This window comes from Schistocerca cancellata, chromosome 7 (assembly GCF_023864275.1).
Source record: "Schistocerca cancellata isolate TAMUIC-IGC-003103 chromosome 7, iqSchCanc2.1, whole genome shotgun sequence".
NCBI lineage: Eukaryota > Metazoa > Arthropoda > Insecta > Orthoptera > Acrididae > Schistocerca > Schistocerca cancellata.
This window is the reverse complement of record NC_064632.1, coordinates 171,683,402-171,805,297: the sequence shown is the minus strand read 5'-3', so window position 1 is coordinate 171,805,297 and position 121,896 is coordinate 171,683,402. Positions and strand designations below refer to the sequence as shown.

The 121,896-nt window shown below is 40.6% G+C and overlaps 1 protein-coding gene across 1 annotated transcript; it reads right to left on the bottom strand.

Annotated features, from left to right (window-relative positions):
- Positions 1-385: 385 nt before the first annotated feature.
- Positions 386-90,322, bottom strand: LOC126092555 (BSD domain-containing protein 1-like). Its single transcript, XM_049908214.1, has 9 exons — positions 90,173-90,322; positions 89,931-90,008; positions 61,301-61,346; positions 42,775-42,891; positions 39,260-39,415; positions 33,430-33,615; positions 33,115-33,250; positions 18,329-18,703; positions 386-1,021 (listed from the first exon to the last, which is right to left on the bottom strand). The coding sequence occupies exons 2-9, from the start codon at positions 89,939-89,941 to the stop codon at positions 921-923; spliced, it is 1,128 nt and encodes a 375-aa protein (XP_049764171.1). The 5' UTR covers positions 89,942-90,008; positions 90,173-90,322; the 3' UTR covers positions 386-920.
- Positions 90,323-121,896: the final 31,574 nt, after the last annotated feature.

Genomic DNA, 121,896 nt, shown 5'->3' with positions numbered 1-121,896 from the left:
GATGACTCAGCACTTGAACTATTTGGTGAGCTGTTGCCTTGCATCATCTTGTTATAATATAGAAGAGAAGAATACAATAACTAGAGGCAAATGTCTGGGAATGTTTTATCTTGACAGTACATATGTACTTCTCTACTTTGCTATTCATGGAGTAATGAATATACCAGAAGATTCAGTACAGGAGGTAAGCATTGATGTTCCAGTTAATGATGAAGTACCATATATTACATCTACTATCTTCCTGCAAGTTGATTTTAAATCAAGGAATGAAGAGGTATTGAGCAACTCAGAAATTCTGCCCACATGATGTCTCTGCAATCAGAAATCTAGCATGCACAAACATTTTACAGATTTATTTTATATATCTGTACAAATACAACTGTCATACATATTTTGTCCAGTAAAGCTTTCTGCTAGGACAATTCATTAACATTTAAAATATTTCTTGTACAAACAGTAAAGCAGGCAAATAACATTTGATAAACAATGTCTCCAGTAACAAAACAATATACATATAAAAAATTGTGCTCCTTAACATACATAACAAAGGATAAAATCCATGAGATAAATTTTAAAATTCACACAAAAAACTTAAAAATGTCTATCTACAAATATGAAACACAAGTGTAAAAACAAACACAGAAGAAAAGAAATTATTTTCTATAAACAAGTGAGCATTTGCACTGTATAAGACCTTCCTGTCTGTATACACAGTTCATCTGTTGAATTGGAGGAAAGAAAATTGACAATATTGTCTTTCATGCATACAAAGAATAACCATAGAAGTTAAATGAATATATCATTTTTGCTTCTGAACAACATATGATAAAACTCAGTAGATGGAGCCATAATGTTACAGGTACCATGTTCCTGTATATATCAGGGCACAACCATGTTTATAATAGTGTGAAATGTATAGTTTATCGCCCAGAAACACTCTCGACACCTTTTTGTTCTGTTGTTGTCTCAAGATCACTCTCTTCAATGTCAAATTCTCTTTCCCAGTCATCATCATTACTTTCTGAAACAAAAACAGCAATGTTAAAATTGTGAATTCTTCATTAACTGGAGTTGTCTTGATGTGTGTTGAAATTATTTTTTTAAACAGCAGCTGAAAGCTAGGATGTATGGGATGAAAGGGGGAATGCGAACTTGCTGCACTTATTTTCCATGTATAAATTACACTACATCCAGGGAATATTTGTCAGTAATAACAGCCTTGTCTTTTGCTGTCAGCAGATCTGTCCTTGTACAAGGCTGTCCCATTTTTGTAGACTTCAGCCTGTTTTTGGACACCCTGTGGTTCTCCAGAAGTCTTGGTAGTATTTTCTTCTTCAATGAATTTTTGCCATAGTACTACACTCATCTTACATTTCAACACTCAACTGCAACATCTGTTTAGCCTTTTCAGAAATCTTGTTAACAAAAGTTTTCTTGAAAGTTGAGAAAGCCTTGTACAAGTTTTATAAGTCTATGAAAAAGATATGCATTATAAAAATTATACAGTTTTATGGTGTTGGTGCAATCAGACAGAGTCCAAATGACATTAACATCTGCCAAGTTTAGAGTGTTAGACAGTATAGTCTATTCAGCAACTACATTGTGAATCTAACAAGTGGTGCCAGTTTGTTCCATCCATTTGTTTCAAATAATAGGCTGTTGGCAGCCAAGTCCATACAGAAAGAGGAGTTAAGGTAACAAATAAAATGTAATGTGACCATGTCAACAGATCTCTATCTCTAATGCGATAGGACTGCGGAAACTGGTGTCAACAAAAGACAGGAGGTGAGTGTTGGCTGAGAGTCGCTGGGAAAATACACACTAAAGAAAATACACACTATATACAAAAGGTACGAAGAGCTTCAACTCAAATACTGTGTACTTGCAAGTTACAAAAGGATATGACTACTGTGGCACAGTTACAACTTGGAGAAATCAAACAGTGAGAGTGGATGTTTTTAATGTAGAAGAAGTTGTGTGCATTAAAATTTATGTATTACAGATGACTGGTAAGTGTGAAGTGCACTGTTTTCATCAAAACAGCAACAACATTGAGGAATTTCACTTTTGAACAGTGACTGGGAAAAAAATAGAAGGTTATAGTTTGACATTCCATGGCCACTGAGGTCATTTAAGACTGATCACGGGAATGGAGCAGGTAGTCAGCCTTTCATTCACTTGTTCATTCACTGTCTGCCATTTGATCATGTTATGATGGAGAACCCTCTGGGATTACTTGTTGTTGCTGTTGTCTTCAGAATGAAGACTGGTTGGATGCAGCTCGCCACAGTAGAATATCTTGTGCAAGTATCTCAATTTTTGCATATCTAGGTTGTTTACTTAATTTCAACTTCACACAGTAAAATTAAATCAAAAACAGTTACTTTGGGGGAAAAAATAAAAGAAGGAACAAAACAAAAGGAACTGTGCTGCTTCCTCATTTCTATTAAATAGCCATTATTTGTCTCCCACCATTGTCCTCGCATAGCTGTATGACCAGACTGACATTTATCACACACCAACAGTTATCAATGTGCCACAAGAACAGAGGCCAGTTTACAACGATAATATTTACTTCTCACACAGTTAGGGGATATCTTAAATTCTTGAATGCATACAATAAGATAATTTGTAAATAAAGTGGCTAATAAATTACAGGGTGGTTATAATTAAACTTTTGCTATTAATGCATTTAAATTCCAATGTGTTAATGTACTCGATGTCCATCCTCTCTCTTCTTTCCTGTGTTTCACTTACCCATTATTCCATCCTGGATTTTCAATTGTTTGATTTTGCCTAACAGCTTTTCTCCCATCCTGTAACCCAGTAATGTTTTCCTTTGTCACTATTTTCCAGCACATTGCTATACTCAGTGTCTATCCTCTTTCCTGATTTTCACTTGCCCATTATTCCATTCTGGATTTTCCATTGTTACATTTTAATTTTCACATTTGTTAATTGAGTACCATTTTTATGTTCAATGTGATGACTATATGCATCAATGACAGCCTGGAACTGCACTAGAGATTGCTCTACAACTGCCTGAAATATCTGAGATGGGATGTTTGCTATCTCCCTCACTACACTCATCTTCAGCCTTCAATGTGTGTCAGTATCCCATTGATAAACCCTGTCCTTCAGGTAACCTCACAGCCAGAAATCACATGTACTATTCAAAACTGGTGATCTTGGTGCCCAAGAAATTTGGAATGATCAACCAATGACTCAGTTTTCTGCTAATGTATTATGGAGTAACTGAGTGACCTCATGAATAATGTGAGGTGGAAATCCATCAAAACGGTGTAGTCCGAAGCACCTCTCCCCCACAGAACTGGGGTCACATGATTGGGAAGCAGATCACAGTAACATGTGCTATTCAAGCTACATGTCCATGTTCCTTGGGGTACGAATACCAGTAGTGGCACCTAATACTACTAATAACACAAACTGTGCAGCACTCAGTCTGAACATGAATTTTATAAAGTTGGGTACCCAACTGTAAATAGTTCCCCATCTACAATGGTTTAAGTTGTGAAAGTTTAATTATAACCACCAGGTACATGATTCTTTTTCTTTCGGATTTACAGAGATTCTCTGTTTATTCTTTTAGACCAGATATCAGACTACAGCAATGACCAGACAGGAAGGCAATCAACACATTTGTACCAGAATACATACTCCCACTCTGAACCTACACAAGACAGAAAATTTTACACATAAATTATTTTCCTGTACTGATTTATGGTTGCTTAAATCATAATTCATCAGAAACTGATTTTAGTAACGCACAATTTAAAAGGTAAATGTAGTACTGGGAAGTGTAAAAATTCCGTTACATCTGAGAAGGCCCCTCCAAGATGTTCGGTTATCTATTTGACAGTATTCCTACTGTTCACCTTTTCTGAGTGCATACTTTCTTTAGTTTAGCTGTATGGCTTCAGAAAATAATCCTGTAAGACAGCAGGGAGTGAAAGTATGTGAAATAAACCAACACCCTGGTTTTCATGCCAACACAATAACTGGTATGTGTAAGTGCATAACATGTTGAACTGATCTTTTTGATTCATGCGTTAACTGCATTTTAGCTATTATTCAGCAGGACCTCAGGGAATTTTACATGTAATGTTTCATTTAGTGCACAAGTCAACTTATGACACTAGATCATTTTAATTAATCTGAAAAGAAAGGAAGGAAGATAGGGTTTAACATCCTGTCAACAAAGAGGTCATTAGAGACAGAGCACAAGCTCGGAATGTGGCAATGATAGGGAAGGAAATTTGCTGTGTCCTTTCAAAGAAACCATCCTCGCATTTGCCTGGAGTGGTTTAGTAAAATCAAGGAAAACCTAAATATGTATGGCCGGATGTGGGTTTGAACAGTCTTCCTCCTGAATGCGAGTCCAATGTGCTAACCATTGCACCACCTCACTCAGTTTCATTACTCTGAACTCACGTAATATGGGTCCCTATAATATTAAGACTTAAAATGTTTACTATAAAGCAGTTGTAAACTTCATCAACTGTAATCTGAGCTGTGTACGGTACTGTTGTTGGCTTAAAATGGGGGAGGGGGGGACCAAACTGCAAGGTCACAAGGGAAAGAAGGAAAGAAAGAAGATGTACAGCACAATAACAGGAGAAAGGAAGAACCAGGAGAACGACAGAAAGACAACCAACACTACTATGGACAAAACAGGAAAAGAAAACCACAGAGAGAAGCAAGAAACAGGTAGAAGGGGTAAAAACAAGAAAGCAGTGGCTGGCCGACAATGAGATTAAAAAGGAAAAGCCAGCCACTCTGCGACACATTAAAACATCCACCCTAAAAGCATTAGAGTGGAGAACACAAATGGCATGCACTAAAACTTATATAGAATGATAAAACCCACTGTCATATGTAAAACGTAAAACTAAATTAGCAGATGACTCATTGCCAGCTAAAATTAATGGCAACGAGTCCGATAACTGAAGAGTCTGTCACAGGGCAGCCAAAGGACGACAGCTCACCAAGATATGGGCCACTGTCAGCCGGGTGCCGCACCGACACTGAGGTGGGTCATCATGGTGCAGGAGGTAGCCGTGTGTCACACAAGTGTGGCCAATGTGGAGCCAGCAGAGAACCACAGAGTCCCTGCGAGAGGCCCGCATGGAGGACTCCCACAAATTCGTAGTCTCCTAAATGGCACGCAGTTTGTTGTGCATGCTGAGGTTATGCCACTTCGTCTCCCAAAGCCGCAAAACCTTGCGGTGTAGTACTGAATGCAGGTCAGTTGCAGAGAAGCCGCTCTCCATAAGCGGTTTCCGCGTAGCCTGTTTGGCCAGCCTGTAGGCAAGCTCGTTGCCTGGTATTCCGACGTGACCAGGGGTCCAGACAAACAACACTGAATGACCGGACCGTTCCAGGGCATAGATGGACTCCTGGATGGTAGCTACCAAAGGATGATGAGGGTAGCACTGGTTGATAGCTTGAGGCTGCTCTAGGAGTCAGTACACAGAAGAAACAACTTCCCAGGGCATGAACAGATATAGCCACCAGCTCGGCAGTGAAAACACTGCAGCCATCGGTCAAGGAATGCTGTTCAATAGTGAAGCCGACATGACCGTCAGTCATCGAGCTGTTGGCGTAAACTACTTCGTGGCCTCGGTGCATGTCAATAATTGAGAGGAAATGGCAGCGGAGAGCTGCGGGATTAACTGAGTCCTTTGGACCATGTGAAAGGTCCAGGCGAAGCTGTGGTCTAGGTGTACACCATGGAGGTGTACGTGAATGGACCTCAAAGTATAGGTGGTAAAGGCAAGGACTCCAGTTCGGAAAGAAGGGATCGGACACAAACTGCAATTGGAAGCCCTGACCTTGGCGCTGACACGGGAGATGAACCGCTGTGGGTGGGATGCACTGGAGAACTACGAATGTGTACAATGTAACTGGTGAGCAGTTGTGAACGCCTAACCTGCAATGGAGGGACTCCGGCCTCCAAAAGGACGCTGGTCACCAGACTTGTAGTAAAAGCTCCTGTCACTAGGCGAATGCCACAGTAGTGCACTGGGTTGAGTAAACACAATGCTGAGGGTGTCGCTGAACCATAAGCCACACTCCCATAGTCAAGACGGGATTGAACAAGGTCTCTGTAGAGTTGCAGCAGCGTAGAGTGATCTGCACCCCAGCTGGTGTTGCTCGGGCAGTGGAGGGCATTGAGGTGCTGCCAGCACTTCCGCTTAAGCTGACGAAGGTGAGGAAGCGAAGCCAATCGGGGATCGAAAACCAGTCCTAAGAATCGATATGTCTCCACTACAGTTAGTGGAGCATCATTAAGTTAAAGTTCTGGTTCTGGATGAATGGTACAATGCTGACAGAAGTGCATAACACAACGACTTTGCGGCAGAAAACTGTAAACCGTGAGCTAGAACCCATGACTGTGCCTTGTGGATGGCTCCCTGTAGGCGCCGCTCAGCAACGTCAGTACTGGTGGAGCAGTACAAAATGCAGAAGTCATCTGCATACAGAGAATGTGAGACGGATGGCCCTACAGATGCTGCTAGACCATTAATGGCCACTAAAAATAGACAGACATTCGTACAGAGCCCTGCAGGACCCCATTCTCCTGGATATGGGGGGAGGAACTATGGGAGGCACCAACTTGGACACACAAAGAACGAAGCGACAAGAAATTTTGGATAAAAATCGGGAGCGGGCTTCGGAGACCCCACTCATATAATGTGGCAAGGATATGATGTTGCCAGGTGGTGTCATACGCTTTTCGTAAATAAAAAAAGACGGCAACAAGGTGTTTGTATCTGGAAAAGGCTGTTCGGATGGCAGACTTGAGGAACACAAGATTATCAGTGGTAGAGCGGCCCTGGCAGAAGCCGCTGTGTACAGTACTGAAGCAAATGATAGAGGGAAGATTTTGGAAAAGAATAATAAAACACACATTGTATTTGGAGAGTTGAAGGCTTCTGACAATGTAGAAAAAGGAAAGTTTTTTCCATTCTTAGTGGGGTATCAACTACAGGAATAAAATATCTGTCCATTCTCTTTACGAGAACCAAGTGTGGGTGTTCAGTACTGACAGATGGTACCAGAGGCCAAACATGGGATTGGTACAAGGCAGAGTTGTGACCACCGATATTTAATTTGTATACTGAGGCAGTGGGAAAAGGAAAGGACTGTCTCAGTATACGAATCGTCTGTCACAGACACAAAATTGATTTGCTGCAGTTGACTAATGGTCACCAAATACGAACAGGAATAGAGTCAGTTGCTTACTGAAATGGAAGCTGATTGGTTGCTATAATAAGTATGTTAAAAAAGGATGAGGGAGGTGCTTTTGAAGAGGTGGACAAATTTTGCTATTAGGCTGTGATTGAAAGAGACAGCATGTACCTGCACGTGGAACAGCAACGTTTGTCTCATGAGCTATTATATGATCCAACATCTACCAAAAAGCAGGTAGTACAATGAAACCATTCTTTTATGGAAGGAATAGAAATTAGGGTGGCTAAAAAGTAACGTTGTCAGTTCAAGACTACAGTTTTATCAGAATGAATGTGCAGATAAGTACAATAAGTTAAGCAAGATGGATGACAATCAGAAAATTATTTCTTCAGCCAAATATAACATTCATACAAATGGTACAGCTGTCTATTAAAACTAATATCTAATGCAAATAATCTGCACATACAAAAATGTTACCTCAAACTTCATTACTGTGTTGAACATCGTGGGCTGCAGTAAGCTGGTTTAACAGCATAAAGCATGGCGTAATCCAGCAATGGGAACCAAAAGTTGACAATAAAAAAATTTGGTTGTGATTTTACATGTCAAATTATTTTGTGCATATACTTCAACAACAAGCATATGCATCCTATGTCGTAAGTGACACCATGATTTTTTACTCTCTTTGAGATATGTTATTACAATAAATACTTTCAGAATCAATGAAAGACATACTGGTACAGTAACTAGTAATTTCACATGATAATGGTAAAAACGAAAGGTCTATGTGAATTTTACACGTGTGCCTTAATAATAACAACAGGACTTATACTTGCATACTCAGCTTTCTTAACATTTCTCTGAGGTCAGTATGAAGTAGCTATAACAACATTGTTCAAAATACAATTTTAAATGAACAACGAGACAAAAGATAGCGACTTAGCACACTGAAAAGAATTGTTTGTTAGTTAAATGTTCCACAGATCATATGAACAAAATTCTGTCGAAATGGTGTGGAACCAATCAGTTTATAGGGTATGTACACTTTATTTGTTCCAGTGGATAGCTACATGTTGTCAATTTATAAGTCCCTAAATCGCACACTGGTGTAAATGTAATATTAATGAGCATGTTACTTTTCAGTCCTACTCATGGAGCTGCACTTACAAATAGTGCTTTTTTTACAGGCTACACATATTTAAATAAAAAATTATTAATGGACTAGTTGTTTTGCAGGTGAAATTATTTTCTGTTAGATTTATTACCTCTCAGACATTTTATGTTATTGGGCAAATGATAAAAATTGATCAGATGATCATAAAATGATTTTATGTTATACTTATTACTTGTCAGACATTTTATATATTTGCAGGAGCAATTAAATGGGTTAAGTTCTTAAAATATACTTTCACCATGACCTCTTCCAGGCAAACAGGTCTGTCTTTCATGCTGTCAATAAAAATGGAGAGATCTACAAGGCAAACATCAGGCCATCCAGAGAAAGAGGAAGATGAAGGAGAGAGAAGTGTGATTCTACAGCCTTCCTTCCATATGCGGGAAACGTTTCTTCAGAAATTGTCAGAACAATGAAGAAGCATAAAGTGAACATGATCTTCTGCCAACTGGCTAAGACAGCAGCTCTTCACAGATCTGTGAAAACTGATCTGGTTTTGCAAAGATGGGTGTTCATGAAATTCTTTCTTAGACTGGTGAAAGTTATACAGGGCTAACAAATCCAACAAACTGGAAGTGACTGCACTTCACACTTCCACTGGGCATTCCAAGGGTCACAAGAAAGTCAAGATACTGGCCACAGACTCATCGTATTGGTATTCAGTGGTCATGGAAGCTGTAGAAATACATTTGGCGGACCATCTGCTCAACAATGACAAGAGGGTTTCTGGCCCCACAACTGGTGGAAATCATTCATTCCAGACCTCTACTGTCAGAGGAATTACTGTTCTAGGTCTTGAATACCTGGAATTCTAGCACTGTCATACATTTCAATCATGAATCACATAATTAGTGAGCACTTTGCATTTGCTGACTTGGTGCTTGCTTTATTTTATTCTTCGGTACACAAATTTTATTTGTGACTGCCACTACTGTGTCGGCTGTCTTATTTGTAAAGCAGGCATATTTTACTCTGCAGTATACCACTGCATCACGTAGTTTTAATTCAGTCATTGATTTGTGTTGAAGACTGCTTTGTGGTTAATATCTGAAACATCAGAAGATGAAATATTGCTGTCTCAGACGTATGCCTGAAAGATGATTGAATATTCTATTTGCTGGGAAAAGTACAAGATATACAATCCCATCATGACTCCAAAATCATTAGACTGTCAAATTGTCTTTTGGGAGTTTAGACAGAGAGTAATACTAAGAGGCGGGAACAGAACTGTATAGGGGATGCTGTACAATCTGGAATCAACCAGGATGGCAATTAAAATTGTTACGTGTAGGTGAGTATTCTTGTGAAGGAGAACAACATATCTAGACTAAAGACAACTATAATGGCTTTTTGCAACTGGTTTCAGGCCCTCATTTTCACACTGCACTGTGCTCAACTGTACCTGACACTACACAGATTTACTCCTCTCCTGATACTGCTTGTAAATCAAACAACTCTTAACACAGCAGAAGAGGCCTTAGCAGTGGAGGGGTGAGGCATGACCATTTCCTTGGGCTGGTAAAGTGTGTTCAGTCACACTGAAGAGTGAAGGAGACGAGGTACTGGCAGAAGTAAAGCTTTGAGTACCGGGCGTGAGTCGTGCTTCGGTAGCTCAGATGGTAGAGCACTTGCCCGCGAAAGGCAAAGGTCCCGAGTTCGAGTCTTGGTCGGGCACACAGTTTTAATCTGCCAGGAAGTTTCATATCAGCGCACACTCCGCTGCAGAGTGAAAATCTCATTCTGGAAACATCCCCCAGGCTGTGGCTAAGCCATGTCTCCGCAATATCCTTTCTTTCAGGAGTGCTAGTTCTGCAAGTTTTGCAGGAGAGCTTCTGTAAAGTTTGGAAGGTAGGAGACGAGGTACTGGCAGAAGTAAAGCTGTGAGTACCGGGCGTGAGTCGTGCTTCGGTAGCTCAGATGGTAGAGCGCTTGCCCGCAAAAGGCAAAGGTCCCGAGTTCGAGTCTCGGTCGGGCACACAGTTTTAATCTGCCAGGAAGTTTCGTATCAGCGCACACTCCACTGCAGAGTGAAAATCTCATTCTGGAAACATTGTATGCTTTTATTTTGCACGTTCAACTATCAACATGTCTTTATAACATTCTTATGTGAATAATTTGAGGTTTTACAACTTACGACTACAAAATACTTACAAATGCTTATTCTTCTATGGCAACCACAGGTAGAGCTTTCTTCATCTTATATCACTTGACCTTCCCAATTCACAGACTATTACATCTGTTCGTAAATGTCAATACCTTCTCAAAGCATGTATCTTTTCTCTGTAGTAATTTGAAATACCTGGCATGTTCACTTCATGTAATATTGTGAATTTCCTGTTACTTATTACAAAATTCTCACAATAAAAGTTTAGCAGTAACAATTATCAATAAAAGTACTGCAAAAACCCATTTACTATGACAGATAACTTGTTCTCGTGATATATGACCCTCCATGAATAACATTCAAGATATTACCATCACTGAAGATGTTTGATATTAATTAAGTGTATGTAACATGTAGCATCTGCTTTGTCCCATCATACAACCTACATCTTGCATACATACAGCTCCTCTAGTTCTAGAATCAGGATCTGAAATATGGTTATTCAATTTATAGTTCACGTTATAACTACGATACAAATTACTGTCTTTCATCTTGTTCAACAGTATGATGAGAACTTATTAATTACTTGTCCTTTTTTTTTTTTAATTTGACCAACTAATTTGATATTTTTAGTGATATATATCACTAATTCAACTCAACAGAGACAACAATGATCAAAGAAGGAGATCCTATATGAAATGGCCAAAAGTTTATTTGATTACACACAGATACTATAATAAAGTCATCATATTCTATTAAAGGTGCTCACAGACATCAAGCAATAGCTTTTCTGACATAATTCACATCACGAATAATATTTTCCTATGATACACACATTTGCAAATACTACATTTTTGCTCAAATCTGATGAATACTAATAATAAAGAGCCAAAGACCAAGGGTGAACCCAGGCATTCATGTCAAGATTACCTGAAATATATAGTGTCACCTTGAAAGTTAGGGTTATCACTGTTACATGGTCACAGTCCAACTACTTATTTCCCAAATCAGGATAACTAAATATTTCCAAATTGAATACATTTTAATTTATGTTTTCCACCATTTCAGGCTTTTCTCTTTGCATGCATATTTTCACTACATAAGTACTAAAACAATTATATGCACATTGCAATTGATGATTTTACATTTCTGTTTTTGTGCCTTGTGTGTTTTGTAGCACTTGTGTAACAGAAAAATACTAAACTTATGTGAAAGAGAAAAAAATAAAGTGATTCAATGATTATACAGGATTTTAAAATAAAAATTTATTTTCAAGTATTGTTCTATTTACATAACAGCACTTAACTTCAGAAACATGAAATATAATTAAGTGTCAGATTAAAAAAAAGTTTTATAGTGCAATAAAATAACTGGACTAGGAAATATTTGCTAGTGAAAAATACAAAGCTTGAAACTAAAAAAGAATTCTTGAAATACATAAACAATACTAATTACAGTTACATTTACCCATTCTTTTTCATTCAACTGCCTCTCTAGAAACAAAACTAGTGATTCTGTATGGCAGCCAACTGTCTGTTAGTGTCATGCCACCATCACTTCGAGTAGCTTGTTCTTATGCATGCAAAACATAGTGACACAAACAGCAATTCAGTTTTCACTCTTGACAGTGAAATAAAACACCAGAAGAGACATGCAACATTATTAAAGTTATTATGCAAAATTATGAAAGTAAAACATCTTAAACAAAGAAAGCAAACAGACTACCATATCATATTTAAAATAGTAGCAACCATCAAGTCAAACAATTTTCACCTCAAAGTTGAATCACAGGAATGTCAGTTGGAATTAATATACCTCACAGGCTGTAAGGAACACTCTTCTTCCTCCTTTTGTCCACAAAAAATGCAAATCTACTAAAAGCTACTGTACCAAAAACTTTAAATGTGTAAAAAACATAAAAGCAATTGTTGAGATACAAACACTGGAACCAGTAAAGATATGCCACTCATTTTATACTGGAGGCATTGAACAGTGGATAGGAACAAAAACAAGAATGAGAAAATAGTAGCCTGAATAAGACTTGGTGCCACAGATGGGAATGGATGGCGGAATGGGGAAGAGTTAGAGCGTTATCTTCACTTGCAGTAACTCTTTCAGTCTTGACTTTTATTTTAATTTTTAAATCCCAATTTTTTCCCTATATTTGATGTCTTATCTCAGAAAAAACTGTGCACAACCATCTCCTTCAGGATTGAGCTCTTTAAATTAAAGTGTGCCTTCAGTCTGCCTCTTCCAGTTCTTCCTAACTATCGGTGAAAATACATAAGGAGTTTGAGTCCAATAAAGCACCCCTAAAACCTTCAAACATCCAACAACCCAAACAATACAACTTCTTTGAGCAAGTATATGGGAAACTTTCGGAAGAGTAATAATTTTGTTGTTGCACCAATACTGCCACATGTGCCCAGAACCTAGTCGCACAATATACTTGTCAGCTCTGAAACTGAAAAATGAAATCTAGGCTTCAATGTCCTGTTTTTTGTGGTCACAGAAGATTAAGTACAATCCTCTGACTGTAAATGTATGGAGCAGATAACTGGCTGAAGCCTGTTTGAAGACACTATTCATCTGAAATTACTCGGGGAAACCATGGAAAACCTAACTCAGGACAGCCATACACAGATTTGAACATGACTTTTCCAATATACGAGTACAGTGTCTTAACAACTATGACACTTCATTTGGTAGCAAAAAACTGTAATTTATTTATGGTAAATCATAGCTGATGTTAGCATGGAAATTTCACGCTTCATGTATGCTGCAACAAAAGGCTCTGTCTGTTCGAGAAAACTGCCTCACAGACACAGGCCCAAATAATAAATGAGAGGACTGTACAAGGCTTCAGGGAGAAGGGGGAAAGGGGGGGGGAAGAGAAAAGATTTGTTTCACTTTGGGTTCAGTAGACACAATTTTTTGTTACTGTGTTGGCATGCTTGACTCGAAATGCATTTTGACTTGGTGACCCTACTGGATGTTTGCTTTTCCAGTCAACTGTCAAAAAGATAGCATTTGTTTTGGCATGCTCACTGATATCAGTCTGTAGACTTAATGGAACAAATAATTTGCATTCAATTTAATTTAAGAAGAGCATAAAACTGCACCACCACACCAAAAACATTCATTGTTACTTTAGTAAATATTGTGTGGACCAAATAATAATTTACAAATGTTTCCAAGAAGTCAGAGAAGATGCTGAACATAATGAGAGCTTTCAACATCCCAGCACATTAGCAAACAATGAAAACCCCCAAAAATGAAGAACATGATTACTGAGTTGAAAGGTTCTCAAGCATCATGAAAACTGTGCAATATTCTACAAGGGAGGTGCTCATCATCTTCAGGTGTGACAGTAGGGAGTTGCAGCGGCTCACCAAGCTGTACAGTTGTTTACCAGAAAAGAGCAGGTAGCAAGACACGAGGCTAAGGTGCCAGCGTAGGGAATATACAAATCCAAATCACCCAGCTGCAGAAATGAGCTGCAGCCTTTGCATGCATGACACAGGAAAGCCCAGCTGCAATCCGCAGACCCCACCGTAAACATGTGGGCAAGGTGTTGGTATCTAGGCCAGCTGCCCCAGCTTTCAACCCCTTTGGTGCAATCTCATTGAATTCATTGCTCTGCGACTGACATGTCTCGGTGCCAAATCATTATATAGAGGTTGCTGATGCTGTCCACATTTTGTGTCACTCATGCCAGGCAATTATTTTTAGATGTGTTGAGCATACAGCTTATGGCAGCAAAATTGGTGCTGAGACTGTTGAATTTTGACCAAAAGCAGTGTCAAATGAATGTCAAGCTGCAGTTACTGAATCAACAAATGCTCAAATGAGAAGTAACTGGTGATGAACGTAATTACAAAACCAAGACACAATCATCCCCATGTAAGCTTCCTACTGGCCTGAGATTGAAAGAATAAGGGGGGGGGGGGGGGGATTTGTAAGTTTGATCCTTTACAAAGGGCAGGGTTACTATGTTCTTTGATTTTAATGGTGTAGAGATTAGTTTTACCACTATGTCACACCACGAATAGAGAACACAACTTGGAACTTTTATTGCATTTGCATGAAAGTTTCCAAGGAAAATTCCTGGGTTTGTGTGAAACAAATCATGGCAACTGCACCATGATAATGTTCCAGATCACACTTTAATGTTTGTTCATAATTTTTCTTTTCCTTTCTTCTCACAAAAACAACTTTATAATGCCTCAGCACCAGTATTCAATAAACAAACACATGTGACTTCACCCTATTACTGGAGCCAAAAAGAAGTGTAACAATGATCCGTAAGTGTTTCAAAGATTGGAAAAGGCATTGGTATAAATACATATAATCTAACGGGGAATACTCTAAAGGCAACAACACTAATATTGAGCAATAAATAATGATTTTTGATGGAAACAAAAATTCAGCAGATATTGTATCCAAATTTTATGTGCGTGATGACAAGATCAGTTAATTCTCCTTAAACACTAGTTGCAAAGCCTAGAGAAACACTTCAAAGCTTAGGCTTATCACGACTCAGCAAGACATACAAAAAAGGACATTAATATCACCTGTCACTGATAAAACATCTGCTTGTTGGATGTTTGTTGCTAAAGGAACAACCCCAAAGCTTGTAAACTACATGCCTCCTGTCTTCACATCAAAGATCACTGAGCATGCCTTTTTTTAGAACACTTAAGTGTCCACTACCATATTTTACAGACTATAAGATGCACTTTTTTCCTCGAAAAATTGCCTTCAAAATTCAGGTGCATCTCATACTCAAAATTAATGTGAAAATGTCCAGTGTTCAATTTAAAATTCCCATCAGTCTTAAAAGTGGTCATATATTCCATGCCACAGGAAGCCTCTTTCTATCTGACAACACTGGATTCAACTGGCAGCAGCAGTGCACCAGTGTGACGCGGGGATTCACAAGTTTGCTAACACTGTAACCCTCCCGAACAGCCAACGCAAACCCAGTACACTGCCTAGCCTATGATGCATCATTGCAGTCTACAGTCCCAGTGAACCTAGAGTGTAAGTGATTTGTGTTATCGTTAACAGAATAATATTTTTGTTAGTATCTAGCTTTGAAATGGAAAAAAGTAAAAGGTATTCATAGGATGCAGGCTGTAAATCAAAAGTTACAGTATACGCAGAAGAATATGGAAACAGAGCAGCTGAATGGAATTTCGGCCCTCCATCAACAGAAAAAACCATTTGCGATTGGCAGGCTACTGAAGAAGAACTGAAAAAAATGAGGAAGACTAAATGTGCAAATAGAGGACTGAATGCAAAATGGCCAAAACTGGAAGATGAAATATTAAAACAGATTCAGGGACGCCATCAAAATGGCAGTGGAATTAACACAAAAATTATTCAAATACACACTCTTCAGCTATTGCTACAGATTTATGAAGCATGATGGACTTAGCATGCAAACTAAAACCAAAATATTTCAGAAAATGTCACAAGAGTATGAAGAGGAAATATTGTCTTTCCACTGCCTTATTATTCAACACTGAAAGAAAACGAATGTTGAACTAAGCCAAATAGCGAACATGGATAAAACTCCTGTGACATTTGATGTGCTGAGTAACAGATCTATTGCCACGAAAGACACTAAAATTGTAACTATAAAAACATATCAAAAAACAAAGATGATGAGACTTACCAAACGAAGGCGCTGGCAGGTCGATAGACACACAAACAAACACAAACATACACACAAAATTCTAGCTTTCACAACCATGGCTGCTTCTCCAGGAAAGAGGGAAGGAGAGGGAAAGACGAAAGGATGTGGGTTTTAAGGGAGAGGGTAAGGAGTCATTCCGCTCCCGGGATTGGAATGACTCCTTACCCTCTCCCTTAAAACCCACATCCTTTCGTCTTTCCCTCTCCTTCCCTCTTTCCTGACAAAGCAGCCGTTGGTTGCGAAAGCTAGAATTTTGTGTGTATGTTTGTGTTTGTTTGTGTGTCTATCGATCTGCCAGCGCTTTTGTTTGGTAAGTCTCATCATCTTTGTTTTTTTTATATATTTTTCCTATGTGGAATGTTTCCCTCTATTATATTCATAACTATAAAAACAAATGGACATGAAAAAATTAACTATACTGTTGTACTTTAATGCTGTGCTGATGGTACTAAACTTAATCCAATGATCATATCCAAGCACAAAACAATGTCAAAACCTTCAGAAATTTCGCCAGCTGGTGGTGTTCACGTACATGGCAAAGAGCTGCATGGACGAAGCTGGTATGCAATTATAGACGAACAGAATGTGGGAGAGAATTAAAGGTGCGAAACTTCCTGGCAGATTAAAACTGTGTGCCCGACCGAGACTCGAACTCGAGACCTTTGCCTTTCGCGGGCAAGTGCTCTACCAACTGAGCTACCGAAGCACGACTCACGCCCGGTACTCACAGCTTTACTTCTGCCAGTACCTCGTCTCCTACCTTCCAAACTTTACAGAAGCTCTCCTGCGAAACTTGCAGAACTAGCACTCCTGAAAGAAAGGATATTGCGGAGACATGGCTTAGCCACAGCCAGGGGGATGTTTCCAGAATGAGATTTTCACTCTGCAGCGGAGTGTGCGCTGATATGAAACTTCCTGGCAGATTAAAACTGTGTGCCCGACCGAGACTCGAACTCGAGACCTTTGCCTTTCGCGGGCAAGGCCGCGAAAGGCAAAGGTCTCGAGTTCGAGTCTCGGTCGGGCACACAGTTTTAATCTGCCAGGAAGTTTCATATCAGCGCACACTCCGCTGCAGAGTGAAAATCTCATTCTGGAATTAAAGGTGCGTTACTGAAGAAGAGTTCTATTTCTGTGCAAGATCAGTTTCATGGCCATTTGAATAATTCGGTGAAAGAGAAGCTGGGACAGGGAAATACAGAACTTGCTGTTATTTTGTGAGAATTTCACAACTGCAACCTCTTCATGTCTTGATAAATAAACCATTTAAAGTGTATACAAGAGAGGACTGGAAAAAATGGGTGACGGATGAAACCCAACATGAATTCATGCCTAAAGGGAGGTGTAAAATGACCTACAATCAAAGAAGTGTGTCAGTGACAAAATAGTTGTGGCCTAGTGTGAGGGAAGACATTACTATTAAATATTTCAAGAGTGTGGCAGTGGCAGTGAAAACCATCTCACATATGAAAAGGACGATGATGATGATGATGATGATGATGACGACGACGATGACACAGAAGAAGAAGAAGAAGAAGAAGAAGAAGAAGAAAGTCCAGATGATGACTATCAGGGATTTTAAAGGCCAGTTCAGTTTTATAAACTGAGATTTTTTTTTTTTTAATCTGACTTCGCAATCTAATAATAAAGATGGTAAAAATGTTATTTTTTTGAATAACTGGCAAAAAATCGTGGTACGTCTTATACCCCATAGCGTCTTGCAGCGTGTAAAATAAGGTATAGCATGAATTTAATGTTACAGAAGAAAGGAAGGAAGATTAGGGTTTAACGTCCCATCGACAATGAGGTCATTAGAGACAGAGTACAAGCTCAGATTAGGGAAGGACAGGAAGTGAAACTGGCTACATCCTTTCAAAGGAGCCATCCCGGCATTTTCTTTAAGCACTTTCAGGAAACCACTGAACACCTAAACCTCATTTGCTGGACTGGAATTTGAACCACTGTCTCCCTGTGGGTCCAGAGTCTTACTGCTGTGCCACCTCACTCAGCATCTAGGGTTCAGGACCTCCACTACATGGTAAGAGCTTACCTTCAATCATTCCACTGTTTGTATTCAAGTGTTTCCATTACTGCAACAACTTTTAAGATAAATAATAACACTTATCAGTCTACACACCTTTGTCACCAGAGCAAGATGAAGTATGAGCACTTGGAGAATATCCAACTACAACCATGTCTTTTTTCTCTCTAGTTTGCAACATTCCAATACAGTCCTTTTCTAATGAATCAATATCATCTGAGTCTTTGTCGCAGTATCCTCTCTTGATGTCATCTGTTGTTTCAACAATGTCAACATCTGCCCCTTTTAAAGATGAGCTTGCAAGTACCAAACTGCCATTTATATCTGAGTAGTGATTGAATTTAAAACTGGAATCTAGCAAGGTCTCCTGATCCTGTTTCAGTCTTTTTTCTTCACACTCTTTTTCATATTCTTGTAATATGCGTATCTGCTCCTCTTCTGAAAGCTCTATGTTGGGTCCAAAGTCTTGTTCTGTAAGAAGTCCAGTGAAAGCATTGTTGTGAAGAACTAATTCAAATTAAATGATGCCATTAATACACTTATTTCAGTCATAATTACAAAAAGTTGATACAGTCTGACAAAAGCATTAATTTACTAGAAATTAACATTAATAATACTAATATTTATTACAAATTCTGATGAGCCTTAGAAAAATTTACATTGATTTATGACTAGATTCTACTAAAATGAGCTATAGTTGGCTTCCTGCACGTCATACTTCATTCATTAGCAAGCAACAACAAAGCAGTGAAAATAATATAAATCTACTAGTTCTTACACTACACATTGTGTCTAATTGAGTGTTTGTTAGTTTCAAGTTTCATGGATCACTTGCTCGATAAATCATAAGGATGTGGAATGAGTCATTTTACATTCATATCACAAATTTATATGTAAATATGGCTACATGTTGAATGTGTGGCTTCGAAAAGTATGAACAACACACCTCTGCCATCGCAAGTTCTTTGACGTTGAACCTAACGGCCAATGCCATCTTGCTTGTTCAGTTCGCTGTAAGATTCGTTGTAACAGGATGTCTGTATGAAACATACTGAGTATTACAGAAATGAGTGTGTTTCCTTGGGCTACAACTCAACAGAAATCCCATAGTGATAAACCTGAGCAAGAATTCGCACACAATTTCCTCGTATTTTTGCATCTACCGCACCGGCTTTGTTTATGCCCTAATTCGTTCTGCTTGGCCATGTATCCTGCCGTGCAGCACGTGGATATCGAAGCTCCTGCACCTACAACGGGACATTTTGTCACTTCACCACCATTTGGATTCTACAAAACATTTCCTGCAGTCTCATTGCCTCTACACTTTCACCATTTGACAGTGCAACAAGTGACTGCAGACTCAGGTTTTGCCTCTGCAGTGAGTGTGCAGTAACACGTGCATTTCAAAAACGATAATGAGGAAAGCAATGTTCCTGCATTTGATCATGCTAATGTGGATTCTGCATTTCATGCACAAACTATGTATCAGACGCCGGGCAACCGTTACAACAGTGCCGTGTACAACCTCGCCTTTGTTAGGACAGATCACATGAACCGATTAGCTCCTGAAACACCTGAGTGCTTTACCACTTCATTGGTTTACAGAGTGGATAACGCCAAGTGTACATCACAAACATTTCCAGGCTAGTTTCTGTCCCCAGTGACCATTCAGCCCCTCAGTGCACTTTAAGGGCCTTCACCTGATGTGAACAATGTGCTGCATACTGATATTAACTGTGGTTTCCGCCCCTCCGAACATGCCCCGGCTTGTCATGTTGACAGCCCAGTGGGAACATTTTACTGTGCTGCTCCGCGCACGTCCACTCTTCTACCTCTACATCTACATATACGTGATTACTCTGCTATTCACAATTAAGTGCCTGGCAGAGGGTTCAGTGAACCACCTTCAAGCTGTCTCTCTACCATTCCGCTCTTGAACGGCACACGGAAAAAACGAGCACTTGAATTTTTCGGTGCGAGCCCTGAGTCCTCTTATTATATCGTGATGATCATTTGTCCCTATGTAGGTGGGTGCCAACAGAATGTTTTCACAATTGGAGGAGAAAACTGGTGATTGAAATTTCATGAGAAGATCCCGTCGCAAAGAAAAATGCCTTTGTTTTAATGACTGCCACTCCAATTTACGTATCACGTCTGAGGCACTGTCTTCCCTATTCTGCGATAACACAAAATGAGCCGTCCTTCTTGTGAACTATTTCAATATCATCTGTCGGTCCCACCTCATATGGATCCCACAGCACACAGTAATACTCCAGAATAGGGCAGACAAGTGTGGTGTAGGCAGTCTCTTTAGTAGATGTGTTGCTCCTTCTAAGTGTTCTTTCAATGAATCGCAGTCTTTGATTTGCTCTACCCACATTATCTATGTGATCGTTCCAACTTAGGTTATTTGTAATTGTAATCCCTAAGTATTTAGTTGAATTTACATCCTTAAGATTTGTGTGACTTACCGCGTAATCGAAATTTAGCAGATTTCTTTTAGTACTCATGTGAATAACATCACACTTTTCTTTTTCAGGGTCAATTGCCACTTTTCGCACCACACAGATCTCATATTGCAATTTGTTTTGGTCATCTGATGACTTTACAAGATGGTAAATGACAGCAACATCTGCAAATAATCTAAGAGGGCTACTCAGATTGTCTCCTATGTTGTTAATATAGATCAGGAGCAATAGAGGGCCTATAACACTTCCTTGGGGAACGCCGGATATTACTTCTGTTTTACTCTATGATGTTCCGTCTATTGCTACGAACCGTGAACTTTCTGACAGGAAATCACGAATCCAGTCGCACAACTGGGGCAATATTCCATAGACACTCAGTTTGGTTAGAAGATGCTTGTGAGGAACGGTTTTGTCTTCAAGCCCCCCAACTACCACAAGTAAACTTGCAGGGATTTTGACTGCAGCCGTTCACCCACTCGCTTTTCACATGGTGCTGGCCATGCCTTCTGCATCGGACTTCCGGGCCACGAACATTGCATCGGATAGTTCTACAGCATCATTTACTAGTGGTTCGGTACCTTTTCTCATCCGCTCCGACAGACTGCTCGCTCGCAACCTATGCAGTGCCATCTGCATTGACTGTGCCGGTCCAGCATCCACACGATACAAGGGACTCAGATACACAACTAGCTCCGCCTTTGTCATCACCACCAGGCTGGTTACCGACCCTGTCCCCACTATCCGAGGACAACCCAGCAATGTGGTTTGCACTGGTGGAGAACTTGTTCAAACTGTACCACATCACCAACAACAATTCAGAATTCTTGTGCCTCATGATTCAACTGCACGGGCACACAGACCTGATCTGCGACCTATTTCTGATGCCGCCGCTAACTTTGAAACACGATTCTTCAAAAAAGACTATCATTGAGCACCTCTAGTGTTTCCCACAAGAGGTCATTCTGCGAATACTGTACGAGAAACGTCTTGGCAAGCACACCCAATCTCAGCTTTGGCACCAGCTACAGCTCCTGGTCAGTGACCAGATAATGCCAGACGAAACCCTGTGGTCAGTGTGGTTATCAAAACTGCCTGCAGATCTCCAGGTTCATCTCCTCCCCCACTCCCTGGAATCCATTGGTTTGCATCTACAGATGGCTGGCAAGGTCTATTTGCTCCCCCACAAGCGCCACCAGCAGGAGCTCGCACAACAGGTTGGCACTCCTGCACCAGTAGCTCGCCCAGCTGCAGGAACGGGCAGGCTGACCTCTGCCCCCAGACTACTGCGCCACCTGGCACCCAGCAGGCGCACTCTTTGCCCACTGAGGCACTGCATATCGCACCTGTGCTGACCACCCCAGTGTACGAACCCGAACACATATAGAGGTTGAACGGCTGTCTCCTCTCCCAAAGTATCCTCACTGCCGGTCTGTATTCAGTGACGATGCAAAAAAAATGAGTTCCACATCATGATAGTAAAGGACACACTCTCATCAAACGGGGTCAAGATCAACACTGAGAAACTGCAACTGCGTCAACAATCTGTCCAATTCTTGTTGTACACCGTCTTGGCCACCTGTATACATCCCCCTGAATCGAAGGTGCAATCAATCTTATCCATGTCACTCCATACCACATACATAGAGCTCTGTCGGTTCCTGGGAATGATAAACTACTACCCTTGTCATTTGCCTGCAGCAGCCAACACCCTGGTTGCCCTCACTAGCACCCTTGCCAGCAAGCAAACTTCAGGGGCGCGCCCCATTCTGTGGACGGAACCAATGCGCACAGCCTTCCAGGCCCTGAAAGACTCTCTCGCACTCATCCAATCTCGGATGCTGAACTCTTTATCACCATGGATGCCAGTGACTCTGCGGTAGATGCGGTCCTAAAACACCACCACAATGATGTGGTTACGTCGCTTCAGTTCTTTTTGAAGAAACTTCCACGACGCCCAACAAAAATACTCAGCCTTTGACCGCAAACTTTTAGCAGATTATGAGGCAGTGAAACACTACTGCTCTGATGTCGAGGGCCGACCTTTCCTCATCCTCAACGACCATAAACCAGTAGCAGATGCCATATGCAACTCTCCTCTCAACACCCCTCCCCCTCCCCCCAATGCTTTCAGTATTTCGATTTCATCTCTCAGTTCTCTACTGATGTCCGCCATATCAAAGTTGCCGAAAACATCATTGCAGATTTCCTTTCCCGCATTACCACCACCTCAACAGTCGTCAACCTGTCTGAGTTTGTGTCCCTACAGAACCAGGTTGAGGATACACGGCAACTTGTCAACAGCACCTCCACTTCGCTGTCTTTCACTACTCACTACATCAAAATTCACCGGTGTCGGAAAGGAAGTCTGATGTGACTTCTCCACCGGCACCCTCCGAGCCGCCCCCCCCCCCCCCCCCCATTCAGTGTTTGACAGACTACATTCTTTAGCAAAACCCAGAATTAATACATCGACACACTTCATGTCCGAACGATTCATGTCATGAGACACAACGTATGATTGTCAGACCTGGACTCGGCCTATGGTCACCATACAAACTAGATATCGAGAGCATCACGTATGAGTTCATCTATGGTGAAAACCCTGGCCTCTTCCCTGGGGAGCTGTTACAGCCTACCTCTCCCAACACACCCACCCTCCTTCCCGACATCATAAGCTGGATCTGAGTTCATTTTGCAAACATTTCCATGTCCCCCTGTCCAGCCATATCCCCCCCCCCCCCACTCCTATGTGCCTTCTGATCTACTTTCATGCAAGTTTGTTTTTCTCCACAACAGCACTGTCCGGGCCCCACTTGCCCTCCCATATTCAGGCCCTACGAGGTCATAAACTGTACCATTAACACGATGGACATCCAGGCTAATAATTTGCCACTCACTGTTTCTCTCCACTGCGTGAAACTGGGACACCTCAAACCAGCAACTTTCACATCTGACAACATTATGCGGCCTCTCAGCACTGAGGACCATTGCAGCCCTCACCCGAACATGAGCCTGCGTCACCAAAACTGTTCCTTGGGTTCTCGCCCTCTCTACCTCCTCCCCCCTACTGCCTCTAGTGGTTCTACAAACTGCTGTACCGCCCAAACGTGTGGAGGATGTCAATATCCTCATTAATGACAACCACATCTTCATCCTGCTGCAAGACAACTTGCCCCACCCAACCGGGGCCCAGTTCGTCAGTCAATTAACTGCTCCAGCATGGGGTTGACCACGTGCTTCTCTGAGCTACGTAACCTCCTTAGGGAGGGTTACAGTTCGAATGCTGCCAGCCGATCACATGGGGGACACAATCACTCCCGACACTGCTCCATCTTCACGGGCGGGCCAATGCCTCGTCCGCCCACATCACCTACAAAAGTTCCACATCGATCTCCCAGCGTGGTCCCTGCTGCAACAACCTCCGGAGATGGGCATCCCCATCAAATCACTGCCATCTCCCTCATCACCTACACCGCTGTACACGCCCCCATTCCACTGCGCTCAAACCGTACTCCGCACTGTGGGGCAGGGGGGCTGGGGTGCGGGGGAGGTCTGTGTGGCGTTGACAAGTACAAACTACGTATCTCCGAAACTGCAAGTTCTTTGACTCTGAACCTAACAGCCCATGCCATCTTGATTGTTCAGTTCGCTACATGATTTGTTGTAATGTGGACGTCTGTACGAAATATACTGAGTATTACAGAAATGAGAGTGTTTCCTTGGGCTACAACCCAACAGAAATCCCACCAATGTTTATAATATTTACAGTATTCCTTGTCCTTTTTTAATTTTGTCATGAATGTCCTGTCATAAGAAAGCCATTGAAATGTAGAACCTATTTTGAAGGGGCAAAGCTTAGGTAGAAACAATAAAATCCCCATTAAACAGGATAATTCACCTTTCTAAGCTGATGGAGCAACATTACTGAATCAATATAGGCATTGCCATTCACCAGTTTCAACAGGTTTTCTTTTAATTTGATATATTTTGGCGATTGATTTTATATAAATGTATATTTACAACAGAAGTGGCACAATAATTTTTTAAAAATACATGATGTAGAGTGTGCTATTTAATAGGAGGTCATCTACATTTTAAGCGGCTGCCATCCACTGGAAGTATCTGCAGAAATGGAAGAAACTGACTGTAGAGGTGAATAATAGATGTACTTTACTACAAAACTATAAGGAAAAAGTAAAAATATTATTTTTCAATTACCATATTAATTTTTAATTACCCAGAAAATGTAACGTAAGGAATGGTATTTCAACATCCCAAAAATTGCCAGGGAAATTTGAAATGATCTTGCAATAAGTTACTATTGTTATACTTTTATTCGATCAAAAAATTAAAATAAAAAAAAAATCTGTACAGAAGAAAATGTCTTACCAAGTAAATATACCTATGCTTTATTTGTAAATGATGAAATGATAACCTTTAATATCTGGCAATGAGTTAATGATTTTAATACTACTACATTGAATACTTTCTTGAATCACAGTCAAAAATTCTTTTGATCACAAATGAAGGTCATCCATCATGGAGTTGGTACAATGACACATTTTGTTCGTTCTACAGCACACAGAATTTCCAAACATGAAACTTATGATTGAATAAATGTACTCGGAAATGGTGATAAGTATCTCAACTTAATGAAAAAGTGTTCAAATTATTTCACACTCTGGTTCGAGCTGCCAGTGATGACAGTCGTGTGTGTGAGGTGTGCTTGCTTGTGTGAATGAAATTGTGTGTTTCGTTTCCTGAAGAAGGCTTTGGTCAAAAGCTAAATGCATGAGAGTCTTTTCGCTGTGCCTGTCTGCAACTCAATGTGTCATCTTTATGGTGATTAGCAATCTATTCTCTTCCTTATATTGTTGATATTCCAAACTGGAGTTTCCATTGTTTAATTTCAAATGATTTTTTACATGAAGGGTTTTTTGAGAATGTATCCAGTAGGGGCATGGAACGAATGCTACTGACTTGTGACACATCTCCTTGTAGTGGAAAAGCTTCGAGCCTTACAACAGCACAGTCATTTCTAGGAAGAAAACTGGATTCACAGCAGCAAGCTTACGGAAGTTTGTTGGAAATGTTATCAACATCTGTCAATCCTTTTCTTTTTTAAGAGGTACTAGTTATTTTTACCTCATTTTCAATTAAGGGGGATCAATGCCTCGAGAAAGCGCTGGTAAATAGACACAATAAAAAAACAGACAAACACACACATAAGTTTCAAGCTTTTGCAACCCAAGGTTGATCCATCAGGAAACAGGGAAGGAGAGGGAAAGACGGAAGGATGTGGGTTTTAAGAGAGAGGGTAAGGAGTCATTTCAGTCCCAGGAGCGGAAACACTTACCTTGGGTTGCGAAAGCTTGAAATTTGTGTGTGTGTGTGTGTTTGTCTGTTTTTTATTGTGTCTATCTACCAGCACTTTCTTGTTTGGTAAGTCACAGCATCTTTGTTTTTTATATATATTTTTCCCACGTGGAAGGTTTCCCGTTCTCTCTCTCTCTCTCTCTCTCTCTCTCTCTCTCTCATGAAAGCATTGGTATGTTGATAGACACACAAACACACACACAAAATTCAAGCTTTCGCAACCCACGGTTGCTTCATCAGGAAAGAGGGAAGGAGAGGGAAAGACGAAAGGATGTGGGTTTTAAGGGAGAGGGTAAGGAGTCATTCCAATCCCGGGAGCGGAAAGACTTACCTTAGGGGGACAAAAGGACAGGTATACACTCGCGCACACACACACATATCCATCCGCACATATACAGACACAAGCAGACATATGTAAAGACAAAGAGTTTGGGCAGCGGAAGTACAGAGGTAAAGAAGTTGTTGAATGACAGGTGAGGTCTGAGGATATATTGAAGGGCAAGTTCCCATCTCCGGAGTTCTGATAGGTTAGTGTTAGTGGCAAGTATCCAGATAACCCGGACGGTGTAACACTGTGCCAAGATGTGCTGGCCGTGCACCAAGGCATGTTTAGCCACAGGGCGATCCTCATTACCAACAAGCACTGTCTGCCTGTGTCCATTCATGCGAATGGACAGTTTGTTGCTGGTCATTCCCACATAGAAAGCTTCACAGTGTAGGCAGGTCAGTTGGTAAATCATGTGGGTGCTTTCACACGTGGCTCTGCCTTTGATCATGTACACCTACCGGGTTACAGGACTGGAGTATGTGGTGGTGGGAGGGTGCATGGGACAGGTTTTACACCAGGGGCGGTTACAAGGGTAGGAGCTAGAGGGTAGGGAAGATGGTTTGGGGATTTCATAGGGATGAACCAAGAGGTTACGAAGGTTAGGTGGACGGCGGAAAGACACTCTTGGTGGAGTGGGGAGGATTTCATGGAGGATGGATCTCATTTCAGGGCAGGATTTGAGGAAGTCGTATTCCTGCTGGAGAGCCACATTCAGAGTCTGATCCAGTCCCGGAAAGTATCCTGTCACAAGTGGGGCACTTTTGGGGTTCTTCTGTGGGAGGTATTGGGTTTGAGGAGATGAGGAACTGGCTCTAGTTATTTGCTTCTGTACCAGGTCGGGAGGGTAGTTGCGGGATGCGAAAGCTGTTTTCAGGTTGTTGGTGTAATGGTTCAGGGATTCCGGACTGGAGCAGATTTGTTTGCCATGAAGACCTAGGCTCTAGGGAAGGGACCGTTTGATATGGAATGGGTGGCAGCTGTCATAAACCACCTTCCCTACCCTCTGGCTCCTACCTTTGTAACCGCCCCAGGTGTAAAACCTGTCCCATGCACCCTCCCACCACCACCTACTCCTGTAACCCTGAAGGTGTACATGATCAAAGACAGAGCCACGTGTGAAAGCACCCACGTGATTTACCAACTGACCTGCCTACACTGTGAAGCTTTCTATGTGGGAATGACCAGCAACAAACTGTCCGTTTGCATGAATGGACACAAGCAGACAGTGTTTGTTGATAATGAGAATCGCCCTGTGGCAAAACATGCCTTGGTGCACGGCCAGCACATCTTGGCACAGGGTTACACCGTCCGGGTTATCTGGATACTTTCCACTGACACCAATCTATCAGAACTCCGGAGATGGGAACTTGCCCTTCAATATATTCTCTCTTCCTGTTACCCACCAGGCCTCAACCTCCGCTAATTTCAAGTTGCCGCCGCTCATACTTCACCTGTCATTCAACAACTTCTTTGCCTCTGTACTTCCGCCTTGACTGACATCTCTGCCCAAACTCTTTGTCTTTACATATGTCTGCTTGTGTCTGTATATGTGCGGATGGATATGTGTGTGTGTGCGCGAGTGTATACCTGTCCTTTTTTCCCCCTAAGGTAAGTCTTTCCGCTTCCGAGATTGGAATGACTCCTTACCCTCTCCCTTAAAACCCACATCCTTTCGTCTTTCCCTCTCCTTCCCTCTTTCTTGATGAAGCAATCGTGGGTTGCGAAAGCTTGAATTTTGTGTGTGTGTTTGTGTGTCTATCAACATACCAATGCTTTCGTTTGGTAAGTTACTTCATCTTTGTTTTTAGATATATTTTTCCCACGTGGAATGTTTGATTTATTAATTACTTTGCTCAATAGTGCACAGTACTATATGTGACGATTTAACTGGTCAGGGGTACAGGAATATATTGTTTTGGTGGAATATAAAAGGTGTCTCAAATCTTTATAGTTAAATTTACACACATGATACAGGGTCCTAAATGGTGCAGTTTGAGACAGGAAAGTAATGGTCAAACATGAATAAATATTTTTTAATTTACTTTTTTTTTTTTTTTTTTTTTTTTACTACCAGTTTTGGTATGTGTGTTCCAATGGGCATAAAACTCTCAACTGTCATAGTTGCCTGTTGTATAAGGAGACAGACAACTAGGATCCTATCAACCACTTCATCTTCTATTCCTATTGGGGTTTTATATGCCAGAATCCTAATGTAATCTCATGGTAAAAACAATTTGTTGGTCAAGTTTTCATTAATATTAATGTCAAATTGGGATATGGTACCATCATGTCAAAACTGCATCCTCTTGCAAACCTCAACTATTTTAACAGCACACTGTGGATGAGCACCAGGGAATTTACACAATGAACAAGTGGCAGCTAATAAGGTCTTATCAGTTGAGGTTTTAGCACTTCAGCCTGCAAGTTGACAAAATCAGTGGGGTTGATCTGAGACAAGTGTGCCCTAAGGATTCTCAAAACTTCAAGCAGGGCCATTTGTAGTAGGTGAGAACACCATCATGAGGTCTCATCTGTGAACAATAAAAACTGCAGGAAGTCTGGCACTACAGTAATGCACTGGATTATTGAGTGACAGAGCTGAGACTGTATTCAATATCATTTGGCTCCATCATTGTAAATGTTACTTTTGGTAAGGCTGTAGTTACTGGTTCCTTACAGTTCTCATTTTTGTTTCAAGATATCTTCATCAACGAGACACCCCCCCCCCCTTTTTTTTTTTTGCAGATCCCTTTCATTTTGTTGTTAGACAAATTTTAAATGGAACCTTTATCATTAAAGATATGTCCCCCTTCTACATTCTGGAGGCCTGGCTTGAAACCCTGAATCATATCCCCATTTCTTCACAAGTTTAATTCTTGCCCATCATGATCAGAGGGACCATCCACAGTTTTACCCCATTATTTGCTTTCCCTTGATCTCTAACAATATTGTCAATTAGTGTGCTAGAACTTCGAGTTAGGAAAACTGACTGTAGTCATAAGACTGTATGTAACAATCAAATTTTCTAGGTCTTGTCACTAGCGTGTTTTAGGCAACTTACATCAGATTCCTTGAGAAACATGGAGTCTCTTTCACAGGATGAACAAGAACTCCACTGACAAACTTTCTGGTGTTGTTTAGGAATTCGTCCAGAGTATTTTTGTATAAGAGACCTAAGGTCTCTGGCAGCTCATTAAAGAGTAAAAATGTAATTGTGATATATTCAGTTTGTACCTGGAGTCATCATTGTTTCTGTGAAACTACCCTTCACAACAGTGAAGAAGTCTATGATACACAATAACTAAAATGTACGATGCATACAACAGTAATGCAAGAGCTCCCAGACTCAAAAGTATTGTGAAGTGGTTGCCACAGGTGCGAGAACAGCTCAGCACAGCGTTGTCATGCTGTTGTTCTATCGCATTCAGTGAAGCCACACATGATGTGAATATTGGCCAACTCTTCATCAGCAAATCTAACCATAGTACTGATACGTATCACTGTTAATGCACAACTGCTGGACAACAAAACCCTACAAAGAACTGATCAGTACTGAATGCATGAACGAAAAATTCAGGGTTCAAATGGCTCTGAGCACTATGGGACTTAATTTCTGAGGTCATCAGTCCCCTAGAACTTAGATACTTAAACCTAACTAACCTAAGGACATCACACACATTCATGCCTGAGGCAGGATTCTAACCTGTGACCGTAGCAGTTGCGCGGTTCCAGACTGTAGCGCCTAGAACCGCTCGGCCACCCTGGCCGGATGGAAACTTATGGGCATTGAGGTAAGGAGGGCATTATTCATATCAACAGCAGGTACTATGGGTGAATAGAAACAAGACACACTGCCAGTACGGTTGACACCTTCAGTACTACCCACTATTTTTAGTGCAATACAGATAAAAAGCTAATTCGGGCAAGAACCAAAATAAAATTCAGTAACTCCCTTATACCAAAATACTCAGAAGGTATCCCTGAAGAACTTCTGAAAGTTTGTCAATTTAACTTAATTGGACAGGTAGAAAATCTACTCACCAAGTCACAACAGGAGAAAACACATAGAAAAGATATTGGAATAGGCAAGCATTTGGAGACAGTGGCTCCTTCTTATTGCAGAAGGGTTGAAGGGAAAGGAAGATGGATGAAGGGGAAAACCACATGTATGGGTTCACTGAGTGCGACAGAAGAGTGGCAAGACGACACTATGCTGAGCTGTTCTCGCACTGGTGGCAAGTAAATGGGGCGAGTTATGGAAATGTCCCTCAATCCAGTACGTCTCTGCTGACCAGATTTCTGGGTAACTTTGCCATGATTCTCCCCAGATCCTGAACCCCGCCAGTCCTTTTTCTTCATCCCTTTCCTTTCCCTTCAGCCAAAAGACAGACGAAACTAGCTCCAAAATCTTGCACATTTGATATCTTTTATGTACGTTTTGTCCTGCCCCACAAGGTGAGAATTTTTTTTCTCTATCCCATAAAATTATATTCTGAAAGTTTGTCAGTAGAGTTTTGGTTCACCATATATTTTTGCCTCCTTAGAGTCATCAGGCACATTTTGTATGGTGTTTTGGCAGATATTTTCAATTTCATTTTTGCAATGTGCAGCTGGAGTCAGACCATACAAATACTGCTCATTATGTTTTTCATGGGATGCTCAGTGTTGATGGAAAGCATCAATTTGTTTTCCGTTACAATCAAAATTATTTTTGAAGCATAGTTTTATGTGCCCATTCAATACACCACTCCACTCTAGTACAATATTTGTTTTATTGAAAGGTACTAACTGGGACAGTAAAATGTGAAGAATAGCCAGTCCTCTAACAGGAACTGAGCAGCACTGCTTTACCGTGGTAGCAGTCAGTGCGGGCCAGGTTGGTGCTGTCACTGAAGGAGTATTCTAGTTACTCCTTGTGTTTTACTGTCCCTGTTTATATGTATAGATAAAATAAGTATCACACACTAGAATTATTTGGGGACTGCTCTGTCAAATGCAATGTGAAATTCAAATTTAAAAATAATTTTGTTTGTGATGGGAAACAAACAGACACTTTCTGTCAATATTGGACAAAGCATGAGGGATGTGATGAGCAGTATCTGTTTGGGCTGACTCTTGCGCATATTGTAAAAATGAAATTGAAAATATCTTACAAAACGCTGGGGTAAATGTTCCTGATGACTCTCAGGAGGTGCACCCTCTAAATAAGGGTTGAACCAGAACTCCATCAAAATTTGAGTCTTTTTCAGGGATACTTTCTTAGTTTTTGCTACAATGGCTCAGTGCTCTCTGATGGGCTGTTACATGTAATAATGTAATTATGATTTATTTTGTAATTATGATTTACCCCAATTACCTTTGTTTCTATAAAAGTACCTTGACAACAGTTAACAAATCTGTAATATGGGATCACTAAATCGTACAACACGGAACACCTCTTCATAGATGCAACAGTGCTGTGACGTGGTTGGCGTTGCTGTGGAAACAGCCCAGTGTCATTGTGCTGCTCTTTCATTGTATTCACTGACACAACAAATAGTGTGTATATTGGCTAGCTTTTTGTCAGTGAGCCTATCTGCGCTGCATTTCTTAACAAACTTATTACTACCTTCACCTTTCATAGGTTTTCTTCAGTATGATGTCATTATGTTGTAATCACTTGTTATGTTTTGCCAAGATCAAAGCATGTATGATACTAAGTAGATCACAGTAAATGGACACTATAGAGCAAGTAGCCCACAAGTCTGTATAATTTACTGCACAGGTATCTAATATTCTTGTGGAATTTAGCATTTTTGGTTTTCCGAAACAGTTACCTACTTTTGTCTACAAAAACTGCTGAGAACATGTGAGACACATTTTTATTCTGTGATTTCACTGACCAATTGTCTAATGTAGCTCATCTATACAAGTGTACCCATAGTGTGTGGTTCATATTGAGTGAGTCACTTGTACAGTTCCTGGCACCATTAATATTACAAAAATTAAAATACTTTTTTCACATCAGTTGAGAAGCAGTTTATTCACTGAGTAATATAGCCTACTAAATGCATTTAATTCAATACGCACCCTCAGTGCGACCACACAGGTAAGAAGAAAGATGATGATGTAACAAGAGTATATTTCAAGGGCTTTATTTAGTATCATTATAAAGCTGCATCTTCTTTTAAAGAACCAGAAACCAGCCAAGGGTTTAAAAAAATCCAGACTTTTACTAAAAATCTTTCCTGAGCCTTTACTTTGCTTGATTTTATCTGTACATGAAGTGATTACTCTGCACTTTCCTAGGGCAGCAATTCACTATTAAAGCAATTGGGAAGGAAAGGAAAACAACCGAGACCACATTGTACAGTGCCTGTCTCACTGAACAGCCTGTCTGAGTAGTGTATGTCCTTTAGTTATCTTCAACCAGACAAACTTCCAAGTCACTACGTAGTTTGCCTACTTATTTTAGGGCACCTTACAGTTACCTTCAACCACTACTGTTCTCCTTATGGGTCCATTTCTTACAGAAGTTATCTGATGTAACATGTTGTCTATGTTATTTACTATGTAAATGATGATATAGTGCTCAAAATTTTATTTACTTTGATGAAATATTCTGTTGTGTGTAAGAAATTTGTGCTATTAATTTTATTTGAAGCACAGGCTCTAGTTACTAGTAAATACATGTGAAAATAAGCATGAACACAAAAGCAGGTTTCACATACCTTTCTCCCATTGGAACTGTTCAGCTGCTTTTCTTTCTCTCTCAGCTCTTCTTTCAAGTGCCTCTCTTCTTGCTTCCTCATCTTCCAGCAACGCTTTCCGGAATAGGTACCTTTGCCAGAATAATATGTGGGACACCTATGATATAGACATTACTTTTATCAGAGGCTGCAGAGTGACATTTTCTATAAGAAACAAATTAATGTAAGAAGAACTGAGAGAATTTAACAAAACTGAATGATTTGCTACAAAAAACGACAGCACTTACTTAACAAGAATCGTACAGAAGTGCCAGAAGGACAATATGCATGACATACCTGTTCTGGAACAAGTTTTGTGTACTGCTGATGCAAATCTGGACTTGCTGCCATCAACTTAGAAAGTCGCTCTGTAGTTAACTGATCTTCAATAATTTCCAACCAAGCTTCATATTGCTGAGTATATTTCTCATCAGGATCAGTAAGAAAAGTGTTGGGGTCAAGAATTATGGAATGCAATTTAGCCTGAAAATTTTACATTGTATATCAGAAGAGTGTGTCAATTACATGTCCTGTATTTGATAAATAAAATGTACTCATTATGAAAAAATAATCTATGAATAAAATGACAAGGTATTTTCAAAATTCAGCATTATACAAGCTTCAACCATTTAAATCCACTGTGTGTCTAAATATATTCACATAATACAGCAAAATCGACTTGTAAACATGAACCTGGAAATAAGACTAGTCACAGGAAGAAAAAACAAGTTGAATACACTCATAATCAGCTGTAATTTCAACTGCCTTCATGTTCTTCATTGACATATTCTACCAATATTTTTTCCTGCTCTACTGTGGTTCACCACCTGGTCTCATCACTACACACACACACACACACACACACACACACACACACACACCTCAACTCAACTACTGACTCAAAAACATCAGTACTATCTCTCCATTCCTCCTTCCAATGAAAACTAGTTTAACATATGACCAGAAAGGCAAAAGCGGAAAGAAAACTCATCTGCAAGAAACACACAGCAATCACCCCAACTTCAAAGACAATATTATCAACAAACAGAACAGAACCTGACTTTACTTTTGTACAATTTAGAAGCTGACTTTATTTTTGTACAATTTGCTGTCAACAAACACAATGAACACATTTACAAGTACAACATTTTTTTGAGGAGCCGTGTTGTCTTTCTCATAAATGGTTCAATGGGTATTACAAATTCAGTATCTAAAATAACATTTCACAATGAAAAGACATATGACTACAAGAAGTCCCCAAAATAGAGTGCTCCAAGCAGTACTGTATTGTACAATAGAATTCTACCTGGCCTGTTCCATAAGGGAAACTTCCCAAGGTCAGAAACTACAGGAAATACTTACTGCCCATGTAGGAAATCCTACTTCTTAGCTGCCTATAGTAAGGTCAGCTGAACTGAAATTGACAGGAAAATCAACTCTAGAGCTTCCTGGATTCTGTGACTCAGACAAACTTGAAGTGCATCAACTACTCCAGAACCTCCCTTAAACAACTAGTGCGAGTAAGACCAAGACTGTGATAAATTCAGGGGCAGCCGGTCTCCATCAACAGTTTTCAGGAGAGAATACACACAAAAGTGGCTAATTACTTTGCAGAGAAAAATAACTTAAAATTCTAAAGGATGTTACAATTTGATTTACAAGCAAATGCAGCACTTGTATTGGTATGGTCATAGCACCATAACAATAAAGATTTCACAACATGCACCTGTTAGCGGCCAAAAGGTAGCCATCTTGACAGGTTTCTTTGTGGGCTACTCACCAACGAATACAGCAGACAACATGGTAAGCAAATGTCTACAACCTCTCAGACTAGCTTTGAATACATAACAAGTTGTATACAAACTAAATGACTGTTAAATGATGGTACTGAATGGAGACTTCTTGTGTTGATCCCACACTCTGAGACTGGGAAACACTCATGCTGAGCCAAGGCTGCTGTCAGCATAGTTAGCAGCAATACACTGCAGAACTTATGGATTCAAAGAAAGATTAGTGGAGGTGGATGATCAAATAGGATACATCAAGGTTATCAGAAGGGTGGCAAAAAATGGAAACCAACTAGATACATCAGGACATGTGTTTTATTACAGAGGAACAGAGCAGGGAGGAAATTTAGATATAAATTTCACTATAAATAAAAGAATTAAAAATATTGCGGATACTGAATAAATCTCAGACAGATTAGCAAGACTTGTGTTAAAAAAGAAACTGAAAAATATTCAATGGAAATAATTCAAACCCACACACCAAAATGCTTACACTTTGATTGAGACATAGAAGAACTCTGCAAAGAGTTGCAGAAGTTGTTTAGTAACACCAAATTTCTTCTCGAAAATAATAAATCTGCCAAAAGGAGTCAATGACTTTAGAAGCTTGCACATTTCCATTACTTTCATTTGTGTTTTCTCATGCCACAGCTTAGTGAGTAGATTTTGTACCTATAAAATTTATTTTGTAACTTGTAACTGCTTTTTCACATTTGCATACATACCACACACACCAACAGTCTTTCCTTCTTATCCCATTCAGCAAGTCTCCCATGACCTGGGGTTCAGGTGACTTTTCCATAACTCTCTGCACTTCCTGAACCTCACCAGTCCTTTTCCTTCATCCCTCTTCCTTTCCCTTTAACTCCTCTGCCAAAAGGAGTCAATGACTTTAGAAGCTTGCACATTTCCATTACTTTCATATGTGTTTTTTCATGCCACTGCTTAGCGAGTAGATTTTGTACCTATAAAATTTATTTTGTAACTTGTTACTGCTTTTTTGCCTTTGCATGCATACCACACACCTCTAGCTTAACAGATTCAGCATCTGGCTGACTTAAAACAACACAAAATAATGTTCAGTTTGGCAATATTCATAACTGCAAGTGCTTTAGTTTCTTTTTCTCCTTTTTTTTCTATGTTGTTTGAATTACTGGAGTTTGGAAGGCAATTACAAAATATCAGTCTCTGGCCCCAGTTATTGTTTGGAGAAACTAAATTTATTTCTGAAATACAGTGTCAAATCTGTAGGACAATTTATGAAATCTTGGAATTCCCACATTTCCTTCTTGTTGGCACTGATAAATACAGTGATGCTCTCTTTTATTCCAACTCCAAATGGTGTTGGGCTCTCTGCAAATGGGCTTTACTTGATTTGTTATAACACCACACTTCATCCTAGACGCAAACCAAAAACACTTACTTTATAATTCATAAGTATAGTATTTTATATGCCTGAATATTTCTCATACAGAGACCAATGATAATGTTATATTTATTATGAAGGCATGTACATCCCACTACAAATGCCAGCCACTTATAAGTAAGGTGAATGTAGATTTTGTGTTCCTGTTTAGCATGCACTTCCTGATCTGTTAGAATAAGGAGGCATCTTGGGAAGTATGGAGGGGAGAGAGGGTTGGTTGGTTGGTTTGGGGAAGGAGACCAGACAGCGAGGTCATCGGTCTCATCGGATTAGGGAAGGACGGGGAAGGAAGTCGGCCGTGCCCTTTGAAAGGAAACATCCCGGCATTTGCCTGGAGTGATTTAGGGAAATCACGGAAAACCTACATCAGGATGGCCGGACACGGGATTGAACCGTCGTCCTCCCGAATGCGAGTCCAGTGTGCTAACCACTGCGCCACCTCGCTCGGTAGGGAGAGGGGGGGGGGGGGGGGGGGGACCATTTCTGTGACAGATATTTTTATCAGAAGCCAGTGCCTGACTATTTTCTCTTGCTTTTATTGTTACTGGCATCCTTGCAGTTAGTTTTTGTTTCTACTCTAATATAGAAGTACGTCAAAATTTTTGACATTTATAACATAGTAATACTGTTATGTGAGAGAGAGAGGTGATTTTGTGAGAGAGGTGATTTTGTTGAGTACCCAGTGGTACCCCACACCATAATGCCCGGAGCTGAACCCTGAAGTGTTATGTCTCAGTCCTGTCATGGAACTGAGCAAAAATTAGGTGTCGAGAGCTTAAGTTATGGTTCATTCCATAGTCGCTCAACGGTTGTGGGATCTCCATAGATGTGAGCAGTGATTTCTCAGAACGATAATCCACAGTCTCGATAAGCCACAATCCTGCCACTGCCTCATTCCGACAACCACTGTTCAGTTGTTCATTACACACAAAATGTAGATGGCATTACTCTTGAAACTTACTGGCAGATTAAGGAGAGCTTCTGTAAAGCTTGGAAGGTAGGAGACGAGGTACTGGCAGAAGTAAAGCTGTGAGTACCGGGCGTGAGCCGTGCTTCGGTAGCTCAGTTGGTAGAGCACTTGCCTGCGAAAGGCAAAGGTCCCGAGTTCGAGTCTCGGTCAGGCACACAGTTTTAATCTGCCAGGAAGTTTCATATCAGCGCACACTCCACTGCAGAGTGAAAATCTCATTCTGGCATTACTCCTGTTTATCTTGTGTGATAGTGCTGAAATGTTTACTACTGGCATATCCAAATATGATGTACACTCCATGTCAATTTTATCTCTGTTGTAGGCCATCTTTGTGGTGTTGCAGTTTTAATAGACCGAAGTCATTTTAAACAATGGAAACTCCAGTTGGAATATCAGCATTATAAGGAAAAGACAGCTTGCTACTCACAGTAAAGATGGTAAACTGAGTTGCAGACATGCACGACAAAATACACTTACACATTAGCTTTTGGCCAAAGTTTTCTCAGAAAAGAAAACGCACACGCACGTGCGCGTGCACGCGCACACATTCATTCACACAAGACAGCACACCTCATCCACATGTGACTGCCATCTCTGGCAGCTCAGACTGGAATGCAACATGCAACTGTCATGTAGAATGGAAGCTGCAATTTGGAAGGGGCAAGAAAGGGGAAGGGAAAGCACAGTAAAGATAGGTGGAAGAGAAGGGTGCTCTCTGGTGGATTGTTCAGGGACTAGACTGCCAACAGGTGCAGTGTTGGGAGGATGTGGGGGGTGGGAAGGTTTGAAGGAGGGAGGGGGTAAAAATGAGAGGTGTGGGGGAAAGGGGAAGACAGGTAGGTGTGCTGGCAGAGGGTTCCGCACAAAGAGGGTGAGGAGACGAGAACAGGGAGGAGGTGATAGACCAGAAAGAGTGGAAAAGGTGGATGGCGTGGCAACAACATGTTACTGTAAGGCGAGGCTGGGATCAGAGAACGTGTTTTAAGAATAGCTCCCATCTGTGCAGATCAGAAAAGCTGGTGGTGGAGGGAAGGATCCAGATGGCTCGGGTACTGAAGCAGCCACTGAAATTAAGCATGTTATCCCTTCCCCTTCCCATCCCCCTCCCGATTGCTGCTTCCCTTCTACATGATAGCTGCATTCTAGTCTGAGCTGCCAGAGATGCCAGTTGTGTGCGTGACATATGCTTGCTTGTTTTAATGAATGTGTGTGTGTTCCTTTTCTGGGGAAGATTTTGGCTGAAAGCTAATGTGTAAGTGTCTTTTTGTTGTGCCTGTCTGCAGCTCAACATGTCATCTTCACAGTGAGTAACAATCTATGTTTTCCTTATGCTGTAGAAGTGTATTTCAATAATATAAAGATGCTCCATTTACGACTATACATACAACCATGAAATAAGGGGGAATGGATGTTGTCATACAATACTGTTAGTAGTAGTAAGCAGTGATCTGAATGTCATTGGCATTTAGCATTTTGGACTCTGAACAGCACTTGCTACACACCAAACAGTCACTTGTTAAGGTTTGGCAAAAACCTCTGGGATGTCTCTCACTTGAATTCTGCATAACAACCTCAGAAAGTCAATACGAACTATAGTTGTTTGAGTGTGTAGATTTTTGGGTGATCATCAATGTACTTACTATTGAATAAATGCTAGTGAAATACTAAATTGTGTTTTTTATGAAAATGTTTATTTTGAACTAGAAAATTTGTTGTTACAATGAAATTGCTGCAGTAATCAAAAAGCAACATTATTGGGTCAGAAAATTTACAGGGGCATATTTTTCCTCTTCTTAAACTTGTGCTAAACCAACTCTTTTAACAGCTCAGAAAAATTCTAATTTATCTAAATAGAATGCAATTTAATACACTTAAAATATAAAAACTAGAAAAAGCAACAAACACAAATCTCAAAGTAAATATACTTGACAAGTGTGAACTGACCTGAAATTTTGTAAGTGGGACAGGTTCGGCATCAAATATGACAATTGCTTCCTCATCATCATCCTGTGGACTTGGATTCAGCACATTACTCATCTGGCCCAGGAATGACGAGAAACTACGCTTCACTGTGTTCGCTGTTGATTCTGGTTCATCCAGCTGTAAATGGGAGGAAAAAACTATATGTCACAGCACCTGCAACTCCTTGCTGTTTGATGCTTGATTGGGAATATACAAAATTTGAATTAGCAATCTTCGCCTTTGTGGAACACATTAAAACATTGGTGTAGAATGGAATAAAGAATAATCAGCTGTAGAATAGTGTCTGAATGGATACTGCAGTTGGAACTCTGCCTTGGCACAAGAGAACAGAAAAATGAATGAGGTGGACAAATACAACTGTGTGAAAGCGTATGGCATATAGGAAGAAAAGTAAGATCAGCAGATGCAATGATTAAACAGTTACCACTACACCCTTCGGCCCACCACCAAACCACTACACCCTTCAGCCCGCCACCAAACCACTACACCCTTCGGCCCACCGCCAACAGGTATAACAGAAAATGATGCAATTTGGAAGGAACAGAGTGGAGCCAATGACAGATAGAAGCAGAGAGCCAGCTCTTGTGGCTTGTGTGTGTGTACTTTGCATTAAGGCCAGAAGCCTTTATTTGATACCCAGTCTAGCTCACAGTTTTAACTTTTAACATATAGCCAATAAGAACATAGTCAACCAAGAGTGTACCAACACAATTCCTGGTCTGAAAGGGTTGAGAGAATTCCCTCATTACTAATGACACTGTTAAAAATATGAAGAACAAGATAACTGTGGCTATGACATAGGTGCTGAGGTTTTTAATATTGTTACGGCAGTATTTTGTGTACCTGTCTCATGGAACAAGAAATTCAATTAAGAGTGTCTTTGAAGATCTTCACTGCCAAACACAGATGAAGGTGATAATTTTTTAACACCACGCCCACCTGAAATAGATCGCATTACTAACATGTGTCCAACTTTGAAGCTGCAAAGTAATTTCATCTTGAGATTAGGCATGCTATCACATAAAAGTCAGGTGTCACAACAAGTGACAGAGGGATACAATGAATGAAACACACACAATCTTATCTTTCCAATTCTCAGAAGATGGGAGAATGATAAGGAAATAAACTTCAGAGGGCAAATTTTACATGCCTTTAAGACCAAATGATCAACTGCCATTTCCGATCCACTTATTACTTATTGAAAGCATCACATGCCTATATCACCACAACTTCTACCTATTCTCTCTTTACCATAGCTTCATACTCTGCGCAAGACATCATTTTACAGCTGTACTGAAGTGGAATGCCAAGCACTTAAATGTGAATTGCGGAGTGATCATGTAGATGTGTACTACAGCAATATTGCAGTCATTAATGGGAGCTTATGTCTCCTTCAATAAGCTCCTCAAATGACCTAATGAGACTGAATACAGACTGTTTCAGTCTTCCTTGGAAGGAAAAATCTATATTGGAACTGGAAGCCAACCAAATTTTCTACCTAAGGCAGTTACACACTAACCGCTCACCCATAGTTATTAACCCTCTATATTCATCCCTTTTCCTCTTTCCTATCGCAAAATTCTGTTGTTTTCACATGTTACAGAAAAACTCATGTTTTTTCAAAACTATTTCTTGGAAGCTTGCTAACTCTAATTATTGCCACATTTTCATTTTCATTCATTCACTTCTCTAATCTGTTGGGGGAGGTGAGGGCAAAACAAAAGAGAGAGAGAGAGAGAGAGAGAGAGAGAGAGAGAGAGAGAGAGAGAGTATGTGTGTGTGTGTGTGGGGGGGGGGGGGGGGGGAGTGCACTTTTTTGTTAACTCTGAGGGAGTACTCTACCTGAAAGTTTAGTGACAACTTAATTTTGCTTGCAAGCTTGTTGATTGCTCAACATCTCAACTACATGGTGAGTGGTTTCCTTTAATCCTTATACCACGTGTCTTCTACTCAAAACAATCTAGTGTCAAATGATTAAAATTGGCACAACAAATTTAAAACTGTAGTAACATGCATGCATTTGGTGTACAAGCAGCACTGAAAATCAAATCTTTTAAGATAAAGTGGAGATGCCAGAAAAATATTGGAGGTTACACATCTCTAACAGTCTGCACGTTTGAACAATACACTGGCTGATCAGGATCCATACAAGGTTCTTGGTTTCTTGCACACAAATTTTTACCATTTGAGCAATGTAGGCAAGCCACACAGTCCAAATCAAAGCTACAATATTATAGTACCTTTTCCCTAGCATTTTCTTCATTACATAAAATGGACTTACACACAAAAAATAGGAACAGAGGAAAATACTCATGGTCTTTCAATATGAACATGTGCAGTTATTCATAGATCTCAAGAAGGCATATGCTAGAAATATATGCAACCTGTAAAAGTTTACAGAGTGTCTAAACAAAATGGGATTAAAATTTTGTCACAGCCTTTTAAAATTACAAGAGGATTAAAACAAGGGTGCTGCTTGTCTTCTACATTGTTCCAGAAACACTTAGATTTATGGAACATGAAATATGTGAGAACATGCATTCAGATAACAGAGACTCAATGTTTGTGTACCTTGCTTTTTGCAGATGATTAGGTAGTGATGGCCAGTGAAAAGGATGATACCTGCTTTATGCTAAGAAAATTATTTGAAGAATACAGTAAGTGAGGACAGAATATTTTAAAAAACTGAACATCTGTGCAGTGGAGGAAATGTAGGAAAGATAATAACTTCATGGCATGTAACAAATTTAAACTCTCATCAGAAGGTGGAACAAATTTAAACTCTCATCAGAAGGTGGAACAATCATATGGAAAATACAACAAGTAGCCCATGAGAAAGTAATAATCCAGAAGCTAAATCCTATGCTATGGTCTTTTCAGTTGTTCTTTCAAAGTATTGTAGGAGCCAATGATGATTTACAGATAGGAGTGCTGGGAGCTTACTGGAAAAAATTAAAACAAATTGAGAGTTGTAGAAATAGAATATCTCAGACGATTGTGTAGAACACATCAGCGAGATCATGTCAGAAATACAATAATTAGGTAAATAACCCAGACTGATGAAAGCATCACAGATAGAACTTACATTAAAGTGACACGTTCCACATCATTACGAAATGTCGTATTCATGATCTATGGAACAAGGATTAATGTATGTATGTACGTATGAAGTAAGGTAGCTTATCTGGTATGGCCATACAACTGAACAACAGAGGACAGTTGTCCAAAGAATATCTCTACGTACCATCCTCAGGAAAGAAGAAGAGGAAGACCAAAGTCTGCCCGATTAGATGAGGTAAGAGAGACAACAAGAAAAAGAGAAATAGAAGAAGATGAGGAAGCATGGGAAGACAGATATCAGTAGCAACAGATATGTGGGATGCGGTGACAGCTGTAGGAACCCCACGAGTGAGAACATGTATAGCACATACAAAAAAGGTTAAATTCACAAATGTGAATACTGACGTAGTACTTGCCTTCAATTTATCTTTCAGGGCAGAGGTAGTGCTGGTGACAACATTACTCGCTTCACTTTTGACAGCTGTTGAAAACTCATCCAAGTCTCTTTTAACAAACTCCAGCACTTCTGCAGACTGCATGGAAAAATGAAATCATTATTAAAGGTGCTAAAAGCAGTTAATGCATTAATTTGCACTGCTTAGTGATTTCCGGTTAATAATACATACAGAAATAAATACATATAAAGACATTGATCCTAATAAACCAACTGTCATTTAGGACACAAAATAAAATTAAGAGTATGAATATCAACTATGTAAATTGTGCTACCTTACAGGCTTTTTACAGCTACTTGATGATTTGTTGCCTATGGGACATATTGGTCATTTTAAGGTGAAGTGTGGTCACTTGTTTCAAGAGGTGGTGATTATCCTTGGCTGTTAGCAGGCTGGTGCTATTACCATAAATAGATTTTTCTAACAATGTATCTTTGTATCAACTATAGACTCACATCCAATTGCAGCTTAAAACTTTTAAGAGTAAATCTCAGTTCACTAATACATATGTTTCCCAATCACACTATCATCATGGTCAGAAACTTTAATCATCCCATAATCAACTGGAGAAAATTACAGTTTTGAAAGTGGAGAGTACAACATGACATCCTGTGAAACAACAGTAAATGTCTAGAATGGAGGTTCAGAAACCCACTTATGATGAAAACACATTACATTTAATGGACTCAAATAGACATTACCCATTTAAGGATGTCCACAGTGAAACAGGTATGAGACACCATGAGGCAACAATAATTACCAAAATACTAAGGGGAACTGAAACAAGAAGAAATATTTACATGTTCAGGGATGAGAAGGTAAGGAAAGAGTCCTTCCTTCTCACCCCATCTGGTAAGTCTCCCCTGACACGGATTTCTAGGGGACTTTTCCAAACCCTTTCCATTTCCTAAATATCATCGGTTGTTTTTTTTTCTTTATCTTTCTTCCTGCCTATTCAACATTCCTCCCAGAAGAAGGAGCCACTGACTTTGAAATCTTGTGAATTCCCTTAACCTTTATATACATGTGCCCTCCTGCCACTGCTTGGTGAGTAGATTTTTTATCTATCCAGTTACATAGCATAAATATTCAGTCACATCTTGACAAGGTTTCGAAGTGGTGCATAGATTGGCAACTCACTTTAAATCTTAAGAAATGTAAAAATGTTCACTTCACACAGCCAAAAAAGTAGTACTTTACAACTACAGTATCAATGAACCACAACTGGAATCAGTCAAGTGCATGTAACAATTTGTAAGGATGTGAAACGGATACAACCAGAATATTTCCAGGAATAGACTGTAAATTATGAGTTGAAAGACACGGGACAATATCAATTTACAACCAGGAAAGGGGACAGGAAGAGGATACAAAGTAGCTCCAAGTAAAACTGATGTGGATAATTGACTAGAAACAGTTGAATTAATTAATGGGCCTCGCAATAAATGGGGATAGCTGCACAACAATGGAGGACACGAGTTCAATGCATATTGAAATGTACCAGATGGTTCCACCAGTACCTCCGTCCACACCAAACCAACAAACCCCCAGCAATATCTCTATTTCAACCCATTCCACACCAAGAGTCCCTTCCATACAGCGTAGCATCCGTGGTTGCCACATCTTCGGCAGCATTTTTAGGCATTTCATGTTTCCAATGCGGAGGTATGTCGTGCTCTGTGCTCTTTTCTTGTCTTGGATATCTCCCTCGCTGCATCAAGTTTTGTGGCAGCTAGCGCCGTTGCAGGAACCCTTGTCCTTGTCTTTTGACACATTGTGTTCATTGCTGTCTTCATATTATCACTGCCGCACGCATGTTGTGGCGGCTAGGGTCAAGTTCTATCAATGCAAGGAACAGCCCCAATAGTCTTACCGAGCGTGGGCCGCTACCCTTCACGGTCTTAGTCGCAAGTGTCATTTTATCACGGAGCAGTCGCGAGAGTCGTATGCCCACGTTATGGTGCGAGACGTCATTGTTCGTTCGGCCCCTGATGGGGAGGTCCGGTAACGGGCCCTGCAGTTGGAAGACCCTTCCCTTGAGGAAGTCCTGTCCATTGCTCAGTCATATGAAGTCTCTCACGCCACAAGTCAACAGTTGGAATTGTGGTGCGACGTCGCGGCGGTTCATGGTGGCGCGGCCGCATCCACTGTGTCCAGGGTGGAAGACGTGCGAGCGGTACAATCCAGCCATTACGGCCGCTCCCGCACGGCGCGTACACAGAGTTCCAGCCGCCGGCCCCTGTTACCGTCCTGTGCATCATGCTGTATACATCATGATCGGTCAGAGTGCCCCCAGCGTTGGGCCGTTTGTCGCAAATGTAATTAAAAAAAGGACACATTGCTGAAGTTTGCCACTCAGCCTCAAAAGAATCGAAGGAAGCAGGTACAGAGGACATGGACGTTGACATTCAGGAAGTTTCATCGGGCCAGGCTTCCAACGCATCGGCACACAAACTCTTTATTGAGGTGTCGGTTCGGTCACGCCGATTACAACTGCAAGTAGATACGGGCGCGGCAGTTTCCTTGTTGAATGCACAAACTTACTCCAACCTTGGGTCGCCCCAGTTGGCGCTAGTTTACCAGCAGCTCCGCGGTTATGGTAAACAGTTCATTCCCCTCCTGAGTCAATTCACTACCGACGCTACTTACAAATCAGTCACTCAGCCTCTTACTTTTATTGTTGTCAGTGATGCATGCTCCGCTAACCTTTTTGGATTGGATGCCTTTCAAGCTTTTGGTTTTTCTATCGCAGACACCATACAGTTGGTCTCCGAAGATGTTCCCTATCAATCATTGGAATCTTTGACCTCTGACTTTAAGGTTATTATTGAGGAGGGCCTGGGGCGTGTTTCAGACTTTGAAGCTCACTTAACGTTGAAGGCGTCGGCTCGCCCGCATTTTCTACGCGCGAGGCAGATCCCCTTGGCTCTCCGCCCTCTGGTAAAAGCAGAGCTAGACCGGCTGACAGTCCTTGGAGTCGTTATTCCCATTTCTTCTAGTTATTGTCAGGAAACCCTTGGGAAAATTATGTCTTTGTGGCGATTTCAAGGCCACCATTAATTCCCAATTGGTGGTGGACACCTATCGCTTGCCTCGTTCTCATGAATTATTCTCTGTCATGGCGGGAGGCCAATATTTTTCGAAAATCGATCTTTCAGTGGCTTATCATCAGATACCACTTGATGAGGACTCGAAACGGCTGGCGGACATCAACACCCCGTTTGGCCTTTACCAATACCAGCGGTTGGCCTTCGGAATATCCAGTGCTCCGGTGATATTTCGGCGTTATCTTGAGCACGTCACGTCGACAATCCCTCATTGTATTAATTACCTGGACGACATAATTGTCACAGGCCGCAGCACGAAGGAACACTTGCAGAACCTTTGAACCCTCTTTCTCAAATTCAGGTCCGTGGGCCTGCGTTGCAACCTGCGTAAGTTGAACTTCTTCCAACAGTCTATTGAGTATGTGGGCTACACCATTCCTCGTCACGGCATCCAGCCGCTAGGAAGTTTGGTCCAAGGTATCGTCGTCATTTCGCGGCCCGCTTCGCTGAAGGAGTTACAAGCCTTTTTAGGCAAGATTGCCTATTACCACCGGTTCATTCCCAGGACTTTCACCATAGCCCACCCCCTGTACTGCCTTCTGCGCAAGGGTGTTCCTTTTGATTGGTCGCCTGCATGCGAGCAAGTGTTCACCACGTTGAAGGGCCTCCTCACGTCAGCACCTTGTTTGGCTACTTTTGACCCCAATAAGCCATTGGTCCTGGCTACAGATGCTTCGCAGTATGGGGTGGGGGCGGTCCTGGCCCATCGCAATGCAGATGGCTCCGAGCAGCCACTGGCGTTTGCGTCTAAAACTCTTAGTCCCGCGCAGGCCCATTACTCCCAGGTGGAAAAGGAGGCTTTGGCCATTGTCTACGCTGTTACCAAGTTTCATCCTTTCTTGTATGGCATGAAGTTTCAGTTAATCACTGACCATAAGCCATTAATATCGTTATTTGGCCCCGCCTCTCAGATTCCGGATAGGGCGGCCTACAGACTGCAGTGCTGGGCCTTGTTCCTCTCTAAGTACCATTATGACATTCATTTTCGCCCTATCGGACAGCATGCCAATGGCGACGCTCTTTCCCCTCTTCCGGTGGGCCCGGATCGTAAGTTCGTTTTCATTTGGATGTGGCATCCCACCAAGCGGTTGATGGCTTCCTGATCACTAGTTCTAGAGTCGCCAGGGAAACGGCAGCTGACCCGGTTCTCTGGCAAGTAGTTCACCTCGTTCAGCAGGGGTGGTCGTCCCAACCTCCAGGCCGGGCCTCGGACCCTCTTCGTAATTATTTTGTTCTACGAGACTGCCTCTCAGTCTTGGAAGGAGTTCTCCTTCTGGCTGTCGATGATACAGCTCCTCGCGTGGTTGTTCCTGCAAGTTTGCGAAGGGAGGTCCTCACGTTATTACATGAGGGGCACTGGGGTGTTCCCCGTACTAAAACCTTGGCTCGCAGACATGTGTACTGGCCCGGTATTGACAGAGAAATTGAGCACTTGGTGGCCGCCTGTTCCCAGTGTGCGAGCCAACAGGCGTCTCCCAGGTCAGCGTTCTCTTCATGGCCGCCTGCAACCCAGGCATGGGAACGTGTTCACGTAGATTTTGTGGGCCTGTTTCTCAATGGCTTTTGGCTCATTGTCATTGATACTTATGCCCGATTCCCATATGTGGTTCACTGCTCCTCAACCACTTCGGAAGTTGCAATCCAGGCACTCACAAAAATCTTTCCTGTGGGAGGTCTGCCAGTCACCCTGGTATCGGGCAATGGACTTCAATTTATTTCGCAGACCTTCCAGGATTTTTGTAGGCGCTTCGGTATTTCGCACGTTTGCTCTCCCCCCTTTCATCCACAATCTAATGGGGAAGCCGAGCGCATGGTGTGCACATTTAAGACACAGATGAAAAAGTATGTGCACGAATTTCCTGCGGAGGAGGCATTGACGTTTTTCCTGGCGGCATACTGGACCACACCGATGGGAGAACGCAGCCCCGCAGAGCTCCTCCTTGGGCGCCAACCTAGGACTCTGCTGCACCTCCTCCGGCCTGGTCCTCGCCAGTCTTCGCAAAATGGGGTACCCAGCTTTCCACCGGGTATGTCGGTCAGGGCACATGGGTTTGGTCGCAATCCACATTGGATGCCGGCGGTGGTTCTGCACCGCAATGGCCACTGGCTCTATACCTTGCAGGCAGGGGACCGAGAGGTATGTCGTCACCAAAATCAGCTACGTCCACGTTTGGGCACCCACCCTCCGACCCCTCAGGCGCAGGCTTCCCCATTGTCGGCACCAGTGTTGTTTTCTCAGGGGACGCTACCGCCCCTCCCACCTGCGACTCCGCCACACTGCGATGGTTCTCAGCCTTGGCAGCCTCCAGTAGCTCCAGCACCGGCATCGCCATAGTTAGAGGTGCCCCAGCGAGAGCCGGCCCCCCTCGCACGCCCTGTTTCTCAGGAGGCTGGTTCACCTGTGGTCGTGCCTTCCCCATTGTCCCAGCCACTGGGTCTTGCCCCTCCCAAGGTGGAACGGGATCCGGAGCTAGACAGCTTGTCGTCAGTTCTGTCCTGGGCTCCAGTGGTGGGACAACAGGGGGCCTCTTCGTGTGGGTCACTTCTAACCATATTCGAAGGTTCCGGTTCGAGGGTTGGCAGATCCCTCCGACTCCAGCATTCCAATGGACGTGGCGGTCATCGCCACTGCACGGCGCTCCACCTTCCGAAACAGTGGATCACAGTGGCTTCACCCCCCGAAGGAGGAGAAGTGCAGTAGCCACCAGAAAGATCGCGGGAGCGCACATTGGCATGGCGCGTCATGGACAGTAGTTGCCGCAAGTAAAGTCCCGTCCACCAGAGGGCACGCGAGAATTCGGCCGCGCCCTCTGCCGGCGGAACAACAACAGCTCAGGCAGCATGGGCCGTGCCCAGTCAGTTTTACATCGGGCATGCCTAGCAGACAGTTCCTGGTCTACACTATGTGAAGTGCGACGGACAACGTGAATCGTGTTAATACATTTTCAGTCCAGAGACTGGTTTGATGCAGCTCTCCATGCCACTCCATCCTGTGCAATCCTCATCATCTCCTAGTACCTACTGCAATGTACATCCTTCTGAATCTGCATAGTGTATTCATCTCTTGGTCTCCCTCTATGATTTTTACCCTCCACGCTGCCTTCCAATACTAAATTGGTGATCTCTTGATGCCACAGAACATGTCCTAGCAACCGATCCCTTCTTCTAGTCAAGTTGTGCCACAAATTTCTCTTCTCCCCAATACTATTCAATACCTCCTCATTAGTTAGATGGTCTACCCATCTAATCTTCAACATTTCGAAAGCTTCTATTCTCTCCTTGTCTAAACTATTTATTGTCCATGTTTCATGTTTCATGTCCATACATGGCTACAGTCCACTCAAATACTTTCAGAAACGACTTCCTGACATTTAAATCTATACTCGATGTTAACAAATTTCTCTTCTTCAGAAATGCTTTCCTTGCCATTGCCAGTCTACATTTTATATCCTCTCTACTTCGACCATCATCAGTTATTTTGCTACCCAAATAGCAAAACTCGTTTATTACTTTAAATGTCTCATTTCCTAATCTAATTCCCTCAGTATCACCCGATTTAATTTGACTACATTACATTATCCTCGTTTTGCTTTTGTTAAAGTTCATCTTATATCCTCCTTTCAAGACACTGTCCATTCTGTTCAACTGCTCTTCTAGGTCCTTTGCTGTCTCTGACAGAATTACACTGTCATCGGCAAACTTCAAAGTTTGTATTTCTTCTCCATGGATTTTAATTCCAACTGCAAATTTTTCTTTTGTTTCCTTTACTGCTTGCTCAAGACACACATTGAATAACATCGGGGATGGGTAAAACCCTGTCTCATGTAAATAGCCTTTCACTCCCTGTATTTTCCCCCTGCCACCTTCAGAATTTGAGAGAGAGTATTCCAGTCAACATTGTCAAAAACTTTCTCTAAGTCTACAAATGCTAGAAATGTAGGTTTGTCTTTCCTTAATCTTTCTTCTAAGATAAGATGTAGGGTCAGTGTTGCCTCACATGTTCCAACATTTCTACGGAAACCAAACTGATCTTCCCCGAAGTCGGCTTCTACCAGTTTTTCCATTCATGTGTAAAGAATTCGTGTTAGTATTTTGCAGCAATGACTTATTAAACTGATAGTTCGGTAATTTTCACATCTGTCAACACCTCTTTCTTTGGGATTGGTATTATTATATTCTTCTTGAAGTCTGATGGTATTTTAACTGTCTCATACATCTTGCTCACCAGATGGTAGAGTTTTGTCAGGGCTGGCTCTCCCAAGGCTATCAGTAGTTCTAATGGAATGTTATCTACTCCCGGGGCCTTGTTCCAACTTCGGTCTTTCAGTGCTCTTCAAATTCGTCATGCAGTATCATATATCCCAGTTCATCGTCATCTAAGTTCTCTTCCATTTCCATAATATTGCCCTCAAGTACATCACCCTTGTATATATCTTCTATATACTCCTGCCACCTTTCTGCTTTCCCTTCTTTGTTTAGAACTGGGTTTCCATCTGAGCTCTTGATATTCATACAAGTGGTTCTCTTTTCTTCAAAGGTCTCGTTAATTTTCCTGTAGGCAGTATCTGTCTTACCCCTAGTGAGATAAGCCTCTACATCCTTACATCATTTAACCATACAATAAAGCTGCATGCCCTCGGGAAAAATTATGGCTGTAGTTTCCCCTTGCTTTCAGCCGTTTGCAGTACCAGCACAGCAAGGCCAATTTGGTTAGTGTTACAAGGCCAGATCAGTCAATCATCCAGACTGTTGCCCCTGCAACTACTGAAAAGGCTGCTGCTCCTCTTCAGGAACGACACGTTTGTCTGACCTCTCAACAGATACCCTTCCGATGTGGTTGCACCTGCAATACAGCTATCTGTATCTCCAAGGCATGCAAGCCTCCCCACCAATGGCAAGGTCCATGGTTCATGGGGGGGTGGGGGGGGGGGGGGACATCTACAACTTGTGAAATGTCAACTCTCAAGTAATTTTAACTAGACGTTAGTACTAAACTATTCACTTTAATGGTTATGGGAATTACCTTATGTTTATGAGAAATCAGGTACTTTGGAAAAAGCCATGCACCTCTTCATACACTATTCACTGCTATTTCATCCAATACTTCAAATAACACATTTATAGAATTTTACACAGAACTCCAACAGTTGTCGATACAGTGGAAAACCTCAAATGCTTACAAACATTGGAGTTAAGTGAAATTTACCTCCTTTAGTGCCAGTGTTCTGATAGATTATTGGAGAAGTGGCTAACAGGGTATTCTTTAACTTTGCTTTTGAATAGGTGGGGAGTTTCAGTATCCTACCTGATTTCTACCAGCAACATATAACAGACTTTCACACCATAATATATAACTTTATTCTGAACCCTAGACCGACATGCATCGTCTTCTTGAAAATTCTTTACTTTTATTATTATGGATATGAATTGCATGATTCATCAATTCACTCATTATGAACCACAGATATCATTAGGGAGTTAATACGTGATAATTGCAAGACCTCTGAAGAGGTGTCTGCTAAATATTTGTTTGTCAGCTTTATGCAGTATTTCTGCATGCTCCTTACAGGACTTAACAATAAATCTCATCATTCCTCAGCACTTAAGTATCCAATTTCGTTCCACATTGATTCTTCTGGACGATTATCATAAATTTTTGTCTACTCTTCAGCATTACTAAATTGTGATCAGAGTCTATATCTGCTGCTGTGGATGCCTACAATCTGATACCTGATTTTGAAATCTCATTCTGACCATGATGTAATTCAGCTGAAATCTTCCAGTGTCTCCAGACCTTTTCTAACTCCTCCTCTTTTGATTTTCAAGCACTATATTCACTGTTACTAGCTGAATCTAACAATGGAAAATCCAGGATGGAATATGACAATATTAAGGAAAGGATAGTTGCTATTCACCATAGGCCTATAGTGGATATGCTGAGTCACAGATAAGCACAACAAAAAGACTGTCAGAAAGTAAGCTTTCAACCATAAAGACCTTCATCTGAAATAGACAAAATACAAACACACACCCACACACGCATATTCAAAGCAATTGCAAATGAAAAACCTAACTCACACATACATGACCACAGCCTCCAACTGCTGAGATGTGACTGCAAGCAGCAGCAGCGCATGATGGGAGAAGCAACTGAATGGTGATAAGGAGAACGCTGGGGTGGGGAGAGGGAAGGATAACAGAGTAGGGGTGGGAGCATACAGGGATGAGGTGGAGTGAGGGTAGGGCATCTGGGTGTAGATGCAGTTGGGGGGTTGGACAGAGGGTGCAGTGCCATGAGGGGGGGGGGGGGGGGAAGTAGCTAAAAGGAGAGAAGTAAAAAGGCTGGGGGTGCGTTAATGGAATAGAGGGCTGTGTAGTGCAGGAATGGGAACAGCGAAGGGGCTAGATGTGTAAGGACAACCATAATTTGTTTTTATCATTAAAATTTCCCCTGTAACTAATTATAAATTGTAACATTGAAAAATCTTGGGTGAAGTAAGACTAACATGAAAGAAATAATACGAAATAAGAGAAGTTGGTATTCACTACATAGAGGGTGTAGTAAACACCTGTCTCAGGTGGAGTAGGTAGTGAGGGTGCAGATGATGCTTGGAGGGGGGGGGGGGGGGGGTGATACAAGGGTACGGGTGTGGGAAAATGCTGTTGTGTTGCCTTCTGTGGGAGCATGCAGGGATGTGGCGGGGACACGATAGTGGGCTGCTATGGTTGTGTCAGTATAAGTTGATCCCTGATGGCTGCAGTGAGCAGGAAATGGTAGCTTGAGCTGCTACCTCAACCAGTAACATAATATTTTGTAAACACCTCTATGGCAACACCTCAGTGTTGTTACAGCTCTGCAGATGGCTTCTGTTTTAGCCTGCAGCCATATCACTTTGCAGTTGAAAGATGGAAACAGTGCTGCAAGCTGTCAGGGATCATCTTACGATGTCCCAATCCTCCGCCGTCTCGTCATACAGGGGAAAGGGAAGAGGGAACAGCACTGGAGCAGACTGCGTAGAGAGCAACGCTGAAGTGCTTGGTTCATGGTTGCCAAAAGCTCCGTCTGCTGCTCAACCAAAACCCGCACTAAAACCTCCATGCCGTGGACAGGCTGCGAAATCAGAACAACAACACAACACGTGAAACAATGACCCTACTTGTCACCAATTATGTATTAACACGATTCACATTGTCCGTCGCACTTCACGTAGTGTAGACCGGGAACTGTCTGCTAGGCATGCCCAATGTGAAACTGACTGGGCACGGCCCGTGCTGCCTGAGTAGTTGTTGTTCCGCAGGCAGACGGCGCGGCCGAATTCTCGCGTGCCCTCTGGTGGACGGGACTTTACTTGCGGCCGTGCCAATGTGCGCCTCCCGCGATCTTTCTGGTGGCTACTGCAGAAAACAACAACAACAACAACAACAGATGGTTTTTTCCAACCAGAGTCAGTCCCGAACAGGTGCAGTTGCAAACTGCGACAACAATTAGTCAATTCACTTCCAGTTCCTTGTCCAGATTTCTTTTTCATGTGTTTGGATCTGGAATCCTGGGTGTGGCCCTTTTATTTCATATCTCTCTCTCTCTCTCTCTCTCTCTCTCACACACACACACACACACACACACACACACACACACACACACACACACACACGTTAACGAAATATACAAGTTTCATACACAGCATTAGCCAAACACTACTGGATCCTTCCACACAATACGGGATTCAGCATCACATGTACAGTTAAGATAATCACAGAGATCAGCTTACATTAGATAAACTTCACATGACACTGTGAGAAGCCAGATTTTTGAAGTCTGCAACTAATGATTGTGACTGAATCAAATACAACAACGATTTGCCATGTAGTGGCATAACACAGTGGGTAGTGTGTTAACCCGATGTGTGGAAGGTCATATGTTTGAATCTTGTCAAATGCTGTGAAATTTTTATTCTTCTAAAGCTAATCAAAAGATTTTGACTATTATTTTTATTCAATTAATTGGTTTAAATGTATTTTTTTTGTAATCCATTACCACATCATTTTCATCATCATACTGACTTTTCATTTGCTCTTACTTTTCCTTCCTACCATTCTTTTTTTCGTTTGGAATCTGTTTGTATTGCCTATAATCTGCAACCAAGTATCAACCAGGTTGTTCATCGGCTGGCAACACGGCAGCCTGTGTAGCCAGTGTGAGGATCGCTTCAGGTAACCAATGACAATGAGAAATCACAGTTTGCTTTTACCACTGAAACTGGCAATTTTCTGTCTTGAGTTTGTTTGTAGATGTTAGGCTTAAGTGCTGTGAACAAAGTGATCATGATTTTAGTTCTGCCTCAGACTGTTAATTGCTGTTTTCTTAGATATGTTGCACATCATGAGATTGTGGTTATATGGCTGAAAAACACGTCATCTGCTGCAGTTCAGTCATCGGTCACTTAAAATCATCTGTCGACTGAGTGTCTCCCATTCTGTCATACTTCACTGCAGCCGCTTCTAACACTGCTCCATGTTATTAACAACATTTGTTAAGTGAACCACCGTGTGTGTGTGTGTGTGTGTGTGTGTGTGTGTGTGTGTGTGTGTGTGTGTGTGTGTGTGTATAACTGAGTGGTAGCCATCAGTGGATGTGGCAACACTGTAATGGCAAGCTGATAGTTGTCAACTTCCATGTAATTTTAATCGGACTATAGTCATAATTTGTTGACAGTATGTGCATGTAGCCTGGTGTGATTGCTTCCACAATAGTGTTTCATTCCTCAAGTGCTGGCCAGATTCCATTGTACATGTTGGGTGACACCTTTTCAAAATTACTCTCCTCTCAATTATCAAGAATACAAACTGAGTCATTTAACTCTCCTGTTACTGGCATATTATTCTGAAGATCACAGTGAGCTACCTGAAACCCCTTTCTGTTGAACAGATATTACTGTTCCCAGACAAGATACCTAACTCTTTGGAAATGTTTTTTATGTATAGAACAGGATATCATGGTGTTTTTACCAGCAGCTAGGCATATAAAAGTTCACCCAGACATAACACCACTTGTCTTGGTAAGGCAGTGTACCACCAATGGCTTATCGAAAGCCACAGTCATTGTACGTATAACCCCAGCCTATTTTATATGTTAACTTTCACAGATATCATATTAAGTAAGCTAAATACCAATCAACTGGATTAGAGAAACAGGATGAACATTGCATTTTAAAACCTGTTCAAATACTGGTATTATCACTGAATAACCTTCTCTATGACTCTTCTCTCAATTCAGGAAAATGAAGTAGCAGATATGGTAGGCAAGAAAGAAGTCCTATAGCTCAATACGCCATCCCAATATGTGTTATATCCCCACTGTTGATATACAGGTCAAGCAGTGGTGGTATGAAAAGGGGCTAAAAGTGGTGTACATGAAACTGCAGCTGGTAAAATAAACTGCTTTTCTACGATTAAGACACAGTACAGTTACATGTGGTTTCCTCCTTTGGTGGGAGCATTCTCCAGTTTGTGGCACTTGTGAGTACAAACTTGAGTATGCCACTTTTCATGGAATGTATTTTACACTGAGACCAGAGGGCAGGTGTTTGTTAACCAACTGATCTGTCCTCTGTTTCTATAGACAATGAGATTACTGTGGTCCGACCTTCAAGATTTTGTGACATGCCTGACTTCTCCCTAAATTAGTGATAATTGTAAGTGATCAGTCAATCACACTTCCCTGCATTATTATTATTATTATTATTATTATTATTATTATTAACATTATTATTATTATAGCTTTTATTCTACAGCTCAATTAGAATTGTAGCAGTTCATTTTAATAATGACAAAGTTTGATAATGTCCAGAGATTGCAACCAGTCATTGTCTACTATCACACACAATATTTCATCTGGACACTTGCAGACATCTTCACCTTCAGGCCAGCCATCAAAGACTGCCATCAACCATTCGTCTCGTACAATTTGTTAGTGTGCTATGCAAGCTGGCACATGCACTGGGATCATAATTTTAAGGTCGATCACACTGATAGTGAGCAATGCCTCCTGTGACAGAAATGTCAGACTCAGCTCTCTGGTGGGTTGCACTCACAGGGGCCCTGTGCAGTTTGGTGTGGTCTCGCTTTTTAGAAGGACCCCACTGAGAGTTTTTGGCACTGATCAGCAATAAATTTCAGGCAGAACTTATAACCTTATTCCAGAATGCTCTTACCTCACCCTATCTTCTATTTGCTAAGGTATTTTTGAACAAAATGACAAGGTTATCATGGAAAGTCCTATTTCTTCCTAAGTGACCAACTTTTTTTATGGAGGATTTTGAGAAAAGAACCATGGAACCAGCTAAAATGCCTTCCTAGTGTAGCCCCGTGAAAAAGGCCAAATTAATGGACATTTTGTTGCAACACAACTCAACACTCATTAGGAGAATATACCAACAATAACCACAGCTTTCCTTCTGTGTGGTGATAACTTCTTGATCAAGATAAGCACCATCTTCCAAAAATTTAAAGTGGTTTCCCATCCACCAACTACGGTTGCAAATTGCCTTGGATTGGTGAAAGATGATTTATTATTGGGGAAAAATGAAGTCTACAAAATGCCTTGCCAATGTCTACATCTACATCTACATTTATACTCCGCAAGCCACACAACGGTGTGTGGCAGAGGGCACTTTACGTGCCACTGTCATTACCTCCCTTTTCTGTTCCAGTCGCGTATGGTTCGTGGGAAGAACGACTGTCTGAAAGCCTCCGTGCGCGCTCGAATCTCTCTAATTTTACATTCGTGATCTCCTCGGGAGGTATAAGTAGGGGGAAGCAATATATTCGATACCTCATCCAGAAACGCACCCTCTCGAAACCTGGCGAGCAAGCTACACCGCGATGCAGAGCGCCTCTCTTGCAGAGTCTGCCATTTGAGTTTGCTAAATATCTCCGTAACGCTATCATGGTTACCAAATAACCCTGTGACAAAACGCGCCGTTCTTCTTAGGGATCTTCTCTATCTTCTCCATCAACCCGATCTGGTACGGATCCCACACTGATGAGCAATACTCAAGTATAGGTCGAATGAGTGTTTTGTAAGCCACCTCCTTTGTTGGTGGACTACATTTTCTAAGGACTCTCCCAATGAATCTCAACCTGGTGCCCGCCTTACCAACAATTAATTTTATATGATCATTCCACTTCAAATCGTTCCGCACGCATACTCCCAGATATTTTACAGAAGTAACTGCTACCAGTGTTTGTTCCGCTATCATATAATCATACAATAAAGGATCCTTCTTTCTATGTATTCGCAATACATTACATTTGTCTAAGTTAAGGGTCAGTTGCCACTCCCTGCACCAAGTGCCTATCCGCTGCAGATCTTCCTGCATTTCGCTACAATTTTCTAATGCTGCAACTTTTCTGTATAATACAGCATCATCCGCAAAAAGCCGCATGGAACTTCCGACACTATCTACTAGGTCATTTGTATATATTGTGAAAAGCAATGGTCCCATAACACTCCCCTGCGGCACGCCAGAAGTTACTTTAACGTCTGTAGACGTCTCTCCATTGATAACAACATGCTGTGTTCTGTTTGCTAAAAACTCTTCAATCCAGCCACACAGCTGGTCTGATATTCCGTAGGCTCTTACTTTGTTTATCAGGCGACAGTGCGGAACTGTATCGAACGCCTTCCGGAAGTCAAGGAAAATAGCATCTACCTGGGAGCCTGTATCTAATATTTTCTGGGTCTCATGAACAAATAAAGCGAGTTGGGTCTCACACGATCGCTGTTTCCGGAATCCATGTTGATTCCTACAGAGTAGATTCTGGGTTTCCAAAAACGACATGATACTCAAGCAAAAAACATGTTCTAAAATTCTACAACAGATCGACGTCAGAGATATAGGTCTATAGTTTCGCGCATCTGCTCGACGACCCTTCTTGAAGACTGGGACTACCTGTGCTCTTTTCCAATCATTTGGAACCTTCCGTTCCTCTAGAGACTTGCGGTACACGGCTGTTAGAAGGGGGCCAAGTTCTTTCGCATACCCTGTGTAGAATCGAATTGGTATCCCGTCAGGTCCAGTGGACTTTCCTCTGTTGAGTGATTCCAGTTGCTTTTCTATTCCTTGGACACTTATTTCGATGTCAGCCATTTTTTAGTTTGTGCGAGGATTTAGAGACGGAACTGCAGTGCAGTCTTCCTCTGTGAAACAGATTTGGAAAAAGGTGTTTAGTATTTCAGCTTTACGCGTGACATCCTCTGTTTCAATGCCATCATCATCCCGGAGTGTCTGGATATGCTGTTTCGAGCCACTTACTGATTTAACGTAAGACCAGAACATCCTAGGATTTTCTGTCAAGTCGGTACATAGAATTTTACTTTCGAATTCACTGAACGCTTCACGCATAGCCCTCCTTACGCTAAATTTGACATCGTTTAGGTTCTGTTTGTCTGAGAGGTTTTGGCTGCGTTTAAACTTGGAGTGCAGCTCTCTTTGCTTTCGCAGTAGTTTCCTAACTTTGTTGTTGAACCACGGTGGGTTTTTCCCCGTCCCTCACAGTTTTACTCGGCACGTACCTGTCTAAAACGCATTTTACAATTGCCTTAAACTTTTTCCATAAACACTCAACACTGTCAGTGTCAGAACAGAAATTTTCGTTCTGATCTGTTAAGTAGTCTGAAATCTGCCTTCTATTACTCTTGCTAAACAGATAAACCTTTCTCCCTTTTTTTATATTCCTATTAAATTCCATATTCAGGGATGCTGACTTACAGAGTTGAAAAGTCCGGGTCTGTTTGTTATCAGTAGGTCCAAGGTGTTATCTCCAAGAGTCAGTTCTCTGTTTAATTGCTCGAGGTAATTTTCGGATAGTGCACTCAGTATAATGTCACTCGATGCTTTCTCCCTACCACCCGTTCTAAACATCTGAGTGTCCCAGTCTATATCTGGTAAATTGAAATCTCCACCTAAGACAATAATAAGCTGAGAAAATTTATGTGAAATGTATTCCAAATTTTCTCTCAGTTGTTCTGCCACTAATGCTGCTGAGTCGGGAGGTCGGTAAAAGGAGCCAATTATTAACCTAGCTCGGTTGTTGAGTGTAACCTCCACCCATAATATTTCACAGAAACTATCCATTTCTACTTCACTACAGGATAAACTACTACTAACAGCGACAAACACGCCACCACCGGTTGCATGCAATCTATCCTTTCCAAACACCGTCTGTGCCTTTGTAAAAATTTCGGCTGAATTGATCTCTGGCTTCAGCCAGCTTTCTGTACCTATAACGATTTCGGCTTCAGTGCTTTCTATCAGCGCTTGAAGTTCCAGTACTTTACCAAAGCAGCTTCGACAGTTTACAATTACAATACCGATTGCTGCTTGGTTCCCGCATGTCCTGACTTTGCCCCGCACCCTTTGAGGCTGTTGCCCTTTCTGTATTTGCCCAAGGCCATCTAACCTAAAAAACCGCCCAGTCCACACCACACAACCCCTGCTAGCCGTGTAGCTGCTTGCTGCGTGTAGTGGACTCCTGACCTATCCAGAGGAACCCGAAACCCCACCACCCTATGGCGCAAGTTGAGGAATCTGCAGCCCACACGGTCGCAGAACCGTCTCAGCCTCTGATTCAGACCCTCCACTCGGCTCTGTACCAAAGGTCCGCAGTCAGGCCTGTCAACGATGCTGCAGATGGTGAGCTCTGCTTTCATCCCGCTAGCGAGACTGGCAGTCTTCACCAAATCAGACAGCCGTCGGAAGCCAGAGAGGATTTCCTCCGATCCATAGTGACACACATCATTGGTGCCGACATGAGCGACCACCTGCAGATGGGTGCACCCTGTACCCTTCATGGCATCCGGAAGGACCCTTTCCACATCTGGAATGACTCCCCCCTGGTATGCACACGGAGTGCACATTGGTTTTCTTCCCCTCTCTTGCTGCCATATCCCTAAGGGGCCCCATTACGCGCCTGACGTTGGAGCTCCCAACTACCAGTAAGCCCACACTCTGCGACTGCCCGGATCTTGCAGACTGAGGGGCAACCTCTGGAACAGGACAAGCAGCCATCTCCGGCCGAAGATCAGTATCAGCCGGAGACAGAGCCTGAAACTGGTTCATCAGACAAACTGGAGAGGCCTTCCGTTCAGCCCTCCGGAATGTCTTTCGCCCCCTGCCACACCTCGAGACGATCTCCCACTCTACCACAGGTGAGGGATCAGCCTCAATGTGGGCAGTATCCCGGGCAGCCACAGTTGTAGTCCGATCGGGGGATGCGTGGGACGAGCTGGCCGACCCAACAAACCCCCATCCGGACCCCCACAGTGATGCCCACTGGCAACAGCCTCAAGCTGTGTGACCGAAGCCAACACTGCCTGAAGCTGGGAGCGAAGGGATGCCAACTCAGCCTGCATCCGAACACAGCAGTTGCAGTCCTTATCCATGCTAAAAACTGTTGTACAAAGAACGTCTGAATTAATCTACAGAGAGCACAAACAAATCGACACAAAATTTAAACGGTTATTAAAATACAAGATTGCCTAGTAAATGCAGTAATGCTGCTATTTGCGCAATGCTGACACACTGCTTGGCGGCGGAAGGAGACTACGCGATTTTACACTATTCAGGAACTAAAATGTGATGCTACAACTCTCAAATACTATAATACGCCCGAAATTTATGAATTAAACAATGCAAGTACCAAAAACACGCAAATAAATTAAGAATTAAATTATATAACAAATGAGTGAGCTAGGAGTATACGACTTTCTGCTGGCAGCTGCTTATCCCACGGCGGCAGGGAGCACACTGGCTGTGACCAACTGACACTGGCCGTTCAAAACAAAAAATGCGGTATGGTTTGTACAGATCAGATCACATGCACTGTGCAAGAATATTGCACAGAACACAGATAAGCACTTGCCTTTTGTGACTATCTGTTATAGATGTGTATAGCCACTGGGTATGCAACAGAATATGATAAAATAAAAATTTTGACTACTGTCACAATAGTTTGGGGTTCCATTATTAACTAACATGTGGAAACAGGCATGCCAGAAAACCTTATAAACCAGGACAGCAGATATGAATTGGATAACACATGGAATCCCATTACTTTCATGATTTGCTCTTAGCAAAGACAAGAGACTGTGCTGAGGGCTAACGTGAGTGGAATTTCACATTAACGTAGTTGACATTTTACATTCTTATAGACTGGGTATAAGTGAAACTGAATGAAAATGGGAGTGTGATAGTGATTTTAAGTGAGTTTGTATTTTACGCGAATCAAAATTTATTATTTTTAAAACATGTGCAGTAGTACATGAAAAAACACTTTTATCCAGGGTCACACTGATGAGAGAAACTGTATAATGTACAAACCTTAGATTTAGCCGCATTATACCAAGAATCCCACCAGTTTCCACCCCTAGAAAAGAAAACAAAATATTTATATCTAAAGAACTCAGTTCACAAGTGATACATCCAAATTTTTAGACAGCACACAGAAAGTAAAATGAAATCCAAGGTTTTCCACATCCAACACATTCTTAGTTTAGGTAGTACTATGTGAATGTTCAAAAGTTGTTTGCAAGTCATAAACACACATACTGCAAATTTCATTACAATGACAATCATGATACAGATTCTACAGCAAATTACAAGTCCATAAATTACTGACTGGATGAGCTGATTGACACATTGGAGAAATACAAGTGTGGACCACCTACAACAATATTATTTAAAGAGCTGTCTTCTTCAAACATTTTTCATGTGTGTGACTGATTTTATTCTCAAGGAGTGTAAACATGTGCTTCCAACTTCAGATCAGGGAAACTGAGACACATGTATGTCTTGATGCCGCAAGCAACTTTATAGTTTGTGGTGTAGGCAATTGGTGTATCACCGTCACTCCTCCCTTTTCCTGTTCCGGTCACAAATAGCACAAAAGCCATAAAGAACATCCCATCACACTAGTGTGTAAAATATCTGATACGAGGGTAATCCCAAAAGTAAGGTCTTCTATTTTTTTATAAGTACATAGACCTGTTTACTTCTACAATGGTTTACATCAGTTTACAGCTTGAACATTTAGCAATTTTTCGACGTAATACCATTTCTGTAGATGCATTTTTGTAGATGCTGTGGCAGTTTTTGTATGCCCATGTCATACCAGCTTGCCGCCATGCTGTTCAGAAAGTTATGAACTGGCGTGATTGTTGCTAGGTCTTAGTGGTAAACTGGAATGCCCAGGTTTCGACACCCATGACAATTGAGTCCAGAAAGCCGTCCGGTTCAGCTGCAAGGCAGTGAAGAAATGCATGAGAAGCATCCACTCGTTGCTGCATGTGGTCCTCAGTCAGCATACGTGGCACCCATCTTGCGCACACCTTCCGGTAGTTCAATATTTCTGTTAAAATTCTGTGAGCAGTGCTTTGGGAAACCTCAGGAACCAACGTGCAGAGATCATCCAGGGTGATCCGCCGATCTTCACACATGCTTTGCTCAACCTTCAACACTGTCTCCTCAGAAACTGGCAGTCTTCCACTCCTTTGTTCATCGTGAATTTTGGTCCGACCAGCTGCAAATTCTCTACACCACTTATGAACATTTTTGACATCCATGCATGACTCACCATACACTTCCATCAATTGGAGATGGATTTCAATTGGCACAGTGCCCTTTGTGTTCAAAAACCGAATAACTGCGCACAATTCGCACTTGGTATAACATCCAACAGGAGCTCATCTCTCAAAGGCTGCCAAGCCAAGACTTAGAGCCTCATGCGGCGTGCGCATTTTTACACACAGAGTGTGAAGCACTCTTCATAACAGTGTGACCAACTGCCACAAAGACAGAGTTCTGTACTTATAAAAAATAGGAGACCTTACTTTTGGGATTACTCTCGTAAATATTTAGAATCAGTTATTAACAGGGTACATGGGAATTTTGCACCATTAAATAATGATGCATACATACAATACATACACTTGTCCAGCAAACAACAACATACATAAACAAAATATGAGAGAGCTAGAAGCAATCGTTAAATCTCTGAAAAATTGGACATCATGAGGTGATTACCAGTACGAAATGTACTGCATGTCTGATATACCTTTACTGGCAGCAACGACTGGAACTAGCTGCATGAAATGGCAAAGGTCAGGGAATTGAGAGTCATGTATTAGTTTTAGTAATTTATTTGTCCAAGTATCATTTTACAATATCAAATTTGTCAACTTAATACAAGGACAACATGTGTCATATTAATGTACACATTCATGCAAGATTAACCTAGGATACGCATGTCCATTGTTCAAATACAACATAGAACAATCAAAGACATATCAGAATTTGAAACAGCTGTTCATGCCTACCAACTTCAGTGCTATTATGGAGCACCTAAGTGTCTAGCAAGTTAAACACCTAAATGTATATATCATTATTGATAACAGAATATTTGTATGGGTTTTGTTAAGCGTGAAAACAAGTCTCCACTAGTGATACGGTCTCTGAGCAGTAAACGAATGTAAAGAAATAAAAAGAAAGACCTGACTGTTATGGTGTAAAATGGGATCCTTCGGAATAACATGTTCCACTTTTATCCTCTTAGGCTGACAAAAGATGTTCATGAGAACTGAAAAGATAGTTCAGGTACTTGTTAAGTGTAGAACATCCCACTGTATGCTCTCTTATTTCTTGAATGTGCAGATGAAGTTTAAGTCACGTCAGCTCTGGACAATGGCAAGGCGAATAAACCACTCCACCCACCATGGTGGAGCATTTGTTTGTTGGGTGTTATGGTTTGGTTGTGCCTTGGAAGTCAAGAAGCAAAGGGCTACGTATAAGAATCTAAACAAACAAACTTGGTAACCACACCAAGAATCTGCTCCTTTAGGGCAAAGTCCGTGAACAGGATGGTCATCTGTGGACAACTTATGAAACTAGGTGGCCCATACAGCTTTTCTCATTGCTGTAACATCATCAGAGGTGCAGTTCATCTAACGGCCAGTCCATAATAACTCTGAAGGGGGTCTATTTCAGTTTCTATCAATCTGCCTCAACAAACAGAGATTTTCCATCAGACAGCAATTTTCCTTTCATTTCTCTTCGTAGCTTCCTCAATCTAGCAGCCCTCCTCTTTTGCACATGTCCACAACACTCTAGTTTTGCTCCCAAGGTATCACCATTGAACTCATTAATTTTATTGAACGCTTTAGAGTCCCCATCACCTAGGTACTTCATATATCTAACATTATAAATAGGCACTGACCTCTGAAATATTGTTAGAGCCCCATCACACTTCACACCTCCAATGTAACCATCATAATTCTTAGAACACTGATGTTCAATGTGTCCTTCAGTGTTACCATGGCAAGTGGGGCAGTACTTAGATAAGCACTCAACATCAACAACTTTTCCATTCTCCAGAGAAGTAGCACTTACAAAACCATTCAAGGAATGATGTCCTCAACACTGCCATGTTCCATTAAGTGCAACAAATTTAAAGGATCATATTCTCTCACTGGCAATTATTCTTCCAATACATGTTCCTGTTGACTGGATTATTTCCCATTTGTGACCTTCAGTACAGTCACTTTCACATTATGAAACACAGTCTTCTTCAGCTGGGGAAAACAAGCATTTGACATTGACATTACAGAAAAAGACGCCCCTGAGTCAACTAGCACCTGATCAAGTTGGCCACCAATGAGACTTACTGCCATCTTGATAACTATCATCCATGGAGAATTTTCGCCACTGGTGCCCTCACCTCCTTAGATGGTGGCCTTGCTTAGTTTTCCTGAATTCAGTGCTTAGCTGAGAAGCTGATACCTGTGTGGGGTGTCTGGGAATGACAATGGCATATTCAGGTGTGACATTATGCAAAGTATGGTGATAAGCTTTGACCCATAGATAAACTATAATTGTCTTCAGTTGACTGGGATGAATACAACTGTTTTGTTGCTTGTCATTTTGTGGTGTAAGCCACTGAACACACTTCTTTTCTCTCAGCAGTAGTGGACATGTCCACGGCATCCACAGTGAAAAGGAACCAGTGTGTTGTCCTTCATCCTCCAAATGTGTGTCTTTCTGCAGGTGTTACAATAGGCAGAGGAGTTGGCTCTACCTATGTTGATCAGGTGTTGGGGTTGTTTGACAAGTCCAATTTGGCCCAGTCAATTCTACACGGTCAATCGACTGGTCTTGGATATTGGTGCTAAGGACCTCTATTATGTATGGGCTCTACATTCATGGGTGCTATTTATTGTGTACTTGGTTCAACATGACCTACTAAATATGATGGAAGAAAGAAGGAAATTAAAAAATTCTGTGAAGAGGGAAGACCAAGAGAAATACAAGAGTCTGAAAAACAGAATCAACAGAGAGGCAAAACAAGCAAGCGAAAAATACATTGATGATCTCTGTATTTCAGTTGAGGACAACATGAGAAAGGGAAATATTGACAAGGCCTATAAATGTGTGAGACATTTCTTAGGAGACAGAAGAAACAAGTGTAGGGCTGCGATGGATGAAAATGGCAATATGTTGGATGACGATGATGAAGTTGCAAGAAGATGGAAACAATATATAGGAAAACTGTACAGAGGACCAAAACTGTCTGAAAACATCATGGGAGAAGAAGCAGAAGTAGATGCACACAACATAGGTGAACCTATATTAAAGGAAGAGTTTGAACTAGCTCTGAAAAAATTGAAAAACAACAAATCGCCTGGTATAGACAATATCCAAACTGAACTTTTAAAATCTGGAGGAGCAAAACTGAATCAGGAGTTGTATAATCTTGTTATCAACGTGTACGAGCAGGGTAAAATTCCTACAGACTTTGAGAAAAACATTATGATCCCTATTCCAAAGAAGGCAAATGCTACAAGATGTGAAAATTAGAAGACCAGTTTGGATTCCGGAAAGATAAGAGGAACTAGAGAAGCAATATTTGCTCTAAAACAAATAATAGAGAAACGACTAGATAAGAACCTGACAACGTACATAGCTTTCGTAGATGTAGAGAAAGCCTTTGATAATGTTAAATGGGATAAGAAGCAGGAATAGACTATACAGATAGAAAAATTATATGGAACCTGTACAAAAACGAGACAGCAGTTATCTGTGGACGGACGAAACAAAAAGAGGTGAAGATACGGAAAGGTGTCCGACAAGGTTCCGTACTATCCCCCGTTATCTTTAACCTATACATTGAAGAGGTGCTGAAAAAAGTACGGGAAAATTCACAGGCAGGTGTAGTAATTCATGGCCAACGAATAGATATGATAAGGTATGCCGATGATATAGCTGTCCTAGCTGAAAGTGAAGACAAACTTGTAGTCCTACTGAATAGAATAGATAAAAGTTATGGGGGAAGAATATAATGTGAGAATTAATAAAGCAAAATCAAAAGTAATGGCATGCAACAAAAAAGATCAAGTGAAAATCCATGTTCATGTAGGGAATGAACTGCTTGAACAAGTTGATAAATTTCCTTATCTGGGCAGTAATATTACCAGGGATGGAAGGAGCAAGGCAGAAGTGAGAAGTAGAATTGCTCAAGCAAAGGCTGCTTTTAACAAGAAGAAAAACATCTTAACATCTAAGAGCATCAGCCTTGAAATCAGGAGATGATTTTTGAAATCATATGTGTGTGATTTTTTAAATTATATAGGTGCGAAACATGGACTCTTGGGACAGAGGAAGACCAGAAGCTAAATTCTTTCGAAATGTGGTGCTACAGACACATGCTCAAAATAAAATGTATCGACAAGGTCACAAACGAAGTGGTTCTGGAAAGAGCAGGTGAGAAGAGAAGCTTCTGGAGTTTCATTGTTAATAGAAGAGTGCAATTTACAGGCCATCTATTAAGACATACAGGACTCCTGAACACAATCATAGAGGGATATGTCGAGGGAAAAAGACCTAAGAGGAAGACTACGGCTGAGGTACATGGATCAAATCGTTAAAGATGTGGGATGTAACACGTATAAAGAAATGAAAAGATGAAAGACACACAGAATGGAGACAAGCTGCCACTGTAGCGGTTGCAAACCAATCCTTGGATTGACCACTACAGAAGAAGAAGGTTCAACATGTCTGGCTGTCATAAAATGCTACAGCTCTTCTCCTACTACCTGGCATAAGAAAAAGGTGAAGTAATAGTGGTCTTCCACAACTGCGGTAGGGACCAAATTCAGGACTCTTTTCTGTTGCATTTCCTCACTGCACTGGTCCAACTTGATGAATTGTTCCGTGGCTGTGACACGCTTTACCAGAAGAGCCTGGTACATGCGCTCTACAACTCCTTTCATCTACATGGTGATCCTATTGGCTTCTGTCATATTCAGATTGAGAATGTTGCAAAGGACTGAAACAGTCAGTACGAAAGACAGTGTTGTTTCACCATCATGTTGGACCGTGTTCTTCAACCCTTCTGCTAAACAGACTTGCTGTTGATTGTCACTCAAATGTTTTCTTCAGTTTTGCCTGGAATTTGTCCCAGCTGTTGAACTTCTCATCACTGTTCTCAAGCCAGTACTGGGCTGTGACATCCAAGTAAAAGTACACATTTGCCAAACACATCATGTCATCCAAGTGTTGTATTTGGCAACTCGGTCGAATTCCTTCACTTGTTTTGTTGGATCCCGCCCAGCATCTTCAGAAAATATTCATGGATGCCTAGTGTGCAGCTGACTTACTGCTGGCTTGGAATCTACTGGTCTCCTGAATATACGGGCCTCTTGAATAATGTACTGTCTGTATTCCATTTTCTCCCTGAGTCGCTGTCGGCATTTACACAGTCTAATTAGGCCCACAGTGAGGTAGATATTGTGAAGTACCCAGCATATGAACCAAACAATATCTCATTGCAATAGCAATTAACTCCAAATTATAATGGAGGATCTTCAACTAAGTACAACACTTGACACTGACAGCACATTTATTAGTGACACCAAATACAAATGGAATAGAATTGAGCTCCTGGACGGACAGTGCTGATATTTATCCAAATATTTATTATTCCAGAACATATAAATATTACAAACATAAGGAATTTCGATAATCTTCCAGAAATAATAAATATGTGATAGCAAATACTTGCTGCTGATGGAGTTTCAATTGAAAACCTGCTACTCCACAATGTATGCAACACGGCTCACAGCAGTATCACATGTACATCAGCAAACAATATTTTGAAATATCCATCATTTTGATTTGCAGCTCCTTGTATTGGCCATGTTTGCAGTTAAAATTGTTGGATGTGAGGTCCCCCAGTTATGCAAAACACCGTTTTTCTCAGTACTCAGTAGTCTGTCATCTGCAACCAAACGATGTTGATGAGAAAATTTTTTGCTGGGAGTTAACCTATCTTCTAGAATGTAATTCAGTTTTTCGCACCTATATTCATTTTTACTTATGTTTTCATGTGGCACGTATTTTCATTCTCCACATAATGCTGAGGTGTTGTGACACACACGTAACTATAACAAGTATTTTTCACAAATAATGTTGTAAAACACTTTTCACTTCACCAGAACACAGTGTGATTGTGGTTTGTTATGTGTCCCAGCTCAGTCAGTGTTCATTTGTTCACCAGAGAGTTCGGTGCAAAATTTGAATTTTGTTTGCATTTTATCTTTGTGTGTGTGTGTGTGTGTGTGTGTGTGTGTGTGTGTGTAGACTTTATCCATTTGTGGTGTTTTTATTTGTAAAGTTCCTTTAATGTGTTAAATAGCGTGCCCTTTCAGAGTGTAGTGTATTTGTTTAAGACCTGTTTTGCTTCTGCTATTGCCTTCTGTATATGGAAGTTTTCCTCAATGGTCAGTTTGCTGTATAGGCTGTGGCTGGATTTTAGTATTCTTATGTCTGTTACTATTGTGGTTGGGTACTGATTGTTGGCTACAAGGTGGTCAGCAAATGTGCTATGGGAGCTATTGCTTTTTAAAGCTCTGATATGTTCTGAATATCTTGTTTTGAAGCTTCTGCATGTTTGTCCTATGTACACTGACTGGCAAGTGTTGCATGTGAGTTCATATATTCCTGATCTGTTAAATTTATCCATGGGTGTTTCTTGTGTTCTGATCTTTTTCTGTGTTGTGTTCTCCATCCCGTATCCTATCTGGATTCCCTGTTTCTTTAATATGTTGTCTATCCTGTAAACAATCTTGTTACTGTAGGTGAGTATGTGCCATTTCATTTTGTGTGTGTGTTGTTGCACTGTTGTGTCTCGTGTGCAGTCATTGTTTGTGTTGTTCTGTGCTAGGTGGGGAGTTCTGTGTGTGTGGTGTGTTCGTTTTTGTACTGTTTGCATATTTTTTTTATTTAACTTGTCTACCATATGGGTAGTATAACCATTTTCTACTGCTGTGTGTTTTATTGTGTTTAGTTCTTGTGTGTAGTTCTGTTTGTTCATGGGTGTTCTGTTTAATCTGTGGAGCACGAATCTGAAGTTTGCATGCTTATGTGTCAATAGGTGGTTTGATAGGTTGTGAATGGTAGTGCTTGTGGTTGTCGGTTTCCTGAATATTGTGAAGTTGTGTGTGTTGTTGTTTTTTGTATGGTGAGATCTAGAAAGTGTAGTGTGTTATTAGTTTCTGTTTCTAATGTGAAGTTAATTTTTGGATGTAAGTTATTTATTTCATTGTGTAGCTGTTCTATGTGTGTATGTGGTTCATCAAGCAGGCATATTATGTCATCGACATAACGGTACCAATATATGACTCTGTAGTTCTTTGGTTTTATTATGTGTCTGAAGATCCAGTTCTCCAGGTTGTTAGCTAGGAGGCCACTGATTGGTGATCCCACTGGCAGTCTTCGTGTTGAGAATAAAGTTCTTTGTTGAATACAAAATAATTTTGTGATGTTACGGTCTTGAGTATGGTTGTTACACTACTGGCCATTAAAATTGCTACACCAAGAAGAAATGCAGATGATACACGGGTATTCATTGGACAAATATATTGTACTAGATCTGACATGTGACTGGTGTATTGTGACGAGCCAGTTGCTCGGCCACCGCTGACCAGACGTTTTCAATTGGTGAGAGATCTGAAGAATGTGCTGGCCAGGGCAGCAGCCGAACATTTTCTGTATCCAGAAAGGCCCATACAAGACCTGCAACATGCGGTCGTGCATTATCCTGCTGCAATGTAGGGTTTCGCAGGGATCGAATGAAGGGTAGAGCCACAGGTCGTAACACATCTGAAATGTAATGTCCACTGTTCAAAGTGCCGTCAATGCGAACAAGAGGTGGCCAAGACATGTAACCAATGGCACCCCATACCATCACGCCGGGTGATACGCCAGTACGGGCGATGACGAATAGACGCTTCCAATGTGCGTTCACCACGATGTCGCCAAACACGGATCTGAGCATGATGATGCTGTAAACAGAACCTGGATTTATCCGAAAAAATGATGTTTTGCCATTCGTGCATCCAGGTTCATCGCTGAGTACACCATCGCAGGCACTCCTGTCTGTGATGCAGTGTCAAGGGTAACTGCAGCCATGGTCTCTGAGCTGATAGTCCATGCTGCTGCAAACATCATCAAACTGTTTGTGCAAATGGTTGTTGTCTAACAAACGTCCCCATCTGTTGACTCAGGGATCGACACGGGGCTGCACGATCCGTTACAGCCATGCGGATAAGATGCCTGTCATCTCGACTGCTAGTGATACGAGGCCATTGGGATCCAGCACGGCATTCCGTATTACCCTCCTGAATCCACCAATTCCATATTCTGCTAGCAGTCATTGGATCTCGACCAACGCAAGCAGCAATGCCGCGATACGATAAACCACAATCGCGATATGCTACAATCCGACCTTTATCAAAGTCGGAAACGTAATGGTACGCATTTCTCCTCCTTACACGAGGCATCACAATGTTTCACCAGGCAACACCGGTCAACTGCTGTTTGTGTATGAGAAATTGGTTGGAGACATTCCTCATGTCAGCATATTGTAGGTGTCACCACCAGCACCAACCTTGTGTGAATGCTCTGAAAAGCTAATCATTTGCATATCACATATTCTTCCTGTCGATTAAATTTTGGGGTTGCTGTGTCCAGTATGTGTATGTTCTTGATTCTGTCTATTAACTCCTTTGAGTTTTCCAGATTCCTGTTGTTATCAAACATGAATAGTTTTTTCAGTAGGGTGTGTGTTTGTTGGGCTAGGTGATAGGATGTAGCATTTCGGAAGTTAATGACGGGTCTTAATGGGATATTATCCTTGTGAATCTTTGGTAGGGCATTTAGGGTGGGTGCTTTTGGATTTTTCTGTGTCATCCTTTTTACCTGGCCTTTTGAGAATGTATTATTGATGTTTCTCAGTGTCTGTTGAGTGTTTTTCTGGTATCTTGTTGTTGGGTCACTGATCAGTTTTGTGATATTGTTGTCTTGAGAAAATCTAGTGTTTTCTCTATGTCTTCTTTTTCATCCATAATTACAGTAATATTCCCTTTGTCTGCTCTTGTTACTATGGCATTGTTCTGTTTTAATTTTTGTTTAAGTTTGCTGGCTGTGATTTCCTCTGATGTTTTTTGATTAGAAATAATTGTGGATTTGTGTTTTCTGATTATCTGTGTTATATCTGCAGCTACTAATTCTCTTGTCAAGTTTGCATTAAAATTTGGTGTGCTCAGTCTTTCTTGTTCCTGTATGATGTGTTCTGATTCCGTTATGAGATTTTCTACTGTTTTGTGTGATATGTGTGCGTTAATGTTGTGTTTTGGCCCTTTTTCTAGTAGGCTCTTTTCTTGTTTGGTAAGATGTATGTCAGTTAGGTTAACTTTTCTGTTATGGAACTTGTATTGTTGGTTGAGACTATTTTTACTGGGTGTGTTTGTGCTGTTGATTATTGTGTTCAGTTTTCTTTTGTGTTTCTCTCGTTTTTCTTGTGTTACTTTCTGAATATATGCCTCTTCTCTCTGTTATTTCCTCAAAGTGAGCTGGTATTGAAAATTTTTTGGCCAAATCTAAATGTGTTTGGTAAAGTTCAGTGTTGAGTGCCTGTTTTTTAGCATATAATTCCCTAATTTCTTGCTTTAGCCACAAAATCTCCACTTTCTTTTTCACTTTCTTTGGTGCAGATGACATGCAATTTACAGAGTTCTTAATATAATCTGGAATTACATTATTAGCTAGGCAATTTTTATTAAACTGTATGTTGAGAGTAGCTTCATTAAGGTGTTCCTGTATTTGTTGTCGAGCTTGCTGGGGAATGCCTGGCTGGGCAACGAAATAGCAGAAGGAAAACAGGTCTTAAAGGAATACACTATACACTACACTCTGCAAGGGCACACTATTTAACACATTAAAGAAACTTTACGAATAAAAACAGCACAAATGGATTAAGTCTACACACACACACACACACACACACACACACACACACACACACACACACACAAATAAAAGGTAAAATGCAAACAAAATTCAAACTTGGCGCCGAACTCTCTGGTGAACAAATGAACACTGACTGGGCTGGGACACATAACAATCCACAATCACTGTGTTCTCGTGAAGTGTTTTACTACATTATTTGTGAAAAATACTTGTTATAGTTACATGTGCATCACAAAACCTTAGCATTATGCGGAGAATGGAAGTACTTGCCACACAAAAACATAAGTAAAAATGAATATAGGCGCGAAAACATCGTGAAAAACTGAATTACATTCTAGAAGATAGGCTAACTCCCAGCAAAAAATTTTCTCTTCAACATCGTTTGGTTGCAGATGACAGGCTACCTGTAGTAATTAACACACAAGTGATCCAGAAAATTCATGGACACCAAATGTAAAGATATTTACAAAAGAAATGATCTGTTATTTGAACTAAAAATGCACATAATTTTATTATCATTTAACAAAAATGTTCACATTGCAGAATTATATAAAAAAAACACTGATGATGGCACAGTGGTGCCGAAACATGTTTGAGTACTGAGAAAAACGGTGTTTTGCACAACTGGCGGATCTCACATCCAACGATACTTTGAAAAACAATTAGGGTCTACATGTAATTTTCAGTTAGTACTTTTCTTTCCAACACTTAATATACAAAATACTGGGCAGTAGGCTATCTTTTTCATGTAAACTTCCTTGCTGTGTTTTGTCACTGCATTTCTTTTGTACTGGGGCTCCTTGGTGTGAATTCTACATACTAAAGAATTTAAAGAATTTTAAAACATTTGGAGGTGTCTGCTGGTTAGTTTTTTTCTGGTAAATAACTGAGTCGACCTTTATTTACATGAAGTATGATTCTCAATTTTTTAGTCCATAAACTGACACAAAAAGTCAGGAAAGGGCATAAGGAAACGTATAACAATGTTATCCAAGACATTCAAAGCTAGTTTAAGTGAATAAATCAATAAAAGAGAAAGACCATTTATAAATTGTCTTGTTATTAGATTTATTTGTTACAATTGCAGCAGCAATTCTACTTAACAGTTATAAAATTATACTTGATTAATGTAAGTCAGAACAAAAATTTATTGGAATTGTTCAAGGGGACAGACTATGGTCACAAAGCACATTTCAAAAAAATAAGTGACAGTCAAATGAAAACGAGACAAGATGGAAAAATGTAAGTAAATGGTTTATTATTTCTAAAGTAATTGCCATAACTGTAATACATTTATCCCATTGTGAGTCATGATAGTCAAAGCCTTCATTGAAAAATGGTTGCAGTTGCCTATGGAACCACGACAATACCATGCGTGCACCACTTCACCCAAAGCAAATCTAATGCCACAAATGTCTTTCTTCAGGGCTCCAAATACAGTGCTATTCAAAAAGAAGGAACAGATTTTAAACATTTATTGATTCCAAACTACAAATGATAGAAACACCATTTCAATGTACCTGGAAAGAGAAAAGTTCAAACTTTTATGCATTCAACGAGAGCATATGTTACATGACAAATATCAAAATAATGGCTCATTTACTGCCACACACGAAGCAGCTGGTCTCTCATTATTGAATTCACAGCTGCAATGATGCAATGCTGCAGATTTTCAACAGTATCAGGCATAGAGGGGATAAAAACACGGTCTTTTTAAGTAACGCGACAGATAAAAAATCGCAAGGTGTGAGGTCTGGAGACCTGGGAGGCCACTGCAATGAAGTTCATCTTCTGCTTTTCCTCTTTCAATCCAACATCCTTCAGTGGTGTCACACAGGTGAACTTCATTGCTGGTGGTCTCTCACATCTCCAGAACTCACATCTTGTGGCTTTTATCTGATGCGTTATGTAAAAGACCATGTTTTTATCCCCCTATGCCTGACACTCTTGAAAATCTGCAACATCACATTGTTGAAGATGTGAATTCAATAACGAGAGACCAGCTGCTTCGTATGTGGCAGGAAATGAGCCACTGTTTTGATATTTGTCGTGTAACACATGATGCTTGCATTAAATTCATGAAAGTTTGAACTTTCCTCTTTCCAAGAATGTTGGAATTGTGTTTCTATTTTTTGTAGTTTGTAAGCAATAAATGTTTGAAATCTGTTTCTTCTTTTCAAACAGCTCTATATATGGAAATTGTATGGGGAGAGATCGGGATTGTACGGAAGATTTGTGGGAGAGCCAAACAGTTTACTTACCCTTTTCAATCATCTCATTTTCATTTGACTGCACCTTACAGATCGGTCCTGTTGTACTGCCTTCTAAGGCAGCAGTCGTCCAGTCAGAACAAGCCTAAGGCCTAATCTGCAAATGGTGATTATGCTTTTTTACAGATGGTTGGCTGACTACCTTATGATACACACACACGAACACTTCATCAGATGTCAGCAACCCAGACTTCCCAGTGAGTCACTTCAGGATATGTCAAAAAATTACAAGAAAATTTTATTTGTAATAATTGTCTGCACTGCTTACATTATAAAATATTAAAATGTGATGACTAGTTTCAGTTGACTAAGCAAAATGACACAAATATGTTACATAAGGAAAATTATTATTAAAATAAAAATTGCAATAATATAGGAAAACAAATGTACCAAATCTGGTACCGCGCGCTGCAGAATTTGAATCCGCGCCAGACGTCATGGACGTCAAAGACCCATAGAGGTCTCTGTACCATCACGCCGTAAGCTGTGGCAGAGCGCACCTCCTGGCCCACTTTTAGTGTGAGGGCGCCACAGTGGAACACATGGTTCCAGCGGCCAATAGTGGCACCCCCGGTAGTGCACTAAGCACCGGCCTCTCACTCAGCCAGTCAGTCTTATCTCGCTTATGTCAGTTTACACCTCGCTTTGCACTAGACTGCTTACTTCCTGGTTCGTGTACAAGTGGACGCCTTTGTTTCCTTGTGACTCTGTTGTTCAGTCTTGTTGTTCGCGGGCCTCTCCGCGGGTCCCGCCATACTTCCCGTCATTGCTACCCCGCGACCGTCCTGGTCGCAGTTACAACACTAAGCTTAATGAGATTACAGTCAATTATATACAACACCATTCCAAGTAACTCATCAAAGCTGGGAAATGTTTGTGTGTCCAGTGAGTCTGATTTGACTGTGTCCTACTCAGCATGTAGCATGACATCTAAACATGCTGCGTGTACTTGCAACGGACAAAGTTGTCATACAGGCCAGTAGTTGGCCCACAAGTATACACAATTACATCACGCCGCATGTATAAGAAGAACAATAATTTCAATGCAGATTAAAACATTATACAAGGAGGACACTAACACACAGAGAATATAAGAAAAATATACGGGAAAAAGTTCGACATCATTTGATGCATGGTTTTCAATACGTTATAATAAGATGACATATGTTATGATGAGTGATAGATTATTACTTACATTTGTTTCCTCACATTCAAACTTTTGCAAGTTCAAAGTTTAGTTAGCAAAATGTAACTTTCGGCAACTTCTGCTCTTTACTTGTTCTTTTGCTTAGCAACAGAAGTTAGTCACCACATTTTAATATTTTATAATGTATGTGTTCTAGAAAATTATAAATCTTTATTTTGATTTTTTTTTTAAGAAATCTTTATTTGATCAGTTTCTCCATTTCTTGAAATGTCAGATATAACTCACCTATGAATGTCTTAGGCTTTCTAATTTTAAGGTTCCACAAGTGTCATAGCCATGCAAGCCTTTTGTCAAATACAAAACACAGAAACCAAACTGACTCGTTAAAAATAGAGAATGGTGTCATTAAAAAATGGTTCTCACTCATTAAAATTAGGACAGACATAATTTTAATGTATCAAGTACCGTACAGTGGGTCCCACATAATCCTATAATGTGAAAGTAAGGTGATGACAAGATCAAACAATAACTGTTTAGGCCTAATTTTTGTGGATTATTTATCACTTAAAACATGTTCACATTTTGCAGATTTGAAAACCCACTGCCAACAGCACAACGATGCTGAAATGTGTTTAGGTCTATATGAAAAAAATTGTTTTGCGTAGCACATGGAACTTATAACCCAGTAATTTTACCTGCAAACATGACCAATGTAAGGGCAGTAAATCAAATGAGGAATGTACACACACCATTTGGCTGAAAGACTGCAGAAAGAGGGGTCAATTATAAAACTGTCCACAAACACTTTTCACTGAATCATTCATACTGTTCACAGTAAAGGTGAGTAACATTTACAATACATCCATTCTTCTCTATATTTGCCTAAGAGTGTCTCCTAATCAGTGGTACAATGATCTCTCTTCAATAAAGCATTTCAATAAAACTGACATCCTGCCACAGAATCTTCAGCTGAGAAGCTGCGTAAATATGTAGGGTAATAAGTTTTGTCAATTTCGTAGGCTGTAGCTAATGGGCGGTTTCTATGTAGGAAAATGTTCTGTTGTAACATGTAACAACTTCCCTGGATATGGTACAACACAGTGTGTTTAGTTTCATGGTTGAATGTAGCATCTGCTTTACTGTTTTTCCAGTGATGCTTCTTTTGACATGAATTAGGCACTCACTTGAGCAAATATTCATTTTCATTTGTCTTTGAGAGGAGGAGGAAAACATACGGAATGATACTTCTTGAACCCATTTTGGAAAAGAATGACGAGTTCATTCCTTTCCAGTATCCACAATAAGTGACAGTTCACCATCTGCTCGGGGTCTTCCCTATGCAACATATGAGTGTTGGATTACAGTAAATGCTAAAGGAGGAACCATTTTAGGAAGGGTATCATAATTGATTCTCTCCATTAAAGTGAACACAGTTCCTAAGATGATACAGCAAGAATTATCTCTTTGCTATCTTGATAAATCACACAGCATGCAGCACATAACACTACCTGATTCTGTATCCATAGTGTCAGAAAAGTCATTATGCAATTACTAAATTGAGATGGGACAGTTGTTTTCCTGCTGGATTTTGGAACTGAAATCCAAGCAGCCCCTGTGCAACATCTGTTTCAATTATGAATGCGAGGTCTTTATCAATTCAGTAAAGGCTGTATGAAAACACTTCTGCACTCTGTTGTACCTTATGTGAGACACTGTGAGAATTAATGCAAGTAAAAGTCTTGAACATATGCACAGATTTTAAAATCCAACAGTTCATATGATGGTCTTTTAAGGTTTTCTTCCTTTCATCTTCTGTAAACCAACATAGCAGGGCAACAGATGCCAATTTTGGTCTTCACTGTTGATTTTATTTCCCTATTACCCTCCATATCTGGTGAACGTTCTCATATCTGGCACACTGAGAGGCACTCGATGGCAAACTAGCTACTCTATGGAATAAGCACATAAGAACCGATACTCAAACAAAAATACTGAAAACAACACAATGGTATCAAAATGTCAAAATGATGCATGAAAAATGGCATCTAAAACATATCACAATCTTGATACCAAACTGAAGAGGAAAGCAGGAGGATCTCCTAAGACACTACAGGCCACTGAATTTGCAACACTATGGGGGATACACCAAATGTTACTTACTGAGCACATATAGTATAATAGAGAGACTACTTTATTACATTTGTTTTTGTGTCTGAGGTATACCAGGCGGCAAATTTGTTAAACAGACCTGTCACCTCTGGGAGAAACAGTGGTTCTAACTCAGCTGAGTATTGATTTAAAATTTACTTGGAACCTTATACGGGTATGTCATTCCACGTTGCATTAATGCTATGCCAGAGTTCATCAAACATAGAGGCTGCCACATGGTTGTGTGACAGTCTCTCTGAAGCCCATTACCAGATGTTATCAATGAGTGAAAGCTTTGGAGAATGTGCTGGCTAGGGTAAAAGTCTAATATCATCTGCACTGGGATAGGTAATGGCAGCAAGGCCAACACGAGATCTTGTGTTATCTTGTTGAAAGACATTGTTAAAGAGACATCAACAATGACACACAATCTTTGGCGTTAATAATGCATCAGAAATGTAACCACTGCGGTGCAAAATTACTGGATATTCAAACCAGAAGTGATCGTGCCGTGTACCCAATGGCACCTGACATCATCATGCCATTGTGCTGGCTCAGGATGGCAGTCACCACTGAAACTATCAGTTTACGATTATATCTTTTTTTTCCGCACTTTTTAACCTAATTGTTAAAACTGCTTAAAATAACTGATTTCTGAAACAAATGATTATTTTTGTTTTTTATTCTTATTATTTTCTGTAATTAATGTAGAAACTGAACAAAGATTGAACAATTCTGACTCTCTCAGTTTCAAGATACACACACTGATCAGCCAAAACATTATGACCACTGCCCATTCTGACATTGGATGCCATCTGGTGGCATTGCGGGCACATGATGCAGTAACGAAAGTGTCCAAGTGGAGCAGATATGGATGGGGGATCACCCTAACGAAGAGATGGGCTGCAAATGGGGAAAATCATTTAGATAAGCGTCTTTGACAAAGGGGAGATTATTATTATTATTTCTTTACTTTCTCAGACGTTAAGTCTGGTTAAAAATGGGAAGTGACGCGGACCTTGATCAAGCGTCACTTCCTTTTAACAGTACGGTATATGTTATATTGCATTTAGGAACTTTCGGGTAATTGAACATGTATCAATAATTACATTGTATATATAAGTTTGGATGTAGCTGTATTGTGTTGATGTACTAGTGGATATTGTGTGGTATGACTCCTGTAGTTGATAGTATAATTGGTATAATGTCAACTTTATCCTGATGCCACATGTCCTTGACTTCCTCAGCCAGTTGGATGTATTTTTCAATTTTTTCTCCTGTTTTCTTTTGTATATTTGTTGTATTGGGTATGGATATTTCGATTAGTTGTGTTAATTTCTTCTTTTTATTGGTGAGTATGATGTCAGGTTTGTTATGTGGTGTTGTTTTATCTGTTATAATGGTTCTGTTCCAGTATAATTTGTATTCATCATTCTCCAGTACATTTTGTGGTGCATACTTGTATGTGGGAACGTGTTGTTTTATAAGTTTATGTTGTAAGGCAAGCTGTTGATGTATTATTTTTGCTACATTGTCATGTCTTCTGGGGTATTCTGTATTTGCTAGTATTGTACATCCACTTGTGATGTGATCTACTGTTTCTATTTGTTGTTTGCAAAGTCTGCATTTATCTGTTGTGGTATTGGGATCTTTAATAATATGCTTGCTGTAATATCTGGTGTTTATTGTTTGATCCTGTATTGCAATCATGAATCCTTCCGTCTCACTGTATATATTGCCTTTTCTTAGCCATGTGTTGGATGCGTCTTGATCTATGTGTGGCTGTGTTAGATGATACGGGTGCTTGCCATGTAGTGTTTTCTTTTTCCAATTTACTTTCTTCGTATCTGTTGATGTTATGTGATCTAAAGGGTTGTAGAAGTGGTAATGAAATTGCAATGGTGTAGCCGATGTATTTATATGAGTGATTGCTTTGTGTATTTTGCTAGTTTCTGCTCGTTCTAGAAAGAATTTTCTTAAATTGTCTACCTGTCCATAATGTAGGTTTTTTATGTCGATGAATCCCCTTCCTCCTTCCTTTCTGCTTAATGTGAATCTTTCTGTTGCTGAATGTATGTGATGTATTCTATATTTGTGGCATTGTGAACGTGTAAGTGTATTGAGTGCTTCCAGCTCTGTGTTACTCCATTTCACTACTCCAAATGAGTAGGTCAATATTGGTATAACATAAGTATTTATAGCTTTTGTCTTGTTTCTTGCTGTCAATTCTGTTTTCAGTATTTTTGTTAGTCTTTGTCTATATTTTTCTTTTAGTTCTTCTTTAATATTTGTATTATCTATTCCTATTTTTTGTCTGTATCCTAGATATTTATAGGCATCTGTTTTTTCCATCGCTTCTATGGAGTCACTGTGGTTATTCAATATGTAATCTTCTTGTTTAGTGTGTTTTCCCTTGACTATGCTATTTTTCTTACATTTGTCTGTTCCAAAAGCCATATTTATATCATTGTTGAATACTTCTGTTATCTTTAGTAATTGGTTGAGTTGTTGATTGGTTGCTGCCAGTAGTTTTAGATCATCCATGTAAAGCAAATGTGTGATTTTGTGTGGGTATGTTCCAGTAATATTATATCCATAATTTGTATTATTTAGCATGTTGGATAGTGGGTTCAGAGCAAGACAGAACCAGAAAGGACTTAATGAGTCTCCTTGGTATATTCCACACTTAATCTGTATTGGCTGTGATGTGATGTTATCTGAATTTGTTTGGATATTAAGTGTGGTTTTCCAGTTTTTCATTACTATGTTTAGAAACTGTATCAATTTAGGATCTACTTTGTATATTTCCAATATCTGTAGTAACCATGAGTGGGGTACACTATCAAAGGCTTTTTGGTAATCAATGTATGCGTAGTGTAGCGACCTTTGTTTAGTTTTAGCTTGATATGTCACCTCTGCATCTATTATCAGTTGCTCTTTACATCCTCGTGCTCCTTTGCAGCAACCTTTTTGTTCTTCATTTATAATTTTGTTCTGTGTTGTATGTGTCATTAATTTCTGTGTAATGACTGAAGTTAATATTTTGTAGATTGTTGGTAGGCATGTTATGGTGCAATATTTAGCTGGGTTTGCTGTGTCTGCTTGATCTTTAGGTTTCAGATAGGTTATTTCATGTGCAAGTGTATCAGGGAATGTGTATGGGTCTGCAATGTAACTGTTAAATAATTTATGAATATAATAGAGGGAAACATTCCACGTGGAAAAAATATATCTAAAACATTCCAAGTGGAAAAATATATCTAAAAAGAAAGATGATGAGACTTACCAAACAAAAGCGCTGGCAGGTCGATAGACACACAAACATACACACAAAATTCAAGCTTTTGCAACCCACGATTGCTTCGTCAAGAAAGAGGGAAGGAGAGGGAAAGATGAAACGATGTGGGCTTTAAGGGAGAGGGTAAGGAGTCATTCCAATCCCGGGAGCGGAAAGACTTACCTTAGGGGGGAAAAAAGGACAGGTATACACTCGCGCGCGCGCACACACACACACACACACACACACACACACACACACACACACACACACACACACACACACACACATCCGCATATACACAGACACAAGCAGACATTTGTAAAGACAAATGTCTGCTTGTGTCTGTGTATATGCGGATGGATATGTGTGTGTGTATATAGTGTATACCTGTCCTTTTTTCCCCCTAAGGTAAGTCTTTCCGCTCCCGGGATTGGAATGACTCCTTACCCTCTCCCTTAAAACCCACATCCTTTTGTCTTTTCCTCTCCTTCCCTCTTTCCTGACGAAGCAACCGTTTGTTGCAAAAGCTTGAATTTTGTGTGTATGTTTGTGTGTCTATCGACCTGCCAGCGCTTTTGTTTGGTAAGTCTCATCATCTTTCTTTTTAGATATGTTAAGTAATTTAGTTAGATGTGAATGTGTTGAGGTGAACTTCTTTAGCCAGTAATTTGCTGTTTTATCATTTCCAGGGACTTTCCAATTGTGTGTAGAATTAATTGCTCGGGTGACTTCATGTTGCAAAATTATCACTTCAGGCATTTGTGGTATCATCTTGTATGAGTCTGTTTCTGCTTGTATCCACCGTGCATGCCTGTTATGTTGTACCGGGTTTGACCATATGTTGCTCCAGAAGTGTTCCATTTCTGTTATGTTTGGTGGATTGTCTATTTCAATGTGTGTGTTATCTATTGTTTGGTAAAATCTCTTTTGGTTTGTGTTGAATGTTTGGTTTTGTTTCCTTCTATTTTCACTTTTTTTGTATCTTCTAAGTTGTTTGGCCAATGCTTGTAATTTCTGCTTCTTTTCAATTAATTGCTCTATTGCTTCTTGTTGTGAGATTTTACCTAACCTTTTTCGTTTTTTGTCTGATATTTCATTTCTTATAAATTGTGTTAGCTGTCCGATGTCTTTTCTCAGTTTTTCTATTCTGATCTGAAGCCTGTGTTGCCATGCTGGTTTTGTGGGTTTCTTGTGTGTGTTGGTTTGTTCTGATCTCTGCCTGGTGTGTATATTTAGTGTAGTGAGTGCTCCTATATAAACCAGTAGTTGTAACTCTTCCATAGTTGTATTTTAATTTATTTTGTTGTGTATGATTGTGTTGATAGTTTTTATTGTTGTTTCGACCTGTGGGTTATTTGGCGGTCTATGCAAGAATGGTCTAATGTCTGTATTTGTGTCTTTGTATTCTATATATGTCAGCTGAAATTTCTCTTCTATATCTAACACGTGTGTCTCTTCGTGTTCTATTTGTGCTTGTTCTGGTGGCTGTCTTAAGATTTCGTTTTCCTCTGATTGTTTAATTGATGCGTGTTGGTCTTTGTTTGTTTGCTCTGGGATGTTTGAGTCCATTACTGTATTTTCTTCTTCTTCTGATTGCACATTATTTTGTTCCAGTATTTGTTGTTTGATGTTTTCTAATTCTGACTGGGGTATCCTGTTATTTTTTATTATTACACGGATCTGATCAGCTAGTCGTTGTTCTGTTAAAAATTTTAATTCCGGGTATCTGGTAATAAATGTTGTGTATACTTGTGATCTGTATCCAGTTGTGTTGGTTCCTAGGTTTGTTGCTTGGTAATAACAGAACATGAGGTGTCGATTAACTTCATCTGACCATCTCATCCTCTGTCTTTGCTTTCCTTCTAGGGTGGTTGCAGGAAGCATATCCTGCAAAACACCTCTATTTGGATTTAAATCATTTTCCAGTTGGCTAGCAGTGTCGTTACCATTGTGGGCGGGCATAGGGTTCAAGCGTCGTCCCCGACCGTGACAGCGCTTGTCCGAGGCTACTTTAGTTCTGTCCTGAAGCAAGTAATCACACTAAAAGGGGGGTTAGCCCTATTAGTGGTTTGTTCTTTTCGTCGCCTTTACAACTGGCAGAACATACCGGAGGCCTATTCTTTTCCCGGGCCTCCACGGGAATTATTGTTATTATTATTATTACAAAGAACCTGCAAACTAGTATCTCGAAAATGGCAAAGCTGGTCAACCATTCACATGCTACTGTTGTGAGCATCTACGGAATGAGATAGGAGGACAGTCAAGCTACCACTAGGCTCTAAATGGTTGGGCATCCATGACTTTTCACAGAACATGTGGTTTGGAGTTTTGTCTGCCCTGTAAAGTAGGATAGATAGTGATCTGTGGCATCTCTGCCAACGGGGCACAATGTTGGTGCAAGCACAAGTCTTTTGAGCACACTGTTCATTGTACATTGTTGAACATGGAACTCCACAGCAGACCACCCCTATGTTTTCACATGTTGATCCATCGTCATCAATTGTTACTGCAGTTGGCACGGGACCACTGGGATTTGACTGTCGATCAATGGAAACTTGTCAGCCTTGCTAGTGAATCACGTTTTTGCTACACTACGTCAATGGTCATCTCCAAAATCATCGAAGTGAACGGCGGCTTGAAACATGCATTGCGCTCTTGGACACACAATGGTGGGAGCAGTATTGTACTATGGGAGTCATTATCCTGCATTTGAATGGAACCTGTGGTAGTAATCAAAGACATGCTGACAGCTGCAAACCACTGCATCCATTTGTGCTCGATGTCTTCCCCGATGGCGATGTTATATTCCAGCAATATAAAAGTGACCAAATTCACAATATGTAAATCCTATGGAATCCATCTGGGTTCCTATCAGGCACCATCACCACATACGCACACCAGTGATCCGTTATTGATGCGAACCACATGATTTGTGCATAGACATCTAATACCACATACTTCCACAAACCTACCAACAAACTGTCAAATCCCCGACACTCAGAATCAGTACACGCGTACCTTAGGCCATGACACACGGCAACTGGGACTTTCTTGTGTCAGCAATGCTTAGCAATTCTTGTAACGGGTGTTTGTTGCTCATTTCTGTCAGCATTGTTATTAAAACAGCACTAATGGCTTTCACTATTTTCTATAATTACATTATATTTCTCACCGATGCAGATTTTATGAATAAAATTTAAAAAAAAAAAAAAAAGGTTTATTTAAAAATGAAAATTTTGGCATTGCTGCTATGGTTAATTGATAATATGCTGGTTTTTTTAACTCAGTTATCAGTAAAAAACAAAAAAACACCATTATTCAGAACTAAAATAGCACTATCAGTTTTAACTGGTTGGTTTTCCCTGTCCCTAGTGCTGGGCTCGTATAATGATGATGAAAGCAATCTAGCAATGCACATTCTCCTTGGAGCCTCCACAGACAGATATGTCCATTGAAATTTTGTACACAGAACTGGGACTGTCTGAAAAGATGACATCATGTCACTCCTGTGTTCAGAGCTGTCATTGAGCACACCGCTGTCAGCACACCTCTCTCCGCTGTCACATTAAGGGAAGTCTCAACAATGGTCACCACTTGCAGACCGTAATGCTCAACATATGTTTACACAATCCATTTGGATCGTCTTGCTGCAAACAAGTTCAAATCCTACTGAATTCTGACACATGCTTTGTAGTCATTTCTCCTTCTAACTCTAAGCACAAGACGATCTTCCACCAAACAAACAACATCCAAATGTTACCTGTGAATGAGAAACCCACTGTGAAAACTTCCCTTACACAGAGACTGTAGATGGTACTTTAGATGTACAATTATGCTCAAATGTTAAGCTTTTGCATATACAGGCACGAAGTACACTTCATGCCAATTTGATAATTGCTGCATGTTGACTTCATGGAGTTGCGATTTTAATGGCGAGCAGTTGCGTGGATTCAGGAGATTCAGTCATTAATAAGAAAGAACAATATTTCAGAAGAGTCATGGAAGAACAGAGAAGCTTAGAAGGAAATAATTAGACATACACTGTTACCACAGGTGTGGTTAAAAATCTTGTAAAGATTGTTAAACAAAATGAAGTACATAGGTTCGCTCTGCAGTGGCAACAGTGTGCAATCAACTTTTATTTTTTGTAGAAGTGCCTAAACACACACTTTTTGCTTAAAATTCCAATTTCTTGAGGAAGCTTCTTCATACACTGATCCTGATTCCTGTAAGAGGGACAGAAGTGTGATTTTATTGTAACCCCCCCCCCCCCCCCAAGGGAGTGCATTTTTTTTCTGATGTTTCAGCAGATATAGGTAATTTTGGTTTCCATGTGTATACTCTGCAAACTACCGTGTGGCGCATGGCAGAGGGTACGTCCCATTGTACCAGTTACTAGCAATTCTTCCTGTTCCATTCACGTATGAAGTGCGGAAAGAATGACTTAATGCCACTGTGCATGCAGCAATAATTCTCATCTTATCTTCACGATCCCTATCGGAGTGATATTAGGGGGTTTTAGTATATTCCTAGAGTAATCATTTAAAGCTGGTTCTTGAAACTTTGTTAATAGACTTTCTCCAGATAGTTTACATCTTCTTCAGTAGTCTTCCAGTTCAGTTCCTTCAGTGACACTCTTCCTTGGATTAAACAAATCTGTAACCATTTGCACTGCCCTTCTCTGTGTCTAATGTCTACATGCAGTCATACATTCAACTGAAACAAATTTTGCTCACCATGTACGCCTATTCCACGTAACAAGCAGCGCAAAAAAAAAAAGTATATTTGTTTCTTGTTACAGTCAATACATTATCTGAAGTGGAATTTTATGTTTCCATTCAATAGCATGGTTACAGATACTCTAGTTCAATTTCTGCTTAACGATGCCTATTAACAAGGGACAGCAAAACAGGAAGAATACCCAGTACTCCAGCAGTACCTGAGCAGCATTACTGCATGGTGTTAGCAGACAGACATATATCTGTGTATCCTGCTGTTCACATTTTCTCTGGTGTTTCAACACATATTTGTATTTCTACTTTTCACAATGTGTAGACGAGGTCAGATCAAAAGAATACTCCTAATCGCATTCCTTGGCATCAATGGAAAAGTGAGTTTTCTGCTTACATAATCAGCAGATTAGCATTATTCATAGTTTGATGTTAGCACAAAACTTTTCATAATGAACCTGCAGTGGCTGATTCTGCTAGTTAATGTGCAGCACATTTCACATCCAAGAATGCTATCATCTATCTTGAGGTTTAAGGAGCACAATGTCAATGTGGGACTGAATAAATGCATCTCAAGACTGAATTTGCAATGCCTGCTGTGGGACACAATATGAATTTTTCTTCAACTAGCCTACGGCGCTTAATGGGCAGCAATTCACCAATATGCATTTTAAATAATACATGTTTATTTGTCTGCTCAAGCAAACTTTTATACTGTTCTGCTCAACTACAATCCATATTCTACATAGATAACTATGAAAAGCTGTACTACATCTACAAAGTAAACTCTCCCCAGAGAATAATTTCTGAGCTGAAATCTACATCTACATTTACATCTACATCTACGTTTACATCCATACAGTGCGTGACAAGGAGTACACTGTACCACTACTAGTTGTTCTCTCTCTTGTTCCACTTGCAGATGAAGTGAGGGAAAAACGACTGCCCATATGTCTCCATATGAGCCCCAATTTCTCGTGTCTTATCTTCGTGGTCCTTATGCAAAATGTTTGTTGTTGGCGGCAGTAGGATCATTCTGAAGCAAGTTTTAAATTCTGGTTTTCTAAATTTTCTCAACAGTGTTCATTGAAAAGATCATTGCCTTCCCTCCAGGGATTCCCATCCGAGTTCCCAGAGCAAATCCTTAACACTTGCTTTTTGTTCAAACCTACCAATAACAAATCTAGAAGCCTGCCTCTGAATTGCCTGCAGAAATGCATGCTTTTGCACCACCAGATGGCTCAGTAGTTGAGACACTAGACTGTTACTGTCCAGCCATCACGTTTTCTGAAACTAATTAAGTCAAACGCTGGGATCGTTCCTTTGAATAGCACTTCCGATATCCTCTCCCAAGCATGTACCCTCTGAATTTGTGAGCTGTCTCTAATCATGACGGAGGTGAAACTCTAATCTCTCTTTTCAGTGTGGTTATCAATCTAAATCTGTTTAGGAATGGCAATGTGAGACCTGATACTGATACAACAAAAATATACAATTCAGCCTCAAGTTTTAATGTATTCTGGGCGAACAGAACATTAAGAGGTTCTCCTCAGTATCGGCCCATGCTGTATGCCGATGATGCTCTACCAACTATTGAAAACAAGAATGACCTTCAGTGACATGTTCAAACATGGAATAACCACCTTGAACACTCTGGTCTATCCCTCAAAACAAATAAAACTAAATACCCAAACAACATATGTAAATAATAAGGACACTGTCAAGACAGATAGTATTAACTTTGCAAAGACAAACTTCAAGTACCATGGCTCAAAAATCATTACTGACAAATTCCCCATTCCTGACATCACAAACCACATTAACAATGTGTAACTTAAATGGTGGACAATGGCTGGTGTGATTAGGATATGAAAGTCCCTGACCAACTCAAGTTGGAAATACACCGCTCTACAATCCACCCCTTTGCCTAGTACAGTGCAGAGTGTCTGACGGCAACAACAGAACCGGACCAATGACTTGCTACAATGGAAATTGAAATGCTTCGGTGTACATCTGACCTGATAGTCATGGTCACATGACCAATGGTGAAATCTGCAGATAGTATGGAGTGGCACCTGTTGTTGAGAAGACGAGCAAGAACAGTCTGCTGCGGCATGGATATGTACTTCGAGCAGACCAAGATATAACAACAAAATAAGGGTTTTCGTTGAAAGTGTATGGTAAACAATCTAATGGGAGACTGAGACGACAGCGGCTCGATATCCTCCATACGGATTTCCACCCTGACAGTGCAAATTCATGTCAAATGGAGACACAGAACTGACCCCGCTGCACTGAGGGACATACATTCTTATTTATGTTTGTTGTACTCTGTGATATGTGAAGTCTATGTGTGTGTGTGTGTGTGTGTGTGTGTGTGTGTGTGTGTGTGTGTGTGTGTGTGGAGGTGGAGAGAGAGAGAGAGAGAGAGAGAGAGAGAGAGAGAGAGAGAGAGAGAGAGAGATTTTGTATGATGTTGGTGACCCATGTCACACCAAGTCATATTTACATGTCACACCAAGTCATGTTTAGCTCTCCCACTTTCTGTGACATTTCAATTGTTTCATAACTTAACTGAAAAATGTTAATGAAATCTGAGAAATGTGAACATACTGTGTTGTGGTGAGAAACACAAGAAAGTAACTTTACAAAGTTGTGAACAAGAGTTACATAAATAAATCTTGACAACTGATATTTAAATCAAATTAATGTGTCGTATAAAACAGAAATACTTATAGTTACACTGTTGAGAGAGAGTTCAAACACAAATAATGGCCAGTAAACTGATTCTTTCAGAATCTACATTCTCCAACTGCTCACTATTGCAAATTCATGGGTGAACAGTGGTAATTAAATAATGCCCTACTTTTGTCTGGAAATAAGAACGCCAACAGAAAAAAATTACGTATAGCTGCAACAGCAAAAGGAAAAGAGTGACCTAATAAAAATTGGTTACATGAATTTTTATATTAACAAATGATAGGACTTCTCCCTCAAACATCTTGGAGAGCAATTTTGACAATTCTGCATATTACACCCAGATATGGCTATGAGGTGGACTTAGCAAGACTTCTAGAACCAATTAATGCCCTCTTCAATAACCATGGGTGCAACAGAAAAAGCATGCCTATAGGTTTAACTTATAAAATCTGCCTTTCATTATGGTTTCAGAAGTGTTTATTAAATCTCGATGAGTGATGATATGGCTTACTTTAGGACCTGTACATTGATTTAGTGGCAGAGTTGAAAAAGAAGACTTTTGTGAGAGACAATACAATTCTTGCACCTGATAATACTTTTGTCGAAGCAACAAATGCAAAGTCATCCTATTGTTTACTGCCGGCATTAAACATTGGGTGCTCTGCAGAGAGATGAGCAAGATGACTCTAAGGCTTGGGAAAGGTAAGAAATACACACTCCAAATAACACTACTAACTTACATGACATTCATATCTACCTATGACTGTTGCCGTTTATCATTTTCTCAGAAAAATAATAATAAACATGTCACATTTCTCTGTTTCCCTCCACCTCTCACAACAATAAAAACAGAAATAATTGCCACTTACGTCATGGAATGGTACATTATAGACATTTTAATTATTGTGGCTCTATCATGTTCACCTCCTTATGTCCTACAGAATAAAGAGTGTAAAAAATAATATATTCTACATAATGTGCGTGAAGATGAGAATCTGAAGCAAAAGGAGAAGGGGAGGTGGGAACCAACAACCAAAATCAATTCTGTCGACCTTATTGCACATAACGTTTCTTTTTCTTAAAAAGACACACACACACACACACACACACACACACACACACACAAAACAGTGACGGGCACGAAATGGACAGCACTGTCATTCAAATTCGTAGCAATAACATCGTCATAAAATGTTACAAAGGATGGCGAAATCACACTACTATAAAAAGTTAGTGCTATCAGCAACATTCAGAATCCATCTATAAAATGTACACTGTAATAAACATTAATATCTGACTGTAAATATTATTGGTTTTGAAACGAGTAACCCGATGCACACTGGCGAATGTTGATAAGCTTTCAAAATGTATTGGTTACCCTTCTGCCATTGTAGAACTTGCGATGTTAAGGCTCTCAGACGAACCAGGAGCTCATCGGCTAGTCCGATCTGTCTACCTGTTAAATAACAGAAGACGTTAATTTTTGTAAGCTTTCACACTTTCAGCAATTTTAATGTTTACGAATGCTCTTGTCATATCCATATGACGTAGCTCCAAACATATCGTCAAATAACTTTTCGACAGAATACAAAGTATGAACAACAAGACTGAAAACTATACCCGCATTTCTAGTTGTTCCGTGTAAGAATGACAACAAACTGCACTGTATTTATCTTGTTTTGTTTGACGAAACAGATGTACCACACATCATCAACGAACTACTTTCTATACTGCCACCTGGTAGTGAGCTTCTTCAACTACAAATGTCAATAAAAAACATACGACGAAATGGGACAGTGTTTGCAACTTATTTTTCGTATATATTCATTATCATTCTCGTATATAATGTTGTACACGACTTTAATGATCGACCATACCGCAAATTTACTTTTCCAAACGTAATGACCTGCTCTGCTGTTAACAGTAAACCAATGTCTCAGAGAAGGGCACAGCGAAGTGATCGGAGCAAATATCGTACATAAAAATTTCAGAATTTGAATCCCTTTTTTTGGAGATGATCGTGATATTATTGATGCAATTTTGAGCTGTTTGATCGTATTCTTAACCGACGGCTTTCACATTGGTTACGTTTTCACTATATGTGCAGACTGTGTCTATAGAAATTTGGATAAGCGATTTTAAGATCAACTTCAAATGCAGTTGTAAATGGTTCGTCAATAATGTACACGGTCGTACAATTTATCATCATTCTTTGCATCGTATACGCATCAGATTTCCCTTATACCTACCGTAAACAATTAACTTAGCCGACAATGGAAGCAACTTAAGTTACAGAATCACAACTGGAGGAAATGATTGTTTCGCGCGTTCGCTGATGACTTCCCGTAAATGATGTGTCACTTCATATACCGGGAGTTAAATATGGAATATGTAATAGCCCAGAAGTAGAACAGCATGTTAAAATGTCGCGTGCGTGCATACCAAAAGAATTTCTATATAAAAGAATACTATTTTCCTAGTTATCAAGCATGCTGGGTCTAGGGGTCCTGTACAGTTTTGACAGGGACGACGTTGTCTTTCACTGGAACTTTAACTAAGCCAGTGGAACTTTGTTCACCTGTTCTGAGGAAACATGATTTGTACCATGCCAAGAGGATGCAAACACAAAATGGTAGAGGTCTATTAATAATCGACAGTTAAGTCGTATTACAAATACTGGTATCCTTGGGATATGGCAGCAAGGGATGGCACAGAACACCAGGTACGCTCAGTGTGTATGCCTGGAGACCTCATTCAGCATGCTGAAGAGGCTATTCTGGCAGTCATTGGAACAAATGATGCCTGTTGTAGAGGCTATGGGGTCATACTAAGACCATTCCAGTGACTAGCAGAGAGGGTTGAAAATACCAGCCTTGCTCAAGGACTTTCAATGAAGTTTACTGCCTGCAGCATTGTTCACAGCACAGGCTGTGGCCACCTGTTTCTTAGTTGAGTGGAAGACTTGAACAAGAGCCCCTGAGGGTTCTGTGACAAGCTATGCTGTGACTTCTTAGGCTTATGACATAATGTTGAGAGTTGTAGGGCCTCCCTAAATGGGAAATTTGCACTACATATCAGAGGCAGCTACTGAAGTAGCTGACTGTGTGTGAGGGGCACAAAAGTTTTTTTTTTTTTTTTAGGTTAGGCAACTCTCCATCCAATCCAGATAATTATAGCTGTGGGAAACCCAGAAGCATCAGTGTAACATCCAAAGAAATGCCTCCTGCACTCCTGCAGATGAGAGTGTATCAAAACCCCTGTGGTGAACTGCTGAAGCATTTGCAACAAAAGCCAGAGTTTGAAGTGCTCATAAAAAGCACTAAAGCTTGCATAATATTAGGCAGGGAAAACAGGTAAAATCTAAAGTTAACAGTAGTGAAATCTTTGAGGAAAATTTAAGTGTATACCAAAAGGATAGGGAAATGGGAAATGAAGGTGATGTGTTTGTTGCAGTAGAGAAGCAGCTCAAATCCACCAAGATAGAAATTGAAGCTGCACGTGATATTGATTGGGCAAATTAAGGATTAAAGGCAGGTGAAAAATTATAACAGGGCCCTTGTATTGACCACCATATTCTCCTCCTAGTGTAACTGAAAAACTTAGGGATAACCTCGGTTTGCTTGTACATAAGTTTCCTAATGATACTGTAATCATCCAACAATCAGTTGTGGTAAATATAGTTTTGATAGTGTTAGGCATGACACGACTTCCTGTGAGATGTTACTAAATGCCAACTCGGAAAACTACATAGAACTCCTCTCATGATGGAAATTTATTAGAATTAATGGCAACAAACCAACCTGACCTCTTTGAGCATGTTCACATTGACTCTGGTATCAGTGACCATGAGTTAGTTTTAGCACCAATCAATACAAAGACCCAAAGGGCAACTAAAATGAGCAGAAATATTTGTATGTTCAGCAAACTAGACAGAGAAAGAATAGTGTCATACCTCAATGAGGAACTTGGAACTTTTAGTGCAGGACAGAAGCATGCAGGGGAAGTATGGCTCAAGTTTAAAAGAATAGTTGGCCATCCACTGGATAGACATGTACCTAGTAGGACAGACCTCCCCTCAGGGAGAGATTCTCAATGGTATACAGTCACTCTAAAGAAACAGAAACTACTACATAATAGGTATAAAACAAAGCACAGGGCTTTAGACAGAGATGTACCGAATGAAATGTGTTTGGCAGTCAAGAGAGCAGTGCATGAAACCTTCAATGACAATCATTGCAGAATATTATCAAATGATCTTTCACAAAACCCAAAGAAATTCTGGTCACATGTGAAGGCTGTTACTAGCACCAAAGTTAGTGTCCAGTCACTGACGGCCAAAACTGGAAATGAAATTGAGAGTAGCAAAGCAAAAGCAGAAACACTTAACTCTGTTTTCAAATGTTTCTTTGCAAAGGAAAACCCAGGAATATTCCCCAACTTAATACTTGTACCACTGAAAAGATGAGTGAAATAGATAGTAGTGTCACTGGTGTTGAGAAACAGCTGAAATTGTTAAAATTGAACAAAGCCCTAGAACCTGATAGACTCCCCATCAGATTCTATACTCAATTTGCAGCTTTGTTAACTACCCAGTAGTTAGAAGAAAACACAGGTTGCACTTGTCTACAAGAATGTTGGTAGAAGTGATCAACAAAACTACTGTTCAATTACCTTGACATCCATTTGTTGTAGAATCTTAAAAGACCACATTCTCAGTTTGAAGACAATCGTGTCAAACCCAACCCGCACTGTTCTCATATCACATCCTGAGAGCCATGGATCAAGGCAGTCAGGTAGATGCAGTATTTCTTGATTTCTGGAAAGCATTGGACTCAGTACCACACCCACACTTACAAATCATATGAGGTTTCAGACGAAATATGTGACTGGATTGAGGATTTCTTGGTAGAGAGGTCACAGCATATTATCTTGGACAGAGAGCCATTGACAGATGTAGAAGTAACTTCAGGCATACCCCAGGGAAGTGTGATTGGTCCCTTGCTGTTCATGTTGTATATTAATGATTTTGTGAACAATATTAATAGCAAAAGAGGAAAAATCCTTAATAACTGGTACAGTGGGATGTACCCTCTGCCATGCACTTCACAGTGGTTTGCAGAATATCGATATAGATGTAGACATTACTGCTAGCAGTTTTTTTGTCAGACAACAAAAGAGAGTGGGGGAAACATGGAGTGCATTGTGCAAAAAACAGGTGATGAAAATTATTATTTCGTTATTTTATTTTTTAAAATTGGCATCAGCTTACATCCAAGCAACATATTACTCACCTGGGGGTTTTCATGTTAAACATCTTATTACACAAGTGGGGCATGTAGAAGTCCATGATACAGCTGCAGTGACATCGCCATCAGTTGCGACCATGGTGACATACTGATAGCATAGCTCGAAGTGATGAAATTGGAAGGTGTCGGTTTGGTTGTGAGTTGTCATAGCCAAAAAATGTATAAATGAATAAATAGTGACACTCATTTTATAAACTATTGTGGAATATGGAGCTGCATTTCAGCTGTTTCCAAGATCACATTACATTTTCCAGAATTCTGTTATAAATTACATCAGTGGTATGGGTCAATAATTCAATGGATTACTTCTGTAGCAATTACTGTAGGGAAGGTATTAGAAGTAAGCAAATGGAAACAGCAGTTGATAAATGACATTTTCTTGCTAAGAAAACTGCACCAGTTGAAAGCTGTATTTAAAAGCCAATAGTTAGAGCCAGACTTCTGGAAGCAAAGAACGTCTGTGTTAACCCACCTCAGGGGGATACATGAGGGGTTACTTCATCAGGGGTTGTACATTTGCAATGTTTCTGACTGCTTTGCAGTCTGCAGTCCCAACAGAGCTACCCCCCCGCCCCGCTCCATAGTATGTAGTATGATTCAGTGGGGGAAAGCACATTGCCATTGCCTTCACTTAGTCCAGAATGTGATTCTGTAATCCATTATGGATGGCTGGGTTGGCCAAAACAGAATTGCTGTTTATCGTCTGGATGCATATGGGCAGAAGCTAGAGGCAACACCTCTTGTTCAATGCAGTGCTGTGAAGGGGGTTGATGCTCCTCTGGCATGTTCACAACAGTGTCTGTCAGTGTCTGACCAATGTGTGAGTGGATTGTTGTTGAGGATCCAGGCTGGTTTCAAATGATGAACGGAGACCGTTGTAGGCTCATCATGCAGTAAAATGATAAATGTGTTGTCTCCCCTTTGGAGAACTTAGTGTGGCCTTGAATATGAGGGTTGCTGTATCAATCATATGGTGTGTTTCTTTAATATCACATAGTCACAATACACGAGGGCTTTTTGCACAAAAACTTTTGGTATGCTGTGTGGTTGTGGCAGTGGTCTGTGGGCCCATGCGATGTGCTTTCGTACTCTGATGACTATTTTCTTACTCTGCTGACTACTTGTGGTTACTCTGACATGCTCGGTGGTCCGATGGGTTCATCAAATTCTGCTGGAATATGCAAAGGTTCATTGTAAATGACTTCAGCTAGTGATGCCTGCAAGTCCTCATTGAAGTATGACACCCAAGGAAATGTGTTGCACCATTATCCCCTGTGGCATTAAGCTGCCTTAAGAGTGTGACGACATTCCTCTACCAACCTGTTGCTTTGGGGGTAGTAGGTGTGGTGCAAAAGTGCCTGGCACTACAAAGCCTGCATAGTTCCATGAGCAGGGCTGACTCAGATAGACGGCCCTGGTCAGTGGTAATCATGCCCGGACATCCAAATCTAGAAACCACAGCTGTACGAATGCTAATTGATTATGTGGTAATACCTGCCAGTGGTGCTGCCTTTACCCAGCAATTGATCAGTCAGAGAATGTATTTCTAATCATTTAATTCCAAAAGGGACCCAGCCAAGTTTAAGTGAACATGTTGTAGTTTGCCTGTAGGGATGTCAAACTGGCCTAGGGCTGGGGAGGCATCTTGTTTTGTACTGCTGACATACTTCACACACTTTTTTGCTTCTGGCCACCTGAAATGGTCTGTCACCAGTTTCGTTGAGGATTGTTCCCTTGTGTGAGACAGTTGGTGCAAGCAGTCAAAGACATATTTCCACGTAGTCGAAGGTGCAAACAGATGGGCTCTGCCCCATGAAATGTCACACCAAATCTGCTTCTCTGAGCCTGTGAACATGAGACTGGTGTCACATTGTGCAAAAGCTCTTGAATTTGTGGGCCTTGTTCCTATGCTGCAGCAAGCTCCTCATAATGTATGCATATGGACAATGCATTGATTCACAACAAGCAATTGGCCACCACATTTTTGGCTCCCTCAATGTGCTGTACATCTGTTGTGAACTGATTGATGTAGTCAAGATGTTGAAATCATCTGGGTGAATAGTCACTGCCTGGGTTTATTATTGCTTCTGCTTGTGTGTAGTGATCTGTAAAGACAGTAAACTATCTGCCTTCCACTTCAGCCTTAAAGTGGCATACTGCTTCATATACTGCTAACAGCTCGCAATCGAACGGTGACCACTTGTGTTGTGAGTGCATGAGTGTTTATGTGAATGAAAACTGTGGTGGTTGTTGCTTGCCATCAATGAATTGCTGTAGCACCACACTGATGGCTGTATCACTTGCATCAGCTGTGATAGAGAAAGTATCAGGTATGGGATGTGTTAATGTGACTACCTGTTGTAAGCATAGCTTGATGTTGTCAGAAGTGCATTGCATTGCTTGGGACCACTTCAGTGGTTGTTTCCCCTGTTTGTTTTTCTCCTGTGGGAGGCACAGTGAGCAGTACCAGTAGTGCTGCTGCCTGAGGTAAATGATGCCTGTGGAAGTTCACTGCCCCTACACATCTCCTCAGTTCCTAGTAATTGGTAGGTCTAGGTAGTGCTTGCAGAAGTTCTGTACATTCCTGCATGGGGTGGGCACCTGCCTAATTTAATAGGCATCCTAAGAAAACGACTCCAAGTTGTATTCATTTATTACCATGCTGTGCTGCTCTAAAGTATTAAAAACCCTGCAGAGGTGTTCTTCATCTTCATGCAGGGAAGCCAAGAAAACTAAGATGTCCTCTAGATAAGACAAGCAAAATGGAAACTGGAATAATGAAACGCTTGTCAGTGAAGTGCTGCTATGCTTGTGCAGTACTTTTTAACCCATACAACATAAACAAAAATTCATAGAATCCAAACGGAGTGATGACAGCCTGTTTCGGCATGTCTTCACTTGCTGTAGGAATTTGCGGACATGCTTTTTTGCAGTCTATTATGCTGAAAATGATGGCACATACCAGTGATTTAATGTCTTAGATAATCGGGTTTGGATATATATTGTTTTGTTTGTGCATTCAGAGCCCAACGGTCAACATGAAGTCTATAAGAACTGACTTGTTGCAGTACTAAATGTGTGGGTGAGGCTCACCAACTGTCTGATGGCTGCACTACTGCTGCACACAGTTGCTTATCTGTCACAGTTTTAGCTGTGTGCAGTCTACCTGGCACTAAGTGCACCACTTTAAAGTGCACCAACAGTTTGGGTACAGTGTGTATATGATGCAAAGTATTGTACTTGACTCCCCACTGTGGCCTCTGTCTGTGTAGTGGTTGTTTGATACGAGTATCACACAATGGGGGCACTTGCACGTTTTGAATACTGCACTGACTGACCTGAATGTTCTTCGAGGAGTGTGGCTGTTGCTCTCAGCGTGGTGTGCTCAAATGCAGCTGTTGAATTGGCTGCTGTGATGTATGATTTTGCTGTTGATGCTGAAGTGTATGGCTGTTGCTGTTTGCATTATAGTTTTGTGAGCTATCTTTTCACCTTGTGTAATTCTTCTTCTGATGTCTGTATCTAAGTTTTAAGTTTTGCATTCTCCTGGAATAGAAGAATTCTTTAGTGCTTGACTGCTTTGTATCTCTTTATCGCGTCTGATAGTACATGATTCAGATTGCCTGCTGGAGTAAAAGTTTGCAGATATGGTGTGTGAAGTTCTTCTGTGCAATCAGCATATTCGTATACAGTATCACCTGAATTGGTCTGCCTAAATACTTTTGTCACTAGCTGTGGCACAAGGTAAAAATGGTGAAGGAATTCACTCCTAAGGTTGGTTCACACTCTTATGCTATTATGAACTGCCATGTGTACTTTGTTGCCAGTCCAAGATTTACCATTAATTTGACAGTTCCAAATTGTCATGTGGTTGTATTATTACCTGCTATCAGTTGTGTGTGTGAGCCAGTGATGCTCTACCTGGGATGAAGGTGACCGGTGATCCTGAATCCACCAAGAACTGCTTCCTTGACATGTGATCAAAGACGTGGAGTTGGGACTCAGGTGTAGAAATAGCCAAACTGTTTTGGTGTTTCTTTTCATTGTGTACCAGTAGGCATCTTGATTTCATTGGGCAGTCCTGTGCATCTATTGTGGGCCACTGTCGGAGGTAAGGAACTTGTAAGAAGTTGACAGTTCCATGCTCTGCTAACGAAGCATGTGTGTAATCAGCAAAGATGAGCCCGCGCACCCATACCAGTTGTTGCACTGTTATTGTTTACAGTGGGGGGGGGGGGGGGGGAGGATGGAGGGCTTCATGTGTCTGTGGCTCGTTATCCTGCAGTTGACTGTTGTTGGCAACACTTGTGCTGGCTTGTTGTCCAGAGTTGTTTTGCAATGTGGCTGCTGTGGCATTGCAATTGGTTTGAAATCCAAGGTATTGTTGTGTTTTGAAATTGCTTCTTGTTGTCTGTGTAATTTAGCCTGATATCAGTCTGGGTCCTGTTCCCTCATAATTAGCACTGACTGTAGTTGAGGGAGGTAATCGTAGCATCCAAACGAACAAGTCTGGCATGATGCTAGGGTTCAATATTGCTCACCAACTTCTTCAAAATTGCAAAAGTGTTTGTGGGCCAATCTTCTTTTTGTATATAACTTCACATAGCTGTTGTTCTGGTGTTTTAACAAAGCATTGTAGGATTGCACCTTTAGGTGCCTCATAATGTAATGTGTGACGTGCTTACGACATCTCTGATCAACTGCACATGCTCGGAAATGTTGCTCAATAATGCTTCAGATTTTTATATATTGTCTGTAATGCCATGGCTCTGCAGGATCACTTCAACAATGTGGAACCATGTGGCTGCACGGTTGGGTTGGAAAGTTGGTAGTTTGGGGATCGTTCCATGTCCGAACTTAACCTCGCAGATATTGTGTTCCTATTGCATGGGCACAAGCTCAATGGACAAAATTTCTTAGGTGTTTGTGGTGCAGAAGGAACCATGGTACTTATTTCGTGCCCAACCATTTGGGCTCTGTAATTAACAGTGAACAGGTCGGTGTGTCCAGTGACTGGCATGGATGGTACAGATAGCATGAGCAAGTGCCCATCATTAGAAACCAGATGCACTGCAAGAATAAAATCTTGTTGCTGTGATGCACCATGATTGTATGGAATAAAATGGCTGAGTAAGTCTTGTTGTTGTGGTTATTAATCACATCCAGTAATACCTTTGACAGTGTTGGTGACATGACACTTTGGGGTGACACTTCCACTTTTTAATCCTGTGTCTGAGCTGGTGAAAATTTCACAGATAGTACTGAAGGTCAGTATTTTGCACGATCTGTCCAACATTCTGTTATCCTTGTCATTGCTACATTGTTGTGTGTAGCACAGTATTGTTGTATGCAAATCATAGGTGAAAAACTAACAAAATTTGCTGTACTCCAGCATCACCACTATGGTCATCATTGTAGGGAAGTTGTTGTTGTTGTGATCTTCAGTCCTGAGACTGGTTTGATGCAGCTCTCCATGCTACTGTGTCCTGTGCAAGCTTCTTCATCTCCCAGTACTTCATCTCCCAGTGCAACCTACATCCTTCTGAATCTGCTTAGTGTATTCATCTCTTGGTCTCCCTCTATGATTTTTACCATCCACACTGCCCTCCAATGCTTAATTTGTGATCCCCTGATGCCTCAGAACATGTCCTACCAACCAATCCCTTCTTCTTGTCAAGTTGTGCCACAAACTCCTCTTCTCCCCAATTCTATTCAATACCTCCTCAATAGTTATGTAATCCACCCATCTAATCTTCAGCATTCTTCTGTAGCACCACATTTTGAAAGCTTCTATTTCTTCTTGTCCAAACTATTTATCATTCACGTTTCACTTCCGTTCGTGGCTACACTCCATACAAACACTTTCAGAAACGACTTCCTGACACGTAAATCTATACTCGATGTCAACAAATATCTCTTCTTCAGAAACGCTTTCCTTGCCACTGCCAGTCTACATTTTATATCCTCTCCACTTCAACCATCATCAGTTATTTTGCTCCTCAAATAGCAAAACTCTTTTACTACCTTAAGTGTCTCATTTCCTAATCTAATTCCCTCAGCATCACCCGACTTAATTCGACTACATTCCATTATCCTTGTTTTGCTTTTGTTAATGTTCATCTTATACCCTCCTTTCAAGACACTGTCCATTCCGTTCAACTGCTCTTCCAAGTCCTTTGCTGTCTCTGACAGAATTACAATGTCATTGGTGAACCTCAAAGTTTTTATTTCTTCTCCATGGATTTTAATACCTACTCTGAATTTTTCTTTTGTTTCCTTCACTGTTTGCTCAATATACAGATTGAATAACATCGGGGAAAGGCTACAACCCTGTCTCACTCCCTTCCCAACCACTGCTTCCCTTTTGTGCCCCTCAACTCTTATAGCTGCCATCTGGTTTCTGTACAAATTGTAAATAGCCTTTCGCTCCCTGTATTTTACCCCTGCCACCTTTAGAATTTGAAAGAGAGTATTCCAGTGAACATTGTCAAAAGCTTTCTGTAAGTCTACAAATGCTAGAAACGTAGGTTTGCCTTTCCTTAATCTTTCTTCTAAGATAAGTCTTAAGGTCAGTATTGCCTCACGTGTTCTACCAGTTTTTCCATTCGTCTGTAAAGAATTCGCGTTAGTATTTTGCAGCTGTGACTTATTAAACTAATAGTTTGGTAATTTTCACATCTGTCAACACCTGCTTTCTTTGGGATTGGAATTATTATATTCTTCTTGAAGTATGAGGGTATTTCGCCTGTCTCATACATCTTGCTCACCAGATGGTAGAGTTTTGTCGGGACTGGCTCTCCCAGGGCTGTCAGTAGTTCTAATGGAATGTTGTCCACATGCCGGGCCTTGTTTCGACTCAGGTCTTTCAGTGCTCTATCAAACTCTTCACGCAGTATTGTATCTCCCATTTCATCTTTATCTACATTCTTTTCCATTTTCAATAATATTGTCCTCAAGTACATTGCCCTTGTATAGGCCCTCTATATACTCCTTCCACCTTTCTGCTTTCCATTCTTTGCTTAGAACTGGGTTTCCATCGGAGCTCTTGAAATTCATACAAGTGGTTGTCTTTTCTCTGAAGGTCCCTTTAATTTTCCTGTAGGCAGTATCTATCTTGCCCCTAGTGAGATAAGCCTCTACATCCTTACATTTGTCCTCTAGCCATCCCTGCTTAGCCATTTTGCACTTCCTGTCAATCTCATTTTTGAGACATTTGCATTCCTTTTTGCTTGCTTCATTTACTGCATTTTTATATTTTCTCCTTTCATTAATTAAATTCAATATTTCTTCTGTTACCCAAGGATTTCTACTAGCCCTCATCTTTTTACCTACTTGATCCTCTGCTGCCTTCACTACTTCATCCCTCAGAGCTACCCATTCTCCTTCTACTGTATTTCTTTCCCCCATTCCTGTCAGTTGTTCCCTTATGCTCTCCCTGAAACTCTGTACAACCTCTGGTTCTTTCAGTTTATCCAGGTCCCATCTCCTTAAATTCCCACCTTTTTGCAGTTTCTTCAGTTTTAATCTACAGTTTATAACCAATAGATCGTGGTCAGAGTCCACATCTGCCCCTGGAAATGCCTTACAATTTAAAACCTGGTTACTAAATATCTTTCTTACCATTACATAATCTGTCTGATAGCTTCTAGTATCTCCAGGATTCTTCTATGTATACAACCTTCTTTCATGATTCTTGAACCAAGTGTTAGCTATGATTAACTTATGCTCTGTGCAAAATTCTACCAGACAGCTTCCTTTTTCATTCCTTAGTCCCATTCCATATTCACCTACTATGTTTCCTTCTCTCTCTTGGCCACAATAATGCGTTCACTATGCCGTTTGTAGTAGCTTACCCGCACCCCTACTTTTTTATTCATTATTTAACCTACTCCTGCATTACCCCTGTTTGATTTTATACACTCCTGGAAATGGAAAAAAGAACACATTGACACCGGTGTGTCAGACCCACCATACTTGCTCCGGACACTGCGAGAGGGCTGTACAAGCAATGATCACACGCACGGCACAGCGGACACACCAGGAACCGCGGTGTTGGCCGTCGAATGGCGCTAGCTGCGCAGCATTTGTGCACCGCCGCCGTCAGTGTCAGCCAGTTTGCCGTGGCATACAGAGCTCCATCGCAGTCTTTAACACTGGTAGCATGCCGCGACAGCGTGGACGTGAACCATATGTGCAGATGACGGACTTTGAGCGAGGGCGTATAGTGGGCATGCGGGAGGCCGGGTGGACGTACCGCCGAATTGCTCAACACGTGGGGCGTGAGGTCTCCACAGTACATCGATGTTGTCGCCAGTGGTCGGCGGAAGGTGCACGTGCCCGTTGACCTGGGACCGGACCGCAGCGACGCACGGATGCACGCCAAGACCGTAGGATCCTACGCAGTGCCGTAGGGGACTGCACCGCCACTTCCCAGCAAATTAGGGACACTGTTGCTCCTGGGGTATCGGCGAGGACCATTCGCAACCGTCTCCATGAAGCTGGGCTACGGTCCCGCACACCGTTAGGCCGTCTTCCGCTCACGCCCCAACATCGTGCAGCCCGCCTCCAGTGGTGTCGCGACAGGCGTGAATGGAGGGACGAATGGAGACGTGTCGTCTTCAGCGATGAGAGTCGCTTCTGCCTTGGTGCCAATGATGGTCGTATGCGTGTTTGGCACCGTGCAGGTGAGCGCCACAATCCAGGACTGCATACGACCGAGGCACACAGGGCCAACACCCGGCATCATGGTGTGGGGAGCGATCTCCTACACTGGCCGTACACCACTGGTGATCGTCGAGGGGACACTGAATAGTGCACGGTACATTCAAACCGTCATCGAACCCATCGTTCTACCATTCCTAGACCGGCAAGGGAACTTGCTGTTCCAACAGGACAATGCACGTCCGCATGTATCCTGTGCCACCCAACGTGCTCTAGAATGTGTAAGTCAACTACCCTGGCCAGCAAGATCTCCGGATCTGTCCCCCATTGAGCATGTTTGGGACTGGATGAAGCGTCGTCTCAGCACGAACGCTGTTCCAACTGAGGCGCCAGGTGGAAATGGCAAGGCAAGCCGTTCCACAGGACTACATCCAGCATCTCTACAATCGTCTCCATGGGAGAATAGCAGCCTGCATTGCTGCGAAAGGTGGATATACACTGTACTAGTGCCGACATTGTGCATGCTCTGTTGCCTGTGTCTATGTGCCTGTGGTTCTGTAAGTGTGATCATGTGATGTATCTGACCCCAGGAATGTGTCAATAAAATTTTCCCCTTCCTGGGACAATGAATTCACGGTGTTCTTATTTCAATTTCCAGGAGTGTATTTATAACCTTGTAATCACCTGACCAAATGTCTTGTTCCTCCTTCCACCGCACTTCACTAATTCCCGCTATATCTAACTTTAACCTACCTATTTCTCTTTTTAAATTTTCAAACCTACCTGCCCGATTAAGGGATCTGACATTCCACACTCCGATCCGTAGAACGCCAGTTTTCTTTCTCCTGATAACAACGTCCTCTTGAGTAGTCCCCACCCAGAGATCCGAATGGGGGACTATTTTACCTCCAGAATATTTTACCCAAGAGGACGCCATCACCATTTAACCATACAGTAAAGCTACATGCTCTCGGGAAAAATTACGGCTGTAGTTTCCACTTGCTTTCAGCCGTTCGCAGTACCAGCACAGCAAGGCCATTTTGGTTAGTGTTACAAGGCCAGATCAGTCAATCATCCAGACTGTTGCCCCTGCAACTACTGAAAAGGCTGCTGCCCCTCTTCAGGAACCACACATTTGTCTGGCCTCTCAACAGATACCCCTCTGTTGTGGTTGCACCTATGGTACAGCCATCTGTATTGCTGAGGCACACAAGCCTCCCCACCAACCATGGTCCTTGGTTCATTGGGGGAGGGGGGGGGGGGAGGGAAGTTAATATACAGTAAATACAGGAACCTATAATGATGATTGGCAAAATATACTTTATTGCTAATAATGTTGAGCTGTATGAAATTTACTTCTGAAGGAGCCTGAGTTAGTACTATAATACATATAAAATAATACCCCACTTTATTATAACTTGAACAAGATGAAATACTTAACTTTGTAACAACCCATTGCCACAGGAATGTCATCTATTTTTGTTACTATCTCTGAATACTGTTGTATCATTTGATACAGAACAAGGCAACAGTCTCTTCTCTCGTGGTACAAGTGTCTATAAACTATGCTGCATAGTCTGTCTAATATAACCCTCACACTACTGGTACCGCGGGAAGACAATGCTATTGTTTTCGGCAGTGATTACAGACTGGGCTGAGTGCTACTGCACTCTGACATAAGTAAGAATTCTCCAGAGTTGGAGTATGGAACTCTTGAAGGCATGTCTATGCCAAATTTCTCATTCGTTGTTGCATCTAGCAGCGACTATGCTTACTTGTGGTTCTATTGCAAGCTACCAACCTCACATTGTAACCTTGTTCTTCAGATGACACCACATTCCTCCTCCCCAAACCTCTTCACTATCATCATGTAGTGCTGTGTCATGTGATGGTGGTGGTTGTGGTGGTGGGGGAGGGCTGAATGTGAACATAGATGAGGAAACAGAGAGTGGATTGAGAACTGATCGCAGCACCCAATCTGCACTGTGGTATCCACCTTGTGAGTGACTTGCAACACTTGTCAAAAAACTGGCCACAGGGTGCATGCCCACATCCACTGATGCAGGCACTGTTGTTGGGTGGATAACAACTAGATCTCCTGGGTTGGCGTAATGGCTGTCTGGGGGCAGTACCTCCAAGGACATCAGCTCAGCCTACAAGATGGGCACCGACATCAGCAACAGTGACAGCATCGGCTGCGGTGGTATGTCGATCTTCATGGACATCATTCTGGATGGTGCTTGCTGCAGCTAGCAGAGAGACAGATAGAACTGCTGTTGTAGACGACGTTGGCATGCTGGGTCTGTGGAAAAAAATTCTGCGGCAGAGCCACTGACTTAAGAGTGCTGCAGCTGTTTCTGGTGACACCGATGCAGCCAGATGGAACCTTGAATGATGTAAAATGATTGACCAAGACCTGTATGATGACATCATGCTCCTAAACTGTTTCTTACCAAAAACTTTAAAGAAGACTTCATCCTGTGGCTGGAACTTTTTCTTATCTGGCAGAACAGATTGTTTCTGTGGCAGGGAAGAGGCAACAGGGCACAAGATGACAGCCATGTAATAATTCTGCCAGTGATTTCCAAACATGTGGCAAGGAATGGTAGGAGGAAAGAAAAATCTTTAAGGCTTGCTCCCATTTGTGGGAGGAACAGAGTTTTTCCATGTGACTTTTGAACTTTTGAATAAACTGTTCAGCTTTGTTGTTAGACTGAGGGTGAAATGGTGCAGTAGTTACGTGGTGCGTGCTGCTGGCAACAAAAAACAGCCAAAAATTGGCTGGTGTGAATTGTGTTTCATTCTCTGACACACGGCCCTCAAGAACACCTTCAAGACAAAAATAGAAGACACAGCCAATACTCCAATACTCTACATACAGTAGTGGTGGATGCCATAGGGACAACAACAGAAAATTCACTATTTGCGTCTACCAACAACAGCCATTGTATGTTCCAGAATGGACCCATGAAATCAACATGGATGTGTTGCCATGGTCTGGATGGATGTGGCCAGTCAAAAAGTGTTACGTTAGAGCTGATTGATGTTCTACACAAACATTACAATCAAACATTATGGAAATGAATGCTTCAAACCAGCTGGTTTGAAGCATTCATTTCCATAATATCTTATACCGAAGAATACTATGGTGCGGGCCCAAGAGAACATAAAATATTACAATGAGAGGTCATTTGCTCTACCTGAACATTCATGTCATGCCAACTACAATGATGACAGGTGCATTGTTTTTCCAGACTATGCCTCAATGACCCTGGTGCAACAAAGACAAAACGTTCTGCTGGAGAGAGTCAGAAATCACAACCCATGGATCATAATTCACTGAATGCAGTAACAGAACCCCCGACCACACAGATAGAGCCTGATTGTGTGAAAAATAGTGACATATCACTGGGTGGGAAATTTCTTTTAAACTAAATGGGCACCAAAAGTAAACATATTGCAAAAACTACCCAAAGAGCTGGGTTGGAAGCAGTTGCTGCAGCAGTACGCTGAAAATTGAGAGGAAAATTTTGAAGAATTTCATAATCCTGAGTATCAATTTAATTACATGATTCTGAGGATGAATCAAATGCTATGTTGGTACAGATCAGTAGCAAGACAATTCAGCATTTGAGTGTTGCACAATGGGACAGTACAACAGCTCATACTGATAATTAGACAACATCAGGCTCAACATTGCACTTTTTCTGCTGTCCATGGTGGGATAGGCTTGGAAGGATTGAACAGGGCCATTAAAGGCTGATGACCTGTAATCAAACAGAACTTTTGATCATACAAGTGTTGATATAACTTGGTAACACCGCAGTTAGTGGTGAGTGCCTCTTCTTTGAGTTGACTGTAATTACATTGCACTTTGTTGTGAGTTTTTGAGGTAAGCCCAATAAGCCTATCAGATGAACCAATTCTATGGGTGAGCACAGCTTTAATCCCATAAGAAGATGCATCCACTGCTAACACAGCAGGCTTAGCTGGCTAAAAATGAATCACATGACAGTAACTTAATAATGGGTCCTTCAATTGTTGGAATGCATCCTGACATTTTTGCAACCTGACAAAAGGACCACATTTCTGGCACAGCCGTTTCATCAGAGCAGCAATTTACCCAGCATTTGAAATGAATTTAATATAAAATATTAGCTCCACCTTAACAGCTTGGAGATCCTTAATGGTGTGGGCACTGCCAGATCTTTAATCACAGACAAGTGCGAATCAGCATTATGAATACTCTGTCCATTTATAACATGTCCTAAATATTCAAGTTCTTCATGGAAGAATCACTCTTTCTTGTTTCACTTTAAGTCAACTGCAGAAAGAACTTGAAACAGGCAGTCCAAATTTGCTAAATGTTCAGCAGATGTGCAACCCACGACAACAATATCATCTAAATAGTTTGTACAAGAAGGGAATTTTGTTGTTAATGTTTCAGGAACCACTTAAAATAGCAAGATCTGAAGCATTTCCAAATGTTTCAAAGGAAACTGGTGCAATCCCGGGAGAGAGGTGATCATAAAATATCGGTAAGTGTAAATATGCCTTACGTAAATCTATCTTGGAGAAAAATCTGCCCTATCCCAATCTGTCCATTAGGTCCTCTGGTCTTGGGAGAGGAATCCACGACAGTTTGTGGGTTTACTATGGATTTAAAATGGGCACACTGAAACAAACATTTTTTGAGAATGACCAAAGGTGATGCTCACTGACTTGCAGAAACAGTTTGTATAATACCATTATCTTTCCATGGTTGCAGTTCCTGAGCAGCTGGTTTATGTATTGCATGCAGGACAGGCCTTATATGAAAAAATCATGGTTGTGCATTGTCTTTAACTGTAATGTGTGCTTCAAAATCCTTAACTTGTCCAAAACTTGGTGTGTGCAATTTGCCAGCAACTTTCCGTGATGTTTCAAAATATGTTTTGATTCATGTACTCAGGTCCCTGTACTTATTACATGAGTAGGAAACATTAGTATGAGGCACTGACACTCCGAATTGTAACACATTGTCTTGTATGCACAGGTTGAACAAACCACAAGTGTTTGCACTGTTTCCAGAACTGAGTTCATAAATTGAAACATATTTTGTAACATCATGGTTAGTTGCTGGCAAACTGCACACACCAGGTAATTTTATTTTGTGTTTGCTATAAGCACAATGGAAGTAGGCCTATGAAACTGTGGGAAACTCATCCTGTCATACGGGTTTTTATTGATTAGGGAAACAGATGCACCCATGTCTAACTGAAATTTAACTGACTTTTGAGCAACTCTTAATTCAACAAAATGTTTGTTCTTCTGCCTGTGTACAGCAGAAGATTTTTGTGAAGCGGAAATGCAAGACTCCATTTGCGCTGGTGCTAATGGCACTGCAGACACAACATGAACTTCCTGAATGGTTCACTGCAGCTGAGGACTAGCCTGGTGTGAGCCTTGGGTGCCTTGTAAACATACTGTTTGGATATGACCTTGCCTACCATACTGTGAACGATGCGCATCATGACAATGACAGGTTTTTCTGACATGATTTGAAAATGGATATTTGTCCTCCTTACTAATTCATAACAGATAAATAATTGAGGAATGGTGGAGCTTCCACCAATTAATGAACCTCCATGTCCATCAACATGAATAAAAAACTTGGAAAGCAAAAAAACACTCCTTAATGTGTGGTTGGATTTCTAAAATGTTGGCTATGTTTCTGCCCAGGGTCCAACCAATGCATCTGTCACCTTAACTCTAAATAAATTCAGTCATGTGTTCAATATATGCAAGCAGGCATTTGTGGTGAATAATGTTCACTTTTCTCAGTGTTTTAATTTTCGTAAGTTTATTGCTGAAAAACATGGTGTCACTTCCCACAATTCACAATAATTTGTTATTGAAATAATAACTGTCTGTGTGGGAGGTTAAACAAACTGACCAACATCACACATTTACACTAACATCCAAAAATACATGAACATTAGTTAAAGTTGCTTTACCACAAATCTAAAGTGGAAGTTCCATAGTACTGAAATGACAAAATTCTAGTGCAGATCACCCTTAAAGTTGACTGCAGTAAAGTTCTTAAAGTTTAGACTAAGTCTCCTAACCTGAAATATTCAGGATCCACACATTGAAAATGCTGTACAGCATTTACAATTGACACACAAAAAAATATTACAAATCCACAACAACAAAAATATTTCTGATACACATACAAGTCAACATTGAGCTGCATATACATTCTGTATCATCGATCTCAGCCTAGACTGCCAGATGATTGCAAAGTTCCAGTCTGGGTGAAAAGTCCACTCAAACTAATGTGAGTCAAGCTCACACACTTCTGACTTCCAAAATCACACTTAAAACTATAAATCTGATGTTATATACCGGGTGATCAAAAAATCAGTATAAATTTGAAAACTGAATAAATCACGGAATAATGTAAATAGAGAGGTACAAAATGACACATGATGATGATGATGATGATGTGTGGTTTGTGGGGCGCTCAACTGCGTGGTTATCAGCGCCCGTACAATTTCCCAACCTTTGCACAGTCCAATTGTGCCACTTTCGTGGATGATGATGGAATGATGAGGACAACACAAGCACCCAGTCATCTCGAGGCAGGTGAAAATCCCTGACCCCGCCGGGAATCGAACCCGGGACCCCGTGCTCGGGAAGCGAGAACGCTACCGCGAGACCACGAGCGGCGGACAAAATGACACAAATACTTGGAATGTCATGAGGTTTTATTAGAAACAAAAATTTCAAAAGTTCAAAAAAATGTCCGACAGATGGCACTTCATCTGATCAGAATAGCAATAATTAGCATAACAAAGTAAGACAAAGCAAAGATGATGTTCTTTACAAGAAATGCTGAATATGTCCACCATCATTCCTCAACAATAGCTGTAGTCGAGGAATAATGTTGTTAACAGCACTGTAAAGCATGTCCGTAATATGGTGAGGCATTGGTGTCGGATGTTGTCTTTCAGCATCCCTAGAGATATCGGTCAATAACGATACATTTCAGGTAGCCCCCAATAATCGCACGGACTGAGGTCTGGGGACCTGGGAGGCCAAGCATGACGAAAGTGGCAACTGAGCACACGATCATCACAAAACGACGCATGCAAGAGATCTTTCACGCATCTAGCAATACTTTATTTATTTTTATTTTTATTTTTTTTTTTTTTTGTTCTAATAAACCCCCATGTCATTCCAAGCATATGTGTCAATTTTTACCTCTCTATCTACATTATTCCATGGTTTATTAAGTTTTCAAATTTACACTGACTTTTTGATCACCTGGTATATGTCTTGTTCATGAATTTGAGACACAAATTTCTCCAGCTTTCTAATGACAATTGTAGTTTCTCTGTATCTTTAATGGTTTGATCACAAATAGTGTTTTTGTTCATGTGGACACTATTTTGCCTTGTTATATATTCAATGAAACTATACAATTAAAATTAATTATAGTCATACATCCCTAATTGCTAATGCTGCTAGTGCTGTCACTGTTCATGTGTTATTTATGAAAAAATTCAAATTTTCAAGTATGAAGTGTACATTCTGGCTTGTTTTTTAAAACACGTAATATTCACAAAAAATATACTATAACAATTCGATAGTACTCACAGATACCTATACATAGACTTTACATTTGCATAAACTGCTGAAGGCATTAGTGAGTTATTAATTTTTTTAAAGATTACTTTATATCTAAAGCATTTAACATTAAATAACTTGAAAACTAAATCTCCTAGTGACGGTGCATCTTCACTCACACCCTCATGTTAATTTTGTCTTTGAAACCATGTTAGTGGCTTCTCTTGTCACTGATTGGGTTTAGTTTTTATTAGAGTTTCCAGTATTTGATATTTTCTCTATACAGTCAAGTCAGCCCTGATGTATATTCTTCAAAGTGCACCATAAAGGACTGATTTCTCATACTCTGAGCTCTGCCAGTCATCATACCTCAAAGGTGCCACCACCTACTCATGACACCATAAAGCCTGTTGATCTCAGCATGGACCCTACAGCTATCAAAAAAAGCCCTCTTGGCTGTCGCAACACTTGCCTATTCAGCTGCTATCATTGCAACAGGACATGCATACACAGCCATACCTGTTGTTAAAACTTTTGCTAGCCATTTCCAGGCTGTAACATCTCAAGTCCACACAAGAGGTTCTGAATATAATGTGAAAAGAAGTACTGTGCAAGAGCCTTATCGGGCAGTCAGCTGAGATTTGCAGTGAACTGTTTACAGCATACCAACAATCTGATGTATGCGATGAGTACAAACTGGGTATGGGATACATCGTGAGCCTCAAATGAAACATTCTGACTGAACATCATGCCAAAGTTAACCTTCAGCAACAGAAAGCTATTGGCAGTGTAGAGCTGTCACGAGAAAGTCTGACATATGGGACAAACCAGTTAAACCATGTACAAATACATTGAGACATAATTCACATGGTATAGTGCCACCAGGCATCAGGAAGTTGCTTTGGGTGAGTAGGAATACTAGAAAACCATTCATTTTGAGGGGAATTAAATCTGTAATGAGTGTTACAGTGGAAGGAATAAATGGGACTGCTTGTCCAAGTCTTATGAATGGTAGTGCTATATTTAGTTTTCTGGTGAGGACAATTTTGCTGGGAATGTGTAAGGGGAACTGTTGTTGCAAGGTCAAAGTTCTGAAAGTTGTTTCAAAACAAAGGTTTAAAAAGAAACACCAGCTAGACAGATGGGATGTCAATCATAAGAGTTTAATGGATTGAGACCATGTAGTGTTAAAGGTGATATGTTGAAGATAATTTGTTAAGAAAGAAAGAGTATCATTTTTAGTTTGTAAGTATGGAAAAGAGTCTTAGAAGTTCTATGTGCACGAGCAAGGCAAGAGGCCCTTGAGAGATGTTGTGAGATTAAGCAATATGAGGAGAGAGTCCAAGATGAGAGTAGCCATAGTAAGTATAAATACTGGAGAGAAATATTTTTTTAGAGTTTAAGGAAGGCTAGAAGCATGGAGAAAGCCAAGTAAGGGGCAAAGATGTGCATTGGGCACAGATATAGTAAGTGCTGAATGTGCTGAAGGAATTAAAAGGGAGCAGCCATAAAGTTTAATGTAGTATAATAAATATACGGTTAGCCTAGTATAATATTGACAGTGTCACTTTGTTGTATACTACTTCATACAGATGTTAAGGAGAGGTGAGCCACAGAGTGGTGCAGTAGTTGTTGTCGCAGGAAAGCTGGACAGGAGCAGAAGTGATTAGTGAACAAGTAAGTACAGTAAACAGAAGCTAAACTTAACTTTCTCCAAGCGTACAAAGACTCTTTACAAGTGAATATCCAGCAATAAAGTCTAGCTAATGCAATAACAACAAGAGCATCGTAGGGTGAGTCTTTGGTCAGAAATCATATGTGATATTTCTTCATTGTGTAAATGATGTTCTGTGATACAAATAACGCCATTGTCAAGATCTAGCAGCATTTCATCTACATTGCCTTTAATTCACCTCATATGTTGATGAAATAAGCTCACTGAACCTTCTAATCTGCATTCCCCATTTTTTGAACTATCTTCCATTGTTAAAGGAAATTTCTTAAAGCATACTTCCTACCCAATTCCATCTTAAAAAAGATGAAGAAGGTTGGTGAATTTCTTTCTTTGAAGTCATTGCATCCATGAACCAATAATATGCCATACAGTCAAGAAGGTGGTCATTTCCTCTTTTACCCATACAGTGGAACCTTGATTAATGAGCCCTCCCACAATGTGCAGTTTGCATAATGAACAAAAGAAATTGTAAACAAATTACTTGCTTAATGAGTGATGGTTCACATGATGAGTGACGGTGATTCAGTGTGACATCACCAGCCGCTCGCACATAATGGGGGAAATGTTCAACAATATGAACACCTTCCATTATTGGCAGCAGCATATGAACAATGTCTTAAGTACATACAGCAGGCTGGGTTTAGCTCTCTTTCTGCTACCATCTTCGTGCAACTTGTGATGACACATTTTTCTAAACTTGTGTTCACACAGTGTTTCTCGTGTGCAAATTTTAGTAACCTTCTTAGAAATATCCCTGAGGATAAAGCCACAAGAAGATGACCATAAGAGAAAGAAAATTACCTTAGAAATGAAACGTGAAATCACTGAAAAACTCAAACTTGGTGTGAGCATTGCTGATTTAGCACACACATACAATCAGTCTACATCAACTATTTGCACTATCCTGTAGAACAAGGTTGGAAGGTGTGGAAGTTCAATGTGCACCAGAGGGGATGGACCTGGATACCCACTAGGGGTCTCTGTGTTCTGGCGTGTGCCTGCGCTGTGACCCTCGCCATACAAGCAAGCCACTCTCCATACCACATGAAGTCCACAGCCAATCACATTTCTCACAGTCATGTATTTAGGCAGCTGCATGGCACTACCCTGGAAGTCAGGCACTCGCCTTAGTTGCGTGTGCATCTCGGCCTACTGCATTCCAGTTCCATGTGTTGAGACTCACACTGTTGTTTGGGGTGTTCCAGCATTGTTGTTTTCTCATGTGTTTATCTTCTCAGTTCTTGCTTGCTTACTTCATGTTGTGTCCTGGTTGATTGTAGTGTCTGTTGTCCTCTACTTGTTCATCTGTCCTGTCTGTTTGTTGCTGGCAATACCTCCCACAGCTGCCTGGTGGCTTTGTATCTCCATTCTCTACCGTGCACTGCTCGTCGGTCACTCACAGTTATAACAAGGACCAAGTGAGGTGGCGCACTGGTTAGCATACTGGACTCGCATTCAGGAGAACAATGGTTCAAACCTGCATCTGGCTATCCTAATTTGGGTTTCCATGATTTCTTTAAGTCACTTCAGGCGATTGCTGATATGGTTCCTTTAAAAAGGCATGGCTGACTTCCTTCCCCATCCTTCTCTAATCTGATGGGACCAATGAGCATGTTGTTTGGTCCCCTCCACCAAATCAATGAACCATCCAAGGACAAGATTAAGGATGTAGATGCTTCAAAGGTAGTTACAAGAGTATCTAAAGTATGTAACCAATGGTTTCATATTCTGGATAATGTCGAAAGGTTGCTTCTTATATAGATAAATGAAAAGCAATTGCAACATGACACTATTAACGAGAACATAATTTGTGAGAAGGTGAGAATGATTTTTGCTGATCATCAGTGGCCTAAGAAGTGTTTAAGGGAAGCTGTAGGTGGTTCAAGAAGCTTAAGATAAGAATTGGCATCCAGAGCATTGTGAGGCATGGTGAAGCAGCCAGCTCTGACACAAAGGCAGCAGAGAACTTCATTAGCAACTTCAAGATGCTTATAGATTCTGAGGGTTATCTGCCACAACAGGTTTTTAATTGTGATGAGATGGATCTATTCTGGTAAAAGATGCTTAAATGTATCTTTGTAACAGCAGAGGAGAATGCATTGCCCGGTCACAGACCAATGAAAAACTATCTTACATTGCTATTCTGTGAATTGCGAGTGGTGATTTGAAAATTGAACCATTGCTTGTTTACTATTCAGAAACTCTACGAGCCATCAAGAAGTGTAAATCACAGAAGAGCGGGTTAAATACGATGTGGAGGTCCAACAACAAGGCTTGGGTGACATACGATTTTTTTGTGATTGGATTGATGAAGCGTTTGGTCCTTTGGTGAAAAAATATTTGCTTGATATGAATCTGCCACTCCATGTCTTGCTTGTTATGGACAAAACTCCTTCCCAATCTCCAGGCCTATAAGACCACCTCCTCGAAGAATTTTAGTTCATCAAGATCCAATTTCTGCCTCCCAACACAACTCTGTTACTCCAGCCTATGGACCAACAGATTACAAAGATCTGCACTAAATACCTCTTCAAGCATTGCTTTGAGTTGACTGAAGCTGCCAATCTCACTCTGAGAGAGTTTCAGAAAGGTATTAGAGATAAAGTTAGTGAACTGCTTATAGATGTTGACTCTGAAATTACTGGTATATCTGAACACTTCTTAAATAATTATATAATTCAGAGGCTTCCTTTACCAGGTTACAGGTTGGCTGGCAGCTTTTCTAGGAGCTCTTTGCAGTGTGGGGGAGTAGCCATGTATGTGAAAAACGGTATCCCATTTGAGTCAATTGATGTTTCAAAGTACTGCACTGAAAAAGGTGTTTGAATGTTGTGCAGGTGTGGTTAAATTTAGTGGAGTTAAACTTCTAACTGTTGTTCTTTATAGATCCCCAGACTCCGATTTCACAACATTTTTGCTAAAGCTAGAGGAAATTTAGTTATATGTGGGGACTTCAGTATTAATTGTATAAGTGATTGTGCAAGGAAAAGGATGCTGGTAGACCTCCTTAATTCATATAATCTTATGCAAACCGTATTCTTTCCAACGAGAGTGCAAGGGAGCAGTAGAACAACCATAGACAACATTTTTGTTTATTCCTCATTACTAGAAGGGCATTCTGTTAGCAAAAAGGTGAATGGCCTTTTAGATCATGAGCACAAGTTTTAACTTTAAAAAGATTTTTGTGCTGCAACACATGTTAAAAAGAGTTATCAACTTTTTAGGAAATCTGATCCAGTTGCTGTAGAGACCTTTGTAAACCTTATCAAGGTACAAGAGTGGTAAGATGTTTATAGTGCTGATACAGTAGACGATAAATATAATGCTTTCCTCAAGACTTTTGTCGTGCTCTTTGAAAGTTGCTTTTCTTTAGAACGTTCAAAACAGGGTACTAGCACAAACAGGCAGCCTGGGTGGCTGACTAGAGGGATAAGAATATCCTGTAGAACAAAGTGGCAGTTATATCAAAACATTAGAAACAGTCAAAATCTAAATACAGCAGCCCATTACAAACAGTATTGTAAGGTTCTTAAAAAAGTTATTAGGAAGGCAAAAAGTATGTGGTATGCAGATAGAATAGCTACGTCTCAGGATAAAACTAAAACCATATGGTCAGTCGTAAAGGAAGTGGCTAGCCTGCAGAGACAGGTCGAGGATATAGAATCAGTGCATAGTGGGAATGTCCATGTTACTGATAAGTCGCATATATGTACAGTGTTTAATAATCACTTTCTGAATCTAGGCCATGGAGGATCGTGCTAGAGTTTTAACTAAGCGCGATCCGCTGGAAAGGGTCTCTTCCGGTGCCGCCATTGCGCTCTCGCGCAGCGCTACTTCCGCTGCCACGCCCTGATAAGCTTATCTGTATGACGTCAGAGGACTCTATATCAGCTTCGTGAGGCAACAGCAAGCTCATTCCCGTCGAGGCAGCCGCACGCAGCACACAGCAACGCCTTATAGGAGGAGAAGAGTATATCGTTGTTCACGTATGCCTGTGTACAAGACAGTCAGCAGCTTTGACTTCACTCCTAGAAACCTAGTCCCAACAGGGAATCATATAGCACTTGTAGAAAAAAGTGTTCTGAGACTGTTACCTGACATGCTCCTCCATGATACTGACAAGAGGGAGATTGAGTTAATAATTAAATCACTAAAGACCAAGAACTCTCATGGATATGACGGGGTATCTAGCAGAATACTGAAGTATTGTTCTATGTATGTTAGCCCAGTACTTAGCCATATCTGTAACTTTTCCTTTAGGAATGGTCGGTTTCCTGACCAATTAAAGTACTCGGTAGTGAAGCAACTTTATAAAAAGGGAGACAGGGATAATGTTGACAATTATAGACCTATTTCTATGCCATCAGTGTTTGCTAAAGTTATCTTGAAGGTTGTATATACAAGGTTACCGGAGCATTTAAATTCACATAATTTGTTGTCAAATGTACAGTTTGGTTTTAGTAACGGTTTAACAACTGAAAATGCTGTATTCTCTTTTCTCTGTGAGGTTTTGGACATATTAAATAAAAGGTTGCAAATGCTAGGTTTTTTCTTTGATTTAACGAAGGCTTTTGACTGTGTTGACCACAAAACATTACTGCAGAAACTGGACCATTATGGAATAAGGGGAGTAGCTTACAGTTGGTTCACCTCTTACATTAAGAACAGAAAGCAGAAGGTAATTCTCCGCAATATTGAGAGTGGTAGTGATGTTCAGTCCCAATGGGGCGTTCCCCAAGGGTCGGTGCTGGAGCCACTGCTGTTTCTTATTTATATAAATGATATGCCTTCTAGTATTACAGGTGATTTAAAAATATTTCTGTTTGCTGATGACACCAGCTTGGTAGTGAAGGATCTTGTGTGTAATATTGAAACATTATCAAATAATGTAATTCATGAAATAAGTTCGTGGCTTGTGGAAAATAATTTTATGCTAAATCACACTAAGACTCAGTTTTTACAGTTTCTAACTCACAATTCAACAAGAACCGATATTTTGATCAGACAGAACGGGCATATTATAAGTGAGATGGAACAGTTCAAGTTCCTAGGCGTTCGGATAAATAGTAAGCTGTTGTGGAAAGCCCATGTTCAAGATCTTGTTCAGAAACTAAATGCTGCTTTATTTACCATTAGAACAGTATCTGAAATAAGTGACAGTTCAACACAAAAAGTAGTCTACTTTGCATATTTTCATACGCTTATGTCATATGGTATTATTTTTAGGGGTAATTCTACTGATTCAAAAAGGGTATTTTTGGCTCAAAAACGGGCTGTTCGAGCTATATGTGGTGTAAGTTTGAGAACCTCTTGTCGACCCCTATTCAATAGTCTGGGTATTCTGACATTTCCCTCACAGTATATATTTTCTTTAATGTCGTTTGTTGTTAGCAATATTAGCTTATTCCCAAGAGTTAGCAGATTTCACTCCGTTAATACTAGGCAGAAATCAAATCTGCATGTGGAATGCACTTCCTTGACTCTTGTGCAGAAAGGAGTGCACTATTCTGCTGCATCCATTTTCAATAAGCTACCACAAGAACTCAAAAATCTTAGCAGTAGCCCAAACACTTTTAAGTCTAAACCGAAGAGTTTCCTCATGGCTCACACCTTTTATTCTGTCGAGGAGCTCCTGGAAGAGCTGAAAAATTAAGCAAATTTCAGTGTTACATTGTTGATTTTCTTTATTTAAACTTACTAATTGTCGCCTAAATACGTTTCTTATATTTCGTTTTATCTGTTTCTACTATCGTGTTATAATTTCATGTATTGACTCGTTCCATGACCATGGAGACTTCTCCTTAATTTGGTCCCACGGAACAATAAATAAATAAATAAAAATAAAGATGATTGAAAAGGCATGCGAAGGGGTTACCAAGAGAACTCTCACTTCTGCTTGGAAGAAGCTTTGGCCAGAGTGCATTGTCCAATGTGACTCTGAGGCATTTGATGAGATTGTGTCTCTGACTAAGAGCATGGGACTAGAAGTGGATAACAATGATATTGATGAGTTTGTGGAAGATCACAGCCAAGAAATGATCACCGAAGAGCTTATGTAGTCGCAGTGTCTTTCACAACAGGAAGTTGTGGAGAGGAGTTCTTCAGAGGAGGAGGAGGGTGGGGGTAACAGCAAAGCAGAAATCTTCTGGTGCAATAAGAGGAATGCTGAAAGCATGGGAATTGGTTGCATTGTACATTAAAAATCGTCACCCCAATAAAGCAGTGGCTTCGTGCACTACAAATGTATTTGATGATAATGCTGTGTTGCATTTTTGCCATGCGTTGAAGCTTTGACAGAAACAAATGACAATAGATAGCTTCCAAATAAAAAATAATAAGCTGTGTATCATGAATAATAAAGTGCATAATACTGTATGTATAATTTTCTTTGAATAAATGGCATGAATAAGATAAAACTTTTAGTACTTTTTCTACATGGAATGCATTATTGTATTTCACATTAATTTATAGGGGTTAAATTGTTTTGGTAAATGAGTGTTTTGCACTATGAGTAAGATTCTGGAATGAATTATGCTCGCTGTCCGAGGTTCCACTGTGTCAAATAACCTTCATACTTAGCTTTGTCACTTTTCTATTTGCCTGGCCAAGGTATCTGGAGTGGAGGAGGTGAGTTCATCATCAGAGTTATTCAGGAAGTGATAATGATGTGACCATGTGAGCTTTTCAAGTCTCCCCAGTCACATATCAGAACTAGATATGGAGAAAAGATGGAAATATTAACCAGATTCAGATTCAGATTCTTTATTGGTCATTCAGCATTATTACATGCAATAGACTTCGTCAGTTCACTTAACCTATTATTTTTACAAAATAAATTTTTACATATTTAAGTTGATATTGGGAATTTCTAAAAATTCTTCTAATGACTAAAATGGATTAGTTAACAATGTACATTTTCTTTCAATAATTTGTCAGACCTTATTGATGCACTCTTAGACAATTTTTTATATACTTTAATTGCCATATACTTATGACTATTGTAAGTTTCAGCTAATCTATTTTGTGGCAACAGCAGAGAAGTACAGATTCCTGTATAGTAGTCATGCCTTTGATTTGTTACACTTAATTTAGGTAGTTCAGCAAGTATGTAGTTAACGCTGTCAAGAATATATAAATTAATAACTGTTAAAATTCTATATTTAATGAACAATAGTTTACAATGTGTTCTATTATCTACCTTAGCCATTACTCTGTTGCTTTCTTCTGGATCACCATAATTTCATTTATTTTTCTGCTGTTTTCCCAGAGTATTAACCCATACTATAAAACAGATTGAAAAAAGACAAAATACACTGTCCTTATGTGCTCAAATGTCACACAACACGCCAGTCTCTTCAACAAATATATCACTCTTGACAACCTAACCACTATGTGATCAACATGAGAGTTCCATGTTAGATTGTTGTCAAGTATGATATGTAAAAACTTTGTCTTTTGTTTTTCTATTTTTGTAGTCTCTGATAGACTGAACCACATATTCTGAGTCTTTTCCTCATTTAATAGCAGACCATTTGCGTTAAACCATGATGTTGCATTTTCTTTTGTCAATTTCATATCACTTACAAGGTTATCAAATACATGGTTTACAGATAGAAAAGTTGTATCATCTGCTTATATATACGTCTTTACATCTATATTTCCTGATAAGTCATTTATGTGTACAAGGAAGAGAAGTGGTCCCAATTTAGATCCCTGTGGCACTCTGTGTTGAACCTCGAGTGTGTTTGACAGATGACTTCCTGAACTCACCACCTGTTTTCTTTTACTGAGGTATGATTTGATGAGTTTCAGACTTTTATCACATATTCCCTAGTACTCATGTTCAGAGAGCAAAAGTGAGTGGTCAACACAGTCAAAGGCTTTGCTCAGATCACATAAGGTTACCTGTGTGTGAGCATGGTCCTCGAATGCTGCTAAAATGTCTCTGACTAAGAGCTCTATGGCATGTATAGCTGACCTTCCTTTTCTGTAACCAAACTGTGGTGCACTTAACATATCATTTAGTTCTAGGTACTCGTACATCTGCTGATATATTATGCCTTCAAAGACTTTTCCTAGTACTGGAATTAGTGAAATTGCTCTGTAGTTTGCAGGATCTGATTTGATACCCTTCTTAAAGACTGGAGACACCTTGGATAGTTTGAGAGAATCAGGAAAAACCCCTTCTATAAGACACAGGTTTATATAATATGTTAGTGGTGCTGTAATGTAATGTATGATTTCTTTCAATAGATTGTCTGACATATTAAAAATATATGTACTGTATGAATTTTTCATTTCTTTGACTATTTTAAGAACTTCATGTTGGCATACCTCTTTAAAGCGTTTCAGTGATGATCTGGCCCTATTATGATTTATGTTCGCACTTTTAAGATAATCTATACATGTTACATTGTGTTTACTGATCAACTTTTTGATATCATCAGCACAGCTTACAAAATATTTGTTGAATGTATATGCTGGTATTGGGACTGTCTTGTCAGAGTTTCTGGCTTCACCCTTAACAGTATTAATTACTGACCAGGCTGTTTTGCATTGGTTTTTACTATTGTTTAAGAGATTTGTGTTGTATCTTTGTTTTGCCAATTGTAACTCTTTCTTCTACTGTTTCTTAGTGTTTTTTTTTTTTTTTTGAGATCCTTAATTTCATTAGAACTGTTTACTTTGGCAAGGTGCTTCTCCAGTTGTTTGGTGTACCACAATTTACCCTTTCTTGTTTTATGATATTTCTTTTGAACAAGGTGGGGTTTTAAAGTAACTGTTAAGTAATTATGGGATGTTTCAGAAACTGTTTGGGCACTGGAATCACAGTTTTGAAATAATTTGTCCCAGTTTGTTATTTTCAGCTGGTGTGTTAGTTTTCTGAGATTGTGTTGTGTTAATATTAAGGTATTAGGTTTTGTTAACTTTTGTACAGCCTTGCTCTCATCCCCTTTTATAAAATATCTTAACCCTACTGTTAACATGGAGTGGTCTGAGAAAACAAATTCCTTTACCTTGGTGGAGTACATATCATGAGCACAGTTGACAAAAGCATTATCCAAGCACACTTTTAGTGTTCTTGGTTCTGAATTTACGTGTTGGAAGTTGTGCTGCCTTAGCAGATTCAGTAACGTATTTACACTGGGTTTGTTACATGTTACATCAAAGCTTGAATTAAAGTCTCCCCCAATTACAGTTACATATTGTTTCCACTTCATTATGTAGCAGAGTACATTGTCTAAATTATCTAAAAAAGTTTTATCATCTGAGTCAGGGGAATGGTAGATACATACTATGATAAGTTTCATTATATCACATATGATCCCAGTAATTTCAGTGTTTCTCTACACATGCCCAACTAAGATCTAGTGCTCTACACTCTATTTCATTTGAAACATAGATAACAGTACCACCATTATGGTACTGAGATATGCAAAAACTGTTTCCATGTTTATAACCTTCTGGTATATAGTATTGTATTTGTTCTGGTTTAAGCCAATGTTCAGATAGACATAAGAAAGAGTACTTATTCTGTGGCAATGACTCCTCCAGAATTTCAACTTTACTTTCAAGACCCTGAATGTTTAAAAATAAGATGTTGCTATGACTTATCTGTGATTTATCAGGCTGGCTTTTCATATTTTTATTTTCTGCTTGGCTTGAAACCATAAAAAATTATCACTGAATGACACAGATGTATTTTTCCTTTGGCTCCTCCTTAAGCATTGCTGTGTTACTGCTCCAGTTGTTGCTGGTTCTGCTACTGATGCTGCTGTTCTTGTTGCTGTTGCTGTTGCTGTTGCTGTTGTTGCTGCTTCTGATGATAATGATGGTGCTGGTGCTGTTTCACTTATTTCTGGTGTTTGTTGTTCCACAACTGCTGTGCCTTTCTGTGAATTGTTAACATTTGAGGTGTTCACTTGCATTAATAAAATTTCACATTTCTCTTGGAGAGGTGTAGCTTCACTGACAGCAGATTTCACATTTGAGTCTCCAGGTAACACACACTTCTTATCCATGAGAGGTAT

Bases quoted from the DNA above. Each gene is read 5' to 3' on its own strand.
- LOC126092555 (XM_049908214.1), bottom strand. The intron at 39,416-42,774 runs GCAAGTACTACG...TCCCATTTACAG, and splicing joins CCCTGAAAGATAAATTGAAG to CTGGATGAACCAGAATCAAC. The intron at 33,616-39,259 runs GTCAGTTCACAC...TAAAATTTTCAG, and splicing joins TCCCACTTACAAAATTTCAG to GCTAAATTGCATTCCATAAT.